General features: G+C 39.4%; 4 protein-coding genes and 2 pseudogenes across 5 annotated transcripts in view; all 6 read right to left on the reverse strand.

Moving 5' to 3' along the window:
- Positions 1-2697: 2697 nt before the first annotated feature.
- On the reverse strand, positions 2698-17792 carry LOC138083150 (organic anion transporter 7-like). The gene is given in 11 exon segments (XM_068976828.1): positions 2698-2758; positions 3565-3768; positions 4225-4333; positions 8388-8602; positions 9815-9930; positions 13828-13951; positions 15342-15510; positions 15609-15713; positions 15716-15747; positions 16673-16776; positions 17391-17792. Coding segments are annotated over 11 exon segments (1641 nt in total).
- A 6000-nt stretch (positions 17793-23792) lies between these two features.
- LOC138084495 (organic anion transporter 7-like) lies at positions 23793-62608 on the reverse strand. Of its 2 annotated transcripts, XM_068978807.1 has the most exons (10): positions 62102-62608; positions 61019-61122; positions 44695-44849; positions 44424-44592; positions 40109-40232; positions 29304-29419; positions 28418-28632; positions 25565-25673; positions 24904-25107; positions 23793-23995 (listed from the first exon to the last, which is right to left on the reverse strand). In XM_068978807.1, the coding sequence occupies exons 1-10, from the start codon at positions 62501-62503 to the stop codon at positions 23935-23937; spliced, it is 1659 nt and encodes a 552-aa protein (XP_068834908.1). In that variant the 5' UTR covers positions 62504-62608; the 3' UTR covers positions 23793-23934. The 2 variants fall into 2 exon arrangements, with proteins under 2 accessions (XP_068834908.1, XP_068834910.1); XM_068978809.1 differs by lacking the exon at positions 23793-23995 and having other exon boundaries at positions 24990-25107; positions 25476-25673.
- A 5528-nt stretch (positions 62609-68136) lies between these two features.
- Positions 68137-92720, reverse strand: LOC138082688 (organic anion transporter 7). Its single transcript, XM_068975971.1, has 10 exons — positions 92169-92720; positions 91380-91483; positions 82750-82904; positions 82478-82646; positions 81086-81209; positions 73573-73688; positions 72681-72895; positions 71085-71193; positions 70205-70408; positions 68137-69308 (listed from the first exon to the last, which is right to left on the reverse strand). The coding sequence occupies exons 1-10, from the start codon at positions 92568-92570 to the stop codon at positions 69248-69250; spliced, it is 1659 nt and encodes a 552-aa protein (XP_068832072.1). The 5' UTR covers positions 92571-92720; the 3' UTR covers positions 68137-69247.
- A 15868-nt stretch (positions 92721-108588) lies between these two features.
- Positions 108589-123042, reverse strand: LOC138083420 (solute carrier family 22 member 10-like; annotated as a pseudogene).
- Positions 123043-135695: 12653 nt separating this feature from the next.
- On the reverse strand, positions 135696-135954 carry LOC138083421 (transmembrane protein 216 pseudogene; annotated as a pseudogene).
- A 4794-nt stretch (positions 135955-140748) lies between these two features.
- The window catches only part of LOC138083755 (solute carrier family 22 member 10-like), a 26735-nt gene continuing 23304 nt past the window's right edge, over positions 140749-144179 (reverse strand). The window contains exons 9-10 of the mRNA XM_068977620.1: positions 143184-143387; positions 140749-140803 (exon numbers count right to left, since the gene is read on the reverse strand). Coding sequence (XP_068833721.1) covers positions 140749-140803; positions 143184-143387 — 259 coding nt within the window. The remainder of the gene's footprint in view (positions 140804-143183; positions 143388-144179) is intronic.

Consider the following 144179-nt stretch of genomic DNA (forward strand, 5'->3'; position numbering starts at 1 on the left):
AGAACTGGACATGGAATGACAGACTGGTTCCAAATAGGAAAAGGAGTACATCAAGGCTGTATATTGTCACCCTACTTATTTAACTTATATGCAGAGTACATCATGAGAAACACTGGGCTGGAAGAAACACAAGCTGGAATCAAGATTGCCGGGAGAAATATCAATCACCTCAGATATGCAGATGACACCACCCTTGTGGCAGAAAGTGAAGAGGAACTAAAAAACCTCTTGATGAAAGTGAAAGAGGAGAGTGAAAAAGTTGGCTTAAAGCTCAACATTCAGAAAACGAAGATCATGGCATCTGGTCCCATCACTCCATGGGAAATAGATGGGGAAACAGTGGAAATAGTGTCAGACTTTATTTTTTGGGCTCCAAAATCACTGCAGATGGTGATTGCAGCCATGAAATTAAAAGACGCTTACTCCTTGGAAGGAAAGTTATGACCAACCTAGATAGCATATTCAAAAGCAGAGACATTACTTTGCCGACTAAGGTCTGGCTAGTCAAGGCTATGGTTTTTCCAGTGGTCATGTATGGATGTGAGAGTTGGACTGTGAAGAAGGCTGAGCGCTGAAGAATTGATGCTTTGGAACTGTGGTGTTGGGGAACACTCTTGAGAGTCCCTTGGACTGCAAGGAGATCCAACCAGTCCATTCTGAAGGAGATCAGCCCTGGGATTTCTTTGGAAGGAATGATGCTAAAGCTGAAACTCCAGTACTTTGGCCGCCTCATGTGAAGAGTTGACTCATTGGAAAAGACTCTCATGCTGGGAGGGATTGGTGGCAGGAGGAGAAGGGGATGACAGAGGATGAGATGGCTGGATGGCATCACTGACTCGATGGACGCGTGTCTGAGTGAACTCCAGGAGTTGGTGATGGACAGGCAGGCCTGGCATGCTGCGATTCAGGGGGTCGCAAAGAGTCAGACATGACTGAGCGACTGAACTGAACTGAACTGATCTCCTGTTCTTAACTTGTTCATATGCAGTTTTCCTGATAGCATTTAGCTCTTTCTCCAAGTTTTCCTTTAGCTCTTTCAGCATTTTTAAGGCAGCCGTTTAAAAGTCCTTGTCTAGTATGTCTGATGCCTGTGTTTACAGGGGGTAATTTCTGCTACCATTTTCTTCCTTTGATTGTGCCATGTTTTTCTGTTACTTTGTAGAACTTGTTTTGTTGAAAATTTGGCATTTGAAGAAACAGCCACCTCTCTAAATGTTTATGCATTGACTTTCTGCTTGGGATGTTCTTCACTAGTTAGCAGAGTGTGTGTTTTGAGCCTTAAAACCAGCTCAAGGGGAAGCTTAAGCTTAAGTTCAGGTCATTCCTGAGAATGTATCCTGTGTGGGTCTTCATATGGCTTTATCAATCTCCTGTATACACTGCTGCTTTTAAATTATTTAATTTTGCCAAGAGTCTCACCGCAGCTTCCCCTCAGAACTTTGGGCTGGCTTATTGTATTTCTCCACCAGTGATCTCTGCCTCATGCATCTATAGATCTGTAGGCCCCCTGAGCTTCTATAACCATTGCCCATCACTTTTAGTTTCTTTTTTTCTCTGTCTGAGATCTGAGTTATACTCCTTTTCCTGCCTCAAGATCTTTGGTGAATCAGAGACCAATATTTCAGGCAGCCCCCAGACCAGTTCAGTTCAGTTCAGTTGCTTAGTCATGTCTGACTCTTTGGGACCCCATGAATCACAGCATGCCAGGCCTCCCTGTCCATCACCAACTCCCGGAGTTCACTCAAACTCATGTCCATCAAGTCGGTAATGCCATCCAGCCATCTCATCCTCTGTCGTCCTCTTCTCCTCCTGCCACCAATCCCTCCCAGCATCAGGGTCTTTTCCAATGAGTCAACTCTTCACATGAGGTGGCCAAAGTATTGGAGTTTCAGTCTCAGGATCAGTCCTTCCAATGAACACCCAGGACTGATCTCTTTTAGGATGGACTGGTTGGATCTCCTTGCTGTCCAAGGGACTCTCAAGAGTCTTCTCTAACACCACAGTTCAAAAGCATCAGTTCTTTGGTGCAAGCTTTCTTCACAGTCCAACTCTCACATCCATACATGACCATTGGAAAAACCATAGTCTTGACTAGATGGACTTCTGTTGGCAAAGTAATGTCTCTGCTTTTGAATATGCTATCTAGGTTGGTCATAACTTTCCTTCCAAAGAGTAAGAGTCTTTTAATTTCATGGCTGCAATCACCATCTGCAGTGATTTTGAAGCCCCCCAAAATAAAGTCTGACACTGTTTCCACTGTTTCCCCATCTATTTCCCATGTGAGTGATGGGACCAGATGCCATGATCTTCGTTTTCTGAATGTTGAGCTTTAAGCCAACTTTTTCACTCTCCTCTTTCACTTTCATCATTGTAATTACTACATCAATTATTCTACTGATTAATTAGGGGAAGACTAAGTTATTTTCAGTTCCATTGTACCTTCTTATTCAGAGACATGCTAATTATCTACAATCATACAAATATTCAAAATCTTTTAAAAATATTATGGTTTTCTCCACATTTCTTATTGTGGTTAATCAGAGGTATTTTATATTTCATAGTTTAATTCCATAATTGTAAAAATCAATTTTTTCTATTATAAATGTATTTATTTTACAAAAATTTCCAGCATGTAAACATTACCTCATTTTCCCCTTTTATTATGCTCTAGAATCAGCAGTTAGTTAATGGAATTCCTTAAAACTGTGTCACTTGGATGAAGGTTTCTTCCTGCTTTGCTTTCCTTGAACATTTTCCCCTGGAAAAAGTACAATGAAACCAACAACGGGAAAATATCAAATAAACATATATGTCTTGTATTCTTTAGAGCAAGCTTATCCTTTGACATACAGTTTTGGTTATAAACCATGAGCCCTGCCCCAAGTGTTGGAGTTTGGACATCTTTGCATTGGTCAAAGGAGTTTTTGGTAAAGGCAAATGGCACACACAAAGTCATACAATCATTTCCCAATCTTCATCACTTAAAATTCCAATATTTACTACTCTTCTCTCTTTTTGTAACATTTCATTTCCAGGGAAAGTCAGATGGTCCAAATCTCATAGGCAGCACAATAAGACTCTTTCCCCGAGATATACTGTGTGTGGGGGGAGGGTGGGGGGGGTCGAGGGGGGAGGGGAGGCTCTTTTCTTCTCCTTGGTCTCCCTCAGGTCTTCAGTGACCTGGGCAGGTCACAGACCTACAGACACCAACAGTCTCAGAGAGCTTACTGCCCTCACTGGGCTGAGGTCTGCCAGGGTCTGAGGGATGAGAATCTGGTGTTTGGATCAGTGCATGTTTGTGAAACACCTTCAGGGGTGTGTATGTCACACCAGAGCACCTGATTTTGGCTTCTTCACCACTAAACCTACTGGTGCATACTGATGTTGGTCTGGGTGATCCAGGGAAGCCTGGGGGAGTCTGAGGTCACCGTGGGGAGGGATGAGACTGTAGCTAAACCAAAGGCGCAGATCACCTGGAAATAGCTTAGATCTTAGCTTGTTTGGGGGACAGTGTCTCAACTCATGTTTTGCCCTCCTCGTCACAGACCCTGAGGGTTTACTCACTCATTTTCCACATCCTGGATGGAGTCGGGCAGAGGCTTATTCCTGGTTTCAGGAAGGAGTCGGACAACAAAGCCACCAAGGATGGAGCAGACTCCGTAGATGATCCAGGGCAGGTGTGGGGAATACATACTTAGGATCTTCAAGAGGGGAGCCAGGGCCGTCCCGGTAGCAGAAGCAAATCCTATGATTCCCAGAGCTGTTACCCTTGGGGTGTAAACAATAATTCAAGAAAGTCAGGTAAAAACCTACACATGTAATTTTGTGATGTATTACTTTACTCTGATTATGGGAGACAGCATAGCAGTGCAGAAGGTTGACCACATATGCTTCCTTTTGAAATTTTCTCTACTTTGCTAGCAATTTTTTTTTCAAATTCAAGTGCAATTAAGTGCATTATGACCCAGTTTGATTATTAAGAATTACCGTTACTCATGACATCTTCCCTTCCTGTAGTTCAGAAGATCACATGAGATTTCACACATAAGGACTTCACCCAGTGTCTGGCAAAAACTTTAAATAAACTTTGGGTAAAAATTGTTAGGTTTTTGTTATTACACTTGGTTACTTCTCATGACTAACCAATCTTAGTTTTCCTCCTCCATAAGTGTCAGTTAGCTGGCAGAGGTCTGTTTTTGAAAGGGTGTCTATGAATTTTCATACCTGAGTACAGTAGGAGTCAGTTCAAATGCATGAGAAAGACAACTGGACAATGCGGCACAAGAAATTCCTACTGCCAAAGTTGCTGTGACCACACGCAGGGTCTGCATTTCTGGAGAGAAGAAAACCAGTGAGGCTCAGGCAATCTGAGCTGAAGGAATCAGCATCCCCATAATTACAAATGAGATAGAGATAGAGCCTGTAACACACTGTTCATCTGTGATCAATCATGTCTGACTCTTTGCAACCCCATGGGCTGTAGCCTGTCAGGCTCCTCTATCCGTGGAATTTTCCAGACAAAGAACATTGGAGTGGGTTGATGTTTCCTACTCTATGGGATCTTCCCAGCCCAGGGATGGAAACTGGGTCTCCTGCCTTGGCGGGCAGAGACTTTACCACTGCACAACTGGGAAGCCCGATCAAATGAAAGTGAAAGTGAGAGTGAAGTCGCTCAGTGGTGTCTGACTCTTTGCGAACCCATGGACTGTAGCCTACCAGGCTCCTCCCTCCATGGGATTCTCCAGGCAAGAGTACTGGAGTGGGTTGCCATTTCTTTCTCCAAGGGATCTTCCCGACCCGGGGGACTGAACCCGGGTCTCCCTCATTCCAAGCAGATGCTTTAACCTCTGAGCCACCAGGGAACCCTATTGGAGCTGTTCTCAAGTGTAAAATACATAGAAGAGAAACTACACAGAGGCTGAAAATGTGCGATGTCTAATAGGCTGAGAAATGTATGGCTTCTGGTCAATAAAAGGCTCTGAATTATTTTATCAACTGTCCCTGCCTCTCTGAGATTTGCCAGAAAAGGAGAGGGAAGGTGAGACCAGCAGAACTTGATTTCATTTATTTTCTCCAGTGTCTCCTCTGCCCTTCAGGCAGAATGTAGGATTGAGAGGGTAACAGGCAGGAAGGCCAGGGGTCTCCAAACGGAGGAAATAGCCTGCAAGTGTCAGACATTTTATCTCTCGTAAGAGGCAGGAGGAAACAAACTCGCGATAATTTTTCCTTTTCTATACAAATTTAAAAGGAGGTTTCTCTTAAAATTCTATGTTGCCATAATGACACCTGGTTTCACTTGAAGTTAACCATTGCCTTTTTCTTATGGAAATGTTTATCTTAAGCTATGCTAATGTACTATGCATTTACCACAAACTCTGTCTTCAAGTCGGTTCCCTTTTGGGCTCAGAACCTCCTTGATAAACCCGTATGTTATACGCAGATACTGTTCCTCTCATCTATGTAAACGACACTATTTGCATGGTGCTCTGCCCTTCTTCAAGATGCAAGTTAACCCTTTTCTGGCCCAAGATGAACCATTTGGAGCCAAGATTATCCCAAAATACATCCTATGGGTGAGGGGTCTGGTGCCATTCTAAGTTTTGAGACATTCCTTTCTTTCATTAACAGGCTGCTGGTGACTATATAACATCCAGCTGAAGACTAGCAGGGGGGTACTCTTTCTGCCCCCTTCTGATGCCTATGTCAGAAGCTTTCTCTATCTCCTTTATACTTTAATAAAACTTTGTTACACAAAAGCTCTGAGCAATCAAGCCTCATCTCTGGCCCCAGATTGAATTCTTCTCCAGAGGCCAAGAATCCCGGCGTCGTAATTCAACAACAACCTTTCAGGATGGTCATGTGAGCAATAACTGAGGGGTGTAGGATTCATCCATCTCTCAACAGATTAAAACCTAGGAGCTTTCACAATATTGACACGGACTAGTATTGGCAAAAGAGATGAATACTGTTGTGCCCAAGTCGCGAAATCTCCCAGTGACCACCAGGAAGCTGATATCCGATGCAAAAGCAAGAGAGTTTTTATTACCAAGCTCGAGCTGGGGCTCCCACCCGATGCGTTCTGGGTTACATTGCTTATATAGGGTATTCTCGCACGAGAAATTTGAAAAACGGGAGTTTCCGGGTTCGGAGACATCTAATTGGTTACCTTCTGTGGAAGGGTTAGGTGTTGGTTTCTGATTGGTTCTTATTTTCCCGGGCTGGCCACGGGTTCTGATTGGTTCCCATTACCTAGGTAGACTACATTAGGTCAGGAGATTTTGGTCTGGGGTCTGATTGGCTTGAGGGTGGTGGGGAGAGGTCAGGGGATTTCCAAAGGCTCTTGGATTTTCAAAGGCTCTTTTCCTGGAACCTTACAAAATGGAGTTTTTCTGTTAACAAAATGGAGTAGCTTAGGTCCTTCAATACAAGGACAGGATTCCTGTATTAATGGATAATCTGGAGAGTGTCTTTATCTAGGAATGTTTCACTAATCAAATATAAGAATCTCTATTGGGAAAAATAGCCTGATTTTGGAAACAACAGAAGGGAAATTTCAGAGAGTCTGTTTTCTATGCCTACATGTCCTCCATTATGAGTAGCGCTCCATTATGAGTGCTACAATACTGGGAGTGGGCTCTGTCATTAGGTAGCAAACTTGCATCACTGCTAATATTCAAGGTGAGCAGTGGAACCCCAACAATCTGGGATCCCATAAAGTGCATCCCTGCACTGGGAGTCAGGTGAAGCATGTGAACACCTGGGTTTCCCTCTTCATTACATGTGATCGTTCAGTTTAGTAAAATAGATCATAAGATAGGCTCTTGAGTGCTTTCTGCCTTGTTCCTACTGTTCTCTTCACTGCTTGAAGACAGGGAATTTTATTTTCTTGACGTTAAGATGACACCCCTAAACTAGAGTTGCCCTAATGGTGACCAGACATGAGACATATAAGTAGTTACATAGAGATCAGAGGATACTGATCTCTATTCAGTGAAGTGATAGAACCAAGAAAGAGCCCAGCCAGAGGAAGTGACAGTACTGTCTTCACATGAGAGACTATTACAAGGTCTAGACCCTCCTTGCTTACTGTGTAAAGTATGATTGGCCAAAGGTGGCTCAGCGGTAAAGGATTTGCCTGCAATGCAGAAGACACAGGTTCAATCCCTGGGATGGGAAGATTCCGTGGAGAAGGAAATGGCAACCTACTCCAGTATTCTTGCCTGGGATATCCCATGGACAGAGGAACCTGGTGGGCTGCAGTCTATGGGGCTACAGTCCATGAAGTCGTAAACAGTTGGACACAACTTAGTCAGTAAACCACCACCACTAAGTGATTAATTGCTGTCCTAGAGAAACTGCCAGTCACAGATGGCACCAGTTTCCAGATATTTCTCAGATGTTATGAATACAATCACATGTCTGTGCTGACTTTAATTATGTTTGATTCTGTAAGGGAGCAAAACTCACCACCCCAAAACGCATCTCTTTGGCCTGAAGGTTAATTTAGGTTGGTTAGTTTTGAGAAATAGAAGACTCAGGAAGTCTTTTTTTTTTACCTCCTCCTTAGCTGATGAAAGAATTTAGGCAAAGGGCTTAGTCTTGGAAAAGACCTAACACTAGAAATGTCTGCAGACAACATGGGCTAGGTATGGTGGGGGAAACTCGGTGGGGCCTAGAGACCAGCATCCACTCTATGTCCCACTGTTTCTACACGGCCAAACGAACATTTATTTACCAGACATCTTTTCCATCTCCAGGCGAATTGCCTTCCTCCCCTTTGAAGTCCCAAACCACTACCCTTCAATATGCTATTTTTCTCTTTTGCTTTTAGCTGAAGATGGTATTGAAGGTGGGGCTTTGGCTATTTTCATAGGTTACTCAGTTTTGCCTGGGTCTATGCTTCCCTCGTGACTCAGTCAGTAAAGAATCTGCCACCAATATGGGAGACCTGGGTTCGATCCCTAGGTCGGGAAGATCCCCTGGAGAAGGGAATGGCTACTCACTCCAGTATTCTTGCCCGGAGAATTCCAGGGACAGAGGCTTCAGTCCGTGGGGTCGCAGATCTTCCCGCGTGATTAACACTTTCATTTTCCCATGTTTATACACATTATTAAACTTTTGATTTTCTCCTGTTAGTTCGTCTCATGTCAATTTAATTCTTAGTCCAGACAGAAGAACTTAAAAGGGCAGAGGAAAATTACTTCCTTCTGATACTTCTTTTCCCAGCAACATAAGTGCAGAAGCTTTACTAACCCCCTAGATTGGTTTCAGGGAATCCTTAGAACACAATGCTGCCTTTCCTTCCGGCTTTAGTTAGGTGTGATCCATATAGTCCCTGAGGGGAGGATGCTGAGAAACCTATTTTTCATGCTGAGTTATTTTCTCACCTTGGGGTATGAAGATCAGGAAGAGAATGGAAGCAGCCAGCAGAAATATGAAGACCATCTGGCTTACTCTGCGACCCAGGTGATTCAGTGCTAAAACTGCAGCATAATTGCCTGGAAGTTGGACTACGCCAAAGAGAATTTGGAGTAGGAAAATGTTTTCCCCCACAAACTTGAGGTGGAGGGACAGGCCAAAAACTGTTGTGGTGGTTAGAAGTCTGCGGGTGGACAAAAAGGAAAGACAGATGTCATGAGTTTAGATTCTCCAATCATACAAATAGTGATATTTTGCCAGGAAGCTAAGGCTTGGTTTTAGAGTATTCAGACATGGTCTCATTTGTAGAATATTTCAATTTTGATTATTCTGTAAAATTTTCTGTATTTTTGATTCTCTGGCAGATGGGGCCTTGATCGTGGAGAGTCTGCCTCTTCCAGGGCTCACTGATAAGTTGGCAAACTGCTCCCCTGTGAGTGCACCTTTGATATACAAACCACCAATCCAGGGCCCATACCCCCTAGCATCCCCTTTATCAAACTCTCACACCAAGCCAATATTCTCATTGTCCTAAATAACTCCAGGGTCAGGCATTGAACAACTCAGAGCCATCTCTATATCACAGATTCCGCTGAAATTATTCAAACAGTCCAACCCTCAGCATATAATCTCCTCTCATTCCCTCCCACAAAACCCCAATAAAGGTTTGGGGCCATCTTCTGATTGACCCAGCCAGGTGCTTCCCTGCATGGCCCCATCTGGCTTGTCACATACTTCCTCTTTCTAGGGATTTTTGAATAAAAGTTCCTTCATGACGGTCATTTCCAAGTTTGCCTGTGTTAACATATCTTGTTAAAACAAATCTTGAGGACTTTATAAAAACCATTTCCTTGTGAGGTGACGGTTTAGAAATTATCACAAGATAATTATATGATGATGGAAGTCATAATTCTTATTACACTTTTGGGGGGAATGCAGGGAGTTTTGTTATGGAGGAGACATAATGGGGCCTTCCAGAATTTTAACTTTTTTTCTAAACCTTGATCTGGGTGATGGTTATATATTTACATATGGAACTATTCATTGAACTGCATGCATCTGAGCACTTTACTTTTGTTTATATTTTTACTTCAATTAACATGAAAACAAGTGAAGAAACTTATAGCCAAGATCTGTGCCATGATTGACATTCTCTGCAACATCTCTAGTGATAAGCCTTTAGGGTGATGTGATAAATAGAACTCCTCATTGTATAACTGGTTCTGTGTTTGTCTTTTCAAAACCCTTTTACTTTCTCCAAACATAGCAACCATGTTCTTGACTTCCTCATGCTTTATCTCAAATCTGTCTCTCTAGCATGTTATAGATGCTGAAATAACAAATACAATCACGTCTCCGCTATTTTAACATCCCTCACGCAGTGTGTGAAGCCCACCTCACAAAGGACAGGAGACAGATCCTTTTATGCAGGTTGGGTGTGCGGAACAAGTCAAACAGAGAAAGTTTGGTCTGTGCTGTCTCCAGCTCCTCCTGCATGGCATATCTCAGGACCTTTGAAACAGCAACAAGCTATTCAGTTGTCATGCAATGGTAGGCAGTATGAGGCCTCCAACAGATGACTCCCCTTTGTTTCTACTAGAAAATATAGCCACTGAAGATGTAATGATGAGTAATGAAGATGTAAAGTGCTGTGAACGGAGAATCAGGGAGGTAAAGGGAAATTGTGCAGTGACAAGGAAATTTCAATAAGAGACTCAAATTGCCTGCTGGGCATCAAAAGGGAAGTCGAGGTTATAGATTTAGGTCAGGAAGGGACTAAAGGAATAGTTATTAGATTTAGGCCCAAAGCTTCACTTGTACCAGAGGGGCATGAAGGTCTGGCACTAAGCTTGCTTCTCAGGTGACTGTTGGCAGAATTTTTTTTTCCAGGGAGGAGGAGAATAATTTCCTTGAGAGACTTAATTTTGGCTCTTGGGTCAACCTCTTTCAGGGAAACCCTTGCATGTTGTGCCTCCATGAATGAGATGCCTAGAATTAAATCTGAGGACAAAAATCAGGGGCAATATTGGAGTAGTATGATTTACACCCAGACTTTATTACCTGTCATTATGCAATGGCTTTGCTAAATGCTAAATATACACTTTAATGAAGGTAATAGGACATCTCTAAGCCTCGATTTATTTCTCATTAAAAAGATGACTAGGAATAAAAAAATGTGTGCACTTAGTTGCTGAGTTGTGTCTGACTCTTTGCAATTCCATGGACTTAGCCCATCAGGCTCCTCTGTCCATAGAATTTCCTAGGTAAGAATATTGGAGTGGGTTGCCATTTCCTTTTCCAGGGGATCTTCTCCACTCAGGGACTGAACCTGCTGCTACTGCTGCATCTCCTGCATTGCAGGTGAATTCTTTACCACTGAGTCACCAGGAAAACCCCCCAAAATGTGACAACCTACACAATGTGAAAAAATATTTGCAAATTATGTATCTGATAAAGGATTAAAATCTGAAAGATGTAAAGGACTCATTCAACTCAATAGCAAAAAGCCAAACAATCCAATTAAAAAATGAGAAGAGTGTCTGAATAGACATTTGTTTTTCAAGGAAGATATACAGATGGCTAATAGATTCGTGAAAAAGTGTTCAACATCCCTAATCACTGAAAGTGAAAGTGAAAAGTTAGTCATGTCCGACTCTATACAGTCCATGAATTCTCCAGGCCAGAATAGTGGAGTGGGTAGCTGTTCCCTTCTCCAGGCGATCTTCCCAACCCAGGGTTGGAACCCAGGTCTCCCACATTGCAGGCAGATTTTCTACCAGCTGAGCTCCCAGGGAAGCCCCTCCCTAATCATTAGGGAAATGAAAATAAAAATAACAGTGATATATATTCTGTTGTAATGGCTATCATCTAAAAGATAAGAAATGTCACGTATTGGCAAGAATGTGGAGAAAAGGGAACTCTTAAATACTATTGGTGGGAATGTAAATTAGTGAAGCCAGTACAGAAAAAAGTGTAGAGGTTCATAAAAAATTAAAAAGAGAACTACCTTACTATATTCATTGATTAGCTCTAGGAATATTCTGGTGGAGTCTTTAGGGTTTTCTATGTAGAGGATCATGTCATCTGCAAACAGGGAGAGTTTTACTTCTTCTTTTCCAATTTGGATTCCTTTTATTTCTTTTTCTGCTCTGATTGCTGTGGCCAAAACTTCCCTATACACTAATAATGAGAAAGTAGAAAGAGAAATTAAGGAAACAATTCCATTCACCATTGCAATGAAAAGAATAAAATACTTAGGAATATATCTACCTAAAGAAAATAAAGACCTATATATAGAAAACTAGAAAACACTGGTGAAAGAAGTCAAAGAGGACACTAATAGATGGAGAAATATACCGTGTTCATGGATCAGAAGAATCAATATAGTGAAAATGAGTATACTACCCAAAGCAATCTACAGATTCAATGCAATCCCTATCAAGCTACCAGCAGCATTTTTTTCACAGAGCTAGAACAAATAATTTCACAATTTGTATGGAAATACAAAAAACCTCAAATAGCCCAAGCAATCTTGAGAAAGAAGAATGGAACTGGAGGCATCAACCTGCCTGACTTCAGGCTCTACTACAAAGCCACAGTCATCAAAACAGTATGGTACTGGTACAAAGACAGAAATATAGATCAATGGAACAAAATAGAAAGTCCAGAGATAAATCTACACACCTATGGACACGTTATCTTCAACAAAGAAGGCAAGAATATACAATGGATTAAAGATAGTCTCTTTAACAAGTGGTGCTGGGAAAACTTGTCAACCACTTGCAAAAGAATGAAACTAGAACACTTTCTAACACCATACACAAAAGGAAACTCAAAATGGATTAAAGATCTAAATGTAAGACCAGAAACTATAAAACTCCTAGAGGAAAATAGGCAAAACACTCTCTGACATAAATCACAGCAGGATCTTCTATGACCCACCTCCCAGAATACTGGAAATAAAAGCAATAATAAACAAATGGGATCTAATTAAAATTAAAAGCTTCTGCACATCAAAGGAAACTATAAGCAAGGTGAAAAGACAGCCTTCAGAATGGGAGAAAATAATAGCAAATGAAGCAACTTACAAACAAGTAATCTCAAAAATATACAAGCAACTCCTGCAGATCAAGTCCAGAAAAATAAATGACCCAATCAAAAAATGGGCCAAAGAACTAAACAGACATTTCTCTAAAGAAGACATACAGATGGCTAACAAACACATGAAAAGATGCTCAACATCACTCATTATCAGAGAAATGCAAATCAAAACCACAATGAAGTACCATTTCACACCAGTCAGAATGGCTGTGATCCAAAAGTCTACAAGCAATAAATGCTGGAGAGGGTGTGGAGAAAAGGAAACCCTCTTACCCTGTTGGTGGGAATGCAAACTAGTACAGCCATTATGGAGAACAGTGTGGAGATTCCTTAGAAAACTGGAAATAGAACTGCCTTATGACCCAGCAATCCCACTGCTGGGCATACACACCGAGGAAACCAGAATTGAAAGAGACACATGTACTCCAATGTTTATCGCAGCACTGTTTATAATAGCCAGGACATGGAAGCAACCTAGATGTCCATCAGCAGATGAATGGATAAGAAAGCAGTGGTACATATACACAATGGAGTATTACTCAGCCATTAAAAAGAATACATTTGAATCAGTTTTAATGAGGTGGATGAAACTGGAGCCTATTATACAGAGTGAAGTAAGCCAGAAAGAAAAACACCAATACAGTATACTAACACATATATATGGAATTTAGAAAGATGGTAACGATAACCCTGTATGCGAGACAGCAAAAGAGACACAGATGTATAGAACAGTCTTTTGGACTCTGTGGGAGAGGGAGAGGGTGGGATGATTTGGGAGAATGGCATTGAAACATGTATAATATCATATAAGAAATGAATCACCAGTCTAGGTTTGATGCAGGATATGGGGTGCTTGGGGCTGGTGCACTGGGATGACCCAGAGAGATGGTGTTGGGTGGGAGGTGGGAGGGGGGTTCAGGATTGGGAACACGTGTACACCCATGGCAGATTCATGTTGATGTATGGCAAAACCAATACAGTATTGTAAAGTAAAATAAAGTAAAAAAAAATAAAAAAAATTACTTTCTCATATGCAGAGTGAGACCAATACACAATCTTCATGATTATTATTGCTCAGTGCTTTCTGCTTCCGTTGACTAAGATGTGTGTCCAGTCCTTTAGCAACTGCATATCCTTCTCTAATTTTAGCTCAAATGATGTTAACACTCTTCGAAAACCAGGATGATAAGGTCAGAAGACCTACAACCACACCTGTGATCTTACCTGCCATTCTTATAGATACTAACTACCTATAGATGTTAGGTTATATCTTCCCTATATTCCATAACCACCTCTCAGCCTCCTCACCTCCATGGTTAGGGTATCTCCAGCATTCTTCCTTCCATTCCTGTGCGCAACTTTTTTAAGCTCCTTTAAGCCCTCCTCGGGTCTGTTGGTGATAATCAGCCACCGAGCAGACTCTGCCAGCCACCTAATCAAAGAGGGCAGAGTACAACTAACTCACATTTTCCTGTTTTTCATAACTTTTGTCCAGAAATATGAAGGGGTTTGGAATGTGCTATACAAAAAAAAAATGATGCTTTGGTATATTGATAATTTTGAGCTGAAGGCACTGCACTTGAGAAGTCGAAGATCCAGGAAGAGAACTCTCTGACCTCCCCTTTCTACCTAAAAGTAGGTCATAAACTTTCCCCTGAGAAAGATGCCCTTTCTGTGTCAGGAAGGGAAGAACAGTCTTATCACCAAAGACTGGGAAGTGATGCCAAAACAGACCTGTACAAACAAACTTGCTGAAACCACTCTTCCTTTTCCTTAGTTTTTCCATAAGCTTTCTAGTCACTATTCCATAAATTACTGCCCTTTCCTCTTTGTCTTGTCACATACTCACAGTTGATTGCTTTTAATGTAAAAAGGCATATAAGCTTTAGGGCTTAATGGCTTCTTTGGGTTTTAATTTTCCTTCTGAAGACTCATTTATACATGTAAAAATATTAAATACATTTGTGTGCATTTCTCCTGTTAATCTCTCTTGTGTCCAAGGCTACCCACAGAATGTAAGAAGGTAGAAGGAAGTTTTTCCTCCCCTGTAGATGCCTTTTTCCTTCCATCTAATACTCATCATTGATAGATTATACCAGAAAATATAAAATTATTCCTCTTGTACCATAACAAAGAAAGTGTAAGGATGACACAGACAGGAGGTTTATTGGCTCCCCTCTTATTCAGGAGATGTGGCAATTTTACCAAATAAAAGTATACTGTGCTTAGTTAAATTTTTAATCAAACAAACTGAATAACTCCAAGAAATATTTTGGACATACTTATACTAGAATTTTATTTGTTATTTATCTGAAATTTGAATTTGATGAGATAGCCTACATTTCACCCAGTTAGCATGTAAAAATACAGAACTCTCAGATAAATGGAAATTTCACACAAACAATGAATACTTTTCATTGTAACTATATGTCATGTAACATTTGGCATATTATTATACAACAATATTTGTTGCTTATTTGAAATTCAAATTTAATGTCCATAATATTATTTGGCAACTCTGTCTATTTAGCCTATTGAATTGTACAGATTAGTAGAGTACATGCTCAAGGGTTGAGCAAAGACCAAACAGAATTCAACTGTCCTGATTCCATGCTTCTTTCTTTCTTTTACTTTTCACAAGTTTTATTTATTTATTTTAATGTTTGGCCACACCCTGCAGCATGTGATATCTTAGTTCCCTGACCAGGGATTGAACCTGCACTCCCTGCATTGGAAGGTGGGGGTCTTAACTACTAGACTGCTGGGGAATTCCCATGCTTCTTTCATTCTAGGACCTTCTAATACTCAGGGAGAGCTTATACCTTGAAAACAGAAAGCTGACAAATAATGGCATAGAGAACACCAGTTGAAGGGTGCACCAGTCTCGAATGGCAAAAGCCAGACCTCCTAACAGCATTTGCGCAGCACCACTGGCACAGATTACTAGTGCCGTTCCCACAGTTTGGAATTGGGGCACTGTCCACTCTAAAACTGAAAGAAAATACAAACAGAACTTTGACCTCAAGCCAAGGTGGAATGTCACCATCACAGTCAAGTCAAAATGTACAATATCCAAAGTGTTGACTTGCCAAGTATAGTAGTGTTTTCTATTATGGCTGGGACAGGAAGCCCAGCCAAGAAGCGCAGTGAGCAGTAAACGAGGAAGGTGGGAGCAATGGCTGCACAGGTGTCAGCAAACACCACCCGAGAGTCATCTTTCGCCCAAACCTGAGAAACAAGTACAGGTCAGAATATGGAACTGATAGCAATATATTATAATCATACGTGAAGAAAGGGCACATTGTGAAACTTAGGGAATGTTTTAACAAGTGAAACTTCACACTTGAAACCTAAAAGAATCAACAACAGATCTCAGAAGCAGCCTTCTTGTTCATAACCTGAGCATAACAAAGTGTCTTCTCTACTCTGTTACCAGTGAATCTTCAACACCAATTGAAACCAAATAAGACAGACTGCAATATTAGAAATTTTCACACACCATAAATATTTCTTGTGCCAACAGATATATTTAGCATAGCAAGAAGTTTTTTTAGTGTCTAGAACAGTGGATTTAGGGACTCTAAGACTGCAGGCTAAGCTAGCCTGATGTGAAAGATCTCCTGTTTTTTAATTTCTAGTTTCATACTGTGGTCAGAAAAGATTCTTGTTATTATTTTAATATTCTAAATTTTCTAAGACTTATTTTCTAAGAAGCCACAGTCATTCATCCCATAGAGTCCAGGAAGGACTGAACGTGGCAGCCCTAACCAAGGCCCAACAAAGTCATTTTCCATATCTGTGTCTTCAAACAGGCTGAGCCTCATGCCATGAAGCATCTTCTTCTCTGTTTCCATAGATAACTCTTTCTCATGCTCCTAAACCGCATGTTACAGAACCTCCTTTCCACATCCTGTCCTGCTGTGCTTCCGGATCTGATGGAAATATCATTATTGTGTTTAGGGTACAAAACTTAATGTTGAAAAAATAGCATTCATCACACTAATTAATTCTCTGTTTGTGTTTCTAAAAGATTGGAGACCGGGGTAGCTCTAGGATGGTGAAATTTGCTATATTTATTCATTAATGAAAGAATGATTCTTGAATTGATGAAAACACCCAGGAATAAAAAGAGCTATTATCTAGAGATACTCACTTGTCTGATAAATAGTTATATATGACACTTCCAACAAGCATTCCAGCCATGAGTAGGAATTTAGCCACTGAGTTCAGTGACTGATAATCACAAACCAGGTCCCACTGGAAGAGAAGGAGAACCAGTAGAGGAGAGCTCTATAGCATCTTATAAGTCCTCAGTGGAAACACCTTAATATTACTTGCAAATTTAATATCAGGCCTCTACCTTCCTCTTAATCTTCCCTTTCTGCATTAGCTGATCTTCTCATTCAGACTTCAGTTTAAACATTAATTTTTTGGGGAAGCTTCCTCTCAATCTGTAAGTTCTATTAATGCCCTGTTTCACTGCATACTAATTGGTTCTAAATGTTGGCCACAGCGATTTGAGTTTTAAGAATTTATTGATGCCTGAATTTTGCCACAGATGTTCTTATATGATAGTTCTGAGGTAGTCTTGGGTATAGAGATTTTTGTTAAACTTCCAGATGTTTCTAACTCACTATCAAATATCGTGTAATACTTGCTTAAACCTGATCTTCCTAAGAATAAAAGCACTGTGAAAGCAGGGTTCATGTCTATTTCTGAATCCATCATTTAATAGAGACGTAAGTAATGTTTGCCAGAACAACAAAGAACGAACTCCTACCTAGTGACTAAAGGATAGAAGCATGTTCATTCCTCTGTTACCACTAAACACTCAGACCATGTACTCACAGGAGGTAAATGAAGACTTTTACCTCAGTCACGATGATGGAGGAGAAGGTACTTCGGTCATATACCCAGCCATTCACACAGGGTTCTGTGTCCAGCTCACTCATGTTGGTGAAGGTCCCATTGAGGTGGAGGAGCTGCCACTGGGGGTGGCTGAAGCGACGACACTTCTCTGGCCTTAGGTTTGAGTCCAGTGGGATGGAGATTCTCAGGAGGGCATCTTGACTGAGGGTCCCAGTGTCATTAGCAGAGCCAGTGTCATTGTCCAAGATGTGGACCCAGCAGCGATGACCGGGGATGGCTGCAGTGAAGTTCTCCAGTAGGATGTGAGGGCTGACTATGAGGCTGGAGATACAGAGGAAAACCATCTGAAGGATCTGGAATCTCCCCAGGCCTCCAACTTGATCCAGGAGGTCCTGAAAGGCCATCAAGGCTGAGCAGGTGACCCCTAAGAAGAGGCAAAATGACTATCCAGAAAAGTTCAAAAGGAAAAATATTTCCAGCTGCAATGTCACACTAAGTGTGTGTTTATCCTGACTACACTTTCTCCTCAATTGGCTCTGTCTCACCTCTAAAGCTGGGCCATAGAAGCTGCTTCTCCAAGTTGTTGGAGGGTCAGGACGGTAGCTGGTTTCATTAACTCATGGAGGGAAATATTTTGCTGAGGTAACTTTAGCAGTTGACAGTTAAATCTGTTAAAAGTGTACTTTGTGAAAATTTTGTACTGAGCAATACCACGAAGTCAGTGTTGGACTCTGAATTACAATATTGGGCTTTGGACTTTGCTAAAAGAACTGTAATAAATCTGCTAAACGATTTACAGTTCTTCCCAGAAAATGTAATTTGTGAGACACAAGAGTGAAATGCTTTAGATTGTTTTTAAAAGAACAGAAAGTGTATTACTTGTTTAGTATTGAACTTTAATTAAAGTGTTAATTAAAACTCTATCAAATTAAACAAGTGAAATATGATGCAACCCTTCCCATTTTGGTAAGTGGCATTCTGTTTCAGTTCAAATCATACCATAAATCCACTCTGAAAATAAGTTACTCAAAATCGAGGCAGAGTGGGCAGTAATGGAGGCCAGAGAGGTTAGTTTGTGTCAGCTCATATGGAGGCTTATTTTTACTGGTTTATTGATCATTTCAGATAACATTTGTGAGGATCTTTTTCTGTTCTAGTTTTAGAAATACAGCATTATGTCAAACAACATCTTCACAGCTCTTACAGTCTGGTGAGTAAAGGAGAAATAAATAATTATACTCTGATATCATAAAATTCATATGGCACATGAACAATGTGCTGGGGAAGAATTGCAGAGAAAATATGGGATAAAATGTCATAACACTATTGATTAGCACTAAATCACCTGTTAAAATTTCTCTGTTTACGGTTTTATTGAGATAGCTTTTACATGCCATCTAAATCATCTATTTAAAGTGTACATCTCACTGAGTTATAGTTATCACAGAATTTGTGCAACCATCACTATTATCTCTATAGAACATCTTTATCACCACCACAAAAGCCCAACTGTAGCTAAAGATGATAGAAATTTCAATTTTATCTAGTGTGCTTATTTTTTCCTTCATATATTTGGTCTTCATCTTAGTTCCTGGCACAGAGCTCTTAAAACCTTGGAATTTCCTGTGTTGAGAGCAACAAAGCTCTCTTTTTTATGTTAAGTAAGCCACTCTAGCAAATTAATAGAAGCTACCAACTAAAAATTGGCGCTTGCCATCTGCTTCTGTAAGAATTAACTTATTAGCCACTGCAATTGCTGACCTCCAGCACACCCTGAAAGTATTCTGGAGTCGAGATCAACACTGTTCAAGGGAAAAACTGGCAAATATCTAATTACACCTTTAGATAGTTAGATATTTTCAGAAGATTTTATGAGCTCAAAATCTTGCATCTCCTCACGTCTAGAAAATCACTAAAATTATTAATGTTGAAACCTGTTCCTTGTGACTAGCAACAAGCCTCTGCCAAAATGTGTGCTTGACTGCATTTATTGCCCTTTATTAAAACCATATATAATATTGACCTTCCCCCAGAGCTACCTAAGATGCTGTCTCCCAGGTTATAGCCCTCATTTTGTCCCAAATAAAACTTAAACTCACAACTCTCATATTGCACCATATTATATTTCAATCAACAGTTTTGGTGACCATGAAGGGATCCAGAGTAGACTTCTCTTCTTCACCTGAACTCTATGAGGAATCAGAGCCTTGATACTAGCAGAGGCCTCTCTAATTTGTCGAAATAGTTATTGGATAATTGAGAAATAATCACCAACTGGAATTTGTAAAATAAAATTGTTACCTTATGAAGTGTCAACTAAAAAAAAAGCATCCCCCCAACACCTCCATACCCACCTGCACCTCCCCACTCCCTCTCCGTTGTACCTTTGGTAGACAGCCTCTTCACTGTCTTTATCTTACACTATCCAGAGGAATGTTCTGCAGTTGTAGATGTATTTTTATTATCTTGGAGGTGGGTCATGTGGGACCAGGGTTTAGAATTCCCACTGGCTGGCAGCAACCAAGCTTTTGCTTCGCATATACACCGCAAGTGCAGGTTTATGACATTCCAGAACGTTGACTGCATCCACTCCCTTGAACCACTCTATCCTACACTTACAGCAGCAGTTCTCAACATTTGTGGCACCAGGAACTGGTTTTGTGGAAGACAACTTTTCCATGGATGGCGGGGAGATGATTTTGGGGATAATTCAAGCATATTACATTTATTGTGTACTCTATTTCTATTATTATTACATTAGCTCCACCTCAGATCATCAGTCATTAGATCCCAGAGGTTGGGGACCCCTGAGTTGTAGAACATTTCCAATCTCCTCATAGTTCAGTGACTGTCAGAACAGAACATACACTTGTGTTCTGGCCTTTCTGTCTTGGTTCTCCAATATTCCCTAGGTACTAACTTTTTCCTGCACTCCAGCCTCTTTCCAAATAGCCATCAAGGCAGCACCATTGGCCATTTCCTCTGGCTCTGTCCTCCAGTTGGACAATCCAGTAGTCTGGATGCCAAGGACCACTCACTAACTGCGCCTCACCCTCCTGCTTGCTCTGGTCACTGTAGTGACTACACGTGGTGGTGGTGGTGAGGGTAAGCTGGGGGTGCAGCAGTTGTCAGGTTCAGCCGGCTTGGAGAGCATGGGAGAGGCAGTGGCCAGGTCAGTTCTGGAGCCTGTGGCCATTGGGACACAGTGCAAGGTGAAGCTCCAGTCCTTGGAGTGTGGGTGTTGCAGGGAGACGCCTCTGTCACTGGCTGGTGTGGGCTGCTGTCCACTGTGTACACCTCTCACCAGGTGGAGAGAGGGTGGTGCACCGCTGGCACCTGCAGGGACTCTGCCTGGCCACCACCAGCAGGAGCTCTGCGTCTAGCTGGTGATTTTTCCCAATTTGCTCTGTTACTCATTTCATGTTATGTTTCCTACATTTGCACTTTCTCCCTTTTCCTTAATTACTTTAGCTAGCACTTTTGTATTTGATAAATATTTTCAGATATACAATATGTATTAATTATGTGTTCTTTATTCTGTACTGTACTTGAATCCTTTTTGTCTTTGATCTATTATTGTGATTTGTTTTGTTTTGTTTTACTTTTTGTAGTTTCTTGGCTGGAAATTCATTCATTATTTTCATTCTTTTATTATTTGTGAGAGAAATATTTAGTGCTATAATTTGTGTTTGATTACTATTTTTTAAAAACCCTGTATCTCCTGTCTTTAGTCTTTTAATTATTTTTATTTTTGAGTAGTCTGAAATTTCAGTTGATTTATTCCTCTTTCAACAAAGAGATACTTCAGAGGTAGCTTTGCGAGTTTCAGAAGGGAAAGTCTTTTAATTTTTTTAATTGCATGAATTTTTAATTTTCTTTAGATGGTTAGAGGTTGTAGATTGGAATATGTCATCATATTCCATCATAGAAATTACTGATTTTTCTTTGTGATTTAATATGATATTGTGATATGGTAAGAAGTATATATTTTGGTCTTTGTACCTGGCTCCTGGCCCCAAAGCTTTCTAATTTCCTGAGAGATTAAGGCACTGGGAGTATTTTTTATTCTAATATTTGATCTGTTCCTGAAACGTAACTCATAAGTCCCTTGTAAAAAGAAGGTGATGGACCTCCTTTTGTTCTGCTGAGGCTGCTCTTGCTGGGCTATAGCATAGCTTCAGGATGGGGTTGTTGTTGTTCAGTTGCTCAGTCTTGTCCTACTCTTTGTGACCTCATGGACTGCAACACACCAGGCTTCCCTGCCCTTCACCATCTCTCAGAGTTTGCTGAAACTTATGTCTATTGAATTAGTGATCCCATCCAACCATCTCATCCTCTGTCATTCCCTTCTCCTCCTGCCTTCAATCTTTCCCAGTGTCAAGGTCTTTTCCAATGAGTCTCTTCTTCACATCAGGTGGCCAAAGTATTGAAGCTTCAGCTTAAGCATCAGTCCCAATGAATATTCAGGACTGATTTCCTTCAGCATCTCCTGTATTGACAGGCAAGTTCTTTACCAGCTGAACCACCCAAGCCTCGGTGCCAGACTTCTCGGATGGCTCCCTGGTAAAGAATCCACCTGTCAACATAGAAGACTCAGGAGACATGGGTCAGATCCCTGGGTCAGGAAGATCCCTTGGAGGAGTTCCCGCTCCAGTATTCTTGCCTGAAAAATCCCATGGATAGAGGAGCCTGGAAGGCTAGAGGCCAAAGGGTTGCAAAGAGTCGGACATGACTGAGCACATACGCACTTTGTTATAACAAAGAAAAGCTCGGGACCAGATGGCTTTACAGATGCATTCTAGCAGACATTTAAAGAATTAACACAAGTTCTCAAAACTCTATCAGAAACTGAAGAAGAGGGAACACTCCCAAATTAATATTTTGAGGCTAGCATTATCCTGATACCAAAGCTAAAATACTATTAATACAAGAAAAGAATGTTATAGGCCAGTATTCCTGATGCATGTGGACACAAAGATTCCCAACAAAATGTTAGAAAATAATTTGACAGCTTGTTAAAAGGGTTATACATCATGACAACATGGGATTTAACCCTGTTATGTAAGGATGGTTCAACACATCAGGTCAATAATGTGACATGCTACATTAAGAGAATGAGGGATAAAAATCAAATGATCGTCTCAATGAATGCAAAAAAGAATTTCACAAAAATAACACCCTTTTGTGATAAAAACACTAATAAACAGGAATAGCAGGAAATTGCCTGAACATACTAAAGGCTATCTATGAGAAGCCCACAGCTAACATTGTACTTAACAGGGGAAACTGAAAGTGTTTCCTTTAATAGGAGGAACAGGTCAAGAATGTCCACTCTTGACACTTCTATTCAACATGGTACTGGAAGTCCCAGCTGGAGCAATTAGGTAAGAAAATGAGATAAAAGTCATTCAAAACAGAAAGAAAGCAGTATGATCATCTCTCTTGTTTATTTGTTCCATTTAACTTTATTCAGGTAGATTTTTCTGGTTTACTATGTGATCAAATTATTAGCAACTTCTAACCACATGGTTTGGAGAAGGCAATGGCACCCCACTCCAGTACTCTTGCCTGGAAAATCCCATGGGCAGAGGAACCTGGTAGGCTGCAGTCTATGGGGTTGCTAAGAGTTGGACAGGACTGAGCGACTTCACTTTTACCTTTTACTTTCATACATTGGAGAAGGAAATGGCAACCTACCCCAGTGTTCTTGCCTGGAGAATCCCAGGGATGGAGGAGCCTGGTGGGCTGCCGTCTATGGGGTCGCACAGAATCAGACACAACTGAAGTGACTTAGCAGCAGCAGCAGCAGCAGCAGCAACCACATGGTTAATGCTATTTTCTTGCACAATACTCTATTTCCTCTAGTGACTTATACCCAAATTATGATATATTAAATGTTTAAATACTATGGTCTGTTTCTGGATTTCTTTTTGTTTGAAAATGCATCCGCTATCACTATTTTTTTTTTTTACTATTATAGCTTACAATATTAAAGACTTGCACATGCTTCTCTACTTAACAAGCAGCTCAGTCCACTCTGTAATCATCTTTTTCTGAATCATCTTGTCTACTATTAATTTCTAAATGTATTTGAAACAAGATTTAATATCTCAAAATATATAGGTTTTTTAAAATTGTAATTCCTCTACCAGTTATTCTACCAACTAACTGCAAAAAACATTAGTGCTTTTAAGACTAATAATTTTACTATCTAGAAGCATACTAGGTTTCTACCATTACATAAACATTCTAATATAAATATTTTTTTATAATTCTATTTTCTTTTATACCTCTTACAATGATTGGTTGTAGGTATTGAATATTTAGCAATTAATACAACAATAGTAAATGGGATCTATTTTTTTAAAATATGAATTTATTTATTTTAATTGGAGGTTAATTACTTTACAATATTATATTGGTTTTGCCATATATCAATGTTTTTATCATATTGTTTGTTTTATTTATTCTTCACATTTTGTTAATATTTAGGAAAGACACCAATTTTTTTTTCCTCTTTGGTTAACAGTTCATTCCTGGAATCCCTTAACACTGTGTCACTTTCATGAAAGTATCTTCCTGCTTTGTTTTTCTTGAGCTTTTTTCCCTAGGACAAATACAAATAAACCAGTAATCAAACACAAACAATAAAAAGACATGGAAGAAGCCTATATGCCCTACATGTTTATTTTTTCAGAATAAGCTAATCTTCTGTTCACCAGCTTGGGTGAAAACTGTGACCTCAGCCCTGAGAGTTGGAATGAATCTTGTGAAGAAAAAGACCAAACTCCCAGAGCAAACTTTGGGAAGGCAGCTTCGATAGTTTCTACTTTTACTTTTGGAAACCATTGCATTGGTCAAAAGTTTTTGGAAAAGGCAAATGGAACACAGAAAGTCATAGAATCCTTTCCCAGTCATCACTTTAAAATCCCAATATTTACTACGCTTCTTCTCTCTTTTTGTAACATTTCATTTCCAGGGAAAGTCAGATGGTCCGAATCTCACAGGTAACACAATAGGACTCTTTCCCCCGAGATACATTGCCATCTGTGGGAGGGGAGGGGCTCTCGTCTTCTTCTTGGTCTCCCTCAGGTCTTCAGTGATCTGGGCAGGTCACAGACCTACAGACACCAACAATCTCAGAGAGTTTATTGCCCTCACTGGGCTGAGGTCTGCCAGGGTCTGAGGGATGAGAATCCGGTGTTTGAATCAGTGCCTGTTTGTGAAACACCTTCAGAGGTGTGTATGTCACACCAGGGCATCTGATTTTGGCTTCTTCACCACTAAACCTACTGGTGCATACTGATGTTGGCCTGGGTGATCCAGGGAAGCCTGGGGGAGTCTGAGGTCACTGTGGGGAGGGATGAGACTAGCTAAACCAAAGGTGCGGATCACCTGGAAATAGCTTAGATCTTAGCTTGTTTGGGGGACAGTGTCTCAATTCACGTTTTGCCCTCTTCATCACAAACCCTGAGTCCCCAGCTCCCCCAAGGGACATGTAGAGGGTTTACTCACTCATTTTCCACATCCTGGATGGAATCAGGCAGAGGCTTATTCCTGGTTTCAGGAAGGAGTGGGACAACAAGACCAGCGAGGATGGGTAAGACTCCATAGATGATCCAGGGCAGGTGAGGGGAATACACTGTTAGGATCATCAAGAGGGGAGCCAGGGCTGCCCCAGTATTAGAAGCAATTCCCATGATTCCCACAGATGTTACCCTTGGGGTATAAACAATAATACAAGAAAGTCAAGTACAAATCTACAATATAATTTGTGATTTATTATTTTCCTTTGATTATGGGAGATCGCATAGCAGTAGAGAAGGCTGATGACATATGCTTGCTTTTGAAATTTTCTGTTAGTCATAAGCGATTTTTTCAAATTCAAGTACATTAAGTGCATTAAAACAGTTTGATCATTAAAATATACCATTACTCATGCCATCTATCCTTCGTGTGGTTCAGAAGACTATATAAGATGATGCATTTAAGGGCATCACCCAGTGCCTAACAAAGTCTGCTTTAATTAAATTTGCTTATAAATTGCTGGTGTTTTATAATTATAGTTGATTGCTTTGATAACTAACCAATCTTCTCTTCTTCCTTCAATAAATCTCAGTTAACTCAGAAAGGTCTGTTTTGATCCTGAAAGAGTATCCATGAGATTTCAGTATACCTGAGCACAGTAGGAATTAGCTCACTTCCATGGCAAAAGTTACTGGCAAATGTGGCAAAAGAAACTCCTGTTGCCAAAGCTGCCAATGCCATACGCAGGGCCTGCATTTCTGGAAAGAGAAAGACCAGTGAGACATGAAATATGAGCTGAAGCAATTGCATTCCTGTAATTATAAGTAAAGAAGATCTGAATGGAGGTGTTTGCAAGTATACATTGTAGAGAAGCTGCACAGGGGTCGAAAATGTGCGGTGTCTAATAGACTGAGAAATGTGACTTATCTACTTTTTATGACTCATGATGAATAAAAGGGTCTGGGTTATTTCATCAATTCTCCTTGAATGTCTGAGATTTGCAGAAGAGGAAAAAGAAGGTGAGACCAGCAGATGTTCTCTGGCACTAATTCTCTTCTGTGTCTCCTCTACCCTTGAGGTAGAATGTAGAACTCTTGTTGGCAGTTTCTGAGGGGTATGATCATCACTTAAATCCTCATGGGTTTGAAACATTGGTGCATATGCAATATTTACAAGGGACTTATATTGCAGAAGAATATAATAAAAGGGCAGGGCTGCTATGTTAATGAACCATTTGAAGAGCAACTAGGTTTAGAATAATGTTAGAAAATCAGCAGTAAGGACCTTCACAAGGGAAAGAATGCTAGCCTTCAGGAAACACTGAAAGCAAGGTTCAGTCAGTTTCCACCCAGTTACAAAAAATCTCACAAGAATATTGCAACACTGGAGTGACGTTGAATGTAAGGCAGCAAACTTGCTCTGCTGATGCTGTTCAAGATGAAGAGAGAAGCAAGGCTAAAATCAGAGCTACCCATATGACGCAGTAATCCCACTACTGGGCATATATCCTGAGAAAACCATAATTCTAAAAGCACATCTACTCCAATTTGGTTGCAGCACTGTTTACAAGAGCTAGAACATAAAAGCAACCTAAATGTACATCAGCAGACAAATGAATGGATAAAGAAGAGGTGGTACATATATACAAGGGGATATTATTCAGCCATAAAAAGGAATGAAGTTGGACCGTTTGTAGTGATGTAGCTGATCCTAGAGTCTGTCATACAGAGTGAAGTTAGTCAGAAAGAGAAAAACAAGTACTGTATATTAATGCATATGTGTGGAATCTAGGATTAACATACATATACTACCAGGTGTAAAATAGCTAGCTAGTGAGAAGTTGCTGTATAGCACAGGAGACTCAGCTCAGTGCTCTGTGATGAGGTAGACGGGTGGGGTGGGGGGTCTGTAGGAGGGAGCTACAAAAGGGAGGGGATCTCTGTATACATATAGCTGACTCACTTTTTTTGTACAGCAGAAACTAACACAGTATAAAACAATTATGTTCCAATAATAATAATAATAATAAAAAGATGAGGAGAGGAACTTGCTAATCAAGTATCATGTAAAATATATAACTGCACACTGGGAGTCAGGTGAAGCATGGTGACCATCTGGGTTCCCCTATTTATTACACATGATTGCTTAATTCAGTGAAATTGATTCTAAGAGGGGCCCTTAAACTCCAGTGACTTGTTCCTAATGGATATTTCTTCTCTGCCTGAAGATAAGAAATTCTTGTTTTCTTGAAGTCAAGACCACACCCCTAAACCAGAGTTGGAGACAGAATCATGGAATAAAATGTCATGGTTCACTGCATGAATCAGGGCACTCAAAGCTGGTGCTCTGGGACAACCCAGAGGGATGGGGTAGAGAGGGAGATGGAAGTGGGGGGGTTCAGAAATGGGGATACATGTATACCTGAGGCTGATTCATATCGATGTATGGCAAAAACCATCACAAAATTGTAAAGTAATTATCCTCCAATTAAGATAAATAAGTTAATTTAAAAAAAAAAAAGAGAGAGAGCCTGAAGAGAGGAAGTGAGAGTATTGTGTCCTTGCATGACATGCGGTTACAAGGTCTAGACCCTCCAGGTTGTTGTTGTTTAGTCGCTAAGTCGTGTCCAACTCTTTGCGATCTCATGGACAGTAGCTTGCCAGGCTCCATGGGGGTCTCCAGGCAACAATACTGGAGTAGGTTGCTGTTTCCTTCTCCTGGAGATCTTCCCAACCTAGGGACTGAACCCGCGTCTCCTGCATTGCAAGGAGATTCTTTACTGCTGAGGCACCAGAGAAGCTCCTAGACCCTTCATACTTACTATAAAAAGGCAGGACTTCCCTGGCCACCCAGGAGTTAAGACTCCGCACTTCCACTGCAGGGGGCCTGGGTTCATTCCCTGGTCAGGGAGCGAAGATCCCTGCTTGCTGCACCGCATGGCCAAAAACAAGCAAACAAACACCCAAATGAAGCATGACTAAGCAAAGCCAAGTGATCAAATGCTATCTTAGAGAAACTGCCAGTAATACATGGTACCAGTTTCCAGATACTTCTTGGACGTTATATCAGAGCCAACCTTGATGGATCTTTGGCTCTTTTCCCAGCAACTTAATAGCAAAATATGTACTAAAACACCTGTGGCTTCCTAGGTGGCACCAGTGGTAAAGAACCTGCCTGTCAATGCGGGAGAGGCAGGAAACACAGGTTCAAACCCTGAATCAGGAAGATCCCCTAGAGGAGGGCACTGCAACCCACTCCAGTATTCTTGCCTAGAGAATCCCATGGACAGAGGATCCTGGTGGGCCACAGTCCGTCACAAAGAGTCAGACAAGACTGAAGTGACTTAGCATGGACATGTACTAAAATTCCAGATTGGTTTTGGGGAATTGTTAGAACCCAATCTCCATTTTCTTCTTGCTTGAAATAGGTGTGACCAGTACAATTCATGAGAAATGAGGGCGGGGAAGACATTTTCTTGCTTGAATATTTGGCCTTTTCTTACCTTCAGACACACAAGTGATGGTTAAAGTGGAGACTGCCAGCAGAAATATGAAAAGCATCTGGGTTATTCGACGGCCCAGGTGATTCAGTGCCAAAAGAGCGGCGTAATTGGCTGGGATGGTGACTATGCCAAAGAGAATCTGGAACAAGAAAATATTGCTCCCCAAGTGCTGGAGGTGGAGAGTCAGGCCAAAATGGGTCAGCACGTTTGCAAATCTGTGGTGAACAAAGGTGAAAGACACATAAGTTTAGACTATAGGCCCTACCAATTGTAATAATATTGGCCCAGACAAGCAGTGGTTGGCGATAAACTCTTAAGGAATGGTCTATTTTGTGAAATATTTCCTTGCAAGACTATCACTTTAAAATTATCATAAATGATTGTATGATGATGGAGGTCATAAATATTATTACACTTTCGGGGAGAGAGTTTTGCTGTAGAGGAGATATGATGGAGCCTTCTAGAATTTTAGCTTTTTTTCTATACCTTGATCTGGGTGACGGCTATCTATATATGGAATTATTTATTGAATAGCATCTATTTGTTCATTTTACTATTTGTAGTTTTACTTTAATTAAAATTAGAACAAGTGAAGAAACTTATAGCCAAGAAACTTAGATCCAATCATGTGCCATGATTGACATTCTCAGCATCTGTAGTGATGAGCCTGGTAGGGTATATGACAAACAGAACTTATCATTGTATAATTACTTCTTTGCTTACCTTTTCATAACCTTTTCACTTTTACCAAACATAGCAACCATATTCTTAACTTCCTCATACTTTGTTTCAAATCTGTCCCTCTGGCATGTTATAGATGTTGAAATAACAAATACAATCACATCTCCACTATTTTAACATCCCTCATGTACTGTGTCAAGCCCACCTCACAAAGGACAGGAGGCAGATCCTTTTACGCAGGTTGGGTGTGCGGAACAAGTCAAACACAGAAGGTTTGGTCTGTGCTGCCTCCAGCTCCTCCTGCATGGCAGATCTCAGGACCTTCAACAAAACAAACTGTTCAGTGGTCGCACAATTGTAGGCTTTGTGAGGTTCCTAACAGAGGACCAGGTAGATGACTTCCCTTTGTTCCTACTGGAAAATATAGACACTGAATATGTAATGACAGGTGTACAGTGTTATGAATGGAGAATCATGGAGTTAAAGGGAAACTGTACAGTGGCAATGGCATTTTGACATGAGACTCAATTTGCCTTTTGGGAATAAAAAGGGGTGTCAAGATTGTAGATTTAGGTCAGGAAGGCATTAAAGGAAGAGTTACTTAAATTTAGGTCCAAAGCTTCATTTTTATGAGAGAGGCCTGAAAATCTGAAAACTGAGCTTGGTTCTCAGTTGGCTGCTCTTGATAGAAAAAACGTTTTTTTCAGGAAGGAGACTAATTCTTGTGACAGCCTTAACTTTGGTCTACGAGTCAGCCTCTTTAAGGGAAATCCTAGCATGTTGTGCCTTCATGAATGAAATGCCTGGCATTAAATCTAAGGACAAAATCAGAGGAGATCTTGGAGTAGTATATTTTATGCCCACACTTTATTACTTGGTGTTATACAATGGCTCTGCCATTTTCCAGGTATGTACCTTGAGAAGTGAATTGAATATCTTTTAGCCTCAGTGTCCTTGTCATTCAAAAGAAGAATAAGCAGATAAATAAATCAGAGAATCAGGATTAGGATATTAGGAGAATAAAAAGTAAGGCCTTTCTCACAGAGATTTGTAGTCACAAATGTGCATATCAGTTTACATCTAGTACAGCTGAGATTCTTATTAACTTATTAAGTAAAATTTTTTATTTATTATTTTAATTGAAATACAATTGATTTATAATATTGTGTTAGTTTTGGACTTACAGCAAAGTGATCCATATATATAATTATGCCTATAATCATATGTATAAAAATTTTCAGGTTATTTTTATTATGGGTTATTATAAAATACTTAATATTATTCCCTGTGTTATAAAGGATACAGTAAACCCTTGCTGATTACCTATTTCATATATATTAGTGTTAGTGTTAGTTGCTCAGTTTGTGTCTGACTCTTTGAAACCCCATGGACTGTAGTCTACCAGGCTCCTCTGCTCATGGGATTCTCTAGGCAAGAATACTGGAGTGGGTTGTCACTCCCTTTTCCAGGAGATCTTCCCGATCCAGAGATCTAACCCGGGTCTCCTGCATTGCAGGCAGATTTTTTACTGCCTGCGTCATCAGGGGAGCCCATATATAATAGTGTGTATTTATTAATTCTATGCTCATAATTTACACCCCCCACCTCAGCTTTCCCCTTTGGTAATCATAAGTTTGTTTTCTATGTCTGTGAATCTGTTTTGTAAATAGATTCATTTGTATCATATATATATTTTTAAGAATTTGTGTATAAGTGATAAGTAATTTGTCTTTCTCTGAGTTACTTCATTTAGTATGCTATTTTCAGGGTCCATACATGTTGCTACAAATGACAATATTTCATTTCTTATGGCCAATATTCCATTGTGTATATACCACATCTTTATTCATTCATAGGATGTAAGTGTATTAGTCACTAGTTGTGTCTGACTGTTTGCAATCCCATGGGCTGTAGCCCACCAGGCTCATCTATGGCATTCTCCAGGCAAGAATACTGGAGTGGGTAGCCATTCCCCTCTCCTGGGGATCTTCCCACCCCAGGGATCAAACCCAGGTCTCTTGCATTGCAGGTAGATTATTTACCGTCTGAGCTACCAGGGAAGCATTCATTGGATACCATTATCATTAACTATAGTCACCATGCTGTACATTAGTTTCCCAGACTTATATCTGAAGGTTTTTACATTTTGACCTATGTCTCCCCATTTCTCCTTTTCTCTAGCCCTTTGCAACCACTATTCTGTTCTGTGTTTCTAAGAAACTGTTCTTTTTTCAAGATTGCACATGTAAATAATATCATAAAATATTTCTCTTGCTTATTTCCCTTAGCATAATGCCCTCCAGGTTAATCCATATTGTTGCAAATGGGAAGATCTCCTTATATTTTTAAAAGTCAGAATAATATTCCATTGCATATGTCTGTGTCTCTCACACTTTCTTTACTCATTTAACTTTTGAAGGATGTCTAGACTATTTCTAAATTTTGTCTGTTCTTAAAATTGCTAAATTAATATGGATGTGCAGATTTCCCTTCAAGATACTGATTTCATTTCCTTTGGATATGCACCCAGAAGTAGAATTGCTGGGTCATATGATAGTTCAGTTTTTAATTTTTTGAGAAACTACCATAGCACTTGCCACAATGGCTGTACCAATTTACATCCCCATCAACAATGTGTGTAAGGTTTTCCTTTTTCAACATCCTTGTGAACATTTGTTATCTTTTATCTTTTTGACAATAGGTGTAAGATAATACTTCAATGGGTTTTAGTTTGCATGTCCCTAAATTATGCTGAGCACCTTTTCACATATCTATTGGCCATTTGTTTCTTCTTTAGAAAAATGTCTATTCAGATCGTTTGCTCATTTAAAATTGAATTATTTTTACTTTTGAGAAAATTAACAGTTTCTTTATATATTTTTAATATTAACCCTTAATCAGATATATGGTTGGAAAATTATTTTTTAAAATATAAATTTATTTCAATTGGAGGCTAATTACAATATTGTAGTGGTTTTGCCATACATTAATTTCTCCCAAGTTGTAAACTGCCTTTTCAATTCATTGTTTTCTCAGCCGTGCAGAGGCTCTTTAGTTTGATGCAGTCCTACCTTTTCATTTTTGCTTTTGTTGCTTATGCTTTTGATGTCTTATTCAAGAAACATTGTCAAGACTCACGTCAAGAAGCTCTTTTCCTGTTTCAACAACCTCTCCCTGCTAGGAGTTTTATGCTTTTCAGTTCAGTTCAGTACAGTCATTCAGTTGTGTCCGACTCTTCGCAACCCCATGAACCGCAACACACCAGGCCTCCCTGTCCATCACCAACTCCTGGAGTCCACCCAAACCCATGTCCATTGAGTCGGTGATGCCATCCAACCATCTCATCCTCTGTTGTCCCCTTCTCCTCCTGCCCTCAATCTTTCCCAGCATCAGGGTCTTTTCAAATGAGTCAGCTCTTTGCATCAGGTGGCCAAAGTACTGGAGTTTCAGCTTCAACATCAGTCCTTCCATTGAACATCCAGGACTGATCTCCTTTAGGATGGACTGGTTGTATCTCCTTGCAGTCCATGGGACTCTCAAGAGTCTTCTCCAACACCACAGTTCAAAGGCATCAATTCTTCAGCACTCAGCTTTCTTTATAGTCCAACTCTCACATCCATACATAATTATTGGAAAAACCATAGCCTTGACGAGACGGACCTTTGTTGACACAGTGATGTCTCTCCTTTTAAATACGCTGTCTAGGTTGGTCATAACTTTCCTTCCAAGCAGTAAGCGTCTTTTACTTTCATGGCTGCTGTCACCATCTGTACTGATTTTGGAGCCCAAAAAAATAAATTCTGACACTGTTTCCACTGTCTCCCCATTTGTTTGCCTTGAAGTGATTGGACCAGATGCCATGACTTTAGTTTTCTGAATGTTGAGCTTTAACATTTTCACTCTCCTCTTTCACTTTCACCAAGAGGCCCTTTAGTTCTTCTTCACTTTCCACCATAAGGGTGATGTCATCTGCATATCTGAGGTTATTGATATTTCTCCCAGCAATCTCGATTCCAGCTTGTGCTTCCTCCAGCCCAGTGTTTCTCATGATGTACTCTGCACATAAGTTAAATAAGCAGGGTGACAATATACAGCCTTGACATACTTCTTTTCCTATTTGGAACCAGTCTGTTATTCCATGTCCGTTTCTAACTGTTCCTTCCTGACCTGCATATAGGTTTCTCAAGAGGCAGGTCAGGTGCTCTGGTATTCCCATCTCTTTCAGAATTTTCCACAGTTTATTATGATCCACACAGTCAAAGGCTTTGGCATAGTCAATAAAGCAGAAATAGATGTTTTTCTGGAACTCTATTGCTTTTTCCATGATCCAGTGGATGTTGGCAATTTGATCTCTGGTTCCTCTGCCTTTTCTAAATCCAGCTTGAACATCTGGAAGTTCATGGTTCACATATTGCTGAAGCCTGGCTTGGAGAATTTTGAGCATTGCTTTATTAGCGTGTGAGATGAGTGAATTTGTCTGAGCGTTCTTTGGCATTGCCTTTCTTTGGACTTAAATGAAAACTGACCTTTTCCATTCCTGTGGCCACTGCTGAGTTATCCAAATTTGCTGCCATATTGAGTGCAGCACTTTCACAGCGTCATCTTTCAGGATTTGAAATAGCTCAACTGGAATTTCATCACCTTCACTAGCTTTGTTCGTAGTGATACTTCCTAATGCCCACTTGATTTCACATTCCAGGATGTCTGGCTCTAGGTGAGTGATCACACCATCGTGGTTATCTGGGTCATGAAGATCTTTTATGTAGTTCTCCTATGTATTCTTGCCACCTTTTCTTAATATCTTCTTCTTCTGTTAGGTCCCCACCACTTCTGTCCTTTATTGAGCCCATCTTTGCATGAAATGTTCCCTTGGTATCTCTAATTTATGCTTTTAGGATTTACCTTTAAATCTTTAATTTATTTGAAGTTAATTTTTGTGAGTTGTGTAAGACTGGGACTCAGTTTCATTCTTTTGCATATGAATATCCAATTTCCCCAATACTATTTATTGGAGACATTATTCTTTCCTCATTGTGTGTTCCCTTATTAAAATCTTGTTGAACATTTATGTATGGGTTTGTATCTGGGCTCTCTATCTGATCCACCATCCTTTGTGCCTGTTTTTATGCCAGCACCATACTATTTTGATTATTACAATTTTGTGATATAGTTTGAAATCAGGATGTGTGACACCTCCAGCTTTGTTCTTCTTTTTCAGGATTGCTTTGGCTATTCAGGGTCTTTTGTGGTACCGCACAAGTTTTAGGATAGTTTTTTCTACTTCAAAGAGAAACGCATTTGAATTTTGATAGAGATTGCTTGGGGAGAGATTGTATATTACTTGGGATAGTATGAATCTTTCATAATATTAATTACTCCAATCCAATAATGGAATATCTTTCCATTTATTTTTATCTTCAGTTTCTTTCATAAATATTTTATAGTTTTCTGTATACAGAAAATATTCACCTCCTTGCTTAAATTATTCCTAAGTATTTTATTGTTTTTTTTTACTATTGTAAATGGGTTTGCTTTCCTAATTTCTCTTTCATATAGTTGGTTGTTAGTGTATAGAAATATAATTAATTTTTAATATTGATTTTTTATCCTTCAACTTTACTGAATTTGCTTATCAGTTCTAACAGGCTTTTTATATGGAATTGTTAGGATTTTCTATTGTATAAACTTAATAAACAGAAACTTCAATTAAGTAGAATCAAGAGATTAGAAGGGGGAGCTTTTATGTCTTGTGATAGTAGTAGAGCCCAACAGGAAGAAGAAAGACTCCTTTTCTTTCCTGGCAGGGACAAACCAATGAAGCTATGGACTCTCTGTTAACTATAAAAGATTTCCTAACTGCTTTTTCCTACCTATAAAGGTGTTTTCTTTCCCTTGCTATGCACAGCTTGCATATGGCTCACCATGGTTGCAAGCCCTGAAATGCAATTTTCTATTGATCCTGAATAAACCCATCTTTACTGGAGAAATATCAAGCAGTCTGTTTCATGTCAACACTGTACATAAGATCATATCATTTGCAAGCAGAATTGATTTTATTTATTCCTTTCTGACTTGGATGGCTTTATTTATTTATTTTTTGCCTAATTATTATGGTGAGGATTTCAAACTATGTTGAATAGAAATGATGAGTGTGGGCATCTTTGTCTTGTTCTTGATCTTAAAGAAAGGCTTTTAACTTTTCACCATTGAGTAGATGTTAGCTATGGGTTTGTCCTATATGGCCTTTGTCATATTTAGGTACATCGCCTCTATACCTGATTTTTTGAGAATTTATGTCATGAAAGGATATTTAATTCTGTGGAATCTTGATCCCAGAGAGCTGGACACAACAGTGACTGGGGTTCCTGGGGAAAGGTCTCACCACAGTGACAGTGCCAGCCTTGGAGAAGAAACACAGTATCTAGGACTCCAGGTATCTCTGACGTCTGATCAGCATAGGCGAAGCCTATGTGAGTCCTCAGAAGCAAAGTCTGTAAAAGTCCATGAGGGTTGAGGCTTGCAGAAGTATCCTGCTCTCCATTTCCTCATAGGGTAAGATCCCTGCACGGGGACTCCTCCTGTCACCAAGCTACTCTGGATTGGAGCACGGGGTGATGCAGCTAAAATGTTTCCTGCACTTCTTCTATGCAGATATCCTTTTGACTTTTGCGTTTCTGCTGTTTTTTCCTTGCCAGTCAGACAGTTCAGTTGCTCAGTCATGTCCGACTATTTTCAACCTCATGAATTGCAACATGCCAGGCCTCCCTGTCCATCACCAACTCCCGGAGATCACTTAAACTCATGTCCATTGAGTCGGTGATGCCATTCAACCATCTCATCCTCTGTTATCCCCTTTTCCTCCTGTCCCCAGTCCCTCTCAGCATCAGAGTCTTTTCCAATGAGTCAACTCTTCGCATGAGGTGGCCAAAGTATTGGAGTTTCAGCTTTAGCATCATTCCATCCAAAGAACACCCAGGGCTGATCTCCTTTAAGATGGACTGGTTGGATCTCCTTACAGTCCAAGGGACTCTCCAGAGTCTTCTCCAACACCACAATTCAAAAGCTTCAATTCTTTGGTGCTCAGCTTTCTTCACAGTCCAACTCCTCTCACATCCATACATGACCACAGGAAAACCCATAGCCTTGACTAGACGGACCTTTGTTGGCAAAGTAATGTCTCTGCTTTTGAATATGCTATCTAGGTTGGTCATAACTTTCCTTCCAAGGAGGAAGCATCTTTTAATTTCATGGCTGCCATCACCATCTACAGTGATTTTGGAGCCCCCCCCCCCAACCAAAATAAAGGCAGCCACTATTTCCACTGTTTCCCCATCTATTTCCCATGAAGTGATGGGACCGGATGCCATGATCTTCGTTTTCTGAATGTCGAGCTTTAAGCCAACTTTTTCGCTCTCTTCTTTCACTTTCATCAAGAGGATTTTTAGTTCCTCTTCACTTTCTGCCATAAGGGTGGTGTCACCTGCATATCTGAGGTTATTGATATTTCTGCCGGCAATGTTGATTCCAGCTTGTGCTTCTTCCAGCCCAGCGTTTCTCATGATGTACTCTGCATAAAAGTTAAATAAGCAGGGTGACAATATACAGCCTTGACATATTTCTTTTCTTATTTGGAACCAGTCTGTTGTTCCATGTCCAGTTCTAACTGTTGCTTCCTGACCTGCATACAGATTTCTCAAGAGGCAGGTCAGGTGCTCTGATATTCCCATCTCTTTCAGAATTTTCCACAGGTTATTGTGATCCACACAGTCAAAGGCTTTGGCATAGTCAATAAAGCAGAAATAGATGTTTTTCTGGAACTCTCTTGCTTTTTTGATGATCCAGTGGATGTTGGCAATTTGATCTCTGGTTCCTCTGCCTTTTCTAAAACCAGCTTGAACATCAGGGAGTTCACGGTTCACGTATTGCTGAAGTCTGGCTTGGAGAATTTTGAGCATTGCTTTATTAGCATGTGAGATGAATGCAATTGTGCAGTAGTTTGAGCATTCTTTGGCATTGCCTTTCTTTGGGATTGGAGTGAAAACTGACCTTTTCCAGTCCTGTGGCCGCTGCTGAGTTATCCAAATTTGCTGGCGTATTGAGTGTAGCACTTTCACAGCATCATCTTCCAGGATTTGAAATAGCTCAACTGGAATTCCATCACCTCCACTAGCTTTGTTCGTAGTGATTCTTTCTAAGGCCCACTTGACTTCACATTCCAGGATGTCTGGCTCTAGGTGAGTGATCACACCATCTTTGTTTTCCAGCCTTTTCCAGAGCTGTTTTTTTAAGTTGGTAGTTGTTTATTTTGGGCTTCCCTGGTGGCTCAGTGTAAAGAATCTGCCCGTCAATGCAGGGAATGTGGGTCAGGAAGATCCCCTGGAGAAGGAAATGGCAACCCAATCTAGCATTGTTTCCTGGGAAACCTACAGACAGACAGAGGGGCCTGGTGGGCTATAGTCCATGGGGTTGCAAAAGAGTTATACACAACTTAGTGGCTAAACAGCAACAACAAGCTGTTTATTTATTGTTTTTAAGGGGGAGACAAGTGTTGGCCTCTCCTAGCCCTTCATCTTGCTGATGATACTCTGCTGCTAGATATTTAAAGTCACATCTATTATTTCAATTTTCACTGGAGTGAAAAACAAAGATTTTGCTTTCTATCTTTCTGTGATCTTAAAATTGTACCTAAGTTGTATGTGTTTTGGGGAAAAGAGATGTGTTATATACTGGGCTGTCAGACATTCAGGACTGGAGTAATCAATAATGCATATATGTGAAATATAGAAAAATGGTACAGATAAATTTATTTACAGTGCAGGAATACAGATGCAGATGTAGAAGACAGACATATGTACACAGTAGAGGAAGGGGAGGGTGGATGAACTGGGAGATTAGGATTGAGATATATACACTACCATGTATAAAATAGATAGCTGCATAGCACAGGGTGCCTGTGATAATCTAGATGAGTGGGAAGGATGGAAGGTGGGAGGGAGGTCCAAGATGGAGGGTATACATGTATACATATAGCTGGTTCACTTCATTGTACAGCAGAAACTAACACAATATTGTAAAACAATTATACTCTTGTTAAAAGATAAAATGATATTTGAGTGGATATAAGTGGAAGAAATTTAAGTTATGATTGAAGTTTGTGTGTCAGGCAATTCATCAGATGAAGTTAAAACAAGATTAAGACAACAAATTTCTAAATTATTTTTACAAAATAAAAAAATAAAATTAAACAATATTGACTAGTCATTCATGCAGTGAATCCATTTTGTAAACCAAGTTTCAGTTGTTTCTCTTGTGCAAAGCTCCCTTTCTTCCCCTGGCACTGAGGTGATTGTCAGCTGCCTTTCACTTTGATAATGCTTTATTCTTGTCTTACTTCCTGCTTGTATCACTTATTTTTGTTATGTACCTGGCCCTTGTAAGATCAAATCTTTCATTCTCTGTACTGGGCCAAACTGGTAGGCAAAATGTTAGATTTGGGCTTGACTATAAAGATAGTTCCTCAGAAGTAAGTTAGTACAATTTAATTTTGTATGAGGGTTATATCAATGCAGTTTTAAAAGAATCATAGGTCAATACCAATTTAGAGGTTTTCTTTTTATTTCAGAAGTGTGTACCAACATTCTCCATCATATCAAGGACCCTCAGGGGTATTATCCCTGTGTAATGACTTCATTATGGGAGAAATTTTGATTTCTTCCCAGGTGGCTCAGTGGTAAAGAACCCACCTGCTAAAGCAGGAGATGTAAGAGACACAGCTTCAATCCCTGGGTCAGGAAGATCCCCTGGAGAAGGAAGTGGCAACCCACTCTGGTATTCTTGCCAGGAATAGCTCGTGGACATAGGAACCTGACAGGCTACAGTCCATGGAATTGCAAAGAGTCAGACACAACTGAGCATCCTTTGATTACTTTCCCCCATCTTCAGTCGAATCTTAACTCTCAGAAGCATTTTGTTTCTCCTTATTCAAATCTCTTTTAAAAAGAGCCTCTGCATTCTTTGGGGAGTATAAAAATTTTCATTAGATATGTCATTGAATATGCTTCCAAAAATGTTGCATTTCTCTTCCTGAACCAGCTAATTATTAATGTTTCCAATAAAATGAAGGTGGACTCTTTTTTCAGGGTCTTCAATAGAAATCTTTCTATCCCCTGTCATTGCAATATTTAGACTTAAAAATATCTGTTATTTTCCCCCTCATATCTATATGAAAGATTCTGGAAGGCTGGAATCCTGGCTTATTCTGTTATTCATGACCAAGTAACATGTCTCACACACTGTAATCTTTTGATAAGTATTTTATGTATGTGCATGATATGATGAATGAATCACTTAATGGTCTACAATGTTTTACTTACCTAGGAAGGAAAAAAAAAATCACTTCTTTGAGGCATACCTATTCAGTTTTACCCTTGAGACTTGCGGTAAGTTGACTGTCAATTTCACAAAACAGAGATTTGTATTGTTGTGTTCACTGTCGTATTTCCAGGGATAGAACCAAACTTGCCATAGGTAAGCATTCAGTAGATTTCATGGATCAAAGTGTTTGTGAGTGAATGAACAGAAATATGAAGTTCCATATGCTCTATTTTGCACAGTCGTGGAACCTTCTTTCTGGTCTTGTTGCCCTGAAAAAAGGCTATCAAAACATTGAACTGGAAAGAATAAATTAGTTTTGGTTACTTTCTCTTACCAAGTTAATGTGTGGCCAATGCTCAGTCTTTCCACTTGTTAATAATTAGTGATCTTTTCCTCTGTTAAGTGAAACATCTGTGTCTACTTTTAGCAGCAACGTGTTCTCAGCCAATGCCAACACAAACGACGTTGATACTCGTTGAGAAATAGGACAGTGAGGTAAGAAGCCTCATAACCACCACTGTGATCTTGCTTTCCCTTCCTCTTATGGATATGAATGATATATATGACATATAAATAATATAAAGAATAACATATATGTTTTCCTTGCATTCTGTAACCAACTCCCAGCCTCCTCACCTCCATGGTTAGGGTATCTCCAGTATTCTTCCTTCCATTTCTGTGGGCTGCTTTTTGAAGTTCCTTTAAGCCCTTTTTGGGTTTGTCTATGGTAATCAACCACCGAGCAGATTCTATCAGCCACCTAAAAAAGAAGAGTAGGACGAAAGTGTAGTCAACTTTCACTTGTCCTTTTTGCACATAGCCTTTGTCCAGAGATGACTTTCCCCTCCAGTCTGATGCCTATTGCTTGTTGGATTATACCAAAATTTATAAACTTACATTCTCTTGTGCCATAACTAGGGAAAAATGAGATGACCTCTCTGTGGCGTTTACCTTCACTATTGAGATTGCAGGCTGGAGTCATATTGACTCCCTTCTCAACCAGAGGCAAATTTACCAGGGAGCTCATGAAGCTGAAACATGAGGGATCCTTACTTGTGCAGGCCTTTGCCAAGATTCTCTTAAGGGCATAAGAAATTTCTCCTCATAATGTGTCATTTTTCTAAAATAAGGGCCCTTAAGTGTTTTATGTATGCCAAAGGCTCACACAGATGGGAATCACTCCTGCTCCTACCAGTTATGATGGAATCTGGCTACAGAAGAGAGTTACTTATAGCTGCCTTGATTTTATCATCTGTGTAACAAGGAGGCAGTCCCACATACTCTGTAGAATTGTCATGAGGATGTAGTGACATAATGGATGAGCCTGAGAGAGACTACATCCTCCAGTCTAAATGAACTCACCTCACTATATTATTAATATATCTGTAATCATTTCTCTGAGGGAGAGTCATTTTCAGACAATAATCTTCTGAACAGCCTTCTTAGGGAGAGGGGTGTAATTGCCATTCATATATATGGAATTTAGTAAGATGGTAACAATAACTCTAAGTCTTTTTAAAGAGAAGGGCATGCTGTTCAGTTGCCAAGTTGTGTTTGCCTCTTTGCGACCCCATGGACTGCAGCACACCAGGCCTCCCTGTCCCCTTCCATCTCCTGAACTTTGCCCAAGTTCATGTTCATTGCATTGGTGATTCCATCCAACCATCTCATCCTCTGTAATCCTCTTCTCCTTCTGTCTTCAATCTTTCCCAGCATCAGGGGCTTTTCCAGTGAGTCAGCTGTTTGTATCAGGTGGCCAGAGTATTGGAGCTTCAGCTTCAGCATCAGACCTTCCAATGAGTATTCAGGGTTGATTTCCTTTAAGATTGATTTGTTTGATCTCCTTGCAGTCCAAGGGACTCTCAGAGTGTGCATAGAACAAATGATAAAAACCATCCAATCTGAGCTATTTCAAATCTCGAAAGATGATGCTGTGAAAGTGCTGCACTCAATATGGCAGCAAACTAGGAAAGCTCAGCAGTAGCTACAGGACTGGAAAAGGTCGGTTTTCATTCCAATCCCAAAGAAAAGCAATGCCAAAGAATGCTCAAACTACCACACAATTGCACTCATTTCACACACTAGTAAAGCAATGCTCAAAATTCTCCAAGCCAGGCTTCAGCAATACATGAACCGTGAACTTCCAGATGTTCAAGCTGGATTTAGAAAAGGCAGAGGAACCAGAGATTAAATTGCCAACATCTGCTGGATCACTGAAAAAACAAGAGAGTTCCAGAAAAACATCTATTTCTGCTTTATTGACTATGCCAAAGCCTTTGACTGTGTGGATCACAATAACCTGTGGAAAATTCTGAAAGAGATGGGAATACCAGAGCACCTGACCTGCCTCTTGAGAAACCTGTATGCAGGTCAGGAAGCAACAGTTAAAACTCGACATGGGCCAACAGACTGATTCCAAATAGGAAAAGGAGTACGTCAAGGCTGTATATTGTCACCCTGCTTATTTAACTTATATGCAGAGTACATCATGAGAAACGCTGGGCTGGAGGAAGCACAAGCTGGAATCAAGATTGCCGGGAGAAATATCAATAATCTCAGATATGCAGACGACACCATGCGTCTGGCAGAAAGTGAAGAAGAACTAAAGAACCTCTTGATGAAAGTGAAAGAGAAGAGTGAAAAAGTTGGCTTAAAGCTCGACATTCAGAAAACGAAGATCATGGCATCCGGTCCCATCATTTCATAGGAAATAGATGGGGAAACAGTGGAAACAGTGGCTGACTTTATGTTTGGGAGCTCCAAAATCACTGTAGATGGTGATTGCAGCCATGAAATTAAAAGATGCTTACTCCTTGGAAGGAAAGTTATGACCAACCTAGATAGCATATTCAAAAGCAGAGACATTACTTTGCCAACAAAGGTCTGTCTAGTCAAGACTATGGTTTTTCCTGTGGTCATGTATGGATGTGAGAGTTGGACTGTGAAGAAAGCTGAGCGCCAAAGAAGTGATGCTTTTGAACTGTGTTGTTGGAGAAGACTCTGGAGAGTCCCTTGGACTGCAAGGAGATCCAACCAGTCCATCCTAAAGGAGGTCAGTCCTGGGTGTTCAATGGAAGGACTGATGTTGAAGCTGAAATTTCAATACTTTGGCCACCTGATGCGAAGAGCTGACTCATTTGAAAAGACCCTGGTGCTGGGAAAGATTGAGGGCGGTTTGAGAAAGGGACAACAGAGGATGAGATGGTTGGATGGCATCACCAACTCAATGGACATGAGTTTGAGCAGACTCCAGGAGTTGATGATGGACATGGAGGCCTGGTGTGCTGTGGTCCTTGGGGTCATGAAAAGTCGGACACGACTGAGTGACTGAACTGAACTGAACGGATCCAATCTGACTTAATTTAAACTAGAGTAACCATGCTGCTTTTTCTTTACGAAATTGTGGAGGTGAATTTGCTTCCCATTCCTCTCCAATATCAGTTAAAAAAATGAAAAATGTCCATATCTTCTGTATCACATAATTTTCTTGCAAAGTCATACCTATAATCACAGATTGTAATGGAGGCTAGCTCACTTTCAGATGTTTTCTCTGTAGGGATGTTTTGTATCAATTCTGTTTGCATCATATTTGTTAAGTCTTATTAGTAAGGATGGAAAGACCTCAAAAGACAGAATTCCCAGAAGATTCTTTGCTGTCCTCTGTCTTTAGGATTGCTGGTTTTAGCATGTAAAAATAGTGTGCCTAATTAAATTTGAACTTCAAGTTTAAAAGGTAAATTTTTAATTAGAACTATGCCCCATGAAATATTTTATTTTATTTTATTTTCGCTTTTCTTTTTAAAAAATTATTTATTTATTTATTTTTTTACTTTACAGTATTGTATTGGTTTTGCCACACATCAACATGAATCCATCACGGGTGTACATGTGTTCCCAATCCTGAACCCCCCTCCCACCTCCCTCCCCATACCATCCCTCTGGGTCATCCCAGTGCACCAGCCCCAAGCATCCCATATCCTGCATCAAACCTAGACTGGTGATTTGTTTCTTATATGATATTATACATGTTTCAATGTCACTCCCAAATCATCGCACTCTCTCCCTCTCCTACAGAGTCCAAAAGACTGTTCTATATATCTGTGTCTCTTTTGCTGTCTTGCATACAGGGTTATCGTTACTGTCTTTCTAAATTCCATATATATGCATTAGTATACTGTATTGGTGTTTTTCTTTTTGGCTTACTTCACTCTGTATAATCGGCTCTAGTTTCATCCATCTCATTAAAACTGATTCAAATATATTCTTTCTAATGGCCGAGTAATACTCCATTGTGTATATGTACCACAGCTTTCTTATCTATTCATCTGCTGATGGACATCTAGGTCGTTTCCATGTCCTGGCTATTATAAACAGTGCTGCGATGAACATTGGGGTACACGTGTCTCTTTCAATTCTGGCAATATTTTAGATAAAAAAATATTTGTTGCTTGTTTGAAATTTGGATATAATGGGATTTCTTGTGTTTTATTCAGTAGCAAACAAAAATACAGAACCCAGTTAGAAATTTCATATAAATCATGAACAATTTTCAGTATAATTATGTATCTTACAATATTTGGGATATAATTTCACAAAAATATTAGCTGGTTATCTTAAATTCAAATTTCGTTGAATGTCCTTAATTTTATCTGGCAACTCTACCCATTTTGCTTCTTGAATTGTACACAGGGCACATATAAGGAGAGTACATACTCAGGTATGAAGTGAAATGGAAGTCACCCAGTCATGTCCAGCTCTTTCCAATCCCATGGACTGTAGCCTACTAGGCTCTTGTCCATGGAATTTTCCAGGCAAGAATACTGGAATGGGTTGCCATTTCCTTCTTCAATACTCAGGGATAGACCAGGACCAAACAGAATTCTTGTATCTGATTCCATGTACATTCTCACCCCAGACTCTCACAAGACAAAGGAGGAAAGAAGGCTTATACCTTGAGGCCAGAAACAAAACAAAGAGTGGTGCAGACATCACTAGCTGGAGAGTGTGCCAGTCTCGAACGGCAAAAGCCAGGCCTCCAAAGATTGTCTGTCCCAGACTAGTGGCAGCCATCAACAGTGTTGTTGCCATGGCTTGGAATCGGGGCTCTGTCCATTCCAGTGCTGAAAGAAAACACAAGTGGAAATTTTAATTCAAGTAAACATGGAATTTCAAGGTCAGAGTTAAGACTCGGAAAACACTGAAGATACAAAGCATCGACTTACTGAGCAAAACATTAATTGTCAGGAGACATGTAGCAGACATTCCAGCCAAGAAACGTAGTGAGCAGTAAATGATGAAATTGGGGGCAATGACTGTAAAGGTATCAACAATGGCAAGCTGGAGGAAACACAACCTGATTATAAACTTCCTCCCAAACCTGAGAAAGAAAGCACCAAATTAGGCTATAGGAACAATAAAAACCCCTTGTAAAAACTAGCAAAAAGAAAGCACTTTGAATCCTTAAAGAATCAATAATAAATGGCAGATCTGAGAAGAAAACTTCCTGTGTGTAAACAGAAACTGAATGTATCAAAGCCTCTTCTCTATTCTGTTACTAGTATTGGGTCGACACCAATTCAAATCATATAGGCAGGTTGCAATATTTTGGAATTTTAAAATATCATAACTGTCCCTTCTACAAACACATGCTTTTAGCATAGGTTTTCTGTATAAAACCTACACTCAGGGAATCTAAAGTTGTACTTGCTAATTTAGGCTCACACAGTTTACAACAGAACTTATTTGAAAACAATGTCTGTGGAATAAATCCATCACAGTGGCTGATGGGTTGCATGTGAGACCCTCCTTGATGACTTTGGGTTTGTTGGCTTTGGGCAACAGGTTTCCTTCTAAAACAATATAGAAGACAGTCATGACAGAAGCAGAGGGACTTGGAAAATTCTGAGAGGAATTTGATAAGATGGAGAAGAAAGAAACACAGAAGCAAATATTTTAAAAGAGGGATTTAAAGAGGCAGGCCCCCAAGTCCCAGGCAGAAGGACAGCCACCTTGATCCCTGCAGCTTCAGCACGCCAGCTCCCAGAGCCACGATAGTACTATGTTAGGATGAACACAACAGAGCAGGGATGAAAATTTGGGCTGCTACTGGGCAGAACTGTGAATGCTTGCATGGGAGGTACATAAGTTCACTGTGATCACATGGGCCCCACTTGCTATAGGACTCACTTCCTTTGGCACAAAGCTTGCACTTAAGGGCAATGGAGTGTTATGGAATCTGACCCTTAGGGCTTCTATTCCAACAAGTGGGGATCAGATCCCACCCCTGACAGGGCTATGACAGTCACAGAGCAAAGAGGAGGATCTACCCAACATTCAGTGCAGGCTGTGAACCTTGCAACAACAATTACACCTCCTATCAAGGGCAAAATGACCAGCACACTCTGAGGAAAGATGTGGTAGGCATCCATACACATAACAGCCCTTGCACCAATAATATTAGAGGGCTGCTACCAATGCAGCGCTCACTTGGCGGAGCTGCATGGAGACTACACTACTGGACCTTCCTCACAGCTGGGATCGGCACATCCCACCCAGCTGGTACCTGCTCATTTCCCCACAAGTGAAGGTCTTTCTCCAACAAATCTAGTCTATAAAGTTTGGAAGAGGTAATTGTTCCGTGAAATGTGCATACATCAATGCAACACTATAAGAAACATAAAAGATCAAGGAAACAGGACACCAACAAAGAAACAGAATAGTTTGACAGCAACTGACCTCTAATAAGTGGATGTCTTTGAACTGCTTCATGAAGAATTCAAGGAAACTGTCTTAAGGAAACTCAATGAGCTACAAGAGAATGCAGGTTGGCAATTCAATGACATTAAGAAAACAATACATGAACAAAATGAGAAGTTGAACAGAGAGCTAGAAATGATAAATATGAACCAAATTCTAAAGCTGAAGAATACAGTAAGTGAAACAATACACAGAGCACCAACAAAAGATGTATAAAATGGAAGAAATATCTATGAACTCAAGGACACGTCATTTGAAATTTTCCAATCAGAGAAGAACAAAGAAAAAATATTAAAGAGAGTACAGAATGCCTGTTGGATTATGAACACCAACAAATAAAACGCTGTTCTCATTATGGATGTCCCAAAAGAAGAAGAGAAAGAGAAAGACAAATTAAGAGAAGGGCAAAATAAAATACTGAGCAAATATTAACAATCTGAAGGCAGAAATAGACAGCAGTGCAGGGACAATACCACTTTCAACAGTGGAAAATGGAAATGGAAAATCAATAGAAAATAATGAACTATATATTTTTTTTCTCCCAGTCTATCCCTACCTCCCACCCTTCCCCACTGGAAACCATAAGTTCATTCTGTAAGTCAGTGTTTTGTGAATAACTTCACTTGTATCATTTTTTTTAAGATTCTGCATATTCAGTTCAGTTCAGTTCAATTCAGTTCACTCAGCTCAGTCGTGTCTGACTCTTTGCAACCCCATGAATTGCAGCACGCCAGGCCTCCCTGTCCATCACCAACTCCCAGAGATCACCCAAACTCTTGTGCATCAGATTGGTGATGCCATCCAGCCATCTCATCCTCTGTCATTCCCTCTCCTCCTGCCCCCAACCCCTCTCAGCATCAGGGTCTTTTCCAATGAGTCAACTGTTCTCATGAGGTGGCCAAAGTATTGGAGGTTCACCCTCAGCATCAGTCCTTCCAATGAACACCCAGGACTGATCTTCTTTAGGATGGACTGGTTGGATCTCCTTGCAGTCCAAGGGACTCTCAAGAGTCTTCTCCAACACCACAGTTCAAAAGCATCAATTCTTCGGTGCTCAGCTTTCTTCACAGTCCAACTCTCACACCCATACATGACCACTGGAAAAATCATAGCCTTGACTAGACGGACCTTTGTTGGCAAAGTAATATCTCTGTTTTTGAATATGATATCTAGGTTGGTCATAACTTTCCTTCCAAGGAGTAAGCGTCTTTTAATTTCATGGCTGCAATCACCATCTGCATATTAGCAATATCATATATTTGTCTTTCTCTGTATGACTAACTTCACTTAATATGATAATCTCTAGGTCCATCAACATTGCTACAAATGGTATTATCATTCTTTTTACTTGCTGAGTAGTATTCCTTTGTATATATGAACCACATCTTTATCCATTCAACAGTTGATGGACATTTAAATAGTTTCCATGTCTTGGCTATTGTAAATAGTGCTCTATGAACACAGGGGAGCATGTATCCTTTTGAACAGTGTTTTTCTCCTGATGTATGCCCAGGAGTGAGATTGTTAGATCCTATAATAGCTATATTTTTAGTTTTTAAAGAAACCTCCTCACTATTCTCCATAGAGGCTATACCAATTTACATTCCCACCAACAGTATAGGAGGGTTTTCTTTTCTCTGCAACTTCTCCAGCATTTATTGTCTGTAGATTTTTTTGTTGATGGCCGTTTTGACTACAATCTACCTGCAATGTAGGAGACCTGGTTTGGGAAGGGCCTCTGGAGAAGGTAATGGCAACCCACTCCAATATGCTGCCTGGAGAATCCTACGGACTGAGGAGCCTGGCAGGTTACAATCCGTGGGGTTGCAAAGAGTCAGACACGACTGATTGACTAAGACTACACATTCTGACCAGTGTGAGGCAATATCTTATTGTAGTTTTGACTTGCATTTCTCTAATAATTAGTGATGTTGAGTATCTTTTCATGTGCCTCCTGACTCTGTATGTCTTTTTGGAAAAATGTCTATTTAGGTCTTCTGCCCATTGTTTGGTTGTTTGCTCTTTTGATTTTTTTTTAAAATTTTTAATTTTTTTTTTTTTTACTTTACAATGCTGTATTGGTCATACATCAACATGAATCCACCATGGGTGTACATAAGTTCCCACTCCTGAACTCCCTCCCACCTCCCTCCCCATGCCATCCCTCTGGGTTATCCCAGTGCACCAGCCCCAAGCATCCTGTATCCTGCATCAAACCTAGACTGGGGATTTGTTTCTTATATGATATTATACATGTTTCAATGCCATTCTTCCAAATCATCCCACCCTCTCCCTCTCCCACAGAGTCAAAAAGTCTGTTCTGTACATCTGTGTCTCTTTTGCTGTCTCGCATACAGGGTTATCATTACCATCTTTCTAAATTCCATATTATATTGAGACACATGAGCTGTTTGTAAATTTTGGAGACTAATCTCTTGTCGGTTGCATCTATTGCAAATATTTTCTCCCATCGCAAAGGCTGTCTTTTTATGTTGTCTATGGTTTCCTTTGCCGTGCAAGAGCTTTTAAGTTTGACTAGGTCTCATTTGTTTATTTTTGCTTTTATTTCCATTACTCTAGGATATGGCTCAAAAAAGATATTGCTGTGATTTATGTCAAAGAGTGTTCTGCGTATGTTTTCCTCTAAGAGTTTTATAGTATTCAGTCTTACATTTAGGTCTTTAATCCATTTTGATTTTACATTTTGTGTATGGTGTAAAAAAATGTTCTAATGTCATTTTTTAAAAACATGGAGCTTTGCAGTTTTCCAAGCACCATTTATGTCTTTCCTCTATTGTATAGTCTTGCCTTCTTTGTTGTAGATTAATTGACCATAAGTGTGTGGGTTTATTTCTGGGCTTTCTATCCTGCTCCATATTGATTGATTTATCTATCTAGTGGTACCAGTACCATACTGTTTTGATGACCACAGCTGATTCCTCCAGCTCCAATTTTCTTTCTCAAGATTACTTTGGTTGTTTGGAGTCTTCTGTGTGTCCATACTCATTTTAAGATTTTTTTTTGTTCTAGTTCTGTGAAAAATGCCATTGGTAATTTGATAGGGGTTGCATTGAGTCTGTCGATTGCCTTAGCTAGTATAATCATTTTGACAATATTGATTCTTCCAATCCCAGAACATAGTATATATTTTCATCTCTTTGTATTGTCTTCAATTTCTTTCATAAGGGTCTTATAGTTTTCAGAGTGTAGGTCTTTGTCTCCTTCAGTTAAGTCACTCATTTGTGTCTGACTCTCTGTGAACCCATGAAACACAGCACGCCAGGCCTCCCTGTCCATCACCAATTCCCAGAGTCCACCCTAACCCATGTCCATTGTGTCAGTGATGTCATCCAAACATTTCATCCTCTGTTGTCCTGTTCTCCTCCTGCCTTCAATCTTTACCAGCATCAGAGTCTTCTCAAATGAATCAGCTCTTCGCATAAGGAGGCCAAAGTATTGGAGTTTCAGCTTCAACATCAGTCCTTCCAATGAACACCCAGGACTGATCTCCTTTAGGATGGACTGGTTCGCTCTCCTTGCAGTCCAAGGGACTCTCAAGATTTTCTCCAACATCACAGTTCAAAAGCATCAATTATTCAGGTCCAACTCTCACATCAATACATGACCACTGGGAAAACCATAGCCTTGACTAGAAGGACCTTTGTTGGCAAAGTAATGTCTCTGCTTTTGAATATGCTGTTTAGGTTGGTCATAACTTCCCTTCCAAGGAGTAAGCGTCTTTTAATTTCACGGCTGCAATCACCATCTGCAGTGATTTTGCAGCCCAACAAAATAAAGGCAGCCACTGTTTCCACTGTTTCCCCATCTATTTCCCATGAAGTGATGGGACTGGATGCCATGATCTTCGTTTTCTGAATGTCGAGCTTTAAGCCCACTTTTCCACTCTCCTCTTTCACTTTCATCAAGAGGCCCTTTAGTTCTTCTTCACTTTCTGCCATTAGGGTGGTGTCATCTGCATATCTGAGGTTATTGATATTTCTCCTGGCAATCTTGATTCCAGCTTGTGCTTCTTCCAACCCATCGTTTCTCATGATGTACACTGCACATAAGTTAAATAAGCAGGGTGACAATATACAGCTTTGATGTACCCCTTTTCCTATGTCCAGTTCTAACTGTTGCTTCCTGACCTGCATACAGGTTTCTCAAGAGGCAGGTCAGGTGCTCTGGTATTCCCATCTCTTTCAGAATTTTCCACAGGTTATTGTGATCCACACAGTCAAAGGCTTTGGCATAGTCAACAAAGCAGAAATAGATGTTTTTCTGGAACTCTCTTGCTTTTTTGATGATCCAGCAGATGTTGGCAATTTGGTCTCTGGTTTCTCTGCCTCTTCTAAATCCAGCTTGAACATCTGGAAGTTCACATTTCACATATTGCTGAAGTCTGGCTTCAGCAGGAGAATTTTGAGCATTATTTTGCTAGCGTGTGAGATGAGTGCAATTGTGCAGTAGTTTGAACATTCTTTGGCATTGCCTTTCTTTGGGATTGGAATGAAAACTGACCTTTTCCAGTCCTGTGGCCACTACTGAGTTTTCCATATTTGCTGGCATATTGAGTGCAGCACTTTCACAGCATCATCTTCCAGGATTTGAAATAGCTCAACTGGAATGCCATCACCTCCACTAGCTTTGTTCATAGTGATACTTTCTAAGGCCCACTTGACTTCACATTCCAGGATGTCTTGCTCTAGGTGAGTGATCACACCATCGTGACTATCTGGGTCATGAAGATCTTTTTTGTATAGTTCTTCTGTGTATTTTTGCCACTTCTTCTTAATATCTTCTGGTTCTGTTAGGTCCATACCATTTCTGTTCTTTATTGAGCCTATCTTTGCATGAAATGTTCCCTTGGTATCTCTAATTTTCTTGAAGAGATCTCTAATCTTTCCTATTCTGTTGTTTTCCTCTATTTCTTTGCATTGATCACTGAGGCTTTCTTATTTCTCCTTGCTATTTTTTGGAACTCTGCATTCAAATCTTTCCTTTTCTTCTTTGCTTTTCACTTCTCTTCTTTTCACAGCTATCTGTAAGGCCTCCTCAGACAGCCATTTCACTTTTTGCTTTTCTTTTTCTTGGGGATGGTCTTGATCCCTGTCTCCTGTAGAAGGTCACAAACCTCCATCCATTGTTCATCAGGCACTCTGTCCATCAGATCTAGTCCCTTAAATCTATTTCTCACTTCCACTGTATAATCATAAGGGATTTGACTTAGGTCACAGCTAAATGTCTAGTGGTTTTCTCTACTTTCTTCAATTTGGCGGTAAGTAGTTCATGATCTGAGCCACAGTCAGCTCCCAGTCTTGTTCTTGCTGACTGTATAGAGCTTCTCTATCTTTGGCTGCAAAGAATATAATCAATCTGATTTTGGTGTTAGCCATCTGGTGATGTCCATATGTAGAGTCTTCTCTTGTGTTGTTGGAAGAGGGTTTTTGATATGACTAGTGCATTCTCTTGGCAGAACTCTATTAGCCTTTGCCCTGCTTCATTCTGTACTCGAAGGCCAAATTTGCCTGTTACTCCAGGTGTTTCTTGACTTCCTACTTTTGCATTCCCGTCCCCTGTAATGAAAAGGACATCTTTTTGGGGTGTTTCTTCTAAAAGGTCTTGTAGGTTTTCATAGAACCGTTCAACTTCAGCATCTTCAGCATTACTGGCCAGGGCATAGACTTAGATTAGTGTGATATTGAATGGTTTGCCTTGGAAAAAAACAGAGGTCATTCTGTTGTTTTTGAGACTGCATTCAAGTACTGAATTTTAGACTCTTTTGTTGACTATGATGGCTACTCCATTTCTTCCAAGGAATTCCTGCCCACAGTAGCAGATATAATGGTCATGTGAGTTAAATTTACCCATTCCATTCCATTTTAGTTTGCTGATTCCTAAAATGTCAGTGTTCACTCTTGCCATCTCCTGTTTGACCACTTCCAGTGTGCCTTGATTCATGGACCTAACATTCCAGGTTCCTATACAATATTGCTGTTTACAGCATTGGACCTTGCTTCTATCATCAGTCACATCCACAACTGGGTGTTGTTTTTGCTTTGGCTCCATCTCTTCATTCTTTCTCGAGTTATTTCTCCACTGATCTCCAGTAGCATATTGGGCACCTACTGACTTGGGGAATTCATCTTTCAGTGTCCTACATTTTTGCCTTTTCATACTATTCATGGGGTTCTCAAGGCAAGAATACTGAAGTATTTGTAATACTGAAGTAATTGTAATAAGTATTCTTTTTTTGTTGCAATTTTTTGAATATTTAACTATATGGACACAATGATTATTCAAAGTTAAATAAAAGGGGGCTGTCCTAAGATGGCAGAGGAATAGGACGGGGAGACCACTTTCTCCCCCACAAACTCATCAAAAGAACATTTCAACGCTGAGTAAACTCTACAAAACAACTTCTGAATGCTGGCAGAGGACATCAGGCACCCAGAAAAGCAGATCACTGTCTTCAAAAACAGGTAGGAAAAATATAAAAGATGAAAAAAGAGACAAAGGAGGTAGAGAGGGAGCTCCTTCCCAGGAAGGGAGTCTTAAAAAGAGAGAAGTTTCCAAACACCAGGAAACACTCTCACTGCCGAGTCTGTGGCGAGCCTTGGAAACACAGAGGGCAACATAACAGGGAAGAAAAATAAATGAATAATTAAAATCAACAGATTACGAGCCCAATGGTAACCCCCCAGTGGAGAAGCAGCACAGATGCCTGCATCCGCCACTAGCAAGTGGGGGCTGGGCAGGGAGGCGCGGGCAGCAGTGCTTTTTAAGAATCGGGCTGGAATGCCCCGAATGTAACCAGAGCGAACTAACTTGGGCTAGCATACCAGACTGTGGGATAGCTACCACACGAAAAGCTCTAACATAAGACACACAGAACAAAGGACGGAACAGAAATAGCCAGCTGCAGACCATCCCCCGCCAGTGACAGGCAGCCAGAGCCGTAAGGGCTGGAAGGGGGCAATTGCAGCCCCGGAGACACTTTACTTACCAAACTGCAAGCTGGCTTCTTTGCTAACTAAGACTTCTTGGGGTTCTGGACAGTCACCATCTGCCTGACAAGCGGCTCCAGCGATACACCCAGAAAACTGAGCAGCAGGGAAAGGTGATAAGTCGCAGCGACCGTGCTCGCTAAACACCTGAGCTACTCGGTCCTGGGAAGGGCATAAAACGCAGGCCCAACCAAATCTGCACCTCTGAGAGCTACCTGAGAGCCGAGCCTGAGTGGCTTAGACCAGGGAGGTGCATGCAGCCTAGGGCCGGCCTCAGACGGTTCCTGGCAGAGCAACGTAGAGACTGAGCGGTGTGTGCCATGTGCAGGGGCATGCCCAGTGTAGCTGAGACACTGCGAGCACACGCCAGTGTTATTTGTTTGCAGCATCCCTCCCTCCCCACAGTGCGACTGAACAAGTGAGCCTAAAAAAAAAATAGTGTCCACCACTGCCCCCATGTGTCAGGGCGGAAATCAGACACTGAAGAGACCAGCAAACAGAAGAAGCTAAACAGAGGGAACCGCCTAGGAAGTGACCCCACACGGCCCGAAACACCAGAGAAAGTCCCCAAAATATCTTTATTATTTTTATGACCATTCTCTCGTTTTTTGTTGTTGTTGTTTGATTGTTTCTTCTTTTCTTTTTCTTCTCCTTTTTTTTAAACTTTTAAAAAATTTTAAGTCCTCTATTTCTCCTTTAATTTTAATTTTTATAACCTAGTATCACTTTTCAAAAAAAAAGACCCTATTTTTAAAGCAAATGCCGTATATATGTATTTTTTGTGGTGGTTGTTGTTTTTTTAATAATTCTCGTGACTTTTTTTTCTTTCTTCTTGTTCTTCTTTTCTTTAATATTGTATTTTTGAAAATCCAACCTCTACTCTAGATTTTTAATCTTTGCTTTTTGGTATTTGTTGTCAATTTTGTACATTTAAAAACCCAATCTTCAGTACCCAATTTTACCTGAGAGCAAGATTACTGGCTTGACCACTCCTCCTTTGGACTCTCCTTTTTCTCCACCAGGTTGTCTCTGTCTCCTCCCTCCCCTTCTCTTCTCTACCCAACTCTGTAAATCTCTGTGTGTTCCAGACAATGGAGAACACTTAGGAAACTGGTTACTGGCTGGATCTGTCTCTCTCCTTTTCATTTCCCTCTTTTATCCTCCTGGCCACCTCTGTCTCCTTCCTCCCTCTCCTCTTCTCTGTATAAGTCCGTGAACATCTCTGAGTGGTCCAGACTGAGGAGCGCACATAAGGAAGTGATTACTGACTAGCTTGCTCTCTCCTCTTTTGATCCCACCTCATCTCATTCCAGTCACCTCTAACTACCCCCTCCCTCTTCTCTTCTCCATGTAACTCAGTGAACCTCTCTGGGTGTCCCTCAATGTGGAGAAACTTTTCATCTTTAACCTAGATGTTCTATCATCGGTGCTATATAGATGGAAATGTCTTGAGGCTACTGTAAAAATAAAACTGAAAACCAGAAGCAGGAGGCTTAAGTCCAAATCCTGAGAACATCAGAGAACTCCTGAATCCAGGGAACATTAATCGACAGGAGCTTATCAAATGCCTCCATACCTACACTGAAACCAAGCACCACCCAAGGGCCAACAAGTTCCAGAGCAAGACATACCACACAAATTCTCCAGCAACACAGGAACACACCCCTGAGCTTCAATATACAGACAGCTCAAGTTACTCCCAAACCATAGACGTCTCATAACTCATTACTGGACACTTCATTGCACTCCAGAGAGAAGAAATCCAGCTCTACCCACCAGAACTCTGACACAAGCTTCCCTAACCAAGAAACCTTGACGAGCCACTGATACAACCCCATCCACAGGGAGGAAACTCCATAATAAAGAGAACTCCACAAATTCCCAGAATACAGAACGGTCACCCCAAATGCAGCAATATAACCGAGATGAAGAGACAGAGGAATACCCAGCAGGTAAAGGAACAGAAGAAATGCCCACCAAACCAAACAAAAGAGGAAGAGATAGGGAATCTACCTGAGAAAGAATTCCGAATAATGATAGTGAAGATGATCCAAAATCTTGAAAGCAAAATGGAATCACAGATAAATAGCCTAGAGACAAGGATTGAGAAGATGCAAGAAAGGTTTAACAAGGACCTAGAAGAAATAAAAAAGAGTCAATATATAATGAATAATGCAATAAATGAGATCAGAAACACTCTGGAGGCAACAAATAGTAGAATATCGGAGGCAGAAGATAGGATTAGTGAAATAGAAGATAGAATGGTAGCAATAAATGAATCAGAGAGGAAAAAAGCAAAACGAATTTAGGGAAATGAGGACAATCTCAGAGACCTCCAGGACAATATGAAACGCTCCAACATTTGAATTATAGGAGTCCCAGAAGAAGAAGACCAAAAGAAAGACCATGAGAAAATACTTGAGGAGATAATAGTTGAAAACTTCCCTAAAATGGGGAAAGAAATAATCACCCTAGTCCAAGAAACTCAGAGAGTTTCAAACAAGATAAACCCAAGGCGAAACACCCCCAAGACATATATTAATCAAATTAACAAAGATCAAACACAAAGAACAAATATTAAAAGCAGCAAGGGAAAAACAACAAATAATGCACAAGGGGATTCCCATAAGGATAACTGCAGATCTTTCAATAGAAAAGCTTCAGGCCAGGAGGGAATGGCAAGACATACTTAAAGTGATGAAAGAAAATAACCTACAGCCCAGATTACTGTACCCAGCAAGGATCTCATTCAAATATGAAGGAGAAATCAAACGGATTCCAGACAAGCAAAAGCTGAGAGAATTCAGCACCACCAAACCAGCTCTCCAACAAATGCTAAAGGATGTTCTCTAGACAGGAAACACAAAAAGGGCATATAAACCTGAACCCAAAACAATAAAGTAAACGGCAACGGGATCATACTCATCAATAATAACCTTAACCTAAATGGATTGAAACCCCAACCAAAAGGCAAAGACTGGCTGAATGGATACAAAAACAAGACCCCTATATATGCTGCCTACAAGAGACCCACCTCAAAACAAGGGACACATACAGACTGAAAGTGAAGGGCTGGAAAAAGATATTCCATGCAAATAGAGACCAAAAGAAAGCAGGAATAGCAATACTCATATCCGATAAAATAGACTTTAAAACAAAGGCTGTGAAAAGAAACAAAGAAGGCCACTACATAATGATTAAAGGATTAATCCAAGAAGAAGATATAACAATTATAAATATATGTGCACCCAACATAGGAGCACTGCAATATCTAAGACAAAACAAGTATGAAAGGGGAAATTAACAATAACACAATAATAGTGGGAGACTTTAATACCCCACTCATATCTACAGACAGACCAACTAAACAGAAAATAAACAAAGAAATGCAAACTTTAAATGATACAATAGACCAGTTAGACCTAATTGATATCTATAGGACATTTCACCCCAAAACAATGAATTTCACCTTTTTCTCAAGTGCTCACAGAACCTTCTCCAGGATAGATAACATCCTGGGCCATAAATCTAAGCTTGATAAATTCAAAAAAATTGAAATCATTCCAAGCATCTTTTCTGACCATAATGCATTAAGATTAGATCTCAATTACAGGAGAAAAACTATTAAAAATTCCAACATATGGAGGCTGAACAACACGCTGATGAATAACCAACAAATCACAGAAGAAATCAAAAAAGAAATCAAATTATGCATAGAAATGAATGAAAATGAAAACACAACAACCCAAAACCTGTGGGACACTATAAAAGCAGTGCTAAGAGGAAAGTTCATAGCAATAGAGGCATACCTCAAGAAACAAGAAAAAAAAAAAAACCTAACTCTACACCTAAAGCAACTAGAAAAGGAAGAAATGGAGAACCCTAGAGTTAGCAGAAGGAAAGAAATCTTAAAAATTAGGGCAGAAATAAATGCAAAAGAAACAAAAGAGACCAAAGCAAAAATCAACAAAGCCAAAAGCTGGTTCTTTGACAGGATAAATAAAATTGACAAACTGTTAGCCAGACTCATCAAGAAACAAAGGGAGAAAAATCAAATCAACAAAATTAGAAATGAAAGTGGAGAGATCACAACAGACAACACAGAAATACAAAGGATCATAAGAGACTACTATCAGCAATTATATGCCAATAAAATGGACAACGTGGAAGAAATGGACAAATTCTTAGAAAAGTACAACTTTCCAAAACTGAACCAGGAAGAAATAGACAATCTTAACAGAAACATCACAAGCACGGAAATGGAAACTGTAATCAGAAATCTTCCAGCAAAAAAAAAGCCCAGGTCCAGACGGCTTCACAGGTGAATTCTACCAAAAATTTAGAGAAGAGCTAACATCTATCCTACTCAAACTCTTCCAGAAAATTGCAAAGGAAGGTAAACTTCCAAACTCATTCTATGAGAACACCATCACCCCAATACCAAAACCTGACAAAGATGCCACCAAAAAAGAAAACTACAGGCCAATATTACTGATGAACATAGATGCAAAAATCCTTAACAAAATTCTAGCAATCAGAATCCAACAACACATTAAAAAGATCATACACCATGACCAAGTGGCCTTTATCCCAGGGATGCAAGGATTCTTCAATATCCACAAATCAATCAGTGTAATACACCACATTAACAAATTGAAAAATAAAAGCCATATGATTGTCTCAATAGATGCAGAGAAGGCCTTTGACAAAATTCAACATCCATTTATATAAAAACTCTCCAGAAAGCAGGAATAGAAGGAACATACCTCAACATAATAAAAGCTATATATGACAAACCTACAGCAAACATTATCCTCAGTGGTGAAAAATCGAAAGCATTTCCGCTAAAGTCAGGAACAAGACAAGGGTGCCCACTTTCACTGCTACTATTCAACATAGTTCTGGAAGTTTTGGCCACAGCAATCAGAGTAGAAAAAGAAATAAAAGGAATCCAAATTGGAAAAGCAGAAGCAAAACTCTCCCTGTTTGCAGATGACATGATCCTCTACATAGAAAACCCTAAAGACTCCACCAGAAAATTACTAGAGCTAATCAAAGAATATAGTAAAGTTGCAGGATATAAAATCAACACACAGAAATCCCTTGCATTCCTATACACTAGTAATGAGAAAATAGAAAGAGAAATTAAGGAAACAATTTCATTCACCATTGCAACGAAAAGAATAAAATACTTAAGAATATACCTACATAAAGAAACTAAAGACCTATATACAGAAAATTTTAAAACACTGATGAAAGAAATCAAAGAGGACAGTAATAGATGGAGAAATATACCATGTTCATGGATCGGAAGAATCAATATAGTGAAAATGAGCATACTACAAAAGCAATCTACAGATTCAATGCAATCCCTATCAAGCTACCAACGGTATTTTTCACAGAGCTAGAACAAATAATTTCACAATTTGTATGGAAATACAAAAAAACCTCGAAGAGCCAAGGCAACCTTGAGAAAGAAGAATGGAACTGGAGGAATCAACCTACCTGACTTCAGGCTCTACTACAAAGCCACAGTCATCAAGACAGTATGGTACTGGCACAAAGACAGAAATATAGATCAATGGAACAAAATAGAAAGCCCAGAGATAAATCCACACACCTATGGACACCTTATCATAGACAAAGGAGGCAAGAATATGCAATGGATTAAAGACAATCTCTTTAACAAGTGGTGCTGGGAAAACTTGTCAACCACTTGTAAAAGAATGAAACTAGAACACTTTCTAACACCATACACAAAAATAAACTCAAAATGGATTAAAGATCTAAACGTAAGACCAGAAACTATAAAACTCCTAGAGGAGAACATAGGCAAAACACTCTCTGACATAAGTCACAGCAGGATCCTCTATGATCCACCTCCCACAATACTGGAAATAAAAGCAAAAATAAACAAATGGGATCTAATTAAAATTAAAAGCTTCTGCAAAACAAAGGAAACCATAAGCAAGGTGAAAAGACAGCCTTCTGAATGGGAGAAAATAATAGCAAATGAAGCAACTGACAACTAATCTCAAAAATATACAAGCAACTCCTGCAGATCAAGTCCAGAAAAATAAATGACCCAATCAAAAAATGGGCCAAAGAACTAAATAGAGATTTCTCCAAAGAAGACATACAGATGGCTAACAAACACATGAAAAGATGCTCAACATCACTCATTATCAGAGAAATGCAAATCAAAACCACAATGAAGTACCATTTCATGCCAGTCAGAATGGCAGTGATCCAAAATTCTACAAGCAATAAATGCTGGAGAGGGTGTGGAGAAAAGGAAACCCTCTTACCCTGTTGGTGGGAATGCAAACTAGTATAGCCACTATGGAGAACAGTGTGGAGATTCGTTAAAAAAATTGCAAATAGAACTGCCTTATGACCCAGCAATCCCACTGCTTGGCATACACACCGAGGAAACCAGAATTGAAAGAGACACATGTACCCCAGTGTTCATCACAGCACTGTTTATAATAGCCAGGACATGGAAACAACCTAGATGCCCATCAGCAGATGAATGGATAAGAAAGCAGTGGTACATATACACAATGGAGTATTACTCAGCCATTAAAAAGAATACAATTGAGTCAGTTCTATTGAGGTGGATGAAACTGGAGCCTATTATACAGAGTGAAGTAAGCCAGAAACTAAAAACACCAATACAGTGTACTAACACATATATATGGAATTTAGAAAGATGGTAATGATAACCCTGTATGCAAGACAGCAAAAGAGACACAGATGTATAGAACGGACTTTTAGACTCTGTGGGAGAGGGAGAGGGTGGGATGATTTGGGAGAATGGCATTGAAACATATATACTATGGTAAAAAACAAATCGCCAGTCTATGTTCAATACAGGATACAGGATGCTTGGGGCTGGTGCATGGGGATGATCCAGAGAGATGATATGGGGTGGGAGGTGGGAGGGGGGTTCAAGATTGGGAACTTATGTACACCTGTGGCGGATTTTGTCAATGTATGGCAAAACCAATACAGTATTGTAAAGCAAAATAAAGTAAAAAAAAAAAAAAAAAAAAGAAGACAATAAAAAAAAACAAAGTTAAATAAAAGACTTCTCAGTTGTTATGACTGATGCTTCATAAAACTGCAGCCATGAAATTAAAAGATGCTTACTCCTTGGAAGAAAAGTTATGACCAACCTAGATAGCTTATTCAAAAGCAGAGACATTACTTTGCTGACTAAGGTCCATCTAGTCAAGGCTATGGTTTTTTCTGTGGTCCTGTATGGATGTGATAGTTGGACTGTGAAGAAGGCTGAGCGCTGAAGAATTGATGCTTTTGAACTGTGGTTTTGAAGAAGACTCTTGAGAGTCCCTTGGACTGCAAGGAGATCCAGCCAATCCATTCTGAAGGAGATCAGCCCTGGGATTTCTTTGGAAGGCCTGATGCTAAAGCTGAAACTCCAGTACTTTGGCCACCTTATGCAAAGAGTTGACTCATTGGAAAAGACTCTGATGGTGGGAGGAATTGGGGGCAGGAGGAGAAGGTCAGAGGATGAGATGGCTGGATGGCATCACTGACTCGATGGACGTGAGTCTGAGTGAACTCTGGGAGGTGGTGATGGGCAGGGAGGCCTGGCGTGCTGTGATTCATGGGGTCGCAAAGAGTCGGACACGACTGAGTGACTGAACTGAACTGAACTGAACTGAAAACTAAGTTGAAATATATATTTCTTTAATGAAAGTATAATTTATAAGCTGAAAGTACTTGAGAATAAAGAAAGCTATGATTGAGAGATACTCACCTGTCTGATAAATAGCCATATATGATGCCTCCCACCAGAATTCCACTCATGACTAGGAATTTAGCCACTGAGATCAGTGACTGAGATTTACATACCAGGTCCCACTGAAAGAGAAGGACACCATCACTGCAGAGCTTCACAGCAGCTTAAAATCTCATTACCATATGTAAAATAGCTAGTGGAAAACAGCTATATAACGCGGGGAGCTCAACCCAGTGCTCTGTGACAACCTAGAGGGGTAGGATGTGGAGGTGGGAGGGAGATTCAAGACGGAATGGAATATGCATACTTAGGGTTTATTCATATTGTTGTATGGCAGAAACCAACACAACTTTGTAAGCAATTATCCTCTGATAAAAAATAAACAATCTCTCAGTGGAAATCTGGTCAAAACTTCTTAATATAACTTGCAAAGTTCAATATTTTGGGCCTTTATCACTCTCTTCAGCTTCTTTTTTTCTGCATTAGTTCAGGTTTCATTTAAACATAATTCCTTAGGGAAGTGTACTCTAAATCTGTTGGTTTTAATAATCTCTAGTTTACATCAAACTAAGTAGTTCTCATTCTTGGCCACAGAGTGAACTCATTTGAGGAGATGTAAAATTTTAATAATTAGAACTTTACAGTAGATGTAATATGACTGCTCCAGAATATAGTCTGGGAATGGAGTTTTTCATCAGTCTAGTAAATATTTGTAATATACAATCAAACGATGAACATTACTGACCTGGTATAATATTTTAAACACATTACATAAATTACTGGTTTAGACTTTGGTCATCTCAAGAATAAAAGTACTATAATAGAAGGGTTCATTTCTATTTTGGAATTTGTTAGACAGTGGGCTGCTGTCTATGGGGTCGCACAGAGTCAGACACAACTGAAGCAACTTAGCAGCAGCAATAACAGCAGACTCATTAAATATGTAGGTGCCTGGCATTTAATAGAGAGGTAATTGATATTTCCTTAAAGGATGAAGAATGAACACCTACCTAGTGACTAAAGGCTAGAAGCATGTTCATTATTCTGTTACCCCTAAACACCCAGATCATGTACTCACAAGAGGTAAATGGGGCCTCTTACCTCAGTTACGATGGTGGAGGAGAAGGAACTTCGGTCATACATCCAGCCGTCCACACAGGGCTCTGTGTCCAGGTCAGTCATGTTGGGGAAGGTCCCATTCAGGTAAAGGAACTGCCACTGGGGGCGGCTGAAGCGACGACACTTCTCTGGCCTCAGGTTTGAGTCCAGTGGGATGGAGATTCTCAGGAGGGCATCTTGACTGAGGGTCCCAGTGTCATTAGCAGAGCCAGTGTCATTGTCCAAGATGCGGACCCAGCAGCGATGACCAGGGATGGCTGCAGTGAAGTTCTCCAGTAGGATGTGAGGGTACACTATGAGGCTAGAGATACAAAAGAAAACCATCTGAAGGATCTGGAATCTCCCCAGGCCTCCAACTTGATCCAGAAGGTCCTGAAAGGCCATCAAGGATGAGCCAGTGATCCTCAAAAGGAGGCAAAATGACTATCTAGAAAAGTTCAAGGGAAAAAATATTTCCAGCTGCAATGTCACACTAAGTGTGTGTTGATCCTGGTCACACTTTCTCCTCAACTGGCTCTTCCATCAGGATAGTGGAAGCTGTTTCTCCGTGTTGTTTTAAGGTCAGGTAAGTAATTAGCGATTTATTAGAGACAAATAATTTGCTGAGTAACTCTAGCAGTTGATCACATCTGTTACATGTTTACTTTGTAAAAATTCTTCCAGCAAGATCCAAAGTAGCATTGAACTTTGACTTGTAGATTCTCTAGTAAATAAACTAAAATAACCTTCTGTATTGTATGCACAGTCCTTTTCAAAATATGTGAGACTCAAACGTTAAGTGCTTTATGACTTTTTGTGTGTGGAAAGAAGTGAAAGCAGATTTTTGCTCAGTTAGTACTAAATCTTTATTAAAAGAGTTAATGAAAATAATCCTGAGTTAAATTAAAACAAGTGAAATATGATGAAATCCTTCTCTTCCAGTAACTGCTTCAGTTCAAATCAGATCAATGAAAATCAACACAATGAAAATTGTTGTTGTTCAGTTGCTAAGTCATGTCCAACACCGAGACCCCACGGATTGCAGCACACCAGGCATCCCTTTCCTTCACCATCTCCCAGAGTTTGCTGAGACTCATGTCCATTGAGTTGGTGATACTATCCAACCATCTTATCCTGTTGTCCTCTTCTTTTGCCTTCAATCTTTCCCAGCATCACAGTCTTTTCCAATGAGTCAGCTCATCACATCAGGTGGCCAAAGTATTGGAGCTTTAGCATCAGTCCTTGATGCATGATACAGGGTGCTCAGGGCTGGTGCACTGAGATGACCCAGAGGGATGGGATGGGGAGGGAGGTGGGAGGGGAGTTCAGGATGGGGAACGCATGTGCACCCGTGGCAGATTCATGTTGACTTCAAAATAAATATACACCATGTCAAGTGAGATTTAGCTCAAGGATGCAAAGATGGTTCAATAGTCACAAATGAATCCATGTGATATGCAACATTAACAAATTGAAGAATAGAAAAAATCAAATCTTATGATCAAGTCCATAGATGCATAAAAAGCTTTTGGCAAAATTCAACATCCATTTATGATAAAGACAGTTGACTAAGTGGGTAGAAAAGGAACATAAGTAAAGGTTATATATGATAAACATACAGCCATCATCATACTTAGTGAAATATTGAAAACATTTTAAGACTGGGATCAAGAAAGGATACTCACTTTTGCCACTTTTATTAAACATAGTATTGGAAGTCCTGGCCATAGAAAACAGACAGAAAACAATTCAAAGGATCCTTACTGAAAAGGCCACAGTAAAACTGTCACTATTTGCAGATGACATAAAACTATATATAAAATCCTGAAGTGATGATTTATAAAACTGAACAACTGATAAACTAATTTTGTAAAGTTGTAGGATGCAAAATTAATATATGGAAATCTGTTGCATTTCTATAAATTAAAAATCTGTTAGAAAGAAAAATTAAGAAAACAATCACCTTAAACATTGCATCAAAAGAAAATTTAGCTAGGTGAAAGAGTTGTATTTGGAAAACATAAGACATCACATCATGCTAATCTCTGGCTTACCAGGTGGCTCAGTGGTAAAGAATCTGCTTGTCAAGCAGGAGACATAGGTTCAATCCCTAGGTTGGGAAGATCCCCTGGAAAAAAGAAATGGCAACCCATTCCAGTATTCTTGCCTGGGAAATCTCATGGATAGAGAAACCTGGTGGACCAATCTATGGGTTTGCAAAGAGTTGGACATGACTGAAAAACTAGACAACAATAAAGACATCAGTGAAAGAAACTGAGGAAGATACAAACAAATGAAAAGACACTCATCTACAATACAAGCCACAGGATTCTATATTTGTTTCTATATTTAACTTTGTCAGGGATTTTAGACTTTTACATGGTTTTCTGTTGCTGCTTATTGTCCCTATGCTTTAACTTGTAGGACTTCTTTAAGCATTTCGTATAGGCCTGATCCAGTGATGATAAACTTCTTCATTTTTTGTTTGGGAAAGTCTTTCTTCTTTTTTTTAAAGGATAGTTTTGCTGGATATAGTATTCTTGATTCGCAGTGTATTTTTCATTGATTTTTATCATTCCACTTCCTTCTAGACTGCAAGATCTCGGTTGAAAACCTGCTGATAATCTAATAGGCACTGTCTTGTGCATAACAAGTTGTTTCTCTCTTGTTGCTTTCAAGATTCTCTTTTTGTTTGTGGCTGTTGATGATATGTTTATAATGTACCTCAGGATAGGTCTCTTTAGACCCATCTCAATTGGAGTCCCAACTTGATTTTCTATTTGTCTCCTTGGACTTGGGAATTTTTGGCTATTATTTCTTCAGATTGCTTCTCTGCTCCTTTCTCTCCTATTTTGTGACTCCCATAACGTTCATGTTGTTCCACTTGAATGTGTTCCATAAGTCCTTTCAGCTCTCTTCATCTTTCTTTATTTGTTCTTCTGTTTGATCCTCTGCTTTAGTAATTTCAAAAGTTCGGTCTTCGAGTTGGTTGATTCTGTCTTCTGCCTGGTCAAGTGTGGTGTTTAGTCCTTCCCATAAAATTTTCAATTTAGTTTTTCTATTTTTCAGTTCCAGAATTTGTCTGGTTTTCATTCATAGTTTACACCTCTGTTGATAGTGTCATTTTGTTCACACATTTCTCCCCCAACCCCAGTTTTGTTTCATTGTCTGTGCTCTCTTTAAGTCACTGAGCATTCTTATCATGGTAATTTTACATTTTTTGGCAATTCATGTATTTCTATTTCTTTTAGGTCCAGTTTCTGGAGATTTAGTGGTTCATTTAAATGTGTCATGATTGCCTGTTTCATTGAATATTTTGTTATTTTTCTTATTGAGATTAAAAATTTTTTTTAAATTTTATTTTTACTTTATTTTACTTTACAATACTGTATTGGTTTTGCCATACATTGACATGAATCTGCCATGGGTGTACACGAGTTCCCAATCCTGAACCCCCCCCTCCCATCTACCCCATATCACCTCTCTGAATCATCCCCGTGCACCAGCCCCAAGCATCCTGTATCCTGTATTGAACATAGACTGGTGATTCGTTTCTTACATGATAGTATACATGTTTCAATGCCATGTAACATCTGAAGAATCAGCTAGCTCTTTCAAACTCTGTAATCTGGTCTCATACAGGGAGGACTTTAACAAAGCCTGGCTAGAGATTCTGGAGACCTCTCAAGCCTTTTCTAGATATATGTCCTCTCTGACTTCTGTGTCTAATCTCCAGTTTGAAGAAGCTGGCTGATTTTTACTCAGGACTTCTCCCCATTGTAGTGTTGAAGCTAGCAGGTGCTGTGGTAAATCACTGTCCTGGGTCTCCTTCTAGTGTCTGTTTATGGTATTGCATATCCTGGTGCAAGGTTTATGTCTGCATTTTCAGAGACACCCTCTTCAACCTGGGATCCGTTCCTGTTTATATAGATGATAATCTCTCCAGATACCTGGTGTAAATCAGTTGAACTTACAATATTTTAATTTCTTCTCCAGAAAGAAGAGAGAATTTGGTGATTTCTAGTCAAATGCCCCTCAGTTTGAGGTGTATAGAGGAGCTGTGATCAGAGAAGGTGGATAGTATTAGGAATTCCCTACTGGTTGATGATGTTGGCTTCATGCTCATCTGGGGTGCATGAATATTTTAACTGGATTCTGGATTTCTCAGAGAAGTATTTTGTAATTTTGTTGTTATATCTGTGGGGAAGGAAGGTCTAGGGCTTCTTTTTCTGCCATCTTGCTAAGATGTTGCTAATGTAATTTTGTGGGTTGGAACTTTTGGGCCATCAAGTAGTAGTGATTGATACTGCTGAATGTATTGTGACACTAGATGTATTACATATGTGTAGTACTCTGGTTGTTGTAAAGGATGTCAACAGGTGTAACACTGAAGGATGTACATCCCCTTAACCGAGGACCCAAAGAATAGATGTATGCATTAAGTCATACTCTTGTTGTGGCCCATCTATCTTGCCCAGAGGGATGATATGTTTTTTTTATTATTACCACAGGTTATCTAAAGTGAAACAATAAACACTATATCTAGGAAGTAAAACATATTGACAGATGACAAATGGCAGCTCTGTAGTTGAGATATCCTCATATAAGAGTTTTTAGCTCCTACAGAGCATGCTGTGCAGACAATGGCTAATGGTGACTTAGCCTCTTAACCTCTGTCATGTGATCAACAGCAGCTCATGGACTCTGAACAAAGGGAACAAGGCTCAACTAATGTCTCTGAGTCTTCTGGAAAGAAAGATAATGTGTCCATGGGATGGTGAAAAATCAACCAACCAACCAACCAACCCCAGCTTTACTAAACTGCATGAGTGGTGACACAGACCAGCTCTCTAGTTTTCACATATTTCCTTTTCTTAGGTCCATCACAAGACTATATTCCATTCAATAACTTTGAGAAAATAAAGAGTCAATAACTTGTTAGCAAGGATACTGGTGGAAACCTCTTTCAGCAGAGATTTCCCTGCCATGTCTTTACATAAATCATCTGCTGTCCTATTATATCTGCACTGGCTTTATGCACCATGCCTGTTTAAGAACTTTTGACTAGACTTCATGATGCTATTTCTCAATAATTAATAGACTCGTTTTATATAAAAATTGCCAATTAAAATAAATAAAATGCAAAACCAATACAATATTGTAAAGTAAATAGCCTCCAATTAAAATAAATAAATTTATATTTAAAAAAGAAAAAAATAAAGATTAAAAAATACAAAAAAACAAAATGAAACAAACAAACAAAAATTGTCAAAAATTATATACAGCCTCCTGGCTTAGAAGGGCATGGTTGAAGGGTCTCTATTAAGGGGTGAAGTGAAGTGAAGTAACATCACTCAATCGTGCCCGACTCTTTGCATGGAAACAGAAGACTCCTATGTCTATATCTGTATAAGAAGCTAAGCTGTCAGATGAGAAGCCCCAGATTCCAACATCTCATTATGGTGTGAATGGTAAAGTTGCTGCACCCGAGTGTCCCTTGGGCCAGTAGTAACCTGATAATCTCTTTGAACAGACGACTGATAACCAGTGCAATCGTCCTTGTAATCACCTTATCACTTTGCCACTGAATATACTCCTAGAAGCTAAATAGCCCTGGTGTGGAAGACTTATGGAAATAACTTCCCAAAGTAACTGATTTGCAATTTTCACCAGCCTGGAGGGAATGAGGACTTTAAAATAAATCTTTTTTGATCATATAAAATAAAAATAAGATGCCACACCAGTACACATGGACTAATATCTGTCACATGTAGATTAATATCTGCTAATATCTAATTTTTTTTCATTTCGTCTGTGTATCCAAGATTCCTAGCACACTGCTTAATGACTTACATGCTGAATAAATTATTGCTGAATCAATGAAATATTTTTAAAGCTACTTATAATGACACAATTCTGTTTTACACAACTGTATGGCATATGTTATTTTCTAATTCAACCATCAATTTACAAATTTTCATTTACATTCTTTTGGAAAATAAAAGTTGGTATTTTATTTAGTTTGTGTGTCTTTAAATTCCAGTGGTTTTGTACATTTTCATAAATTTATTAGTCATAGGGTTTTTTCTTTTGAAAAGTATATGCCTTTTGACCATCTAATATTGAATTACATATTCTTTCAATGATTATTAGTATCTCACATATTAATAAGTAATCATTTTGAAAATTATTATTTGGTCTTTTTCCAGTTTATTTTTGATGACTGTACAATATTTTAAAATATTGCATTATCCTTTTAAAACTTAGAATATAGAAACTGATAAAGAAAATACAATATCATAAAGGTACTTTATCATTTTGGTGAATATTAATATTTTTCTAGATTTATCCCATAAGTTTTTAGAGTTTTGTCCAATAGAGGTTTTAAATGAGTATTTAGTCAAATATACCTATATTTAAACTGCTGGTATTTGTTTTTACTAATCAGAAAGTTTTCTTAATCCTGAGATTTTGTACCCACATCTTCTATTGAATAATGTGACTTAATTGTTCCATTCATCATTTTAAACATGTGGAGTACTTTTTCAAATTATTAGTCATTTATTTCCAAAGTTAATGATACTTATTACATAATCATTTATTTCCATCAGTGATTTATGCTGTCCCAGTTTCCAAATTTCAAGTGTTCTACATGCCACAAGCCTATTCTGGATGTCTTTTGAGTTATAAATGCATCTGCATCTCATTTCAGCATGTACTGCCTCAAACACTTGCACCACCTTCCCTCCATTAACTTCATTTTTTGAATCTTGCCTATTATAAACCTGTAGATAAATTTGTAACTATTTTTCAAGTTGTTCCCCTAATAATTATTCCATCAATGACTGTGCCATTAATTGGAACAGAATCAATGGTTTTTAATGCTGTTTTGTCTCTCTATCCAGAAACATACATGTTTTATTATGATTCCTTTAAAAGCATCATGACTTTCCTTAAACTTCATATTATGATCAGTCATAGGCATTTTGTATGTAGTTATTTAGAACTGCAATTGTAAATGAGGTCCATTTTCCTATTACATCTTTTTATTTATTTGTTTTCCAAATTTTACCAATATTTGGGAATGACCCCAATTTTTCTTTTTTATCTTGCTCTTTGATTAGCAGATAGTGCTTGGAATGGAATTCCTTAAAATTGTGTCACTTTCATGAAAGTACCGTCCGGCTTTGCTTTTCTTGAGTCTTTTCTCCTAGAGCAAATACAATGAAAACAACAAAAGAACAAGATTAAAAAACATGGAAAAGGCACCTATGCCTTAATTCTTTAGAGGAAATGGATTGTGTTGGTCTGTGAGTATTGATCAAAACACTGACACCTGTCCTGAGGATCTGAGTAAGTTTTGTGAAGAAAAAAGCCATGCTCCCAGGACAGGATCTGGGAAGGCAGCTTTGATATTGGAAACCAAGGTGATGGCTAACTGGGTCTTTGGAAGAGGCAAAGGAAGTATACAGAAGTTTCAAAATCCTTTCAAATTCTTGATCTTTTAAAAATACCAGTAATTACCATCCTTCTCATCTCTTTTTCAACACTTTCATTCCTAGTGAAAATCAGATGGTCTGAATCTCACAGGCAGCACAACATGACTCCTTCTCCTAAGATATATTGTCATCTTAGATAGAGGAGGGGCTCCTGCCCTCTCCTTGGTCTCCCTTAGGGACCTGCTTCAGTGATCAGGGCAGGTCACAGACCTACAGACACCAGTAATCTCAGAGAGCTTACTGCCCTCACTGGGCTGAGGGCTGCCTGGGCCTGAGGGGCAAGAATCTGATGTTTAAATCTGTGCATGTTTGTAGAACACCTTCAGGGATTGTTTATGTTAGAGTAGGGCACCTAATTTTGACTTCTTCATCACTAAACCTACTGGTGCCTACTGGTGCTGGTCTGGGTGATCCAGGGAGTCTTGGGGGAGTCTGAGGTCACTGTGGGGAGGGATGAGGCTGTAGCTAAAGTGAAGGCACTGACCACCTAGAGACATCTAGATATAAGCCTTCCCCTGGTGACAATGACCTTGTATGATGCCTTGGCCTTCTTAGCACAGACCTGTATCACATAGCAACTCTAAGGGACGACCAGGGGTTTACTCACTCCTTTTCCACATCCTGAATGGAGTCAGGTAGAGGCTTATTCTTGGTTTCAGGTAGAAGTGGGACAACAAGGCCACCAAGGATGCAGCAGACTCCATAGATGATCCAAGGCAGGTGGGAGGAATACACTGTTAAGATCATCAAGAGGGGAGCCAGGGCTGCCCCAATATTAGAAGCAATTCCCAAGAGTCCTGAAGCTGTTACCCTTGGAGTGAAAACAACAATACAAAAATAATCTGGTATAAATCCATACATGTAATATGAGATTTATTATTTTGCTTTGATTATGGGAGACCACATGGGGTTCCTAGGTGGAATTAGAGGTAAAGAACCTGCCGGTGTAAAGGACTCAGGTTCAATTCCTGAGTTGGGAAGATCCCCTGGAAGAGGGCATGGCAACCCATCAGTAGTCTTCCTTGGAGAATCCTTTGGACAGAGCAGCCTGGTGGACTACAGTCCATAGGGTCACAAAGAGTCAGGCATGACTGAAGCAACTTAGCATGCGTACAGGCATGGGAGACATCACAGCAGTATTTAGATACATAAGACTAATGATGTACTTTTACATTTAAAATATACTCATTTGCCCACAAATTTTTTCAAGTGCACGTGTTTTTTAAAAAGTCTTTGTTATTTAAAAATACTCTTTCCCACAGCACCTTAATGGCTCAGCAGATTATGGGAGATGATACATTAAAGGGCTTAACATGCCTAACAAAATTGAGAATTTGATTAAAATTTTGGCTTAATTTTTATTTATTAATACTACTTCAATCAATGCTTTTGATAATGATTCAGATTAGTTTTCTTCCTTCTATAAGTCTTAATTAGCTGGGAAAGGTCTGTTTTGACTCTGCTAGAGCTTTCATGAGCTTGTGTACCTGAGAACGGTGGGGATTAGTTCATTTCCATGGACAAAAGAACACATGAGCGTCATAGAAGAAACCGCTGTTCCCAAAGTTGACACAGCCATACGCAGGGTCTGCATTTCTGGAGGAGAAGATGAGTGAGACTCAGGAAATCTGAGCTGAAGAAATCAACATCTCCCAAATTATAAGTGAAAAAGACATAGTTGGAAACATTTGCATGTGTTAAATACACAGTGGGCTTCCCTGGTGGCTCAGACGCTAAAGCGTCTGCCTGCAAAGCGGGAGACCCGGGTTCGATTCCTGGGTTGGGAAGGTCCCCTGGAGAAGGAAATGGCAATCCACTCCAGCACTCTTGCCTGGAAAATACATAGTAGAGAAAATGCATGGAGTGGAGAATGTGCAGAGATTAATAGCTGAGGAATGTGACTTATCTGTATATTACAGCCTAAATGAGAATTTAAAAACCTGAGTATTTGAATCAACTGTATCTGCATACCAGAGATTTTAGAAGTTTCCTAAAGATAGAGGGGGGAACAAAATCCCAGAAAGGGTTTGCTTTCATTTATTCTGGCCAGTGTCTCCTCTGTCTTTCATGTATAACATAGGACTATCATATGAGCAATTATTGACAGATGTTAAGACTCATCAATATCCTTTAAAACTCATGTGTTTACACAATATTGCCATAGGGCTAGTAATGCAGTAGAGAATCATAAAAGAATGGGGCTCATGTTAATGGATAAGCTGGAAAATATCTTGATCTTAAATAATATTTTAAGATTCAAGAATAAGGACCTGTTTTAGGGGGAAAATAGACTTTGGAAACCTCTGAAAAGATGTTTCAGACAGTCAGTTTTCTATCCCATTAAAAAAAAAAATCATGAAAGTGTTACAACATTTGAGTGGGCTCTGTTGAAAGGCAGCAAATTTGCATTGATGCTGATATTCAAGATGGGATCCTGTATAAACACCAGTACACTGGAAGTTACCTGAAGCATGGTGACCATCTGGCTTCCCCTATTCATTGCATATGGTCATTCAACTTAGTAACATGGATTTTAAGAGAGGCTCTTAACAGCTTAATGAATTTTCCCCTATTCTACACATCTACTATGCTTGAAGGGAAGGGATTAAAAATACCTTGGAGTCAAGATGACAACCTAGAACCAGGTTGAAGTTATGGTGACCTAGTTCCGGACACATGAGTGGATACATAGAGTCAGGTAGTAAAGTGTCACTGACACTGTCATAATAGGAAAGAGACCAAACAGAGAAAGTGGCAGTATTGTGTCCTCACATGAGATACAATTTGATATATGACATAATATTACCATTTACAGTTACAAGTGTGATTGGCCAAAGGGTAAGTAATCAATTGCTGTCCCAGGTACCAATTACCAAACACATGTCAGATAGGATGAAGACAACTAGTTGTCTGAACTGTCTGAACTATTTTGCAGCCACTTAATGGCAGAATCTATCCTAAATCCTCAGACTGGTTTTGGAGAATCCTTAGAACCTAGCCTTCACTTCCTACTGGCTTCAGATTCTGTCTTCAAATACCTGGGGTAAGACATTTTCTTATTTCAACCTGTGCTCTTTTCTCACCTTGAGGCACAAATGTGATGGCCAGAATGGAGATTCCAAGAAGAAACAGGAAGAGTGTCTGGCTTACTTGACGGCCCAGGTGATTCAGTGCCAAAAAAGCAACATAATTGGCTGGGAGGTTGACTGCGCCAAAAAGAACTTGAGACAGGAAAACATTGTTTCCCATATACTGGAGGTGGAGAATCAGACCAAAAAATGACATGAAGTTTGCAAATCTGTGGTGAACAAAGATGAACAACATTTACCATAAGGTTTAGAGCCTTTGTCTTACAAATGATGATCATAACTACTAACCAAGCAGCCAGTAGTTGGTTCTAAAGTATAAAAACATGATAGGTTTTATGAAATATTTCCTCATACAGTGATGATTTTAAAATTATAAGATAGTTATATATTTGGAGCTCCTAATTATTGTTAAGTTTTGGAGGAGGATTTGGAGTATTTTTGTGGAGGACACATGATGGAACCTTCCAGGGATTTAGAGTTTTTCTGTATCTTTATCTGGGTGGTGGTTGCATATTTACATATGGAAATATTCATCAGGCTATGTATTCTTCTTCATTTTATGGTTTGTAATCTTACCTTAATTAAAATGAAAACAAACAAGTGAAGAGAGTTAAAGCCAACACTGTATCATGAGAACATCGGAAGTTCTTAGCCTCAGTTTCCAGTGATGAACTTGGTAGGGTGATATGATAAACAGAACTTTATGTTGTATACCTAGCTCTGGGTCAGTCTTTTCATAACCCTTTGACTATACAACACGACAGTTATCATTATGGCTTTTTCTCTGTTTTATCTCAGATCTGTTCCCACCATGTTACTCTTTTGATAAGGAATAGATTCATGTCTCCACTATTTTAACATCTCTCATGCACTGTGTGAAGCCCACCTCACAAAGGACAGGAGACAGATCCTTTTACGCAGGTTGGGTGTGCGGAACAAGTCAAACACAGAAGGCTTGATCTGTGCTGCCTCCAGCTCCTCCTGCATGGCAGATCTCAGGACCTTCAACAACAACAAACTGTTCAGTTGTCACACAGTGGTAGGTATTGTGAGGCCCCCAACAGAGGACAAGATAGACAACTTCCCTTTCTGTCTACTGGAAAATATAGTCATTGAAAATGCAATGATGGGTGTAAAAGTGATATGAATAGAGAATTGCTGAGTTAAAAGGGACTGAAGGAAATTATGTAGCAACAAAAATACTTAAACACAGGATTTGAGAGGGCTGCAGGGCATTAGAAAGGGATTATATGTCAGATATGCAGATAAGAAAGGGAATCATATCAGGCTTTCTTGGATAATTGTCCAAAGCTCTATTTGTGCCAGATGGGCATGAAAGACCTGGAAACTAAGCTTGGCTATTAGCTGGCTGTCCCTTGCAGAAAAACTGTTTATCTCAGGGAAAGAACATTTCCTGAGATTCTTTGTTTTGGTTCTTTGTTCAGTCACTTTTTGGGGAATTCTTGGCATGTTGTGCCTCCATGAATGAGATGCCTAGAGTTAAATCTGAGGACAAAATCAGGAGAGATCTTGGAGTAGGATGATTTATATTCAGAACTGGTTGTAATATGGAGTTACTTAATAGTCCTGCAATATGCTAGGTATATACCGTGAGAAATGTAATTAAATATTTATAAAACTCAATTCACATCAACAGCTCAATGAACATGAATTTGAGAAACTCCAAGAGATAGTGGAGGACAGAGAAGCTTGGAGTGCCACAGTCCATGGAGTTACAAAGACTTGGACACGACTTAGTGACCGAACAGCAACAACAACAACAACAAAAAGAACGAGTAGAGGAATCAGAGTAGGAGCAGAGGAGCAGAAAATAATAGCATTTCTCTCACAAGGATTTCCAGGGCCATACATGAGGCTATAAATGTGCCTATGGAATTGTATCCAATTTATCTCAGATACCTATTTATCAGTTATTCAAACAATATAGTCTTAATTCTTATCCCACCTCTACAAAGGAAAAAATACCATAAAGTCAATTGGAATAATTTCATGAGGAATTCAGGGAAGTGAAAAGCCACCTTAACTGAGAACCTACAAACGCAATGACATCCTTTCAGTTATAACCTGAGTAGCGAAAATATTGGACTTAGGCTTTTAGAAGAGAGGAGCAGGATTGCATCATGGATGATAATGTAAGTTTAGTTCAGTTCAGTCACTCAGTCGTGTCTGACTCTTTGCAACTGCATGGACTACAGCAGGCTAGGCTTCCCTGTCCATTACCAACTCCTGGAGCTTGCTCAAACTCATGTCCATTGAGTTGATGATGCCATCCAACCATCTTATCCTCTGTCATCCTTTTCTCCTCCTGCTTTTAATCTTTCCCAGGACCAAGGTCTTTTCCAATGGGTCAGTTCTTTGCATCAGGTGGCCAAAATATTGGAGCCTCAGTTTCAGCATCAGTCCTTCCAATGAATATTCAGGGCTGATTTCCTTTAGGATGGACTGGTTGGATATCCTTGTAGTTCAAGGGACTCGCAAGAGTCTTCTCCAACACCCAGTTCAAAAGCATCAATTCTTTGGTGCTCAGCTCCCTTTATAGTTCAACTTTCACATCCATACATGACTGCTGGAAAAACTAACTTTGACTAGATGGACCTTTGTTGGCAAAATGATGTCTCTGCTTTTTAATATGCTATCTAGGTTGGTCATAACTTTCCTTCCAAGGAGTAAGCATCTTTTAATTTCATGGCTGCAGTCACCATTTGCAGTGATTTTGGAGTCCCCCAAAATAAAGTCTGACACTTTGCAGATTTCTCAGGAGGCAGGTGAGGTGGTTTGGTATTCCCATCTCTTTCAGAATTTTCCACAGTTTGTTGTGATCCACACAATCAAAGGCTTTAGCATAGTCAATAAAGCAGAAGTAGATGTTTTTCTGGAACTCTCTTGCTTTTTCAATGATCCAGCAGATGTTGGCAATTCAATCTCTGGCCTTTTCTAAATATTCATACCACTCATAACACTATCCTGGATTAAAATGTGTGAAACAGCCCCTGTTTGAACCCTTACCCAGTTGTGTCCTGGAATCAGTGTGAAAATTCATAAAAGCCCTTTGCTAAATTTTTAGATGGTTTGTTAAGCAGTTACCATCCTGTTGGTGGCTTGAAACTGACTATGGTGGTAATATTCACATCACAGCAATTGATCAGCACCACAAATCTGAGATCTATGGCTTTTTTTCTTCCTGTAACTAAAGTGTTAAACATTTTCCAGCACATCTTGTATCTTGTACCTTGCCCCCGCCCTGTATCTGTAAGAGAATCATTTCAGGTTTGCTGTTGTTCAGTCACTCAGTTGTGTCGTACTCTCTGTGACTCCACAGACTGCAGCACTCCAGGCTTCCCTGTCCTTCACCATTACCCAGAGCTTGCTCAAACTCATGTCCATTGAGTCAGTGATGCCAGCCAACCATTTCATCCTCTGTAATCCCCTTCTCCTCCTGCCTTCAATCTTGCCCAGCATCAGAGTCTTTTCTAATGAGTCGGCTCTTTGCATCAGATGGCCAAAGTAGGGGAGTTTTAGCTTCAGCATCAGTCTTTCCAATGAGTATTCAGGATTGATTTTCTTTAGGGTTGACTGTTTTGATCTCCTTGCTGTCCAAGGGCCTCTCAAGAGTCTTCTCCAACACCACAGTTCAAAAACATCAACTGGGTAATGGTGTATGATCTTTTTAATTGTTGAATTTGCTTTTCTAACATCTTGTTGATGGTTTTTTCAACTATACTCTTCAGGAATGTTGGCCTATATTTTTTTCTTTTCTTTTCTCATGGTATCTTTGTTTCATTTTGGTGTCAGAATCATATTGGCCTGACAAAATGAATTTAGAAGGTTTTTCCATTTCTTTATTTCTATTTTTTAATTTTTAAATTTATTTATTTTAATTGGAGGTTAATTACTTTACAATATTGTACTGGTTTTGCCATACATCAACATGAATCCACCACAGGTATACAGAATAGACTTTAAATGAATGGATGAAAAAAGACATTCCATGAAAATGATAACCAAAACAGAGCAGGGAGAGTCACCTTGTATGGATAAAATAGACTTTAATTGAAAACTGTCACAAGAGTCCAAGAAGGTAATTTATAACGGCAAAAGGATCAATCTGACACAAATATATGACATATAACCTACAAAGACTGAATTGAGAAGAACTAGAAAGCCTCAATAGATGAATACCTAATAAACTGCATGAGGCAGTAATTAAAACTCCCAGAAATAAAAGCCTAATATTATATAGCATTACAGGTGAATTCTACCAAACATTTAAAGAATTAATATGAATCTTCTCAAACTCTTCCAAAAAATAGAAGATAGAAATCCTTATAAATTAATTTTGTCAGGCCACTATGATCCTAACAGCAAAGTGAGGCAAAGAAACCATAAGGAAAGAAAAGAAAAAAAAATACAGGCCAACATTCCTGAAGAATATGGTCAAAAAAATAAGCAACGAGATGTTAGCAAACCAAATTCAACAGCATATTGAAAAGATCATACACCATTACCATTACCAGTGGGCTTTATTCCTGGGATGCAAGGATGGTTCAGTACAAGCAAATAAATGTGACACACCAAAGTAGCAGAATGAAGGCTAAAGATCATATGATTCTCACAACAAACGCTGAAAATGCATTTGACAAAATTCAAGACACTTCCATGGCAAAAATTCTCAGGAAATTAAGTACTGAAGGAACTTCCATTAAAGGCCATGTATGAAAAGCCCACAGCTAACATCATACTCTGTGGTGAAAAGCTGAAACGTTTTCCTCTAAGATCTGGAACTAGACAAGGATCGCACTTCAGTTCAACATAGAATTGGAAGTCCTGGCCAGAACAATTAGGTAAGAAAAAAAATAAGGCATCCAAATCAGAAAGAAAGAAGTAAAATGATCATTTTTATAGACAACATGATCTTATTTGTAGAAAAACCTAAACACATATCCAAAAAGTTGTTAAAAGTGAATTCAGTTAATTTGCAAGATAAAAAATTAACATATAAAATCAGTTGTATTTTTATACACCAGCCACAAGCTATCTAAAAATAACATTACGAAGACAGTCTTATTTGCAATATCATCAAAAACAATAAAGCATTTAGGGATAAACTTAACCAAGGAGGTGAAAGACTTGCATATTGAAAACACTGAAGAAAGAAATTAAGGCAAATACTAGAAACTTAAAAGACATCCATGCTCATGGATTAAACAAATAAGTATTGTTAAGATGTCCATACAAAACAAAGCAATATGCAGATTCAATAAATCCCTGTCAAAATCCCATTGACATTCTCTACAGAAATAGAAAAAAACCCCTAAAATTCACATGGAAATACAGAAGACTCCCTGACAGTCAAAGCATTTTTGAACAGGAACAAAGCTGGAAGCATCACATATTCTTGTTTCAAAATATATGACAATGCCACAGTAACCAAGAGCATGATACTGGCATAAAGACATATAGACCGATAGAACAGAGTAGAGAGCCCAGCAATAGACTCATGCATATACAGACAATTGATTTCTGACAATTGTGCCAAGAATTCACAATGGGGACAAGATTGTTTTTAATAAATGGTGTTTATTAAAATTGGATATCTACATGCAAAAAGTGAAGTTGGAAACTTACCTTACACTATGCGCCTGTGGGTGACTCATGTCAATGTACGGCAAAACCACCACAATATTGTATAGAAATTATCCTCCAATTAAAATAAAGTAAGTTAAGAAAAATAAAAAATCAACTTAAATAGATTAAAGACTAAAAACCTAAACTGTAAAATTGCTAAAGAAAATATAGGAGAGAAGCTTGTTGATATTGGTCTTGGCAATGATTTTTTGGTTCTGACACCAAAAGAACAGGTAATAAGCAAAAATGTACAAATGGTACTATATCAAACTGAAAAGCTTTTAAAAAGTTAGGAAATAATTGACAAAATGAAAAAGCACCTGCAGACTAGAAGCAAATATTTGCAAGCCATGTGTCTTATAGAGGGTTAATATCCAGAATATATAGGAAACTCCTACAACTCAGCAGTGGAAAACCCAAATAACTCAATTAAAGTTCTGTGTAGTCAAAGCTATGGTTTTTCCAGTAGTCATGTACAGATGTGAGAGTTGCATTATAAAGAAGGCTGAACAATGAATAACTGATGCTTCAGAAAATGCTGGATATGACTCTTGATGAGTCCCTTGGACAGTAAGGAGATCAAACTAGTCAATCCTAAAGGAAATCAACCCTAAATTTTCATTGGAAGGACTGATGCTGAAGCTCCAATACTTTGGCCACCTGATGTGAAGAGCTGACTCATTGGAAAAGATCCTCATGCTGGAAAAGATTGAAGGCAGGAGGACAAGGGTATGGCAGAGGATGAGATGGTTGGATGGCATTACTAACTCAATGGACATGAGTTTGAGCAAACTCCAGGAGATAGTGAAGGACAGGGGAGCCTGGTATGCTGCAGTCAATGGGCTTGAAAAGAGTTGGACATGACTTCACAACTGAGCGGCAACAAAAAATGGGCATACAAACTGAATAGACATTTCTGCAAAGACCACATACAAATGGCCAACAGGTACATTAAAAAATGCTTGACATCACTAATTGTTAGGGGAAGGCAAATCGAAATTATGAGTTACCACTGCACACCAGTTAGAATGGCTATTATTAAAAAAAGTAATAAGTATTGGTGAAGATGTGGAGAACAGAGTATCCTTGTACACTGTTGCTGGGAATGCGAAATGCTGTGACCACTATGGAAACAGTATGGAGGTTCCTCAAAAAATTGAGACTAGAACTAGTATATTATCCTGTAATCCTTCTTTTGGATATACATTCAGAGGAATTGAAATCAGGATCTTGAGGAAATATCTGCCCTCATATATTCATTGGATCATTATTCCCAATAGCTAAGATATGGAAACAAATGTCCATCCATGGATGAATAGAAAAGGAAAGTGCCATCTATATATGTGCAAAATGGTATATTATTCAGCAATAAAAGTAAGGAAATTTTGCCATTTGTCACAGTGTGATTAACCTAGAGGATATTATGCTACAAAAAATAAGCCATGTGCAAAAGAACAAATACTACGGGATATCACTTATACAAGTAATCTAAAATAGTTAAACTCAAAGAAGCAGAGAGTTTCTGAATAGTGCTTGCCAAGTGTTGGGGGTTGTGAGAAATGGGGCAATATTGATCATAGAGTACAAAGTTTAAGTTGAGCAAGATAAATCAATCCTAAAGAACTCTACTCTATAGCATTGTGTCTAGGGTTATAATACTGTACTGTGCACTCAAAATTTGCTGTGATGGGAGGTCTTATATTGTGTTATCACAAAAAATAATAAATAAAGAAGCATGGAGAAAGTTTTAGGAGGTAATGGATATGTTTATTGTATGAACTGTGGTGATGATGTTCAGATGTATACTAACTTGCAAATCCATCAAGTTGTACATTAAATAGGTACAGCTCTTTGTATGTTAAAACCTCAATAAAGTGGTTTCAAAAAATTGATCAGATGTGCCAATGAGTAAATTTGCAGAAATGTTTTATTGTTCTTGTTTGACTGTCTAGCCCCTAACCTCTTTTTCCTATTAACAAGGACAGATGATTTCTCCTTGTCTCTATTAGCATTCTTTCCATTCTCGTATCATTGCAAACAAACAAAGTTAATAATGGGCTTCCCCCATAGCTCAGTTGGTAAAGAATCCACCTGCAATGCGGGAGGCCCTGGTTCAATTCCTGGGTTGGGAAGATCCACTGGAGAAGGGATAGACTACCCACTCCAGTATTCTTGGGCTTCCCTGGTGGCTCAGCTGGTAAAGAATCCGCCTGCAGTGTGGAAGATCTGGCTTCAATCCCTGGGTTGGGAATATCCCCTGGAGAAAGGAAAGACTATCCACTCCAGAATTCTGGCCTGAAGATTTCCAGGGACTGTATAGTCCATGGGGTCTCAAAGAGTCGGACACGACTGCTTTTCACTTTCACATACACTTTTCTGCATGGTCACTAAGTTGCCCTTCTTGCCTTACCATCTTGACAAAAGAGCCATTGGAATGTTAATTGGAAAGAAATGGATTCGTTGTTTTTTTTTTTTTTTTACTTTCTCTAACACAAAGGGCGGCGAATACACAGTCTTTACAATCATACATACGAAGTGCTTTCTGCCTTTGTTGAGTGATATATCTGCATTCAGTCCCTTCAGCATCATCATGCTCTCTCTTAATAGTCACTCAAACAATGTGAGCGCTATTGAAGACCAGGACAATAAGCTAAGTAGACCCCAATCACACCTGTGTTCCCACCCTTTATTCACTTGGACACCGACTAGAGTGTATGTCAGGTTACGTCATCCCAATCCCCTCTCCTGTTCACCTCCATAGTTAGGGAGTCTCCAGCATTCTTCCTTCCATTCCTGTGCGCAGCTTTTTTAAGTTCCTTTAAGCCCTCCTCGGGTCTGTTGGTGATAATCAGCCACCGAGCAGACTCTGCCAGCCACCTGATCAAAGAAGAAAACAGAGCTGTAACCAACTCTCATTTCCTCGTTTTTTTCACATACCTTTTTTTTCCTGAAATACCTCTTCCCTCCCATCTAATACCTATCTCTTGTTTTGTTACACCAGAAAATATAGTGCATATTCTCTCGTACCATAGCTAGGAGCTTTCCTGATAGTTAAGTTGATAAAGAACCCACCTGCAATGCAGGACAGCCTGGTTTGTTTCCTGGGTTGGGAAGATCCTCTGGATAGCCTACCCTCTCCAGTATTCTTGGGCTTCCCTTAAGGTTCAGCTGGTAAAGAATCCATCTGCAATTCGGGAGACCTGGGTTCGATCCCTGGGTTGGGAAGATCCCCTGGAGAAGGGAAAGGCTATCCACTCCAGTATCCTGGCTTGGAGAGTTGCAAAGAGTCAGACATGACTGAGCGACTTTCACTTTCACCATAATTAGGAAACGGTGAAGATGACCTCTATGTTCAGAGACCTTTACTGCCAGAATATAGACTTGGAGTCATAGTGTTCCCTTCCTATTATTCAGAGGGATAGTATCAGTTTTAGCAAATAAAATAGTGTGTTTAGTTAAATTTGAATTTAGATTAACGGTGAATATGAGTAAACCTTGAGTACCACTACATCCCATGCAGTATTTTGTACATATACTAACAAGTATTTGCTGTTTATTTGAAATTTTACTTTAACGAGACACTATATTTTTATCAGGTTAGTAAATAAAAATACAGAAAAGTAGTGAAAGTGTTAGATTTTAGTCGTGCCCAACTCTTTGCGACCTTTGGACGGTAGCCCTCCAGGCTCCTCTGTCCATGAAATTCTCCAGTCAAAAATACTGGAGTGGGTAGCCATTCCCTTCTACAGGGGATATTCCTGTTCTAGGGATCAAACCCGGGTCTCTTGCATTGCAGGCAGATTATTTACCATCTGAGCCACCAGGGAATCCCAAATAAAAATACAGAACTCTCAAGTAAGTAGAAATTTCATGTAAACAATGAGTGATTTTTAGTGTAACTAGGCTCCGTTCAATATTTGGGGTTATTATATGAAAATTTCATGTTTTATCTAAAATTCACATTTACCTGAACGTCCTTGATATTATCTTGTAACACTAACTGTTCTACTTCTTTAATTGTACACAGGGCACAGATTAGTTAAGCATGTGTTCAAATATTGACTAAGACCAATCAGAATTCTTGCATCCTAACTCCAGGTACCTTGGATCTAGAATCTTCTCAGATAAAGAAAGAAATTTTATACCTTGAGGAGAGAAAGAAGACAAATAATGGTACAGAAAACACCAGCTGAAGGGTGCTCCAGTCTCTAATGGCAAAAGCGAGTCCTCCCAGGATGATCTTGCCCAAGCAAGCAGCACAGATGGACAGGGTCATTCCCATGACTTGGAATCGGGGCACTGTCCATTCTACAACTGAAAGAAAACACAAACAGGATCTTGACTTTAGACAAAGTTAGAATTTAAAAAATAAAATTTAAGGCTTGGAAAATGTCAAAGACCCAAAGTTTTGACTTACTAAGAACAATACAATTTGTCAGGATGCTCATGGTAGAAAACCCAGCCAAGAAGCGTAGTGAGCAGTAAATGAGGTAGGTGGGAGCAAAGGCTGCACTGGTGTCAGCAATGGCAAGCTGGAGCAAACAGCATCTGAAAATTAACCTCCTCCCAAACCTGAGAAATGGAAACAGGTTAGATACAGTAGTAGTAACAACAGTATAGTAGAAATGAAAAGAAAAAAAAATGAATACACACTTGGAAATTTAGGGGATGATTTCTAATTTTCTTATTTTTATTTTATTTTATTTTATTTAAATTTTATTTTTACTTTATTTTACTTTACAATACTGTATTGGTTTTGCCATACATTGACATGAATCCACCACGGGTGTATACGAGCTCCCAATCCTGAATTCCCCTCCCACCTCCCACCCCATATCATCTCTCTGGATCATCCCCATGCACCAGCCCCAAGCATCCTGCATCCTGTATCGAACATAGACTGGCACTTCGCTTCTTACATGATAGTATATATGTTTCAATGCCATTCTCCCAAATCATCCCACCCTCTCCCTCTCCCTCAGAGTCCAAAAGTCTGCTCTTTACATCTGTGTCTCTTTTGCAGTCTTGTATATACAAGGGTTGTCATTACCATCTTTCTAAATTCCACATATATGTGTTAATATACTGTGTTGATGTTTCTCTTTCTGGCTTACTTCACTCTGTATAATAGGCTCCAGTTTCATCCATCTCAATAGAACTGATTCAAATGTGTTCTTTTTTATAGCTGAGTAATATTCCACTGACTATATGTACCACAACTTCCTTATCCATTCATCTGCCGATGGACATCTAGGTTGCTTCCATGTCCTAGCTTTGTAAACAGTGCTGCAATGAAATTTTGTTGTGATATAATTGAAATACAGCACTGGACAAGTTTAAGGTATACAGGATAATGATTTGCCTTATGTCATGAAATGATTATCACAATAAATTTAGTGAACATTCATCATCCCATATAGATGCAAATTTAAAGAAAGGGGAAATTTTTTTTTCCCTTTTTGAGTGTGATGAGAACTCAAGATTTATTATCTTAATAGCTTTCATATATAAAACGCAGCCATGTTAATTATATTCATCATGTTATACATTGCATCCCTAGTACTTATAACCAAAAGTTTCTACCTTTTGACTGCTTTCATCCAGTTTCCCCTCTTTTCACGTCTGCCTCTGGTAACAAAGCTTCCTGTGAGTTTGTTTGCTTTTGGAGTCTAACTGACCTACAATACTAGGTTAGTTCCTATTACACAACATAGTGATTCAGTATTTCTATACATATCAAAATGGTCACCATGGTAAGTCTAGTTTGTCACCATACAAAGATATTACATAGTTAATGACTGTACTCCCCACACTGTACATTTCACACCCTTGACTCATTTATTGCACACCTGGAAGTTTAAACCTCTTAGTCTCCCTCATCTATTTTTTCCCCTACATCCCTGTCCCTCTAGAACCGCCTGTGTGTTCTCTTTATCCGTAACTATTTCTGTTTGGTTCATTGTTTTCTTTTTATATTGCACATATTGGTGAAGTTGGCATTTGTCTTTCTCTGTCTGAATTGTTTCACTCAGCATGATACCCACTAGGTGCATCCATGTTGTCACAAATGGCAAGGTATCATTCTTTTTCATGGCTGAGAAATATTCCATTTTAGGGCTTCCCAGGTGGCACAGTGGTAAAGAACCTGCCTGCCAATGCAGGAGCTGCAAGAGATGTGGGTTTGATCCCTGCGTTGGGAAGATCTCCTGGAGCAAGAAATGGTAACCCATTTCAGTATTATCACCTGGGAAATTCCATGGACAGAGGCCTGGAGAGCTACAGTCCATGGGTTTGCAAAGAGTCAGACATGTTTTCTCAATACTGGTTCCTGAGGAGGGCCTTCTTTTTCTATTGTATATTCTTTAATTGCCCATATACATGTGATGAGTTTGTTTCTGGGCTTTCTATTGGGTTCCATTGATCTGTGTGTCTGGTTTTGAGCTCGTATAAAACCTTGATTACTGTATCTTTGTAGTGTAGCTTGAAATCAGAAAGCATGATACTCTAGCTTTGTGCTTCTTTCTCAGGATTGCTTTGGCTATTGAGGGGTCTTTCATGCTTCCATATAAGTTTTAGAATTATTTATTCTATTTCTGTAAGAAAGAACTTTGGTAATTTGATAGGGAGTGCATTGATTTTGGGCATCACCTTGGGCAGTATGTTCATTTTAGCAAAATTTATTCTCTAATCCTTGAGGACAGTTTATCTTTCCTCTTTTGTTGTTGCCTTCCATTTCTTTCATCAATGACTAATAGTTTTCCAAGTACAGATATTGTACCCCTTCATTTGGGCTTATTCCTAGGATTTTTATTCTTTTTGATGCAACTATAAATGGGATTGCTTTCTTAATTTTTCTTTCTGATTGTTAGTGTATACATTGTTAGTATATAGAAATATAACTGCTTTCTGTAAATTAATTTTATATCCTGCTGCTGCTGCTGCTGCTAAGTTGCTTCAGTCATCTCTGACTTTGTGCGACCCCATAGATGGTAGTGCACCAGGCTCTGCCATCCCTGGGATTCTCCAAGCAAGAACACTGGAGTGGGTTGCCATTTCCTTCTCCAATGCATGAAAGTGAAAAGTGAAAGGGAAGTCACTCAGTTGTGTCCGACTCTTCGCGACCCCATGGACTGCAGCCTACCAGGCTCCTCCGTCCATGGGATTTTCCAGGCAAGGGTACTGGAGTGGGTTGCTGTTGCCTTCTCCTTATATCCTGCAACGTTGCCAAATTCATTGATGGGTTCTAGTAGCTTTTTGGTAGCATCTTTAGGATCTTCTGTGTATGGTGTCATGTTATTTAAAAACAGTGACAGTTTTACTTCTTCCTTTACAATTTGGATTCCCTTTCTTTCTTTTTTTATTTGATTGTTGTGGCTAGGACTTCCGGTACTATGTAAATAAAAGTGAATAAAAGAGGTGGGAGAAGGTGTCCTTGTCTTGATCCTGATATTACTGGGAATGCTATCAATTTTTCACCATTGAGGATGATGTTAGTTAACTCTGGGCTTGTCACATATGACCTTTATTGTGTTGAGATATGTAACTTCTTTGTTGAGACCTTTTATCATAAATAAATGTTGAATTTTTCACGGTTTTTCCGCATCTATCAAGATGATCATATGATTTTTATTCTTCAGTTTATTAATGTGTTTTATTACATTGATTGATTTGCAGATACTGAACCACTGTTGCATCTCTACCCTGGGATAAATTCCACTTGATCATGGTGTATGATCCTTTTAATGTATTATTGATTTTTTGTTCTGATATTTATTATTTTTTTCTTTCTGCTAGCTTGGAGTTTTGTTTGTTCTTCTTTTTAGTTTCTTGAGGTATAAGGTTTGGTTATTATTTGAGATTTTTCTTGTTTTCTGAGGTAGACTTGTATAAATTTCCTCTTGGTACTACTGATTCCCATAGATTTTGGATTGCTGTGTTTTCAGTTTTACTTGTTTCTAGGTTTTTTTTTCTTTTTCCTTCTTTGATATACTCAATGAACCATTAGTTATTTAGTAGCCTTTGTTTCAGAGAAGGCAATGGCACCCCACTCCAGTCCTCTTGCCTGGAGAATCCCATGGACGGAGAAGCCTAGTAGGTTGCAGACCATGGGGTCGCAAAGAGTTGAAAACGACTGAGCGACTTCACTTTCACTTTTCACTTTCCTGCATTGGAGAAGGAAACGGTAACCCACTCCAGTGAGAATCCCAGGGATGGAGGAGCCTGGTGGGCTGCCGTCTATGGGGTCGCACAGAGTCGGACACGACTGAAACGACTTAGCAGCAGCAGCAGCAGCAGCCTTTGTTTAACCTCCAAATCCTTGTGTTTTTGGCAGTTTTTTTCTTGTAGTGGATTTCCACTCTCATAGTATTGTGGTCAAAAAAGAAGCCTGATAGGATTTCAATTTTCTTAAGTTTACTAAGACTGGTTTTGTGACCTCTCATATAACTTATCCTGGAGAATGTTACATGTGTACTTGAAAAGAATGTATATTCTATATTTTGATGAGCTAATCTATATATACATATGTACATATATATATACACACATATATAAAGACCATCTGGTTTAATGTGCCATTTAATCCCGTTATTGATTTTCTGTCTGGATGATCTCTCCATTGGTATAACCAAGGTGCCGAAGTCCCCTATTATTATTGTGTCATGTCAGTTTCTTCCTTTATGTCTGTTAATATTTGCTTTACGTATTTAGGTGCTCCTAATTTGGTGTTTTTTAAAAAACTTAATTTTTAGAGCAGTTTTAGGTTGACTGCAACAATGAAAGGAAGATACAGAGATTTCTCAATATACCCTGCCCCTACTCATGCAGTGTCCCTACCTTCTTGCACCAATAGACACATTTGATGCAACTAATGAACCTACAATGATATGTCATTATTTTCCAAGGTTCATTAGGAATACATTAGGATACACTCTTGCTATTGTACATTCTATGGGTTTTGACAAATGTGTAATGACATGTGCCCACTGTTACAGTGTCATAAAGAGTAGTTTCACTGCCCTAAAATACCTCTGTATTCTGCCTATTCTTTTATTTTCCTCCTGTGTGTGCTGTGTGCTTAGTTGCTCAGTCATGTCTGACTCTTTGTGACCCCATGGACTGTAGCCTGTCAGGCTCCTCTGTTCATGGGGATTCTCCAGGCAAGAATACTGTAGTGGGTTGCCATGCCTTCCTCAGGTGGATCTTCCCAATGTAGGGATAGAACTCAGGTCTCCCACATTGCAGAAGGATTCTACCATTTGAGCCACCAGGGAAGCCCTGTTTTCCTCCTATCTATCACTTATCATTTTACTGTTTCCATAGTTTTATCTTTTCCAGAATGTAGTTGGACTCATACAGTATGTACACTTTCCCGATTAGCTTCTTTCACTTTGCAGTATATATCTAAAGTTCTTCCATATCTTTTCATGGCTTGATAGTTCATTTCCTTTTAGCATTGAATAAGATCCTATGGCTTGATGTACCACAATTTATTTATGTATGCATTTGCTAAAATAAATGCATTTATTCATGCATTCATCTTCTAAGTTTTAGCTTAGGAGATATGAATAAGGCTGCTATGAACATCCCTGGGTAGGCTTTGTGTGGACATAACTTTTCAGCTCCTTGGTAATTACCAAGGAGTATGATTCCCAGATTATTTGGCAAGAATGTGCTCAATTTTGTAAGAAACTGTTAATATGTCTTCAAAAGTGGCTATATCATTTTACATTCCCATCAGCTATGAATAAGAGAGAGTTCCTTCTGCTCTACACCTTTGCATTTGATGTGTATCTATCTATCTATCGTCTATCTATCTATCTATATTTGTCATTCTAATAGGTATGTAGTAGTATATCATTGTTTTAGTTTGTATTTCCCTAAAGATATATGTTGTGGAGCATCTTTTCATATGTTTATTTGCCATCTGTACAACTTCTTTGGAGATGTCTTTCAAATTTTCTGACTATATTTTAATTAGAATGTTCATTTTTCTTTAAGAGTTCTTTGTATGCATATGCCTATGGCTGATTCATGTTGCTATATGGCAGAAATCAACACAATGTTGTAAAGCAATTATCCTCCAATTAAAAATAGATAAATAAATTTCAAAAAGAGTTCTTCGTGTATTTTGGTTAATTATTCTTTTTCAGGTATCTTTTTCAAGTATATTTTCCCAGTTTGTGGTTTGTCTTCTCATTCTTTTGGTTATATTTCTTTTTGTGCTGTGTGTGCTAAGTCACTCAGTCATGTCTGACTCTTTGCAGTCCCATGGATTGTAGCCCTCTAGGTTCCTCTGTCCATGGGGATTCTCTAGGCAAGAATACTGGAGTGGGTTGCCATGCCCTTCTCTAGGGGATCTTCCCAATCCAGGGATTGAACTCAGGTCTCCCACACTGCAAGTGGTTCTTTACCATCTGAGCCACTAGGGAAGCCTCATATTTCTTTTTAGTTGTAGTATAATACATAAAATATGATTGGCTATTTTAACCACTTTTGATTATATTGGTCACTCACTGGTATTACATTCATGATGTTAGGCAACCATCATCACTATCTACTGCCAAAACTTTTCAAAATCCTCTGTAGAAACTTTGTACCCATTAAGCAATAACTCCTCATTCCTTTTTCTCCCCAGCTTCTGGTATCTCTAATTTGCATTTTCCTTCACTAATTTTCCTAGTCTATATATTTTATGTAAGTGGGATCATAAATATTTGTTATATTTTGTCTGTCATTTTACTTTACATGTTTTCATGGTCCTACAAGTTTTAGCATGATATACAGAACTTTATTTCTTTTTATGGCTGTACATATCACATTTTACCCATTTATCTGTTGATGGATATGTGTAGTTTTCACCTTTTGGCTATTGTGAATAATGTTGCAATGACATTGTTTTATAAGCTATTTGTTTGAGTCCCTGTTTTCAACTCATCTGATTTTATACCTAGCAATGAAATTGTTAGGTCATATGGTTTCTCTAAATTTAATTTTTTGAAGACTCCAAAAGTATTTGTCATAGTGGTGGTACCAATTTACCTCCCCATCAACAATGTACAAGATTCCAGTTTTACTACATCCTTGTGAAAGCATGTTATTTTCCTTTTTTTTTTTGGATTATAGCAATCCTAGTACGTGTGAAGTGGCATTTTATTGTGGTTTGACTTACATTTTTAAAATGACATCATGTTGAGCATCTTTTTATATGCTTATGCTCCATATATATTACTGTATAAAGGAAATGTATATTCAAGTCTTTTGCTCATTTAAAAATTGAGTTCTTTGTCTTTTTATTTTTATTTTTACTTTATTTTACTTTACAATTCTGTAGTGGTTTTGCCATACATTGACATGAATCCTGTAAGAGTTTTTATATAGTCTGGATATTAAACCTTATTCCATCAGTCTATTCACCTATCTTTATTCTCTATATATGATTTACAAATATTTTCTCCCATTAAACACGTTATCTTTTCACTTTATGGATAATACCCTTTGATGTGCTGAAGTTTTTAATTTTGATGAAGGCCCACCTATTTATATCTTCTTTTATTACTCACACTTTTGATGTTATATCTAAGAATCCATTGTCAAACCCAAAGTCAAGAAGATTTACCCCTGTTTTCTCCTAAGAGTTTTATGGTTTTAGGTCTCTTATTAAAGTTGCGAATCCATTTTGTGTTAATATTTGCTATGGTTTTATGTTTACTTGCATCTTTTGCGTGTGTATGTCTAATTGGCACTGTTCCATTTGCTAAATGGCATATTTTATCCACTAAACAGGCTTGGAAACTTTTTCAAAAATCAGTCAGCATAGATATATTGTTTAATTTTTATTTCTGCAAGGTAAACAGTTCTGTGTAACTGAGCTGTTAGAAATGAACACTCTGACTCTGAACACTTTTATATAGTATGTATAATCTAACAGTTCTGCATTACTGAATGGATCAATGGAATAATGCTTCATATCCAGACTTCTCTTGTGGCTCAGCTGGTAATGAATCTGCCTGCAATGTGGGAGACCTGGGTTCAATCCCTGGGTTGGGAAGATCCCCTGGAGAAGGGAAAGTCTACCCACTCCAGTATTCTGGCCCGGAGAATTCCATGGATTATACAGTCCATGGGGTCGCAAAGAGTCAGACACGACTGAGCAACTTTCACTTTCACTTTCATATGTATTACAGAACTGTTAGAAATGAACACCATGACTCTGAACACTTTTATAAGGTACCTTTTTAAATAATCTTACCTTTTATAAGATCTTACACTCAGAATTCATGATTTTCAGCTGAGATAATAGATGACATAATGCTAGTAGATGGTAAGGAGCACCTTAATTCCCCATACCCTTTAGAGAAGACAGACTTGGGTGGTTGGTGGAATTGGCTGGGTTGTCTAATTCAGAAGTACACTGTCAGGTACAGGATACTTCCATTTCTAAGACCACAAATTGTGACAGAAGTTGTCATTAGATTAATTCCCCTAAATGGTTGAAAATTTTATGTTTATTGTAGTGTTTTAGAAAAATAAAAATCAAGGCCACTGAAATACTTTTTTTATACACCACCAAGATACAATGCTATGTATAACACAGGATTCATAGGAATGTCTAACAGCATATTTGAGAGATAAGGACATGATAACCGTACTCTAAAAATCCACAAGCATTCAGATAAGAGAGGTCAGGAGGGAGTGAACACAGGTTGAATCTCATGACGTGAAACATCTTCCTCTCTGTTCCCATAGGAACCTCTTTTTTTATCTTTATAAGCTATGATGTGGCACCTCTGCTCCAAACCTCATCCTAAAACTGCTCCCATGTCTGATGGAGATGTTGTTTCTGTATCCCATACACAACGCTCACAGCTGATAAAATAGCACTCACCACACTGACAGTAATTCTCCATTTGTTTGTGTTTCTAGATCCCTGGGGACTAAGGAAGCCCCAGGACAGTGTAATTTGCAATAAATATTTCTTAATGGAAGAATATTTATGAGTTCTTGAAAATACCTGAGTAAAGAGAGCTGTGATTCAGAGACACTCACCTGTCTGATAAATGGCCATATACGATGCTTCCCACCAGCATTCCAGCCATGAATAAGAATTTGGCCATTGATTTTAGTGATTGAGATTCACATACCAGGTCCCACTGGAAGAGAAAGAAAGCAGCAAAGGAGAGCTCCATGATTTATAACCTCTCAGTAGAAACCTGATTGAAGCAGTTTAAACAATTCGCATGGTTGCTTATTTTATTCCCTTTTCCCTCTCCAGCTTCCTTTTTTACATTAGCTGATTTTTACTATTCAGGTCTCAGCTTAAATATAGCTTCTTTTAGGAAGCCTTCTCTAAACCTGTTAGATTTAACAATGCCTTGTTTTGTTCCATATTAAGTGGTCCTCAATCTTGGCCATAGTGTGCAATATTTGAGGGCCTTAAAAAGTTTCCTGATGCTAGAATTTTATCACAGATCTTCTTATATGGCTGCTTTGGGATACAGTGCTTGGAGGTTTCCATCAGTATCTCTGATATTTCTAATTTACAAGCAAGGCTGAACATTAATGATCTTTTAAACACATCACATAAATTACTTTCTTAATCTTAGGTCTTCCTAACGATAAAAGCCATATAATAGCAAGGTCACATCTGTTTCTGAGTTCATCAAATTTATTAAATATATAGTTGTTTGGCATTCAATAAAGAAGTAATTAATATTTGCTGAAAGATTGAAGAATGAGCACCTAATAGTGACTAAAAAGGCTAGAAACTTATTGGTTACTCAGTTACCCTTAAAGACTCAGATCATGTACTCACAAGATGTAAATGAGGCCTCTTACCTTAGTCACAATAGTGGAGGTGAAGATGCTTTGGTCATACACCCAGCCGTCCACACAGGACTCTGTGTCCAGGTCAGTTATGTTGGGGAAGGTCCCGTTCAGGTTAAGGAGCTGCCACTGGGGGCGGCTGAAGCGACGACACTTCTCTGGCCTCAGGTTTGAGTCCAGTGGGATGGAGATTCTCAGGAGGGCATCAGGGCTGAGGGTCCTAGTGTCATTAGCAGAGTCAGTGTTATTGTCGAGAATGTGGACCCAACAGTGATGACCAGGGATGGCTGCAGTGAAGTTCTCCAGTAGAATATGAGGGTAGGTGATGAGGCTGGAGATACAAAGGAAAAGCATCTGAAGGATCTGGAATCTCCCCAGGCCTCCAACTTGATCCAGGAGGTCCTGAAAGGCCATCGAGGCTGAGCAGTGATCCCCAAGTGGAAGCAAAATGACTATTTAGAGGAGTTCAAAGAGAGGAAAACTTTCACTATGTCACACACTAAGTGTGTATTGATCCTGATCTCAATGTTAGCTCAGTGGGTCCTGGGTCACCTCCACAGCAAGGGCATGGAAGCAGTTCTCCAGCTTGTTTCGGGATCAGGTTGGTAACTGTTTTCTTTAAAGTCACAGAGAAATACTTTGCTGAGATGCTTCCAGTAATTGACAAAACTGTTTAAAGGTCTACTCTGTGAAAATTCTTTTTGTCAGCAGTGCCCCAAAGTGGCATTGGACTTTGAGCGCCACATCTGTAAATAAAATAAAATAAACCTGCTGCATGGTTTGCAGTCTGTTTCAGAACATGTCATTTGCCAGACTAGAAAGTGAAATGTTATTTTACTGTAAAAATTACTGAAAGTAGGTGTTTTGCTTGCTTAGTATTGAATTTTCATTAAAAAAGTTAATGAATAGTCCTGAGTTAATTTATAGCAAGTGAAATATGGTACAATATTTTTCTTTTGGTAAATGATATTATTCTGCTTCAAGTCAAATCAAACCATGAATTCCTGTTGAAAATAAAGTACTTGAAATGGGGTCAGGACAGGTAATGATGCAGGACAGAGGGATAAGCCAGTGGTTAGTGTGTTTACCACTTTATTTGTTACAGGCTTATTGATTCACTCAGATAACATTTGTGAGGATGTTTTGTGTTCTAGAAATATGGCAGTGTGTAAGATAAGGTCTTCAAGTGTAAGACTGTGGTGAGTAAGAGAGAGGTACTTCCATCATTTATTGTTATTTGATTTTGATGATGGCCATTTTGACCAGAGCGAGGTGATACCTCATTGCAAGTTCTGATTTGCATTTGTCTGATAATTAGTGATGTTTAGCACTTCACAAGCTGTTAGTCCATCTGTATGTCTTCATTGGAGAAATGTCTGTTTAGGTCTTCTGTTCATTGTTTCCTTTGTGGTTTTTTTTTTTTTTTTTGAAATTGAGCTTCATGAGCTGTATTGTATAGTTGGAAGTAAATTCCTTGTCAGTTGCTTCATTTGCAAATATTTTCTTTCATTCTGTGGGTGGTCTTTTGATTTTGTTTATGGCTTCCTTTGCATGCAAACGCTTTTGAGTTTAACTAGTTCCCATTTGTTTGCTTTTATTTTCATTACTTTAGGAGGTGGAACCAAAAAATATTGCTGTGATTTATGTCAGAGTCTTCTGCCTGTATTTTCCTAGAGGAATTTTACAATATCCCATCTTACATTTAGGTCTTTAATTCATTTTGAATTTATTTTTCTGTATGGTATTAGAAAATGTTCTAATTTCATTATTTTTCATGTAGCTATACAGTGTTCCAAGCACCACTTATTGAAGAGACTGTCTTTTCTCCAGTGTATATTCTTTCCTAATCTTCCCTCTTTTGTCATAGCTTAGATGACCATAGGTGCATTGGTTGATTTCTGGGCCTTCTACCCTGTGCCATTGAGCTGTATTTCTTTTTTTATGCTAGTACCACATACTGTTTTGATTACTGTAGCTCTGTAATACAGTCTGAAGTCAGGGAACCTGATTCTTTCAGCTACATTTTTCTTTCTCAGGATTTCTTTATCTATACAGACTCTTTTATGCTTCTATCACATTAAATTTTTTTTCTTCTAGTCCTGTGAAAAATGCCATTGGTAATTTGATAGAGATTGCACCGAATCTGTAGATTGCCTTGGGTATTATAGTCATTTTGGCAATGCTGATTCTTCCAATCCAGGAATATGGTATGCTTTTCCATCTGTTTGTGTTATCTTCAATTTCTTTCATCAGTGTCTTACTGTTTTTGGAGTACAGGTCTTTTGCCTCCTTAGTTAGGTTTATTCCTAGGTATTTCATTCTTTTTGATATAATAGTAAATGAGATTGCTTCTTTAATTTTTTTCTGATCTTTCATTGTTAGTGTATAGGAATGCAAGAGATTTCTGTGTACTAATTTTGTATCCTGCAACTTTACTGAATTTATTGATGAGCTCTAGTAGTTTTCTGATAACATATTTAGTATTTTCTATGTATAGTATCATGTGATCTGCAAACAGTGACCATTTTACTTCTTCTTTTCCAATTTGGATTGCTTTTATTTCCTTTTCTTCTCTGATCACAGTGGCATTTGCCTTATAAATTGAGGCACTCATATGTTAGGTGTATGGGACTTCCCAGGCTCAGTGGTAAAGAATCCACCTGCCAATGCAAGAGACATGGGTTCAATCCCTGGGTTGGGAAGATCCGCTGGAGTAGGAAATGGCAACCATTTCCGGTATTCTTGCCTGGAGAATCCGATGGACAGAGGAGCCTGGTGGGCTACAGTCCATGAGGTTGACTGAGTGACTAATTGTTATATCTTCTTCTTGGATTGATCCCTTCCTTATCTCTTGTAACAGTTTTTATTTTAAAGTCTATTTTGCCATACATCAACATGAATCCACCATGGGGGTACACATTTTCCCCGATGTATGGCAAAACCAATACAATATTGCAAATAAATAAATAAATAAATAAATTTATATTAAAAATACAATAAATTAATTTAAAAATAAAAATAAATAAAGTATATTTTGTTTGATATAAGTATTAGTATTCCACTTTTCTTTTTATTTCCATTTCCATGGAATATCTTTCCCACCCCCTCATTTTCAGTCTGTACATGTCCCTAGACTTGTAGAAGATCTCTTATAAACAGCATAGATACAGGTTAATTTTGAACTAAAAATTCATCATAAAAAGTTAGAAACAGAAAAATTTACTTCATGAAAGCTCTTGGCAGTAGTAATACACATAGATACTAATGCTAATATTTTGACTAATACCTAGACATTTCTTTTCCCCACAAGAACAGAGTCCTATTACATACTTTCATTGTTCCCTGCTTTCCTAACTTATGTTGTTTTCTTCCCCAGGAGAGACCTGGAACAGACCCTTCCCTAGAGCCTACAGAGGAAAGCATGGCCCTGCCAACAACTTGAGCCTCTAGAACTATGACACAAATACATTTCTGTTGTTAAAGTCACTCAGTTGGGGAGCTTTATTTATTTTGAAAGCACTAGAAAACTAAGATACCATTTTTATTATTTTTAAATACCTTTTACTGGTTTCTTATTTTCCCTACCCTCAATATTTCTATTAGTTGTGGTAGCAAAGTTGCCAAATCTTAAAGAGGCAAACACAAGAATTATTGATTTCTTTATTATATTTCCTTTTTTTTCTAATCTAAAATATACTTTATTTTAGAGAGTGGTAAGTTCTGTCGATATAATGAGTTAAGATGTTAAATGGAGAGTTATAACTGGCTGGGCTGTTTTAAATTGAGTGCTCAGGGAAGGCACTTAGAGGAGATGTTTCAGCTGACACATGAATCTTTCCTATCCAGGCATAAAGATCTGAAAATACATGCATTGTGTACTATTCATAATTTATTAGACATAAAAGTAAGTTTTGAGCTTTCTACATTTACAGTTTTGTTTTTTATACCTCCGTTCAAAATAGATGAATGGGTTCCCTGGTGGCTCAGATGTTAAAGCATCTGCCTGCAATGCAGGAGACCTGGGTTCCACCCCTGGGTTGGGAAGATCTCCTGGAGAAGGAAATGGCAACCCACTCCAGTATTCTTGCCTGGAGAATCCCATGGAGGAGGAGCCTGGTGGGCTACAGTCCACACAGTTGCAAAGAGTCGGACACGACTGAGAGACTTCACTTTCAAAATAGACGAGAACTTTTAACCTGGCCTTTTTGTATGCATCATTTTATGCAAGTGGGACATTTAATATAATGAACACCCTTTCTGTCTATGGTGGTGGTGGTGGTTTAGTCACTAAGTTGTGTCAGACTCTTGTGACCCCATGGACTGTAGCCTGCCAGGCTCCTCTGTCCATGGGATTTTCCAGGCAAGAGTACTGGAGTGGGTTCCCATTACCTTCTCTTTATTATATTTTCAAAGAGAGATTTTAACTCTGTGTGTCCTAACATTATTCCTTCACTAGAAATCTCATTTCTTTCCCATTTATATCCCAGGCTCTAATGGATCTGAGGATCATGAAATACCATCAGGAATATGTGTCTCTCATGAGGGCAGATAGGATTTGCCCTTACAATAGAGCTAATTGTTGTCACTTCAGTACCAAAGCTATCAATGAGAACAGGGTAGAGGGGATCTCTGCAGTCTAGACTGGAACACACAGTGGGTATAAATGACCTTGCCACTCGTGAAGGTAATGGGCCGGGATGGGAGGATCCCAGGCAAGGCTCAGCCTCCCCAGAGATCTGAGGGACCCACTCAATGTGTTGCCTTTCTCACCCACAAGATTCAAAGCACACAGTCCCTCCAAGGGGATGGTAGAAGGTTTACTCGCTTATTTTCCATATCCTGGATTGTGTCAAACAGAGTCATATTTCTTGTTTCAGGTAGGAGAAGGACAAGACCAGAAAAGATGGGACACAGTTCCTAGATGATCCAGGGTAAACTGCGTAGATACACCACTAGGGTCATCTAGAGGGGAGCCAGTGTTGCCGCAAACCAAGTTACCATCATATCTAATCCCACAGCTTTTGCCCTGAAGCATAAATGACAACATGTAATAATGCAGTAATAATATGCACATGAAACTTGTGATATTTTATTTTGACTTGATTATGGAAGGCAGAGGACTTCCCTGACATCTCAGCAGTAGAGAATCTGCATGCAGTGCAGGAGATGTGGGTTTGATTCCTGAATTGGGAAGATCCCCTGGAGAAGGAAATAGACCCACTTGTTTCCTTGCCTGGAGAGTCCCATGGACAGAGGAGCCTGGCATGCTACTAGACATGACTTAGTGACTAAACCATGGAAAACAATAAAACACAACTGTTAAATACATGGGTTTGGTGAAAACACTTGTTTTTTGAGATTTTGCTCTATGATTTTCTACCTGCCTTTCTCAGAGTCAAAGTATATTAAGACTCACCGTCATCGTTTTAAACAGAAAGTTACACAGTGCACCTATTCTGACAAATAGCCTTAAAAAAATTAATGAACGAACACATTAAAGTACTGCTCAGCACAGTACAAGGCACCAAGTCAGCTTTTTCAATAAACTTTGGTTATAATAGCTGTTAGTATATTGCTTCTATTACCATTACAAATGATTGTTTTCCAGTTAACTGATCTTATTGTGTATATTCCTGCAATAAGCTGCAATTAGCTGGGAAAGTCCTACTTTGTATACTGGCAGAGCACCCACAGACTCATATACCTGAGCAGAGCGGGGATGAGTTCAACAAAGTGGACAGAAAGACTGGCAGCAGAAGCAGCAACACAGCGGATTCCCACACTTGCCAAAGTCACATGCAGGGTCTGTATTTCTGGAAACAGGAAGACCAAGGAGATTAAGAAATCTGAGCTGAATAATCAGCATCCACCAAATTCCATGAGGACAAAAGACACCTTATATGTTATTTGTATGTTTGAAACACGTAGAAAATTGTAGTGTCATGGAGCATGGTGGGTGCTAAGTCACTTAAGTCATGCCTGATTCTTTGCGGACCCAATGGACCATAGCCCACCAGGCTCCTTTGTCCATGGGATTCTCTAGGCAAGAATAGAGAATTCTTGCTACGCCCTCCTCTAGGGGATCTTCCTGACCCAGAGGTCGAACTTGCATTTCTTATGTCTCCTGCATTGGCAGGTGGGTTCTTTACTACTAGTGCCACCTGGGAACCAGGTGATCCCTAGGGATCATGGAGTGATTGATAAATGGAGAAATGTAGAATTACTGATGTAGATGGTAAAAAGTACATAAAATTATCTGGATTAATTGCAGGAAATCTCTCTGCATATCGGATATGTGCCAGAGAAGGAGAAGGAAAAGTGAGTCTGGCAGATATTTGCTTTTACTTATTCTGTCTGTTTGTGAGTGCTAAGTTGCTTCAGTCCTGTCCAACCCTTTGTGACCCTATGGACTATAGCCCTCCAGGCTCCTCTACCCAAGGGATTCTCCAGGCAAGAATCCTGGAGTGGGTTGCCATTATTTGCAATATCCTTATTGTAGAAGGTAGGACTGTCATGCAGACAATTACTGAGTCTCAGGCTCAGCTCCAACCTTAAGAAACTTAAAATTAAAGTGCAGAATTTAAAGTGACCAGACATCCTGGTTTTCCTTGGAATTAGAAGGTTTTTAGCAATGTGGGGTTTTCACTGATAAAGTTAGGAAAGTCCCAGGTGAACCTAAATGACTCAGTGAGCCTAGTGCAGGTACAGCATTGCCTTGGGTGAGTAGGGCACCAGAGAGCAATAGAAGGACAGGGCTGGTCTGTCATTGGACGGGCTGAAGAGAAGCCAGATTTCCATGAATGTTACACACGTGGAAGCAAGAATGGAAACTTCTATACGGAGAAAAAAAGGCAGAATTTGGAACCCCCTGAAAATGTTTCAGAGGAAGTTTTACAGTATACAAATTAATATAATTATAGCTTTCTAATATAGGAGAGAATTCAATGGTAAGGGAATAAACCTCCATCATTAATGAGGAACAGAGTACACCCATCTCTAATGCTGTGAAGCACATTCCTTCATAGGGAGATGGTGAAGCAGAGTGCCCACTAAGGTTCTCATAATCACTGCATGTCATCATTCTATTAATGTACAAAGTAACCTAACAGGGAATGGACCAGGATTTTAAACTGCTTAAATACTATCCCTACTATTCACTGGTTCATTCCTTGAAAAGGGGGGGGGGACTTTCTTTCATTTCCTGGAAGACCTCTATAATATGCACTAGCTCTGGTCATGGTGACTTAACCCCACAGTCTCATGTGGATGCATCAGAGATGGGGAAGTAGACCAGTCCTCAAAGCTGGTAGTTAAGAGCCCAAAGAGAGGGAGTGACCCTACTGTGTCCTCAACCTGAGGTATAATTGCAAGGCCTCACCTCTCTATGTTATTACCAGTGTGAATGGACAAAAGGCAAGTGAATAACAACTGTCCTAGAGGAAGTGTGAGGATGAAATGGTACCGGTTTACAGATATTTTAGGATATGATGAAGATAAATATATGTATCAGCTGACCTTTGGCTCTACCCCCAACAACTTACTAGCAGAATTTCTCATCAGTTTGGCTTGTGGGAATACTTAGCCTTTAATTAGGATCTCTCTTTACTCCTGGCTTCAGATAAATGTGACCAATATAACCTCTGAAGGATGAGAAAAAGACACTTTTTTTCCCCAAAGTCCAGTCTTCTTTAATGTTGGGGCCACAAAGGTGTTGGGCAAAATGGTAGGTCCCACCAGGAACATGAACAGCATCTGGGTTGGTCAACAGCCCATATGATTCAGTGGTAAAAATGCAAGGCTTCAGGCTGAGACAGTGGAAGTTCCAAAGATTACCTGGAACAAGAAAATATTGCTCCCAAAGAGCTGTAGATTCATAAAGATGCCAAATGAAGGTATTGTGCTTCCTAATCTATAGTGAACAGAAGAGGAAAGACACAAACCATAGGATTTAGAGCCCAGCTTTAGAGCTGCAGTCTGTGATTGTATTGACACAGGCAGTCAATGGTCAAGCCTAAAGGATAAAGACCCAGCCTGTATAATATGTCATTTTAAGGTTGTAATTATAAAGCTACCATAAACAATTATATGACAGTAGTGAAAATGATACTCCTGTCATTCTTTTGTCTGAGTCACTTAGTATAGAGTTGGCAGTGAAACAAAAGCATAACTTGATCAAGTCACCATATTGGATGGTGTATAGAAGTTGGAAATAGAAGGGTAAAACTTAGAGAAGGATTTCTTTCTTAAGAGTTATCAATATGCTTTGAGTCCTCCCTTTCCTTCACCAACCTCAGTACTATAAACAATTTCCTTTTTCCCAACTAGTGGTTGAAGCTGCAAAGATACTACTGTGTCCCCTTGGCCTGGGAGCACAGTGTCTGGTACCTAGCACAATTCTAGGGAATTTAAGTTCATGTCTGATTTCTTAGGGCCAAGAGAAATATAAGAATTCAGGCAAACAAACATGCATCAACTGTATGATATGAAAGGGAATCAAAAGTTCCCACTGGGGATCTACAATTTACCCAGGAAAGATCTAAGGGAAAGGAATCCACTTTAAAGATCTGCTACACCCAGAGAGAGCTAGACGTAGAAGAAACACCACAGATCACAGCAGTCCCAAGAATGTACGTCTTTTCTTGACCATTATCTCTACTCCGCCCCCCCCCCACCCCGCCATTCTTATTGTCTAGAGTAAGGAAATCTTAAGCTGATTGTCTAGATTAAGAAACCCATGTCTATAGCCCAGTGGGTAGATAAAATATTGAAAAAGCACAATGCAGTTAAATCCAGAAGTTTTCTGCTAGCATATGCCTAGGAAGAGGTAAACTGTATAATTCAGTAGTTAATTTTTTTAAACTTGGTATTGGCTCTATATTGTCCTGTATGGGTTTTTTTTTTTTTAAATAACACTTCAAAAATTCAGAATTAAATATAAAATGTTCCCCCAATCTCAAAATAAGTACTTATATCCCAAGAGATAATGTACATGATTTTCTACAGAAGCTCTAGTGCTAACATTCCAAATTGGAAACAAAAATCCACCAACAGAAGCTTTTAATGTTAATTAGGTCCCATTTGTTTATTTTTGCTTTTATTTCCAGTATTCTGGGAGGTGGGTCATAGAGGATTCTGCTGTGATTTATGCCAGAGCGTGTTTTGCCTATGTTGTCTTCTAGGAGTTTTAAGGAAACTATAAGCAAGGTGAAAAGACAGCCTTCAGAATGGGAGAAAATAATAGCAAATGAAGCAACTGACAAACAACTAATCTCAAAAATATACAAGCAACTCCTGCAGCTCAATTCCAGGAAAATAAACGACCCAATCAAAAAAATGGGCCAAAGAACTAAACAGACATTTCTTCAAAGAAGACATACAGATGGCTAACAAACACGTGAAAAGATGCTCAACATCACTCATTATCAGAGAAATGCAAATCAAAACCACAATGAGGTACCATTTCACACCAGTCAGAATGGCTGTGATCCAAAAGTCTACAAGCAATAAATGCTGGAGAGGGTGTGGAGAAAAGGGAACCCTCCTACCCTGTTGGTGGGAATGCAAACTGGTACAGCCACTATGGAGAAGAGTGTGGAGATTCCATAAAAAACTGGAAATAGAACTGCCTTATGACCCAGCAAATTCCACTGCTGGGCATATACACCAAGGAAACCAGAATTGAAAGAACACGTGTACCCCAATGTTCATTGCAGCACTGTTTATAATAGCCAGGACATGGAAGCAACCTAGATGTCCATCAGCAGATGAATGGATAAGAAAGCAGTGGTACATATACACAATGGAGAATTACTCAGCTATTAAAAAAAAATACATTTGAACCAGTTCTAATGAGGTGGATGAAACTGGAGCCGATTATACAGAGTGAAGTAAGCCAGAAAGAAAAACACCAATACAGTATACTAACACATATATATGGAATTTAGAAAGATGGTAATGATAACCCTGTATGCAAGACAGCAAAAGAGACACAGATGTACAGAACAGTCTTTTGGACTCTGTGGGAGAGGGAGAGGGTGAAATGATTTGGGAGAATGGCATTGAAACATGTATAATATCGTATAAGAAACGAATCGCCAGTCTAGGTTCAATGCAGGGTGAAGGATGCTTGGAGCTGGTGCACTGGGATGACCCGGAAGGATGGTGTGTGGGGGGGGGGGATGAGGGAGGGGGGTTCGGGATTGGGAACACGTGTACACCCATGGCGGATTCATGTTAATGTGTGGCAAAACCAATACAATATTGTAAAGTAAAAAAAAAATAATAATAATAAATAAATAAATCTGTTCAAGGGTAAATAAAAAAGTCCACTAACATTGAAGTACATAAAAAAATTGTAATGTATTCATGTAATGGACACTAAAGCACTAGGAAAGAGAACAACCTACTGTTACATGCAATAGAATGGGTGAATATTCATGAATATGCATGAGGAGAGAGGGCCTGTCACAGAACCCTTTATCAATTTACACTACTGGATGGTCAAGATCAACAAATACTCAACTATAGTGAAGGAGATCAGAATAGTTATTAATTTTTATTTTGCACAGGAGAAGGAAGTGAGGAAAAAGTCAGGCAGTGGTGGTGGTTGTTGCTGTATGGGGTAACTTGAGGGGAACCCCTGTGGAAACAGGATCTTTTTATCTTGATCTGCAGGCTGGTTACAGTTTTACATTTAGAAATATTGATTTGTTTATACTCATGATCTCATCCCCCTTCATGGATCACAGCCTTGTTGTGGTGAAGGAACTTACATAACCCAATGAAGCTATGAGCCATGCCATGCAGGGCCACCCACGATGGATGGGTCATAGTGAAGAGTTTTGACAATATATGGTCCTCTGGAAGAGGAAATAGCAAATCACTCCAGTATTCTTGCCATGAGAATACCATGAACAGTATGAAAAGGCAAAAAAGTTTGACACCAGAAGATGAGCCCCCCTGGTTGGAAGGTGTCCAATATGCTACCGGTGAAGAGTGAGTAAAGGGCAATTACTCATAGCTCCAGAAAGAATGAAGCAGCTGGGCCAAAGTGGAAACAACACTCAGGTGTTGATGTGTCTGGTGGTGAGAGTAAAGTCTGATGCTGAAAAGAACAATATTGCATGGGAGCCTGGAATGTTAGGTCAAAAGATCAAGGTAAATTGGATGTGGTCAAGCAGGAGATGGCAAGAGTGAAGATCGACATCTTAGTAATCAGTGAACTAAAATGGATGGGAATGGGTGAATTTAATTCAGATGACCATTATATCAACTACTGTGTGCAAGAATCCCTTAGAAGAAATGGAGTAGCCTTCAGAGTCAACAAGAGTCTGAAAAGCATACTTTGGTGCAATCTCAAAAATGATAGAATGATCTTGGTTCACTTCCAAGGAAAATCATTCAACATTATACTAATCCAAGTCTATGCCTTAACTTCTGATGCCAAAGAAGCTGAAGTTGACTGGTTCTATGAAGACCTACAACATCTTCTAGAGCTAACACCTAAAAGATGTCCTTTTCATCATTGGGGATTTGAATGCAAAAGTAGGAAGTAAAGAGACACCAGGAACAGGCAAGTTTGGCCTTGGAAAGAAAAGTTATGACCAACCTAGATAGCATATTCAAAAGCAGAGACATTACTTTGCCGACTAAGGTCCGTCTAGTCAAGGCTATGGTTTTTCCAGTAGTCATGTATGGATGTGAGAGTTGGACTGTGAAGAAGGCTGAGTGCCGAAGAATTGATGCTTTTGAACTGTGGTGGTTGGAGAAGACTCTTGAGAGTCCCTTGGACTGCAAGGAAATCCAACCAGTCCATTCTGAAGGAGATCAGCCCTGGGATTTCTTTGGAAGGAATGATGCTAAGGCTGAAACTCCAGTACTTTGGCCACCTCATGCAAAGAGTTGACTCATTGGCAAAGACTCTGATGCTGGGAGGGATTGGGGGCAGGAGGAGAAGGGGACGGCAGAGGATGAGATGGCTGGATGGCATCACGGACTGGATGGACGCGAGTCTGAGTGAACTCCAGGAGTTGGTGATGGACAGGGAGGCCTGGCGTGCTACTATTCATGGGGTCGCAAAGAGTCGGACACGACTGAGCAACTGAACTGAACTGAACTTGGCCTTGGAGTACAAAATGAAGCAGGGCAAAGGCTAATAGAGTTTTGTCAATGGAACATGCTAGTCCTACCGAATACCATTTTGCAACAACCCAAGATATGAGTCTACACAGAGACATACCAGATGGTCAATACCAAAATCATATTGTTTATGTTCTTTGCAGCTGAAGATGGAGAAGCTCTATAAAGTCAGCAAAAATAAGACCTAGAACTGACTGTGCAAAAGTCAGACTTAAATCAAATAATGTAGGGAAAATCAATAGACATTTCAGGTATGACCTGAATCAAATCTCTTATGATTTTGCAATGGAGCTAACAAATAGGTGCAATGGATTAGGTCTGGTAAACAGAGTGCCCGAAGAACTATGAACAGAAGTTCATAACATTGTACAGGAGGAAGTGAATAAAAACCATTCCAAAGGGGAAAAAAAAATGCAAGAAGACAAAGTGATTGTCTTAGGAGGCCTTACAATAGCTGAGAAAAGAAAAGTAAAAGGCAAGGAAGAACAGAAAAGATATACCAAACTTAATGCAGAGTTACAGAGAATATCAAAGAGAGATAAAGACTTCTAAAGTAAACAATGCAAAGAAATAGGGGAAAACAACAGAGATCTCTTTAAGAAAACTGGAGATATCAAGGGAGCATTTCATGCAAGGATAGGCATTATAAAGGACAGAAACAATAAGGACCTGAAAAAATCAGAAGAGATTAAGAAGAAATCGCAAGAACACACAGAGGAACCATACAAAAAAGGTCTTAATGACCCAGATAACCACAATGGTGTGGTCTCTTATCTAGAGCCAAACATTCTGGAGTGTGAGGTCGAGTTGGCCCTATGAGGCATCACTATGAACAAAGCTAGTGGAGGTGATAGAATTCCAGCAAAGCTATTTCAAATCCTAAAAGATGATGCTGTTAAAGTGCTGCATTCAATATGTCAGCAGATTTGGAAAACACAGCAGTGGCCAAAGGACTGGAAAAGGTCAGTTTTCATTCCAATCCCAATGAAAAACAATAACAAAAATGTTCAAACTGCCACATAATTGTGCTCATTTCACATGCTAGTGAGGTTATGTTAAAAATCCTTCAAGCTAGGCTTTAGCAGCACATGAACCAAGAACTTACAGATGTACCACCTGGGTCTCAAAGAGGCAGAAATCAATTGCCAACATTTGGTTGATTATGGAGGAAGCAAGGGAGTTCCAGAAAAACATCTACCTCTCCTTCATTGATTACGCTAAAGCCTTTGACTGTGGGGATCACAACAAACTGTGGAAAATTCTTACAGAGATGAGAGTACCAGATCACTTTACCTGCCTCTTAAGAAACTTGTACACAGGTCAAGAAGCAACAGTTAGAACTGGACATGGAAAAATTGATTGGTTCCAAACTGGGAAAGGAGTACGACAAGGTTGTATATAGTCACCTTGCTTATTTAACTTATATGCAGAATACATTATGCTAATTGCAGTGCTGGATGAATCACAAACTGGAATCATGGTTGCCTGAAGAAATACTGACAACCTGATATGCAGATGATACCATTCTAATGGCAGAAAATGAGGAGGAACTAAAGAGTCTTGACGAAGGTAAAGAGGAGAGTGAAAAAGCTGGCTTGAAACTCAACATGAATAAACTAAGATTATGGCATCTGGTCCCATCACTTCATGGCAAGTAGAAAGAGAAAAATGGAAGCAGTGACAGATTTTCTTTTCTTGGGCTCCAAAATCACTGCAGATGGTGAAATCAAAAGATGTTTGCTCCCTGGAAGGAAAGCTATGACAAACCTATACAGCATATTACAAAGCAGAGACATCATTTTGCCAACATTAGGTTTCTATGATCAAAGCTATGGTTTTTCCAGTGATGATATACAGATGTGACAGTTGGAATAAAAGGAAGCTGAACACTGAAAAACTGATGCTTTTCAATTGTGGTGCTGGAGAAGACTCGAGAGTCCATTGGACTTCAAGGAGATCAAATGAGACAGTTCTAAAGGAAATCAACCCTGAATATTTACTGGAAGCACCGTTGCTGAAGCTCCAATACTTTGGCCACATGATGTGGAGAGTCGACTCATTGGAAAAGACCCTAATTCTGGGAAAGACTGAAGGTAAAAGGAGAGGGGGATGACAGAGGATGAGATGGTTAGATAGCATCACTGACTCAGTGGACATGAATTTTAGCAAACTCCAAGAGTTAGTGGAGGACAGAAGAGCCTGGAGTGCTGCAGTCCACGGGGTCACAAAGAGTTGGACACAATTTAGCAACTAAACAACAACAATTTGATCTCTTCATATTACAGTTTGCAAAGTTTTCTCCTATTTTGGTCAATATTGAAATCAGATTGATTATATTCTTTGCAGCCAAAGATGGAGAAGCTCTATACAGTCAGCAAAAACAAGACTGGGAGCTGACTGTGGCTCAGATCATGAATTCCTTATTGCCAAATTCAGACTTAAATTGAAGAAAATAGGAAAACCCACTAGACCATTCAGGTATGACCTACATCATACAGAAAAGAGCTATACAAAAAAGATCTTCATGACCCAGATATCCACGATGATGTGATCACTCACTCACCTTGAGCCAGACATTCTGCAATGTGAAGTCAAGTGGGCCTTAGAAAGCATCACTACAAAGAAAGCTAGTGGAGGTGGGAATTCCAGTTGACCTATTTCAAATCCTAAAAGATGATGCTGTGAAAGTGCTACACTCAATAGGCCAGCAAATTTGGAAAACTCAGCAGTGGCCAAAGTGGAAAAGGTCAGTTTTCATTCCAATCCCAAAGAAAGGCAATGCCAAAGAATGCTCAAACTACTGCATGATTGCACTCATCTCACACACTAGTAAAGTAGTGCTCAAAATTCTCCAAGCCAGGCTTCAACAGTGCATCAACTCTGAACTTCCAGATGTTCAATCTGGATTTAGAAAAGGCAGAGGAACCAGAGATCAAATTGCCAACATCTTCTGGATTATCAAACAAGCAAGAGAGTTCCAGAAAAACATCTACTTCTGCTTTATTGACTGTGCCAAAGCCTTTGGCTGTGTGGATCACAACAAACTGTGGAAAATTCTGAAAGAGATGGGAATACCAGACCACTTGACCTGCCTCCTGAGAAATCTGTACGCAGATCAGGAAACAACAGTTAGAACTGCACATGGAACAACAGACTGGTTCCAAATCGGGAGAGGAGTACATCAAAGCTGTATATTGTCACCCTGTTTATTTAATTTATATGCAAGGTACCTCATGCAAAATGCTGGGCTGGATGAAGCACAAGCTGGAATCAAGATTGCCAGGAGAAATATCAATGACTCAGATATGCAGATGACACCACACTTATGGCAGAAAGTGAAGAACTAAAGAGCCTCATGATGAAAATGAAAGAGGAGAGTTAAAAAGTTGGCTTAGAACTCAACATTCAAAAAACTAAGATCATGGCATCCGGTCCCATCACTTCATGGCAAGTAGACAGGAAAACAGTAGAAACAATGAGAGACCTTATTTGGGGGGACTCCAAAGTCACTACAGATCGTGACTGAAACCATGAAGTTAAAAGACACTTGCTCCCTGGAAGAAAATCTATGACTAATCTAGACAGAATATTTAAAAAGCAAAGATATCACTTTGCCAACAAAGATCCATCTAGTCAAAGCTATGGTTTTTCCAGGAGTCATGTATGGATGTGAGTTGAACTATGAAGAAAGCTGAGTGCTGAAGAATTGATGCTTTTGAACTGTGGTGTTGGAGAAGACTTTTGAGAGTCCCTTGGACTGCAAGGAGATCAAACTAGTCAATCCTAAAAGGAATCAGTCCTGAATATTCATTGGAAGGACTGATGCTGAAGCTGAAACTCCAATACTTTGGTCACCTAATGGGAAGAGCTGACTCATTGGATAAGACCCTGATGCTGGGAAAAATTGAAGGCAGGAGAAGGGGACAACAGAGGATGAGATGGTTGGATGGCATCATCAACTCGATGGACATGATTTTGAGCAAGCTCCAGGAGCTGGGTGATTGACAGGGAAGCCTGGTGTGCTACAGTCCATGGAGTTGCAAAAAGTCGGGACGCAACTGAGCAACTGAACTGAACTGATGTGCCAAAATCTGTGCTGTGATGGATTACAGATGGAGTACATTCATCTCCGGTGAAGAGACTGACAGCGTGATACAGCTTAAATGTTCATCATATAATCAATTCCATGTGAGTCTTATTTGGTGTGTTTTCCTCATAGTTTACCTTTAAATATGCCCCCCTCTCTCACAACATGTTATAATCTTTGACATAAATGGCTTCATGTCCCCACTCTTTAAATGTTGTCAGCCCATCTGACAAGGAGCAGAAGACACATTCTTTTACACAGGTTAGGTGTGCAGAACAAGTCAAAAACAGTCGTTTTAGTCTGTGCTGCCTCCACCTCCTCCTGCATGGTCACTCTCAAACCCTTCAATAACAACAAACTCATATCACTTGTCAGCATAGTGCCAGGTATTGTGAAAAGCACAGGTACCCAACAGGACGAGAAAGATGAGCTCCCTTTTTTTTGTAGCGTAAGCATATTACACACGCAATCGCCAATGTGAATGTGATATGAAGAAAGGTGCAGGGAGTTAAGGCAGACCCCAGGAAACTAGACAGAAGCAATGATATTTTGAAAATGAGGCCGTAGAGCTGGGCAGGGATCCATGAGAGCACATAGGCTGTAGATTCAGATCAGGAAATGAGCTAAATCACAAAGTCCTTGTACAGTGCTCAAAGCTTCTTTTCATGATATAGCCATGAAAGATAAGGGAACTGAGCTTACATTCTCAACTAACTGCCCTTTTTAGAAAAGCAGCTTGTCTGTCTCAATAAGGAGAATGCAGGTGTCAGTTTATTTCTTCCTCCAACCCAGTAACCACTTTCCCTTTCCTGCTCACCTTCATGTTCAGGGTTTCTTCAGCATTCTTCATTTCATTTCTGTGTGCAACTTTCTTAAGTTTCATTAAGCCCTCATCTGGTTTATTTGTGATAATCAGCCACTGAGCAGATTCAACCAACAACCTGATGAAAGAAGGGCGCACAAGTGCAGTCAGCTCTCCCTTGCTTATTTGTCACCTGTTTATTGGCAACAGATACTTTTTGCTCTTCATCTATGTCTAGAACTTCACTTGTTGGATTAGGAAAGAAATTATGTTCTGTTATACAAATACTAGGAAAATAGGAGAATGACTATTGTGGGCATTGCACCTGAAAGGTATAGCACATGCAGTCTCATGCAGACTTGGGAGTCAAATTTCCTCTGTGCTTAATCAGCAGATTTTCCAAAAAGCTTATGAGGCTTAAGCTTGAGAGTCTTCCACATGCATAATTACCTTCCAAAGTTTGTCTTAGGTTCTATCAAATTTGTCCTCACAGTATATATTTATAAAATATTCTTTTTAAAAAGCCCCCCAATTATGTAAGCTTAAAGCCCAACAACATGTGCAAGTACTCCAACCATGACCTGCTCTTAGTAACCTGCTGTTAGTAGCTAAGTACACAGATGAGTCACTTGTTTAAACCAGTCTCAGTTTTCTCATCAATGTGGTGGAGAAAGCAATGCCACCATCCTTGTGGGCCTGAGACTAGAATGACATAACGGTTATGTCTGGCATGGATTGTGCTTTCCTCTCGGCACCCCACTGCAGTACTTTTGCCTGGCAAATCCCATGGACGGAGGAGCTTGGTAGGCTGCAGTCCATGGGGTTGCGAAGAGTTGGACACGACTGAGCGACTTCCCTTTCACTTTTCACTTTCATGCATTGGAGAAGGAAATGGCAACGCACTCCAGTGTTCTTGCCTGGAGAATCCCAGGGACGGGGGAGCCTGGTGGGCTGCCATCTATGGGGTTACACAGAGTCAGACATGACTGAAGTGACTTAGCAGCAGCAAACTCCTCTCAGTGTATTACATCTATAGTCATTTCTTTATGATTGATGAAATCTGATTATCCCTAGACTGATTTTAAGTGCAATGATGAAGTTTACTACAAATAAACGTTAAAATTATCTAAGGGGGGGCGGTGCTGCGACCCAGCGCACTAAGCGCGGGCGGCGCTGCAACCCGGCGCACTAAGCGGCAAAGAGTTACCCCACGTCCGAGGTCAGGGACAGTGGCCGAGAGTGCCAGGCTGCGACAGCACAGGAACGGCCGAGAGGACCTACCCAAGTCCAAGGTCAAGGGCAGCGGCCGAGAAGAGCTACCCCGTGTCCTAGGTCAGTGGCGGCCGGGAGGAGACACCTCGAGCACGAGTCCAGGGGCGGTGGCCCTGAGGAGCCACCCCGCGCTGGAGGCCAGGGACGGCAGCCAGGAGGAGCCATGCTGCACACGAAGCCAGGGGCAGTGGCTGGGAGGAGCAACCTGAGGAGCGGTGGGTGCTTGGGCACAGGAGGGCCTAGAGGAGCTATCCCACGTTGAAGGTCAGGAAGGGCAGCAGTAAGGAGAGACCCCTCATCCAAGGTAAGGAGCAGCGGCTGTGCTTTGCTGGGGCAGCCGTGAAGAGATACCCCACGCCCAAGGTAAGAGAAACCCAAGTAAGAAGGTAGGTGTTGCAAGAGGGCATCCGAGGGCAGACACACTGAAACCATACTCACAGAAAACTAGTCAATCTAATCACACTAGGACTACAGCCTTGTCTAACTCAGTGAAACCAAGCCATGCCCACGGGGCAACCCAAGACAGGCGGGTCATGGTGGAGAGGTCTGACAGAATGTGGTCCACTGGAGAAGGGAATGGCAAACCACTTCAGTATTCTTACCTTGAGAACCCCATGAACTGTATGAAAAGGCAAAATGACAGGACACTGAAAGAGGAACTCCCCAGATCAGTAGGTGTCCAATATGCTACTGGAGATCAGTGGAGAAATAACTCCAGAAAGAATGAAGGGATGGAGCCAAAGCAGAAACAATATCCAGCTGTGGATGTGACTGGTGATAGAAGCAAGATCCAATGCTGTAAAGAGCAATATTGCATAGCAACCTGGAATGTCAGGTCCATGAATCAAGGCAAATTGGAAATAATCAAACAAGAGATGGCAAGAGTGAACGTTGACATTCTAGGAATCAGCGAACTAAAATGGACTGGAATGGGTGAATTTAACTCAGATGACCATTATATCTACTACTGTGGGCAGGAATCCTTCAGAAGAAATGGAGTAGCCATCATGGTCAACAAAAGAGTCTGAAATGCAGTACTTGGATGCAATCTCAAAAACGACAGAATGATCTCTGTTCGTCTCCAAGGCAAACCATTCACTATCACAGTTATCCAAGTCTATGCCCCAACCAGTAATGCTGAAGAAGCTGAAGTTGAACGGTTTTATGAAGACCTACAAGACCTTTTAGAACTAACACTCAAAAAAGATGTCCTTTTCATTATAGGGGACTGGAATGCAAAAGTAGGAAGTCAAGAAACACCTGGAGTAACAGGCAAATTTGGCCTTGGAATGCAGAATGAAGCAGGGCAAAGACTAATAGGGTTTTGACAAGAAAATGCACTGGTCATAGCAAACACCCTCTTCCAACAACACAAGAGAAGACTTTACACATGGACATCACCAGGTGGTCAACACCGAAATCAGACTGATTATATTTTTTGCAACCAAAGATGGAGAAGCTCTATACAGTCAACAAAAACAAGACTGGGAGCTGACTGTGGCTCAGATCATGAACTCCTTATTACCAAATTCAGACTCAAATTAAAGAAAGTAGGGAAAACCTCTAGACCATTCAGGTATGACCTAAATCAAATCCCTTATGATTTTACAGTGGAAATGAGAAATAGATTTAAGGGTCTAGATCTGATAGATAGAGGGCCTGATGAACTATGGAATGAGGTTCGTGACATTGTACAGGAGACAGGATCCAGAACATCCCCATGGAAAAGAAATGCAAAAAAGCAAAATGGCTGTCTGGGGAGGCCGTACAAATAGCTGTGAAAAGAAGAGAGGTGAAAAGCCAAGGAGAAAAGGAAAGATATAAGCATCTGAATGCAGAGTTCCAAAGAATAGCAAGAAGACAAAAGAAAGCCTTCCTCAGTGATCAATGCAAAGAAATAGAGGAAAACAACAGAATGGGAAAGACTAGAGGTCCCTTTAAGAAAGTTAGAGATACCAAGGGAACACTTCATGCAATGATGGGCTCGATAAAGGACAGAAATGGTATGGACCTAACAGAAGCAGAAGATATTAAGAAGAGGTGGCAAGAATACACAGAAGAACTGTACAAAAAAGATCTTCATGACCCAGATAGTCATGATGGTGTGATCACTCACCTAGAGCAAGACATCCTGGAATGTGAAGTCAAGTAGGCCTTAGAAAGCATCACTACAAACAAAGCTAGTGGAGGTGATGGAATTCCCTTGAGCTGTTTCAAATCCTGAAAGATGATGCTGTGAAAGTGCTGCACTTAATATGCCAGCAAATGTGGAAAACTCAGCAGTGGCCACAGGACTGGAAAAGGTCAGTTTTCATTCCAATCCCAAAGAAAGGCAATGCCAAAGAATGCTAAAACTACCCCACAATTGCACTCATCTCACATACTAGTAAAGTAATGCTCAAAATTCTCCAAGACAGGCTTCAGCAATACGTGAACCGTGAACTTCATGATATTCAAGCTGGTTTTAGAAAAGGCAGAGGAACCAGAGATCAAATTGCAAAAATCCACAAGATCATGGAAAAAGCAAGAGAGTTCCAGAAAAACATCTATTTCTGCTTTATTGACTATGCCAAAGCCTTTGATTGTGTGGATCACAATAAACTGTGGGAAATTCTGAAAGACATGGGAATACCAGACCACCTGGCCTGCCTCTTGAGAAACCTGTATGCAGGTCAGGAAGCAACAGTTAGAACTGGACATGGAACAACAGACTGGTTCCAAATAGGAAAAGGAGTACGTCAAGGCAGTATATTGTCACCCTGCTTATTTAACTTATATGCAGAGTACATCATGAGAAACACTGGACTGGAAGAAACACAAGCCAGAATCAAGATTGCCAGGAGAAATATCAATAACCTCAGATATGCAGATGACACCACCCTTATGGCAGAAAGTGAAGAGGAACTCAAAAGCCTCTTGATGAAAGTGAAAGAGGAGAGTGAAAAAGTTGGCTTAAAGCTCAACATTCAAAAAACGAAGATCATGGCATCTGGTCCCATCACTTCATGGGAAATAGATGGGGAAACAGTGGAAACAGTGTCAGACTTTATTTTGGGGGGCTCCAAAATCACTGCAGATGGTGACTGCAGCCATGAAATTAAAAGACGCTTACTCCTTTGAAGAAAATTTATGACCAACCTAGATAGTATAGTCAAAAGCAGAGACATTACTTTGCCGACTAAGGTTCGTCTAGTCAAGGCTATGGTTTTTCCAGTAGTCATGTATGGATGTGAGAGTTGGACTGTGAAGAAGGCTGAGTGCCGAAGAATTGATGCTTTTGAACTGTGGTGGTTGGAGAAGACTCTTGAGAGTCCCTTGGACTGCAAGGAGATCCAACCAGGTCATTCTGAAGGAGATCAGCCCTGGGATTTCTTTGGAAGGACTGATGCTAAAGCTGAAACTCCAATACTTTGGCCACCTTATGCAAAGAGTTGACTCATTGGAAAAGACTTTGATGCTGGGAGAGATTGGGGTCAGGCAAAGAAGGGGACGACAGAGGATGAGATGGCTGGATGGCATCACGGACTCGATGGACATGAGTTTGAGTGGACTCCGGGAGTTGGTGATGGACAGGGAAGCCTGGGGTGCTGCAATTCATGGGGTCGCAAAGAGTCAGACAACTGAGTGACTGAACTGAACTGAACTGAACTGAACTAAATATTACCATAAACATCCATTTTACAAGTATGTGTATCTAGCAAAGTAGAGAGTCTCTAGAATGTCTAGAACACATGGAGCTAAAAGTATACTTGAGTCTCTAAATTACAGCTGAAAAAAAATGGGAGTTGCTCAGTCATGTCTGACTCTTTGCGACCCCATGGACTGTATAGACTACTAGGCTCCTCTGTCTATGGAATTCTCCAGGCAAGAATACTGGAGTGGGTTGCCATTCCCTTCTCCAGAGGATCTCCTGGATTAGGGATCGAACCCAAGTTTCCTGCATTGCAGACAGATTCTTCACTGTCTGAGCCACCAGGGAAGTCCTGAACCACTGCAAAGTATCATGGAACAATGCATTAAAGTTGTTAAAGCTTTATGTAAAACCATTCAATTGAATCTGGATTTTCAGTTCTCAAGCAACATGTTTTCCTAGAACAATATGAGCTCCATAAGCCAAACAGAAGAAATTACATAAGTTTTTCAGGGGAAAGATTAATGTAAGATGGTGAATCAAGGGGAAAAGAAGGTGAAAGACAAATGAGGCAAAGGGAATTCGCTTTTCCTTGGGCATCAGGAAAAGAGGAATTTAGTGTATATGACTTGGACTACATAGGATGTGCTAATATATACACCCAGTAATAGAAACTAATGTACAAATTTTGGGATTTGGAATTCCTCTGCAAGGTTTGAAATAGAATTCTTTAAAAATTCAAATAGTCCACCAAAAAAACTGGGAAATGTAAAAACATAGGAACAAAAATAACACCAAATAATCATTTTAGTAATCATTATTATCATCAAGATTGAAGGCAGGAGAAGGGGACAACAGAGGACGAGATGGTTGGATGACATCACTGACTCAATGGACGTGAGTTTGAGCAAACTCTGGGAGGTAGTCAAGGACAGGGAATCCTGGTGTGCTGCAGTCCATGGGGCTGCAGAGTCAACCCCGTGAACTGAACAACTGAACAGCAACAACAACATAATCATCAAGAAAATTATGTAGAAAAATTAAAGTGATAGACTGAAATGAATCATAACAATAATCACATCAAACAAATTGCTAATGACCTAAACCATCTATCACATGAAGGAGATTATCAAAGGGTTAAAAAAAGACCTAATTTTAAGTACAATAGTACTTAAAATATTGTGGGTTGAAAGTAAATTGACAGTAAAAAAAAATTTAGTTCAAATAGCAATTATAAGATGCCTCGTGTCTACATTATCATCAAATAAAAGAGATTTCAAAACAAAATACATTTAGAGAAATAATAATTCTGAAAAGGTCAAATGTATATGAATTCAACAAAAGCTTGAAATACAGGAAATAAAACTGACAGAATTAGATACAGAGTTCATATTCTGCAATCATTACTTTATAACTCTTCATTCGCCTTATTCTTCTGATACTTTAAATCTACTTTCTGCCTCCACTAATTTACCTAGTCTTAACCAGTTCTTGTTAAAAAGCAGAGATATTACTTTGCCGACAAAGGTTCATCTAGCCTAGGCTATGGTTTTTCCAGTAGTCATGTATGGATGTGAGAGTTGGACTGTGAAGAAAGCTGAGTGCTGAAAAATTGATGCTTTTGAACTGTAGTGTTGGAGAAGACTCTTGAGAGTCCCTTGAACTGCAAGGAGATCCAACCAGTCCTTCCTAAAGGAAATCAGTCCTGGGTGTTCATTGGAAGGACTGATGCTAAAGCTGAATCTCCAGTACTTTGGCCACCTCATGCAAAGAGTTGACTCATTGGAAAAGACCCTTATGCTGGGAGGGATTGAGGCAGGAGGAGAAGGGGACGGCAGAGGATGAGATGGCTGGATGGCATCACCGACTCAATGGACATGAGTCTGAGTGAACTCCAGGAGTTGGTGATGGACAGGGAGGCCTGGCGTGCTGCGATTCATGGGATTGCAGAGTCGGACACGACTGAGCGACTGAACTGAACTGAACTAGTTCTTGTGAATTCTGTTTCACAATGATAGGAAGAGCTGACATTGAAGGATCAAAAAGCAATATCACTGTGAACACTTGGCCGCCGCAAGCCAATTATCCCTGCGGTAAATTTTTGGACACCTCCTGCTTAAAACCCCAAAGGTCAGAAAGATCATTCTTTTGTAAGTGGGTGCATACTTTTGTCCTTCTGTGCCTGGTTTATTTCATTCAGCATATTTTTTTCATAGTTTATTTATGTTGTACCAAGTACCAGAATATCATTCTATTTTCCATTTCTACAGAAAACAATGTTGGAATTTTGATAGGGATTTCATTGAAACTTGATTGCATTAAGTAGATTGACTTGTTGCCAACATTAAGTCTTCCTATATCATTAACACAGGATTCCTTTCCATTTATTTATGGCTTTTCTATTTCTTTCAGCAAGGCTTTATAGTTTACAGTATACAAATCTTTTACCTCTTAGATTAATTTTATTGATAGGTAGTTTATTCTTTTAGAAGATATTGTAAGTGTAATAACTTGCTCAATTTCATTTTCTGCTTGTTCATTGTGGTTATATAATACAGTACACTGTATTGGTGTTTTTCTTTCTCACTTAAAAGTCTACAAGCAATAAATGATGGAGAGGGTGTGGGGAAAAGGGAACCCTCCTACTCTGTTGGTGGGAATGCAAACTAGTACAGCCACTATGGAGAACAGTGTGGAGATTCCTTAAAAAACTGGAAATAGAACTGCCTTATGACCCAGCAATCCCACTACTGGGCATACACACCGAGGAAACCAGAATTGAAAGAGACACGTGTACCCCAATGTTCACTGCAGCACTGTTTATAATAGCCAGGACATGGAAGTAACCTAGATGTCCATCAGCAGATGAATGGATAAGAAAGTTGTGGTATATAGACACAATGGAGTATTACTCAGCCATTAAGAATACCTTTGAATCAGTTCTAATGAGGTGGATGAAACTGGAGCCATTTATACAGAGTGAAGTAAGCCAGAAAGAAAAACACCAATACAGCATACTAACGCATATAGATGGAATTTAGAAAGATGGTAACGATAATCCTGTATATGAGACAGCAAAAGAGACACAGATGTATAGAACAGTATTTCGGACTCTGTGGGAGAGAGAGAGGTGGGATGACTTGGGAGAATGGCATTGAAACATGTATAATATTGTATATGAAACGAATCACCAGTCCAGGTTTGATGCATGATACTGGATGCTTGGGGCTGGTGCACTGGGATGACCCGGAGGGGTGGTATGGGGAGGGGGGAGGGAGGGGGGTTCAGGATGGGGAACACGCGTATACCTGTGGCAGATTCATGTTGATGTATGGCAGAACCAATTCAGTATTGTGAAGTAATTAACCTCCAATTAAAATAAATAAATTTATATTTAAAAAAATAAATAAAGACATACATAGACTCAAAGTGATGGGACAGGAAAGGATACTCTATGCAGAGTACAATTAAATGAGAATTTTTTTGTCTGATACTTACATCAGACAAAATAGACTCCAACCGAAAATGGTAAGAAGACACAAAAAAGTGCATTCAGTTCAGTTCAGTTCAGTCTCTCAGTCATGTCTGACTCTTTGCAACCCCATGAATCGCAGCACGTCAGGCCTCCCTGTCCATCACCACCTCCCAGAGTTCACTCAGACTCACGTCCATCGAGTCAGTGATGCTATCCAGCCATCTCATCCTCTGTTGTCCCCTTCTCCTCCTGCCCCCAATCCCTCCCAGCATCAGAGTCTTTGCCAATGAGTCAACTCTTTGCATGAGGTGGCCAAAGTATTGGAGTTTCAGCTTTAGCATCATTCCTTCCAAAGAAATCCCAGGGCTGATCTCCTTTAGAATGGACTGGTTGGATCTCCTTGCAGTCCAAGGGACTCTCAAGAGTCTTCTCCAACCACCATAGTTTAAAAGCATCAGTTCTTCAGTGCTCAGCTTTCTTCACAGTCCAACTCTCACATCCATACATGACTACTGGAAAAACATAGCCTTGACTAGACGGACCTTGGTCGGCAAAGTAATGTCTCTGCTTTTGAATATGCTATCTAGGTTGGTCATAAATTTTCTTCCAAGGAGTAAGCGTCTTTTAATTTCATGGCTGCAGTCACCATCTGCAGTGATTTGGGAGCCCCCCAAAATAAAGTCTGACACTGTTTCCACTGTTTCCCCATCTATTTCCCATGAAGTGATGCATTACATAATGATAAAGGAACATTTTTATCAAGATGATATATCAGTAATAAATAATTATGCACCTAACACCAGAGCACCTCAGTATATTAAGCAAATACTAACATACGTGAAAGAAGAAATAGACAGCAATACAATAATATTGATGGACCTCATTACTTTGTTTTCAACAATGTTTAGCCAGATTAAGAAAGTTAGAGAGAAGACTCAAATAAAAAACTAAAAATGAAAGAGGAGACACAGGGTTATAAGGTACTACTCAAGTATTTCTGTGTTTTAATAAAATAAATAAAGCCTTTAATAAAATAAAATGAAACCTTTAATAAAAAAAAGGTTAACCTATAAGAAATGGATAAGTTCCTAGATACATGCAATCTACCAAGACTGAATCATAAAGAAATGGAAAAATCTGAACAGACCAATAATGACTAAGGAGATTAAATCAGTAATATAAACCACCCCTTCTCACAAAGAAAGGAAAACAATGCAAAACCTGGACAAGAGGTTTCACAGGTGAATTCTACCAAACATTTAAAAATTAATTAAACCAGTTCTTCTCAAACACTTCCAAAAAATTTGAAGAGGAGGAAACACTCTCAAACTGATTTTAGAAATCCACCACTTCTGATTCCAAAGTCAGATAAGGACTCTCCAAGAAAGCTGCAGACCAACATCTCTGCTGAATACAGATGCAAAACATTCTCAACAAAATATTAGTAAACCAAATACAATAGCACACTAAAAGGATCATAAAACATGATCAAGAGGAATTCACCCCTAGGATGTAAGGATTACTCAAGATATGTGAATTAATAAATGCAAAAAACCACATAATGGAGTGAAAGGTAAATTAGTATGATCATCTCAAGAGATGTAGACAAAATCCAACATCCTTTAGTGATAAAAATAATTAATTGGGTATAGAAGAAATGTACTTCAACATAATAAAGGCCATATATGACAAATCCTCAGCTAATATCATACTCAGTGCTGACAGGTTGAAAATTTTTCCTCTAGGCTTAGGAAAAAACAAGGGTGCCCACTCACACAGGTCACATTTAACATAATACTGTAAGTTGTAATCAGAGAAAGCAGGCAAGAAAAAAGCCATAGAAGTTGGAAAGGAAGAATTAAGTTCTCTCTGTTTGCAGATGCTGTCATCCTATACACAGAAAATTCTAAAGACTCAACCAAAAATATGTTAGAACTAGTCCACAAATTCAGTAAAGTTACAGGATACAAAATCAACATACAGAAATCAATTGCATTTCTATACACTAACAATGAAGTATGTGAAAAAAGTATTAAAGAGAACAATTCCACACACAGTAGCATCAAAAAAGACTTTATTGTGAATTATCATAAAGGCTTTGGTCAGAATATTGGTCAACTCTTTTGTGAATTATATTTGGGAAATTACATACGAAGTTCACAATTTTCAGGTGAAAGATAAAATGACATTAGGCTTATGGATGGTAAGGGATACTTTAAGTCTCTCATTTCTCCTGTGAAAGACTTGAGTGTCTGTCTGCCATCACTGTCTCTTACTTCAGGATAGACACTGCTGGCACAGAATAACCCAAACTTCTCACACAACAAATTGTGACTCCTGAGGCCTATAGATTAATTACCTTATACTAAGATAATATATGGTTGCAAGAATACTTAATACAAGGCTTTTAAAAGCAAGATAAACATCCAGGTTACAACCACAATTATTTTACAATTCCAGTATTACCTCACTATGCACCAGGTTTTATAGAAATGCCTACCAGTTATGGTGGGGCAACCAAGACACGATGACCAGTGTGGAAACCCATAGGCATTTAGCTCATTGAGTCCAGTAGGGACTTAACACAGAAATCATGGCAAAGGCCAGCAGTGCTGTTTTCTATATCTGTGTTTTTAAAGCAGCTGGACCTCCTGTCTTGAAGCACCTTCCTTTCTGTTCCCATAGATAACTCTTCTTCATATTTCTGGATGAAGTATTATGATACTTACCCTCTAAATACTGTTCTGGAATATCCCCCAGATCTTGAGGAGATGATATTTCTGTGTCCAGTACACAGAGCTCCATGGCAACAAAATGTCATTCATCACAATGAGTTAAATTCTGCATTTCCATCCATAGCTCCCTGGAAAAAGGCAGCTCACCCCAGAGGAAGGGCAGCAGTGATGTGGAGACACTCACCTGTCTGAGAGATGGCCACATATGAGGGCCCCCTGCCCACCATTCCAGCCATGACTAGGGATTGAACCACTGATTTCTGTGACTGATAATCACATTCAAAGTCCCACTGGAAGAGAAGAAACCCAGCAGAAAAGAGCTTCACAGCATCTCATAATCCTTCAGTGTGCCCTTCATGAACACATTCTGTTTTGTTTTGTTTTTACTATGTTTATTCATCTATATCATTCAAGTCTCAGTTTAAGCATGGCTTTTCTAGAATTTCTCAACCAAGTCTTCTAGGTTATAACAGGATCAGTCTTTATATTCACTTAGCACTGCATACCCCAGCGGTCCTCAATCTTTGCCACACATTGGAAACATTGAGTTTTTTTTAATATAAATGTATTTATTTTAATTGGAGGTTAATTACTTTACAATATTGTATTGGTTTTGCCATACATCAGCATGAATCTGCCACAGGTATACACGTGTTCCCCATCCTGAATCCCCCTCCCTCCTCCCTCCCCGTACCATCCCTCTGGGTCGTCTCAGTGCACCAGCCCCAAGCATCCAGTATCATGCATCAAACCTGGACTGGCGTTTTGTTTCATATATACATCGAGTTTAAAAAAAAAAACTGAAGTCTAGATTTCACATCTAGAGTGAAATATACTCCAGTCTGTTTCTCTGACAAGAAACCAGGGTATTGAAGTATGTTCTAATTAAAAACAATATTTCCAATTTGCAACTAGATTGAGAACAAGTGAGAAAGAATAATTTTTCACAAGTAATTACTTGTCTAATCACCAGTCTTTACACTAAATGTAAAGCTTTGTGATGTTAGAATTCATATCCAGTTTGTTGATTTCACTGTCCTCAATTTTAAGTGCTTGGCTTTTAAAAAGGTAAGCAATCATTATTGCTGAAAGAATGAAAGACAGGTGGTTACACTAATATTAAGCACTTGAACAGTATTTATGCTATGTTATTCTAAACACCCAGACCATGTACTCACAATAGTAAATGAGGCTTTACCTCAGTCATGATGGTGGAGGAGAACAAGCAGCGATCATGCACCCAGCCATACGCAGGGCTCTGTGTCCACGTCACTCATGTGGGGAAGTATCCCATTTAGGTGAAGGAGCTGCCACTGTGGGTGGAGGAAATGATGACATTTCTCTGGCTTCAAGTTAGAATCCAAGGGGATGGAAATTCTCAGGAGGACATCAAGGCTGAGACAGTGTCATTATCAGAGACAGTGTCATTATTGAGGAGGTGGACCCAGCAGCGATGCCCTGGAACAGCTGCAGTGAAGTTCTCCAGCAGTATATGGCATGCTATCATCATGAGAGAAGGCAAGCCTAAAAGCATCTGAAGGATCTGGTATTTCCCCAGGCCACCAATTTCATCCTGCAGGTTCTCAAAGGGCACTGTGAAAAGGTGATATTACAGAGACAAGTTCAGAGGCACAAAAAGTTTCTTTACATTAATTCAAACTATCTATGTGACCTCACACCAGTTTCTCATTAATGAGTTTTGTCGCCTTACTTGCAACAGAGTAGTTTTCCCAGTCCTTTTGTAATCAGGATATAATACTGTTCTTTTTTTAAAGTAAAGTTATAGAGATAATTATTTACCAAAATACTTTCGATTGTTGACAATGAAATCTGTTTAAAGGTTTACTCTCTGAATGTGTTTGTCCTCAGTGGTTACGTAAAATCAGCATTGGACTTTGACATGAACATGGTCTCTAAATAATCTAAGATAAGCCTGCTACACAGTCTTCAGTATTTCTAGAAAATGGAGTTCGAGAGACACTGAAGTAAATTGCTTTATGATTTTTCTGTGGATAGAACAGGAAACAAATGTTTTCTTGTTTAATACTGAATTTGATTAAAATAATTAACAAAACACAGCCCTACTAGTTTTCAGTAGCTGATATCATGCTCCAGTTTAAATTACACAAAAAACTCACAATAATTTTAAGTTCCTTGAAATATAGGTACAGGGGAAAGGCAGTGGTAAACTCATGTGAATTTATTTTCTTGGATTTATTTATTGGTTTACATAATATATTATTGGTTTACATAATATATGGACTTCCTGATGGCTCAGACAGAAAGAATCTGCTTGCAATCCAGGAGACCTGGTTCAATACCTGGGTTGGGAAGATCCCCTGGAGAAGGGAATGGCAACCGACTCCAATATTCTTGCCTGGAGAATGCTATGGACAGAGGAGCCTGGCAGGCTACAGTCCATGGGGTCACAGAGTCGGACACAACTGAACAACTAATACTTTACATAATGTATTAAGTATAATTTATGTGCAATTCTTCAGAATACTGATGAACCGATCCTTTTATCACTATGAAACTGGCCTAGTTATCTCTGGTAATACTCTTTGATTTCAAGTATATATTTTCTCATTTTCATATAGTCATCTAAGTTTCTTATATTTAGCTTTCTCAAGCTATAACTTACCAATTCTTTATATACTTTATTAAAATGTTTAATGAGATAAATGTAGAGTCACATACAGCAGCAAGAAATAATGTAATGAGAAATTGTCTGCACAGTACCCATTTTCCCCCAATAGAAATATTTGCAAAAGTATAGTATATTAGTACTAATTTATTGATACTGATACAATGCACTAACCTTATTCAGACTTCCCCAGTCAGTTTTACCTGTACATTTGTGTATGTGTGTGGGGGGGAGGTACTTGGTACCATATGGCAACCCACTCCAGTATTCTTGCCTGGAAACTCCCATGGATGGAGGAGCCTGGTAGGCTGCAGTCGATGGGGTCACGAAGAGTCAGACATGACTGAGCCTTTGCTTTCATGCATTGGAGAAGGAAATGGCAGCCCACTCCAGCGTTCTTGCCTGGAGAATCCCAGGGATGGCAGAGCCTGGTGGGCTGCCGTCTATGGGGTCGCACAGAGTTGGACACGACTGAAGTGACTTAGCAGCAGCAGCAGCAGTGTATCACCTGTTTGGCTTTGTGCATCCACCACCACAGTCAAGATACTAGAGATCTATCTCCACTGATATGCCTCTTGCATATGTATGTACGTATCCCTCTTGAGTATATAAATATACTCACCTTGCACCTGCTCCTGTCTTTCCTTTTGCTATCTTTGGCAACTACTAATCTGTTTTCCACTTTAAAAATCTGTCATTAAAATCTTGTTGTATACAAAGAAAAATATGGGGAAGTGAAGCTGTTAGGAGGTCATTCTTATCTGAGTCCTTCTCTATAGATTAGCTAGCAACTATTCTCAGACAAGTCATAGCTGTGAAAATTCCAGAACTTGAGGACAAGGATGAAGCAATCTCTGAAGGACAAAGATAGAGAAAAACACTTAAAAAGGCCAAGAGGAGCGACTACACTCTGACCACATTATTTCTCCCCCAGCCCAACACAGCACCACACCAATAGGGCCCCCTTGAGCTTACAGTTTCTCCGGCAAGAAAAAAAAGGATCCAAGTGGACATTCATCTGCCAAAGAATTATGACAGGCTTCCCAGGAGGCCCTCTCAGGTCTGGCCTTGTGGGAATCGCTAAGGGAATTCCCAGGTTCAATCACTGGGAATCAAATTGAGATGAAGAAGTGGGCAGAGCTCACAGTAACCAGCACTCAAGTTTTGGTGGGCTGCATTTCTGCTTGCCATGGAATACAAGTAGAGAGCCCAGCCAGTGGCTTTGTTCATCTGCAGGACTGAGCTGGTAGCCAAAGAGCTCAGTTGGAAATTCTACCTTATTTGGATTTCCAGCCTACAAGCCGTCCTAGGCATGGTGCTGGCTTATGGCCCTGCCTGAGCAGGGAAGCAAATTCACAAGTCTGCCTAACTGCTGAGTATAGCTTCCATTTCCACCCAATCAGGAACCCTGCCCAGAGAACCCGGGCAGCCGCAGTACCCATCTGTGGACAGGAAGTCAAGCCAGAAGTTCTGCTCTACTTTTAAGAATAATCTCTGAACCCATATAACCAAGCTCCTTGAACAGTGATCTTCAGAGCCCAACTATGGTACTACCTAGCTGCAAAGCCTAGAAAACAGCCTCACCTCATATCACAACCCAGCCTATGACCCTGCCTGATCACTGAACACAGTCTGCAGCCTTACTCATCTCTCTTCCAAAAACCTCACCCAAGTGTAGAACATAGCCTGAAGCCCCACACAACAAGGAAGGTTGTACAGTGACCTTCCCTGCTGAAGCAGACCTTTAAAGTCTAGCAGAGGAGACTGTTTGCTCATAGCATAGATGCCAATACAAGGAACCAAGGGCCACAGAAAATCAAGCGGACATTAAACCACCAAAGGAATTAAAGCTCCAGGAACTGACCTAAAAGAAATGAATCGCCAGTCCAGGTTCGATGCATGATACTGGATGCTTGGGGCTGGGGCACTGGGACGACCCAGAGGGATGGTACGGGGAGGGAGGAGGGAGGGGGATTCAGGATGGGGAACACGTGTATACCTGTGGTGGATTCATGTTGATGTGTGGCAAAACCAATACACTATTGTAAAGTAATTAACCTCCAATTAAAATAAACAAATCTATATTTAAAAAAAGAATACAACTGAACTGAAGAATTTAATAGAGAACTTATATATAAGACCAAACATTGCAGAAGAAATCAGTGAACCAGAAGATGGGTCATTTGAAATTATCTTGTCAGAGGAGAAAAAAAGAGAACAAAAATGAAAAAGAGTGAAGAGAAGCTGTGGGACTTATGGGACAGCACAAAAAAAACAATACATGCTTATGAAAATCCAAGAAGGGAAAGAGAAAGGGACAGAAAATTAATTTCAAGAAAAAAATGTCTTAAAGAAAAACACCAATACAGTATACTAAGGCATATATATGGAATTTAGAAAGATGGTAATGATGACCCTGTATGGGAGACAGCAAAAGAGACACAGATGTGTAGAGCGGACTTTTGGACTCTGAGGGAGAGGGAGTGGGTGGGATGATTTGGGAGAATGGCATTGAAACATGTATACTATCATGTAAGAAACGAATCGCCAGTCTATGTTTGATGCAGGATACAGGATGCTTGGGGCTGGTGCACGGGGGTGATCCAGAGAGATGATATGGGGTGGGAGGTGAAAGGGGGGTTCATGTTTGGGAACTCATGTACACCCGTGGTGGATTCATGTCAATGTATGGCAAAACCAATACAGTATTGTAAAGTAAAATAAAGTAAAAATAAACATTTTTAAAAACATTCCCAAGCATGGGAAAATAAATGAACATCAGATTCATGGCACCCAGACCCCAAATAAATTAAACCTGAAAGGTATTTACACTGAGACACATATTATTAAATTGTCAGAAGTCAAACACAAAGAAAAAAGTTTGAAAGCTGGAGCAGAAAAGTGGCTTTAACTTAAAAGAGAGTTCCCATAACATTATGATCAGATTTAAAAATTTTTTCTCTCTGCTTTTTTTGGATCACTTTATTATTTAAGGCAGGATTGATTGGATTTTCAAATGTGAGTCCCCACCTTAGAGAACCAAGCCTGTCAATTTAGCCAGCAATGATTTTTGTCTCCCCCACCCCGCATTAAAAAATGTCATTTCCCAAGGTTGACAAACTCTTGCTTGGTGACTTGTCTTCAATGGAGCAATTTTTAGACAATGAAATATAAATTCTTTGGCCTCCTGTTGATTCCTCTTTAGTGGCAAACAAAGCTGTCACTGAAAGGCTGCCTGGAGCCAGGTAGCTGACAGGATTCAACGAGGCTGATGGACACTCAACCGATTCTTTTCTGTATGCAGACTGTGCTCTGTCATGATAGAATGTAGATTTTGAAACATTTATTGAAGTGTAGTTGATTTACAATGTTGTGTTAATTTCTATTATACAGCAGAGTGATTCGGCTGTATATATTCTTTCTCATTCTGCTTTATTATATGATAATTTATTTTTACATCCAGGTGGGCCATGTGCCTTGTGTACTTCCCAGATCCAAGCTGCTCACATTTCCAGATGCTCCATGAGGGCACAGTGCCAGGTGGGCCATGTGTCTCCTCAGGGGAGCTCGTCTCAGGCTGTGACATTCCTGGCAATACAATATAAAGCCCAGAAATAAATTATTTACATATAGAATCAACTTACATTTGACAAGAGTTAGGTGCTGAGTCATGTCTGACTCTTTGTGACCCCATGGACTATAGCCAATCAGGCTGCTCTGTCCATGGAATTCCCCTGGCAAGAATACTGGAGTGGGTTGCCATTTCCTCCTCCAGGGGGTCTTCCCAACCCTGGGATTGAACTCTGCATTGCAAGCAGGAGATATAAGAGATGAGGGTTTGATCCCTCGGTCAGTAAGATCCCTTGGAGGAGGGCATGGCAACCCATTCCACTACTCTTGCCTGGGGAATCCCATGGACAGAGAAACCTGGTGGGCTATAGCCTGTAGAGTCGCAAAGAGTCAGACACAACTGAAGCAACTTAGCATGCAAACAATATTTGACAAAGGAGCCGAGAATACTTCTTGGAGAAAACATAGTCTCTTCAGTAAATGGTGCTGGAAAACTAGATATTCATGCGTGAAAGAAACTGGACCCCTCTGTTATAGCACTTACAAAAAATAATACTCAAAATGGGTTAAGAACTTAAACATACAGCCTGAAAATGTGTAACTCCTAGAAGAAGACATAGGAGGAAAGCATTTTGACATTGGTCTTGGCAATGAGTTTACTGATGACACTGGACTACAAGCTATACGAGCAAAACTAAACAAGTGGGACTACATCAAATTAGAAAGCTACTACACGTTAAAGAAGTGATCCATAAATTAAATAGAAACTATGGTATGACAGAAAATATTTTCAGTTTACACATCTGATAAGAAATTAACATCCAAAATACTTAAGAAACACACATAATTTAACAGCAAAAAAAAAAAAAATCCTACCAATATAAACAAAGCACGTGAATAGACATTTCTCCAAGGGAGATATTCAAAAAGCAAACAGATAAATGAAAGCATTTCAATATCACTAATTAACAGGGGAAAGTGAACCAAACTACAATGAGATACTACCTCACATCTGTTAAAACAATGATCGTATAGTCATTAAAGAATAAGCGGTAAGGAGTGCCGGTAAGCATGAGGACAAAAACGAAAGCCATGTAGACTGCTGGTGGCCAAGTAAGCTGAACAACCACTATAGAAAACAACATGGAAAGTCCTCTAAATACTAATAATATAACTATCATAAGATCTAGCATTCCTACTTCTGGATACAAAATCAAAAGAAACGAAGTCACCGTCTTAAAGAGATATCTGCATCTCATCTCCAATGTACATTACAGCACTATTTGGTGGCTCAGACGGTAAAGCCTCTGTCTACAATGAGGGAGACCTGGGTTCGATCCCTGGGTAGGGAAGATCTGCTGGAGAAGGAAATGGCAACCCACTCCCGTGCTATTGCCTGGAAAATCCCATGGACAGAGGAGCCTGATAGGTTACAGTCCATGGGTCGCAAAGAGTCGGACACGACTGAGCGACTTCACTTTCACTTTACTATACTCAAGACATGGAAACAGCCTAGCAGTCTATCAATGGATGGATAAAGAATATGTGCTTTACATTTAAAGTTCTCATCACAGAAAATTGTAATTATGTGAGGTATTGTATGTGGTAACTAGGGTTATTTTATTAATTATTTCACAATACATACATATATTTAACTATTATGCTGTACATCTTAAACATACACAATGTTAATGTAAGACATATCTCTTACATTATCTCTTGAAGCTGGAAATTGTAATTTTAACCAAATAATAATATTGTGTGTAATATTTTGAAGTTTGCTTTCATACCAATCAAAATTATATAGATATTCATTGAAGTTGCTGTCAATAGCTTATTTCTTTCTGCTGCTGAATACATGAAACGTAGATACAAATGTTAGTTTAACCCATCACCTGATGAAAACCATCTAGATAGTTTTCAGGTTTTGTATTTGTTTGTTCACAATTGAGATATAATAGACAAATAAAATTTATAAGATTAAGATATACTATGTGTTAATTTGATACATTGTATATTACAATATGATCACCAACATTGTGTTAGCTAACACTTTATTCATGTCACAAAATTATCATTTCCTTTCTGTGGTGAGAACAATTAAGATCTAGGCTGTTACTAAGTTTGAAATGTATAATGTAGTATTATGGACTGGTGGCTCAGTGGTAAAGAACCCACCTGCCAATGCAGGAGACCCAAGACATGTAATTTGATCCCTGGATTGGGAGGATTCCCTGGAGAAGGAAATAGCAACCCACTCCAGAACTCTTGCCTGGCAGGCTATAGTCCATGGGGTCACAAAGAGTTGGACACCACTGAGCATGAGCACAAACACGAATCGTGGACTATGAAAATCACTAACTGTGCATTACACCTGCAGAACTTATTTATCTACTAGTTGCAAGTTTATACCATTAAAATTTTCATGAATTCCCCCAACTTCCAGCCCCAATAACTACCATCATACTCTGTTTCCACGGATTTGACGGGTTTAGATCTGACATTTGTTATACACAGAATGTGTCATTCTCTGACATCTCATTTAGCACAGTGTTTTCAAGGTCCACCCATGTTGTCACGATTTCCTTTCCTCGTGGGTAAACAATATTTCATCATATATATTAGATATATGCAACGGACATGTGTGTGTGTATATATACATGGTTATCCATCACCAAGTGGTTGACATTTAGATGGTTTCCATATCCTAGAGATTGTAAATAGTGCTTCAATAAACATGGGAGTGCAGTTATCTTTTAAATTTCCTTTTCTCATTTCCTTTGGATATATGCCAAGAGCAAGATTACTGGATCGTATGGCAATTCTATTTTTAATTTTCAGAGGAAACTCCTTGCTGTTTTCCATAGTGACTGTACTTGTTTACATTGCCGCTGATAGTGTACAAAAGTTCGCCCTTGTCCACATCCTCACCAGCACTTAACTATCTCATGTCTTCCTGATGATAGCTATCAACTAAACATCAAATCAAAGGAGAAATAAAGAATTTTATTTGAGCCAAATAGAGGATTATAATCTCGGAGACAGTCTTTAGAAAGCTGAGAAGTGTTTCACTTGTTAAAAGTCAAAGGCACAGTCCTATACACTTTTGAGACAAAGGATCATACATGAAAATAATACAGACATTTTATGAAGTTCACAAAAGGTACCTAGTTCAGATCTGCACATTTGAAGTGAGCAGCAGGTCTCTGTGATCCCTTATAGAATTAGGAAAACAGAAGTTAATCTTCTAAAGGGTTGCTGACATTGGAAGAAAAAGAAAAAATAACACTGATGTTTATGATCAAACAGGCTTTATCACTCTTCTGGAGGTCTGGTTAATGTATAATGCAGAAGCACATTGCACTATGGTTTGCAAATATTTTCCCATCTGTACTATGTAACATTACTTAGCAGTAAACAGGAATACAGTAGTGATACAAAGAAAAGCAAGCATGACTTTCATATACACTACACTGAGCAAAAGCCAAATGCAAAAAAAAAAAGTCTGTAATTATATTTATGTGATGTTCTAGAGTAAGCAAAAGTAATACCTACTGAAATATATAGTGGAGGAGAGATGAGGTCTAGGGGACAATTCTGACTAACAACTGAACACAAAAGGTCTTTCTAGGCTGATGGAATTAATCTGCCTGTTTATAGAATTGTGGCTGATACTGATATATGAATTTATCCAAATACACTGAATTTTTTGTCTACTCCATACAGTCCTGAACATGCCCTATCTCATCAAATACATTGAATTTTGAACTTAGAATTCATATATGTGACCATGTGTGAATTTTATCTAATAAAATAACAAAGTGATGTGTATGAAAGTAATTACTACAAACATCTAGAGGGTGGTTTCTAATAAAATATTATTCTGGAGGGACAAATATGTGTCTTCTTAGTTACTATTGTGTTGCAGTTTGTAACTTTGATAGTAGTTAATAGCTGCTTTTTGATAATAATTTAAATATATATATATATATATATATATATATATATATATATATATATATATATATATATATATATATACACACACACGTTTTATATACTTTTCTTTGAAGATACCGAAGGACAGGGAAGCCTGACATGCTGCAGGCCATGGGGTTGCAAAAAGGCTATAAAAAGTTAGATAAGGTTAGAGAGGTAAAGAGACAGAGGAGGCTAGATCTAATATTGAAGGTAAGAGTGTTGACTTTCATTCTGCATGAGATGGAAGCCACAAGAGACATTTGAGCTGAGATCTGGCATTACATGAAGAATTTTAAAAGACTTCACTGAAAAATTATGTGTGAATTGCTACTGCTACTGCTAAGTCGCTTCAGTCGTATCCGACACTGTGTGACCCCATAGACAGCAGCCCACCAGGCTCCACCGTCCCTGAGATTCTCCAGGCAAGAACACTGGAGTGGGCTGCCATTTCCTTCTCCAATGCATGAGAGAGAAAAGTGAAAGTGAAGTCGCTCAGTTGTGTCCAACTCTTAGCAACACCATGGACTGCAGCCTACCAGGCTCCTCCGTCCATGGATTTTCCAGACAAGAGTACTGGAGTGGGGTGCCATTGCCTTCTCCATGTGAATTGGAGAAGGGAGAATAGTCCAGATGAGAAATGAGAGTGAATTAGACTTGGTAAGTAATAGTGCAGGTCATTAAGGGCAGTCAGATTTTGAATGCCACTTGAAGAAGGTGGCTCAGACAGTAAAGAATCTGCCTGGAAGGTGGGAGACCCAGGCTTGATTCCTAGGTTGGGAAGATACCCTGGAGAAGGGAATGGCAACTCACTCCAGTTTTTTTGCCTGGAGAATCCCATGGACAGAGTAGCTTGGTGGGCTACGGTCCACGGGGTCACAAAAGAATCAGACATGACTGAACAATGAACACACAAACATTTGGATGTGAAAATACAGAAAACATTAGGATTTTAAGAAGTTTGGTGAGGCCAAACGTATTATGTGTATGTGTGTGTGCGCAGTAGCTCAGTCGTGTCCTCTCTTTGCAAACCCATGGACTGTAGCTTGCCAGTCTCCTCTGTCCATGGAATTCTCCAGACAAGAATACTGGAATTGTTTCCATTTCCTTCTTCAGGGGATCTTCCAGGGGAGGGAGTCAAAAGGGGTGGCCTTACAGATGTCTCCTGCCACCTGCTGACCCCCAGGCATTATGAGACTTTACACTGGGCTTCCAGGGAAGGGAAGGCTGGAACTTGGCTCAACCAGAAACCAGACCAGACCAGAACAGAATCAGAATTTGAGTTCTCTGCCAACGGAAGGTGATCAGGCTCTGACCTTCATCTCAGGCTGAGGCCCTTTGACCAGACTTCTGGGTCCAGGACCGGGGCACTAGAAAAAATGGTAGGATAAGAAGGATTAAGAAGATGAAAGAGAGAAGGAAGGGGAAAAAGACCAATAAAGCCTTTTTCCTTACCCAATCAGGGCACTCTGGGGAGTCATCTGCATTAGAAGGAGACCAAGGACAAGAGGATCCCAGCTGCGTCCAGTGGGCCCGGTCTATCGGCAGGCAAGCCCATTGTTGAGTATCCCAGGTGGTTAGGATGTCACTTGCAGCAAAGAAGAGTCCCCATCTGAGTCACCATTTGTTGTAGGAAGGGGAACTCCTTTTCCAGGGCCCCAAAGTAGGCTCTTATATAACACTTGGAAGTGAATTGTCTAAGGAGACACACAAACTGACCAAGCAAGAAGCTTTATTGGGAAGGGGCACCGGGGGGAGACTGGTATGATAAGGGAACCCAGGAGAACTGCTCTATGGGATTGTGTGTGCGTGTTAGTTGCTTAGTCATGTCCAGCTCTTTGGGACCCCATGGACTGTATCCCACCAGGCTCTTCTGTCCATGGGATTCCCAGACAAGAATACTGGAGTGGGTTGCCATTTCCTGCTCCAAGGGAACTTCCTGACCCAGGGATCGAACCCAGATCTCCTGCATTGCAGGAAGATTCTTTTCCATCTGAGCTATAGGGAAGTCCTCCTGAGACTGAATAATTGAATGTATTATAGGAATGGTTAAAAATATAAATAGATGAGAAGAAAATGAGAAAGAACTTTTTTTCTGTGAAATAAATCAGAGAATAAGGCAGTACCTGAAGAAGAAAGTGGGTTCATCAGAAGTTTATTCTGTTTTCTGTTCAAGTTGGAATAACTCACTCCTTGTTTGTACATCAGGAGCCTGATAATTCTTAGATAAAGCTTATCTCATGCTACAGAATTCTTCTATGTCCTGTATTTCCTTGTCTCACCAAAGGTTGGGGCAGATCTGATTCCACTGATTTAGTAGAATATGTCTTTAGGATGAAGGTAGCATCTTTCTGGGGCATCTTTCTTGGGAAGACTTTTGAGAAGGCCTCAATTTTCAGAACAGTCTTGCCTAGTAGAAATTTCTCACATGGCCTAGGTGCAGTCTGTCTCCACTAAGCAAACATGGATATAAACTCTGGTTTTGCCCTTTATGCTGTTGAAGGCTTTCAATGAGATCAAATCAATGAAGTGAGCTGTAACATATCAATGAAAAGGTCTTTTTGCTTGTGTGGTAATGTACTTTGATACTTTCCTCTTTATCTTTTTGTATCAACTGTCAGGTTTTCCTTTCTTGTTACCATAATTCTTGCATAAAACGTTTTCTAGTTTGGACAGTTTATTTTAACCTGATAACAACTAACTTCAATTGCATGCAAAAGCTCTATGAATTTACTTGCCACAAACACACGGGGCATGTGATATTGGTGTCAGAATTTACATTTTCTTATTCTATATTTATAAAACAATTTATGGTCATGAATTTTTAATGCTTTTGTGTTTAACTTTTATGACGAGGCTAAAAGGTAATTTACATACCACCACCTCAGTGTTATATTATTATTTGTCTTTACATTTACCTTTACCAGTGAGACTTGTCCTTTCTTGTGTTTTTGTGTTGCTGCTTAGCATTATTTCTTTGCAACTTAAAGAGCTACCCGAACTTCTCTGAAACGATTATTTCGAATTCTTTGTCAGGCAGTTCATAGATATCCATTTCTTTAGAGTCAGTTCCTGGAGCTGTATTTTGTTTCTTTGGTTGTATCATATTTCTCCAAGTCTTCATGATCCTTGTAACCTTGCATTTTTGAAGAAGCAGTCACCCCTTCCAGGCATTACAGACTGGCTTTGGCAGGGAAAGTCTACACCAGTCACATTGGCCAGAAACTCTGGACAGGCCAGTTGTTGGGGACCCTGGGTGGGCTGCCTGGTGAGGTCCACGGGCAGAACCTGATGTCAGAATCCACAGACAGGCTTTCTCTTTCTTTTTGCCATGAAAGAACTTTTAGGCTAAAGGGATTTTCCTTAGCGCTGCTTGTGTTTTGTTGAGAGGAGAATGACAGGAAGAAAGTGAAGCTTTTCTATTTACCCTTTGAAATGAGTCTTTTCTCATTTCTGTGCTGCACCAGGCTGATGAAACCTCTTGCCTGGATTCCTCAAAAAGGAACTTTGATCCACGGGCAGTTGTTAAATTGGTGTTTCCATGGAACAGGAAGGCTGGGACATCCTCTTCTGCCATATTTCTGATGCTGATCTCTTTTATCATTTGGACTTTCATGCCATGTTTAAGAAACCATTGACTAACCAAAACCATGAATATGTTATCTTATATTTTCTTCTGAAAATTCACAGTTTTAGTTCTTATATTCAAGTCCAGGATTCATTTTGAAACTTGTTTGTTTATGGTCATGTCTGACTCTTTGTGACTCCATGTACTATAGCCCACCAAGCTCCTCTGTCCATGGGATTTTCCGGGCAAGAATACTGGAGTGGGTAGCCATTCCCTTCTCCAGGAGATCTTCCTGACCCAGGAATTGAATCCCAGTCTCCTGCACTGCAGGCAGATTCTTTACCATTTGAGCCACCCAGAAAGCCCCATGGTATACAATAGAGGTCCTAAAACTTTATGTGTATGTATATCTTTTTCTCCAAGCATTATCTATGAAGACTGCCATTCTCCCACTGATTTTTCTGGTCCCCTTCGTTAAAAATCAGTTGGCCAAAGCTTTAGGGTTTATTTCTCTTCTCTCAATTTTATTCCTTTATGTTAAATTCTGTTCTAATGCCTGAATCACACTGTACTATAGCTTTGCAGTAATCTTTGAAAGTGAAAAGTGAAAGTCCTCTAAGTTTTTCTTTTCCAATATTGTTTTGGCTAATCTGTGTCTTTGAATCCATGTTAATATTAATAACAAAGATATTACAAATTGACAATTAATGATAGAATTGACAATTAAAGTCAATTTCTGCCCCAAAAAGTCAGCTGAGATTTGTATAGAAATTGTGTTGAAGTTATAGATCAACTTGAGAAGCATTGTCTTATTGACAACACTCTTTTTATTTTATTTTTTAATTTAAATTTATTTATTTCAATTAAAGGCTAATTACTTTACAATATTGTATTGATTTTGCCATACATCAACATAAATCCACCACGGGTCGTATGGGGAGGGAGGTGGGAGGGGGGTTCAGGATTGGGAACACTAAGCCTTCTAGAGCTATCCTTCCATTTATATATTAGAGATCTTTATTTTCTCAGAACACTGTTTTTTTAGTTTATAGTTGACAATTCTTACACTCCTATTAATTTGTTAACAGAAAATACATATTATAAAACAATGTTTCATGATGAGAGTAGAAAACTAACACTATGAGTCACTTAAAAAGTTCTGGAGCTCAGTCTGAGAAATGGGATGAGCAGCTTTTGTATCACTTTGGAAGCACACCCTCCTGAGGTACCCTATGCTCCTGCAGGACACGTGGGGCACAGCACACATGGAGAGCGTGTGGCTCAGGTCCTGCTGGAAGCCCAGGGAGACTGCACGGCCCACCCAAGATGCTCTGGCCACTATAATCAAAGAGAAAAACCTGAGGTCAGAAGGGAATTGGTTCCTAGAGGGGCCAGGAAGGCTATAGCCTTGCCCCTCCCTATTCTGGAGTGTAGAAGAGTCTCCTGGTCTGATGGTCCTGGTTGAGAAGATGGTGCCCATGCTGGCCTTATGCTGGATTTGTTCCCCAGGTGTCTGTGCCAAGGAAAAGCTGCAACTTTTTCCAATATGGTCTGCCTCTTCTCACTGGTGAGGCTGAAGTACCAGATGTATGTGTGGTCTTAGCCTGTGAAGGCTGCTGACTGAAATTTTTGTACTTTACGTCCTTTCCATACTGGAGGAAGTGGCCAGGGTTAGCACCTCAAGCAGCAGCTCTGAGCTACAGAAGAAGAGCAGGATGCCGTTCATGATGGCTTCCAGGCGGATCACAGAGGTCTGCAGCAGCAGGTAATAGGAGGCCACCATGGTGGACAGGAAGGTCAAGATTAATAGCATGTGGCATCTTCCACTGGCAGAAACTTCCCTTTGCACCAAAAGGTAGTCAAATTTCTTCAGTTCCAAGACACAGGAAGAGCATCATCACATCCAGTACTAGATTGGCTGTTGGATATGGAGCAGGAGATCTTTATACAGCGCTACAGAGTTCTAGCAGGAAATAGGTAGCATAATACCATCCATTCAGAAAGGACAGGATTTCCAGGAGGGTGAGGACAATCATTTACCTCCAAAATCTCGCCTCGTGGTACCATCTTCAGACTTCCTCTATTTTTTCTGTGTATTTTATTCTCTGTGATACTCTTTTTTTAATATAAATGTATTTATTTTAATTGGAGGTTAATTACTTTACAATATTGTATTGGTTTTGCCATACAGCAACATGAATCTGCCACAGGTATACACGTGTTCCCCATCCTGAACCCCCCTCCCTTCTCCCTCCCCGTATCATCCCTCTGGGTCATCTCAGTGCACCAGCCCCAAGCATCCAGTTTCATGCATCGAACCTGGACAGGCAATTCATTTCACATATGATATTATACATGTTTCAATGCCATTCTCCCAAATCATCCCACCCTCTCCCTCTCCCACAGAGTCCGAAAGACTGTTCTATACATCTGTGTCTCTTTTGCTGTCTCGAATACAGGGTTATCGTTACCACCCTCTTTTAAATAGATTTTTATAAGATTTATTTTTGGAGTGTCTATTGCTAGTGTGGCTCAGATGGTGAATAATCTGTCTGCAATGTGGGAGGCCTGGGTTTGATCCCTGGATTGGGAAGATCCCTTGGAGGAGGGCATGGCAACCCACTCCAGCATTCTTGCCTGGAGAATCCCCATGGACAGAGGAGTCTGGCAGGCTACAGTCTATGGAGTCACAAAGAGTTGGACATGACTGAGCAACTGAGCACAGCACACACATTGCTAGTGTAGAGAAATACAACTGAGTTTTACAATTTATTTAGTATTCTGCAAAGTTGGTAAATTGATTTGTTATTTCTGATGGATATTTAGTGGATCCTTGGGAATTTCTACATACAAAATTATGTCATCTACAGATAAAGACAGTTGTATTTTTTATTTTCCAATATATATATATCTTTTATTTATTTTCCTTCTCTTAGTTACCCTCACTAAAACTTTGAATACTTTGTTGTATATACATGGTGATAGTTGACATCATTATATTTTTCCTGAATTTATGGTGAAGAAATCAGTCTTTCAGCATTTAGGATAAAAATTTCTGTAGGTTCTTTATATTTGCTCTTTACTAGGGGATATAGTTGATACTCTCCATAATTGTACATCTTGTGGAGATTGTACATATGCATACACTTGCAATACCATCACTACACTAAGGAACTATATACTGACTCCAGAAATTCCCTTCTGCTCTTTTGTAATCTTTTTAAATGAACATAAGATCCATCCCTTTAACATATTATAAAATGCACAATACAATGTTGCTAACTAACTCAATAACTAACTATATATAGCCTTATTCATCTTGAATAAAAAACTTTATACTCATTGGAAAATAATTTTCAACTTGTCTTATCCCTTCAGCTCCTGACAACTACCTTTCATTGTACTCTCTTCTTTCATGAATTTGACTACTTTAAAACCTTGTATAAGTGGAATTATGCTGTATTTGTCCTTCAGTAATCCGATTATTTCAGGTATCATAATGTCTATATGCTTATACATGTTGTCCCAATGGCAGGATTTACTTCTTTGTTATGCACAAATAATACTCCAGCTTAAGCAAGACTTAAACACAGACTTGGGACTCTAAAAATCTTCAGAAGAAAAAGATAGGGAAAATTTTCTTTGACATTAGTGTTGGCAATGATTTCTAGGATTTGGCATGAACATCGCAGGCAACAAGACCAAAAATGGAAAAGTGGGACTACATCAAGCTCGAAAACTTCTAAAAAGCAAATGAAATAATCAACAAAATGAAAAGGTATACCTTCTCTTTGTTAGGGTGAAGTCCCCTTCCATTGCTCATTTCTCATCTATTTTCTAAAAGAGTTTGTGAAGGATTCATGTTAATTCCTTTGAAATGTTTTGTAGAGTTCACCAGTGAAGCTAAATGAGCTTGAGCTTGAGTTTTAAAATTACTAACTCAAGATCTTTAACCTTTATAATCTTATTTAGATTTTCTATTCCTTCTTCATGTCAGTTTTGGTAAATTTTGTCTTTCTAGGAATTTGTTCGTTTCATGAAAGATATCTTTTTCTTCCTTCCGATGAATATTCCTTCCAATCAGTCCTGAGTATTTATTGGAAGGACTGATGCTGAAGCTGAAACTCCAATACTCTGGTCACCTGATACAAAGAACTGACTCATTGGAAAAGACCCTGATGCTAGGAAAGACTGAAGGCAGGAGGAGAAGGGGACGACAGAGGATGAGATGGTTAGATGGCATCACCAACCTCAATGGACATGAGTTTGAGTAAACTCCGGGAGTTGGTGATGGACAGGGAGGCCTGGTGTGCTGCAGTCCATGGGGTCACAAAGAGTCGGATATGACTGAGAGACTGAACTGAACTGATTCCACTATTGTTTAGTTATTAGTTTGTACTGATTGCGATTTCTGTCATTTCATTCATCTAAAAATGATTGTTTCACGTACTCCTCACACATTTTTTTTTCTTTTGAGGCACCTATATGAACCCTTGGTTAATTTAACACTGAGCAGTTAGTTTCTGATATTTACCTTAGTGCAGGCTGGCATATGCTAGTTTTTGGGTAGTAACCTCCATGTTTTGCCTCATGTAAGCATTACATTCTTAAAATGAATGTACTTTGCAGCAGATCAAGCATATTTGTGACTTGCACTGAACCCCTATGGGGCTACCTAGGAGGGTCACTGTAATGAAATTTGAGCTCTCAAGAAATTACTATCAGTTCATTCATCCTGAAATTCATTTATTCAGTAAGCGTGTCTTTTGTTAACTTTGCACGCAGTATTGTAGTAAATAACAAAAATTAAATAGCAATAATGGCTTTCAAAAATTGTCTAAGGCACAAACAAATACTTTTCCTTATTAAAAAAAGAAATTTTAAAGGCAAAAATAAAAAAATAGGATAAGGGAAGTGACCAGGAAGCAGAGAAACACATACAGTTGGTAACAAGACAGAGAAAGAAAATGAAGAGGGAGAAATTGTGAAACCATGCTCCATAGGATTAATGGAAGCTGGCACTTAACAGAACTCTTTGAACATGTCTTACAGAGTAGCAGAAAGGGGAACAGTTTCTTAGAAAACCCTCTACTTGTAACCTGCCTTTACTAGTTAAGCCTACTTTAGTTATTTTTTCCCCTTGTCTCTAACTACAAACCCTCCCAGCTTCATGAACCATATGTAATTTATCATCAGACTTCTAACCACATGCTTCTGATGTATGAATCACCATAGTAATGGGGACTTAAGTTGTTTTCCAAAAATTTGGAATCAGCTCCTATCCAATACCCACCTGGCTTCCCAGGTGATGCTAGCAGTAAAGAATCTACCTACTAATGCAGGAAACTAAAGAGACTCGAGAGTTCGATCCCTGGGTCGGGAAGATCCCCTGGAGGAAGGCATGGCAACCCACTCCAGTATTCTTGCCTGGAGAATCTGATGGATAGAGGAGCCTGGAAGGCTGCTGTCCATAGAGTCACATAGAGTTGGAAATGACTGAAGTGACTTGGCCATGCCCTGCCCAATATGCCTGCCCCAAAACTAGTTGAGCCCACTGACCCTAAACATGGGCCTGCAGAGAAATGAATTACCTCACATTTCCCCACCCTCCAATCACCTTTCCAAATGCCTGAGACCACTCCTCCTTTTTGTATCATAAATATCTCGGGTCTCTGGCCTTTGGGGATGCAGAGCTGAGATTTGTTCTGCTGTGTCCTCACTTAGCTGCCTCACAAATAACACTTTCTCTGTGGCAAACCTCAGTGACTCGGTGTTTGACTTGTTCTGCAGTGGGCAAACCTAGATGGATTACAGATTTGACGAGCAAGCCAGGAGATATGGCTAGACAGCCCTTTTATCCACGGTTCTTTGGCCCCTTGACAGTATTGATAGCCTATGGATGAATCCAAGCAGCTGCCTGGTACACACTGCCCAAGATTTCCCCCAGACCCAAAAAGATCAATGTTTTCAAGTAACTTAGACATATCCCAAACAGCTCAGTGCTTTCAGGAATAAAAAAGTTATCTAACATCCCAGAAGTTTAGTCACAATGCTTGGCATCCATCAAACATTACCAGGTAAGGAAAGTTATAGGAAAATAGGATACATGATGATGAGAGAAACTATAAATGAACAAAAAAGATAAACTGAATAGTCTTACATCTGTTACATAAAATAAACTTACAGTTAAACATCCTCCCACAAAGAAAACTACGGGTATCTTCACTGGAAATTTTACCAATTATTTAAGAAAGACATATAACCCATTTTACCCAAACTCCTTCAGGAGTAGAAGAGAAAAAAATGTTTTCTAACATTCATTCTATGTGGGCACCATTGTTCTGATCATGGAATTATATTCCAAGAAATTATGTTTGTGTTTGGGTATATGCTTAGTTGCTCAGCTGTGTCTGACTCTGTGACTCCATGGACGGTAGCCCACCAGGTTCCCCTGTCCATGGGATTTCTCAGGCAAGAATACTGGAGTGGGTAGCCACCCCTTTCTCCAGGGGATCTCCCCAACCCAGGGATTGGACCCATGTCTCCTGTTTAATTGCAAATTAATGCCATGATTGAAAATGGGATTCATTTTACAGTATATTTTCTTGTTAGTATGTAAAGATAAAGGTAAACTCCCATTTTTTTCTTCATGTCTTTATTTTCCTCACCAGTCATCTCATGAAATCCACTTAAAATTTCGTCACTTTTATGTAGAAATCTTTTGCTTCTCTTGAGACTCTTTTGCTGGAAAAACAAAACAGAAGCAAATCAACCAACCAATTAGCAAATAGAAACAAACATTAAAAAACAGAAAAAAAAAATAAGTTTGGATGCCCTCCCTGCACAAGTACAAACTGATCCTCTAGCCATCAGCTTCTTATAATCCAGTAAAATCCATGAGAGATTGACACTGATGCCGCGAAAGCTGTTGACGAGAAAGCAGATTTGAAGGATGCTACTCCCATTTGTCTCTTTAGATCTCTGGCCAAGGACATCTTTGGAAAGTCAAGAGGCAAATGGGAAATGCTAACCCCATTTGTTATGCATTGACATGTGTCCCTTCAAAAATTCATATGTTATTTAAAAAGTTGTGTTAATAAAAGAAAAAGTTTCTTAAAAAATACATGTGTTGAATCATCACATTGTATACCTTTTAAAAATCCTATTGCACATCCTAAATAATTTTAATTTGTCAATTATACCTCAATAAAGCTGGAAATAAAAAAAAATTCATATATCCAATCTTAATTCTCAGTATCTAAGAATGTGACATTATCATATTTGGAAGCACAGTTCTTGCAGTTATAATTAATGAAGATGAGATCATCCTGGAGTAGGTTACATCTCTAAACCAGTTTGACTGGTGTCATTATACAAAGAGGATATTTGGACATAGAGGCATACCAGGGAGATGCCATATGAAGATTGAAGTTATGCTGCCACAAGCCAAGGAACTACCAGAAGCCAGGAGAGACCTGAATCAGACCCTTTCCTAGAAACTTCAGAGGGGGTGTGGCCCTACCAACAACTTGAGCTTGGACTTCCAAGCTCCCAAACTGTGAGAAAATACATTTCTGTTGTGTGATTCACTCAGTTTGTGGAACGAATTAAGTTCCACATAGAAGCCCAATGTCACAAAGATACCATATTTCTCACATTAAAATACATCTACTAGTTTCTTTTTCCTCCTATCCTTGATACTTTCCCTGAAGTGTAGTGACAAAATTTGCCTGAATCTTACAGGCTCATAAACAAGATTAATTTCTTTATTACCATTTCATTTTTTTTCTATAATATGATTTATTTGTTTTAAACTATAATAAATACCAACAATTTCATACCAAGAAAAAAGTGTAAATAATCATTGTAATAGCATAATTTCTACAGCTTGTTCCATTTTTAACAATAATTAATTTTTCTCTCAAAGTTTTTGAATCTCTCTTGCTCAGAGAAAGAGATCTTATCTAGTTAGTTGAAATGCCTTAACTCAAATTAGGAAAATTGTTTTATAAAACAAAAAATCCAAATATCTTCATGAGGTTAGAACCCATTAATTGCAAATAATAACATATATGATGTTGGAAACACATACATTTAAATATGAGTTATTTTCATATCCCAGATCTATTTGACTCTGGGCACTGAATGATACAGCATGAATGACTAACACATTGTACTCAAACAAGAATGGGAAACAATAAAGAAATGACCAAAACCTCAAAGAGTTCATTTCATTACTTCTAACCAGTAGTGAAACTCTGTGAAATATTGCTTGTTATTATTATTATTTTTAATAAAGACTCCTTTTATTTTTTATTTTATTTTATTTTATTTACTTTACAATACTGTATTGGTTTTGCTTTTGTCCTCTGTCCCCCTCCAACTATCAGCCATTTCAGGTGGTTTTCCTAATCTCAAATGCATACAGTGAGATTTCTCTAAAGTGCTGTTTACACTTATTGTTTCCACTTCCTCATCTCTCATTATTTATTCAATCTTCTCAGACTTCTGTCCATGTTCTTCCACTGAGATAAAACTTGTCTAGCTAAATATTTTGGTCAAGTTGTTGTTGATATAGTATGACACTCCCAGTCATTCTGTATGAGTGACCATGCCTCCTGATTAAAATGTCCTTTTTTATATCTCAGGCTCTTGTGGATCCCTGAGTTGGGAAGATCTCCTAGAGACGGGAATGGCTACACTCTCCAGTATTCTTGCCTGGAGAATTCCATGCACAGCGGAACCTGGAGGGCTACAGTCCAGGGAGTCACAAAGAGTCAGATACAACTGAGCAACTAATATTTTCTTTCTTGTGGATCTGAGTATCATTAAATACCATCATGAGGGCAGGAGGATATGCCATCACAATAGAGCTAATTATCATCTCTTTAGGACTAAAACTACCAACAAGAACAAGGTATAGAGGATCTCTGCAGTCTAGACTGGAACTTGTAATGGATAGACATGACCTCTCCACTCATGAAGGCAATGGCCTGAGATGAAAGTATCCTAGGCAAGGCTTATCTCCCCCAGTGATCTGAAGGACCCAACCAGTGTGTTGCTTTCTCACTCACATATCCAAAGCACACAGTCCCTCCCAAGAGATGGTAGAAGGTTTACTCACGTATTTTCCACATCCTGGATAGTGTCAGACAGAGGCATATTTTTGGTTTCAGGTTGGAATGGGATAACAAGACCAGCAATGATGGGAAAGACTCCATAGATGATCCAGGGAAGGGTGGGTAGATACACCACTAGGGTCATTAGGAGAGGAGCCAGTGCTGACCCACACCTACTAACCATTGCATCTAATCCAAAAGCTTTTGCCCTAAGGGATAAACAAGAATATATAATAATCCAGTAAAAATCCACATATGTAACTTATGATCTATTTTTTGATGTGATTATGTAACACAATAAAACATCATTATTATATATGCATGGGCTTTATGAAAAACACTTGATTTTGTGATTTACTCTGTGATTTTCCATCTGTCTTTGACAAGATCGAGATGTGTTAGACCCATTTTCATCATTTTAAACAGATGCATTGAAATACTGCTTAGTATAGTACATGGCACCAAGTCATCTTCTTCAATAAACTTGGTGATAATTATCCTTGGTATATTAAAACATCACTCTTTAGAAAATCCATATCCAAAGTCAACAGTAATTAAAATTAAATCCATTTTTTGGTGTTATTTCCTAATATTTTTGGTACTTCCCATTTCTTTTCTAGGCATTTATTTTTGTCTTTATTTTTAAGAATTAAAGATTTTAAAATTAAAAAAATAAAAAACTAAAAAAAAAATTTACATTTTGTATAAAAATTCAGTAACCTATTTTCATTCATTATTATTATTTTTTAATTGAAGGAAAATTTCTTTAAAATGTTGTATTGGTTTTGGCCATACAACAACACAAATCAGCCATAATTATACATATATCCTCTCCCTCTTGAGCCTCCCACCCCTCTAGATAATCACACACCAGGTCGGGCTTCCTGTGTTATACAGAAGCTTCTCAGCAGATACTTATTTTACACACAGTAGTGTATGTATCAGAGAAGGCAATGGCACCCCACTCCAGCACTCTTGCCTGGAAAATCCCATGGATGGAG

This window comes from Capricornis sumatraensis, chromosome 8 (assembly GCF_032405125.1).
Source record: "Capricornis sumatraensis isolate serow.1 chromosome 8, serow.2, whole genome shotgun sequence".
Lineage (NCBI taxonomy): Eukaryota > Metazoa > Chordata > Mammalia > Artiodactyla > Bovidae > Capricornis > Capricornis sumatraensis.

Coding starts and splice junctions, on each gene's coding strand:
- LOC138084495 (XM_068978807.1), bottom strand. CDS start 62,503: ATGGCCTTTCAGGACCTTCTGGATCAAGTTGGAGGCCTGGGGAGATTC. Junction 40,233..44,423: donor GTTTTGTTTCTGGCCTCAAG/GTATAAGCCTTC, acceptor CTTCTTTTTTAG/GTGGCTGATAGAATCTGCTC. Junction 28,633..29,303: donor TGCCTCCTGTCCTTTGTGAG/GTGGGCTTGACA, acceptor TGTTCACCACAG/ATTTGCAAACGTGCTGACCC.
- LOC138082688 (XM_068975971.1), bottom strand. CDS start 92,570: ATGGCCTTTCAGGACCTCCTGGATCAAGTTGGAGGCCTGGGGAGATTC. Junction 82,905..91,379: donor TATGGCCATTTATCAGACAG/GTGAGTGTCTCT, acceptor TCCATTTCTCAG/GTTTGGGAGGAGGTTAATTT. Junction 73,689..81,085: donor GAGACTCCCTAACTATGGAG/GTGAACAGGAGA, acceptor TTGTTGTTGAAG/GTCCTGAGATCTGCCATGCA.